Raw genomic sequence first — 144179 nt, 5'->3', positions numbered from 1 at the left:
AGGTTGTGTTCTTTATCAACGCAGGTGTGGAGGAAGGGACGAGGGAGAGGGAAGCCACTTCAAGCCGTTGAGAGACAGTAGCTGCTGTCCTCTCGGGGGTCGTTACCAGCTTAGACGGTCGTGTTAGCAGGAATTTTGGCATCAGCGCAATAGAATTGACCTATTTCAGGCCTCGCCCTCTTTTCTTGATCCTCCAACCACAACTGTCGCTTCCCCCGAGGGCGGGGAGTTAAGAAAGGAGGGCGGGGTTTGAAAGAGGTCAATAGAATTTCTAATGAGGTTTATAGAAAGAGGATATTTTTTAAAATAGCAGATTGAGCACTCTACTGATAAAAATAACTATATACAGTATATTAATGATAGGAATGTTGATTGTCGTGTGACTATTTTCAGTATTGAGTTGTGAGGAGGAAGAGGTGTATAATGAGTTTTTTTATTTTTATTTTTTTGTTTACTTCAGACTGCCTTTGTGAGAATGTTTCGCTCTTTGCTCCGGACAGAGCAACGACAATCAGAATGTCTTCAAGGGACAGAGAGAGAGAGAGAGAGAGAGAGAGAGAGAGAGAGAGAGAGAGAGAGAGAGAGAGAGAGAGAGAGAGAGAGAGAGAGAGAGAGAGAGAGAGAGAGAGAGAGAGAGAGAGAGAGAGAGGGGAGAGAGAGAGAGATGATTTAAAGGAGAGAGGTTCCCTTGAATGCTCTGTTAAAAGTGCCATATCCTATTCTTGTGTGTGTACCTAAGCGAATTCATGCAGTCTTTAAAAAGCAATATCTCCCTTGATAAGGACTCCAAGGACTTCCTTTTTAAAAATGTCTTAAGTTGCAAGTACTTAAGGGGTTGGAGGTCATTTTGTTGTACAGATATAGTAGATCGTAGGTTGTTTTATCATAGGGGCAGCGGACAAAACATAGCATAGCTCCATGTGAATGTACATAGTCAGAACCATTTCTCTGCTATCAACAGTAGCGTGTAAAATTAGTATTATTACATCACATAATACCAGTGGGATTATGCATACAGGTTAATAATCAAAGCCTTCATTTTACTAAGATGTTTATAGCAAAATGATTTAACTGACCAATATGTTGTATCAGCTATTGCTCTTTAAAATGGACTATGATTGTATATGAATCTTTTCTAGATTACATAATTTGTCTCTCGGTTTAGTGTAAGGGTTTTTTCTTCTATTGGTCAGACAATCAGTGGTAAAGTGAATTAGAGTTACAGTTTTTTCAGTGTTATATTCTGCTCTCTTTTAGTGTAGTGAGGCTTCCAATACCAAGCCAAGAAAGTGCAATTTATTTGACTGTTTACATATTGTATGTATATTTCTCCCTTTTCCCCTTTTTTTTTTTTTTTTTTTTTTTTTTTTTTTTTACTAAAAGCACTACATTATTGCCAGTGGATGATTAACTTTATAGCAAAGGTACCTATAAAGAGTTATTTATCGAGTCTGCATGATATGTAACCTTTGCCTATTGCTTCTGATCATGTGCATTTGAAAAAAAAATAAGAAAAAAACTAACAAAAAAAACGTTGTCATCAATAAGAAAGTTATAGCTCTCAATGGCATAGAATGTTGTTTCAAACGTTGGCCTCTATAATCCATGACAATAAAAGCATTTCGTCTACTAAACGCTCTCCAAATCCCTCAGTGCTTTTAGTCACAGAGCTTCCGCATTGTCGGAGAAGGGGAAACCCCACTGCAGTGGCGTTCATTAGCTTGTGATAACAGTGCCATCTAGTGGCACGAGGTTGAATATCTCATGCTGTACTGTCCTCCATAATGACCCTCAATGGAGGTCACCATCAAATGAACGCCGTTCCTCCTACAAGATGGGGGAGGGAGCATAGATAGGGAGGGAGGCGTGTATATCAAACCAAGCCGCATTTCTCGGAGACGCTCTCTGATTGGCCACTGACGCGTTTGCCCAATCCGTGACGAGCTGTGTCTTTGCCCATTTCCACGCCAAACAGCCTGCAAACTACCTGACGTTCTATCGCCATGCTCTAAGACAAACTCTAACCTTAACCAACTTCGAAAGAGTGCCTAAGCTTAACCGTCGAAAGAACTTGCCGTCACGCTCTAAGACAAACTAACCTTAACCTACTTCTCGAAGAGTGCCTAAGCTTAACCAGTGTAGAAACAGGCGTCGGCCAATCAGAGAGCGTCTCCGAGAAATGCGGCTTGGTTTGGTATTCACGCGGGAGGGAGGGCTGCAGCTCATTCTGGAGACTGGTTCTGTTCTCTCTATCCTCCTCAGCCACGAGGAAGTCTGACTAGGAAATTAGAGGAATTTACATGAAAGGCGACTGAAGAGAGTGTTTCTCAAAGTGAAGGGTTCTTAAATTAAGGTCTCCAGCTAAATGGGGAATCGTTTAAATTCTTAAACCACTATATAAGCACAATGAGAATATGTGAAAGAATAACTTCTGATTAAAAGATGCTCCTCCGTTATTTCCCCACCTACATTACATGGCCTACATGGCTTATTATCTATCAATGTGGGAGTCCTGCAAACGTTTGAGCCACTGTGACTGACTTGTACCGACACTACTGATTATTGTACTGACTTGACAGAAGTAGCTGATTGATTGATTGAACACTTTATTAACAGATTGCAGAATGGGTACAGTACAGCTCAATACAATTGTTAAGGGGATGCAGACCAGAGAAAGACTTTCGTCTTGTTTTCATCAGGGTCCCCCATTTTCAATTCATCATAACAGCTAACATCATGTAATTCTCAGTTGAAACAAATACAATACAGATGCTTAATAAATGTCTGATGAACCTTTCCACAGAGATGGATAACAATTGGTTTATAACATTGGTTTATTCACCATAACGACTCATTACAGCAAACACACATTAAAAAAGGACAGGTAACGGACTAAAATGCTAAAAGGAACAGATTTCGGTTTTTATTTATCTTAACCAATGCATTTTGGGTAACCACAATATGACTCAAGACATTAGATGATATTTGGTTTGTACTGTTTTATTGGGTATATTTACAAACAAGCACATGCAGGAGTTTAGACAGTGACTGACACTATAGGGGCACACTGTACTATATGCAACAGTAAGATACAGGGCAGGCTACAAGACACGAGAGAGAGAGCTACACAACCCACTGACACACACACGAGTGAAAGCGCAGATGTGCAGACACATTCATACTCGCATGTGCATGCACTGCCACACACACACACTCACTCACGCACACACTTAGAATACCAGATAGATAGAGACAGACAGACGAGAGGTGTCAGATAGAGATATACTTTTCAGAAACCCCAGGACCAATAAATAGCACATCCAATAAATTAACAGCTTTTGTACAAATGCATTAATTAAGACTAATCTTATCTCACACGTGGAAAAAATACACTTAGATCAACAAAAATGCATTGTCAACACAAATAATATATGTATCCTGATATTTGACTCCTGCAGATAGATTACCTCTTGCGTAAATCTGGGCATTATCCACTGAGTAGCAATGAGAGTGCAAGTTTCAGTGCCCATTCGTTGGGAGTTATGTGTGCACCGCCCCGCTAGTATCATTTTCCCTGGGCTGTTGTCATGGTGACGATAATCTCATGCTACATGGCATTGGCACAATGACATTTAAGAACCTTGAGAAACTGAGTCTACTGACCAATCAATACAGAGATACTTCAGCATAAAACGTTCCCGACCAATTAAATGGAGGTACAGTGTTTCAACCTTTTCCGACCATTCAAAGGCAAGGTCCTTTAGTTCAGTTGGACTTTTAAAACCTCATATTCTGTTAATAGGCGTCAAGTGTGACCTCGCAAAATATAAAATAAACATGAAAGTTCCTTAAAAAACAAAAGGCTTTGAGCTGCACATATTGTTGTATGCATAGTCGATACCAAAACTACAACCAAAATATGACACTAACCAATTATTTTTATATGATTATCATTAGAATCAACATATTATCACTTCCACATACTACCACTTCTACGACCACTATCGATAATACTAATGGTTATGGCAAGAAGAATGGTAAGATAAATATGATAAATATGACAGCTGAGGTACAAACCGGTGAATAACAGCCTGCACCAAACTGGCTTTACAGTAGCATTATACATTAAATACATACAGGATTTTCTTACTGCATTAACTGTAAGGTCAGGTGTTTTCATTTGTGAGGCGTATACTTTTAAGATGAGCCATATGTCTGTCTGTGAGGTTTGGTGTGGAAAATAATGATTTAGCTACAGGCTTGCTACAGCAGAGTTGTTTGATAGTGGACTGGCCTCTATATGGGTGTGGGGTAGGTAGATATTTGCCGGCATTCACTCAAAGCATTCATAGCACAGTACAATGCATACAGTGTCTAAAGGTATGAGGCTGGATCTAACATCCTTGTGGATATGATGTCAAGATGATGTCAGTACATAAAAGCACACAGGAAAGAAGCCATTGGGATTCCAGGCAAACAAATACACGTTGCTGTCTGTGTGTATGACAACTACTGGAATTGTTTTTGGTGGTGAGTTGGAAAAGCAGCAAAAGAAAGTATTGATCATTTATTTTATTTTTATTTTTATAATGATCCACTTACTTAATATGACCGGTTTTGAACTGTTTGTGTATGTTTCCCTGTCTGTTTTCTCTTGTTCATCTATCTTTATATCTATCTTGGTAAAATCAACCTCTATTCATATATCTATATATACTGTATTTATGTATGTATATTTATACAATCAAATATAGTAGCAGAAACATGTCAAACACACAGGAACCAGGCGATAAGAGGTGAGAGGTCAACAGGGGTGAGAGGTCAATAGGAACACAGAACACAGCTACAGTTCACTACATTACTACTGTATGCGACAGGAGTTACGGCCCAATACTCTTGACATGGCTTTCTCCACACGATAGCCTGCTAGCCAAGGACCTTCTATGGCAGATTGCTAGTGGATTTAATCTGACTAACAGGCTATCATTTTGTCACCTCCTCAAGAGTGACCAGCCACTGATCTGAAAGCACTTAGAACCACTTAAGCAGTACAGAGGTTGTTCTACAGCATTTCCATCCAGTAATTGTCAGATCAGCAGCCAACAGGGAAAGTAGACACTGAAAGAAGGACGCTTATGGGGATACATCGCTCTGAGAGCAAAGATAAGGCCCCCCCCCCCCGCCTTCAAAAAGCTTGTTGAAATTTGACTTGTTATCAGTTCACACCATCTGCTGGGTGCCTCCTGTTACAATCCATCAGTTTACGTCTACCGAATTGGATGGATCACAATGGAAAAGAATCATTGCCATATGTTCCTAATGAATAAGCAGGTTGCACACCGCTCCTGATGCAAATAACGGAGAACAGATGGCGCAGACCGTGCACTCAACTCAAACTACAATCAGCTCAGTGTGAACTGTCCCACTCAAGAGTAGTGGTACCTCGCCATAACCTCTCGTTTATATGCCTAAAATATACATTTTTAGATTTTTTTCTTTATTGTTGTTTTTCATTTATTCACAGCAGCGATCAAGCTTGCTGAAGTCACATGATGAGGGAGGTGTAGCCAATAGGCACCAGCCCCTCCTGGTCTCCCTGACGACAGCGAATCCAGTCGTGGTCGACCCCTCCTAAAAGCACCAGCTCCTCCCCCTTCTGGAAGCTCAGCTCCGAGCCGGTGCCAGAGTGGTCGCACAGCGTTCGTACCGACCTGGGGAGGGACAGGGAAGACCGGGTTAGCCGTCACCATCAATACATGGTCCTACACTAATTGGTCAAGCTGCAATATATTATCTTAAAAAAAAAAAAAAAAGCTCTATTTGAGGTTAGTATTTTGAGGTCTCCGGTAAGGTTGAGGTTAGGGTTAAGGTAACTATTATTAGGTTTATAAGCGGAATATGTTAGATTAAAATGATGACGAGTTCCACTTTTGCAGCTTGGCTAACGAGTGATGACCTCAAAACCTGTGTATAGCTTCACAAAACCGCCATCTCTCTGATTTTCAGGACTCATGACTCGACTTGGACTTGAGCACTGATGACTCGGACTTGAGCAATGACTGCATTCGGAAACAAGATGGCGCCGCCCACGGCTGCCTTGGCGCTACAGTGTGCTGCGTTTTGTTTGTTCAGTGTTGTATCTGTGTCCTGTCTAACGTCTTACACCAAAGAAGAACTTCTGCACATCGGGTGTTCAAACCCATCGGACACTTTCCCAACACTACTCACCCGTTCAACGGATTTATTGGATATACTGGTCAGGGGGACCGCGTTCTTCGCCAGTGCTGTGCGCTGGATCAGACAGCAACGGGGAAGGAGAGGCGGCTGTCTGGTTCGCCTCCGGCGGCGGGGCTCGCGGCCACCACTTCCCGGTATATTCCTCGGAAACGTGAACTCTATACCAAATAAAATGGACGAACTCCGGTGGCTGGTTGCGGGAAACAAGGACTTCCACTCCACAGCTGTCTTTGCGTTGGTGGAGACCCATCTGAAGCCATCAGTCCCAGACGGGGCTGTACAGCTTGAGGGCTTTTCTGCGTTTCCTGCCGACAGGGACTTCGAGGCGGCGGGTAAGTCGCGTGGAGGGGGTCTTATGTTTTTTATTAACAATCGCTGGTGTTCCGATGTGACAGTGATTCACCAACACTGTTCCTCTGCTATCGAATCCCTCTTCATCCGCTGTCGTCCATTCTATTCCCCCCGTGAGTTCAACTCTTACATCCTCGTCTGTGTTTACATTCCTCCTGACGCTGACGTCACCGCAGCGGTAGACACACTAGCCGAACAGCTGACGAATGTTGAACGTAACCACCCGGACAGTTTTGTTGTTGTATTGTGGGATTTTAACCAGGCTCATCTGAGCCGGTCTCTCCCCAAATACAGGCAGCAAGTCACTTGCCCAACTCGGGGAGTGATCACTGCTACTGTACTATTCGGCAGGCCTACCATTCTGTCCCCCATGCTGCACTGGGCAACAGTGATCATCATCTCATCCACCTGATCCCTCGCTACAGGCAGAGGTTAAAACAATCAAAACCTGTAGTGCGGAGCTTCAGAGTGTGGTCCAGTGAGGCATGCGAGTGTCTCCGCGCCTGGCTGGAGAGGGCAGGCTGTGACCAGGACTTTGTTGAGTGGGCGGGGCCTGAGGCTGGAAACAACCTGGATGACTACACAGACACTGTGACATCCTTCATCAGCCTCGGCGAGGAGGTGTGTGTCCCCCTCCGCACTAGGAAGATCTACAACAACAACAAACCCTGGTTTTCAGCCCAACTCAGGCGGCTGAGGTCGGAGAAGGAGGTGGCCAGGCTCAGTGGTGATGCTCATCGGTTCAGGCAGGCCAAGTACAAATTCGCCAAAGAGGTGAGGGAGGCGAAACTTCGCTTCTCAGAGAAACTGCAGCAGCAGCTCTCTGAGGGGAATTCCTCCTCCGTTTGGAAAGGCCTCAAGACCATTACAAACTATAAGCCGAAGTCACCACAGGCGCCTGATAACCTCCCCCTGGCGAACGACTTTACTTACTTACTTAGGCCCATCGCTCCCAATGGAGCATAGGCCATCTACGACTTTTCTCCATCCAACACGGCTTTGGGCTGTCCTTTCTGCCTCCCCCCAGGTAGTTCCTTGTCTCTTGAGCTCCGCCTCAGTGTCCCGCCTCCAGGTGTTCTTAGGCCGCCCTCTCTTCCGCTTCCCTTGGGGATTCCAAGTCAGGGCCTGGCGTGTAGTACTGGTAGCCGGTTTCCTCAAAGTGTGGCCTATCCATCCCCACTTTCGTCTCAGGATCTGCTTCTCCACTGGTTCCTGTCTTCCTCTCAGCCATAGTTCCTCATTCTTGATTTTGTTTGGCCACCGGATCCCAAAGATGCGTTTCAGACAGCTGTCTATAAAGGTCTGTATCTTCTGCAATGTTCTTTTCGTCATTCTCCAAGTCTCTGAACCGTAGAGAAGGACAGATTTGACATTTGAATTGGAGAGCCGCACTTTGGTTGTCATGGCGATGTCCTTGGAGGACCAGATGTTCTTCAGAATGATGAATGCTGCTCTGGCTTTGCCTACTCTTGCTGTGACGTCGCCATCTGTGCCGCCCTTCTTATCCAAGATACTGCCTAGGTAAGTGAAGGAGTTGACTTCCTGTATGGATTCATCACCTACTGCGACTGTGTTGTTGGTAGAGGTGTTGATCATCATTAGGTTGGTTTTCTTCCTGTTTATTCTCAACCCAGTCTCAAGGTTACTGTAGGTTTGAGAAAGAGGTTCCCCCCCGCCCTCTTCCTTCACCCACTCGGTCACAACCTCCATCCCCCCACCCCAGTGCCCCCCCCCCCCACCCCCCCCCCCCTCCCCTCTCTCTGTCAGTGTGAGAGAGGTGAAACGGCTGTTTTCTAGTCAGAATCCCCGGAAGGCGGCCGGCCCGGACTCTGTCTCCCCCTCTGCCCTGAAGCACTGTGCTGACCAGCTCGCACCGGTGTTTACCACCATTTTTTATGCATCGCTGGAGCTGTGTCACGTCCCAGCATGCTTCAAGGCCTCAACCATCATCCCCGTCCCCAAGAAGGCCAAGGTCACGGGCCTTAATGACTACAGACCTGTCGCCCTGACCTCTGTGGTCATGAAGGTCCTGGAGCACTTTGTCCTGGCCCACCTGAAGCTCACAGATCCTGTGCTGGACCCGCTGCAGTTCGCGTACAGAGCCAACAGATCCACAGAGGATGCTGTGAACATGGCTCTGCACTACACGCTGGAACATCTGGACTACGCGGGCAACTATGTCAGGATCCTGTATGTGGACTTCAGCTCGGCCTTCAACACCATCCTTCCACCCATCCTGGAGCACCAGCTATCCCTGCTGCAGGTGCCGGCCTCCACTCGCAGGTGGATTACCGACTTCCTGTCCAACAGGTCTCAGCGGGTGAGGCTGGGGAACAACCTGGAGCTCAATGCTCAAAAGACAGTGGAGATGGTAGTGGACTTCAGGAAGAAAGCAGCCCTGCCCCCTCCCATCATACTGGGAGGCACTCAGGTGACCTCCGTGGAGTCATGCCTCGGCATGACCATCTCCCGGGATTTGAAGTGGGAGCTCAACATCACGGGCCTGCTCAAGAAGGCCCAGGGGAGGATGTTCTTCCTCCGGCAGTTGAAGAAATATAAACTGCCGAGGACCATGATGGCCCAATTCTACACGGCCATCATTGAGTCCATCCTCACCCACTCCATCATCTCCTGGTTCCCAGCTGCAGCGGCAAAAGATCTTGCCAAGCTGCAGCGGGTGATTCGCTCCCCGGAGAGGGTGATCGGCTGTCCCCTGCCCTCCCTCAGGTCCCTGCACGACTCCAGGGCGCTGAAGAGGGCGAGGAAGATCATGGCCGACCCATCCCACCCATCCCACCCCGGTCACAGCCTCTTCACCCTGCTCCCCTCTGGGAGAAGGCTGAGGATCCCAAAGGCTGTGAAAGCTCGACACAGACTGAACTTCTTCCCCTCAGCCGCCAGGCTGATAAATGCCTCAGGTCCCCCCCCCCCCCCATCGGTACCCCCCCCCCCCCCCCCCCCTCTGCCCCCAAGTGACACTGGCACAATGACACTGACTGCACTGCACTAGTCCGTACTGGAACTCTGCACTCTTCACTTTATATATATATATGTATTTTATTGATTAATCCCCCACTGCACTGTTTCGTTTCTTGTCTGTGTTGGTGTTGTTTACTGTGAAAAAAGAAAGAAAATGCATACACTGTATTGCTGCAACAATTACCAATGTGTTTTACACAAATGGCTCAATAAAGGAATCTGAATCTGAATCTGAATTCGGACTCGGAAAGGTGCAGACTCCGACTCAGACTTGTTAATTGATAAATACAGTTGTTTATTTAAATGTTATTTTGTAATAGGCCCTAATCATTTGGCATAATATATTGATGGCTATATTAATACCATAACATTATTTAATTTTGTGCAAGGGCAGAGACGTGTGTTCCACCTACATGCTGATTCACGTCGATACCCTCATGTTCAGTACTTAAAACACTTTGAGTGCCAGCCACGAGAAATCTCGTTAGTTCATGCCATGCGTTGAGTGCCAAAAACGAGAAATCTCGTTATTTAATCGTTATTTTTTTTATTATCGATTTCCATTCATTCTTCATCAATCTAGCCTCACGTTACCAGTGGGAATCTATCTGAGCTCGAACAGGGAAAATACCGCCCCCTATCGTCTCTCCGGATGGTATTGCACCCATTGGATTGGACTGAATGAAATGGATGGGAAAAAAAGACACACATTTTACTTGTCAGGCATGTAACCGGAGACGATCCCATTCATTGCCGATTAATACGATTAATAAATAGGCCGAAAAATGACAACGTGTTTTGTGTATTCCACTAAAGCGCGATTCCTGCAGAATCACCTTTTTTTTCTGGAATTTTTACAAAAACAAGCATTTTTCAAAATGGTATAAAACGGAAATATACAAGATACAAGATACAAGAGTTTTATTTGTCACGGCATACAAGTATACAATGAAATGCGGGGGGTCTTGCCCGCAACGATGTGCATAATTACAATAGTAATATATAATAAGAATCCAATAGAACGACATTGTGCAATAACAAGTAACAAAGTATGGCATATCGGTATCTGTACATGAGTTATTTACAGAGCATGGTAGGACATGCTAGGTCCTGTGGTAGTGCAATACACGGTTAGCTACGGATGAGGCACTGGGTCTTTATGTACACTGCTATACAATGCTATATTTTACAATCTCAAGCTATACTATACTATTCTTAAAGTGACCTTTCCTTCTGTAAAGTGACCATAAGTGTGAGCGTGTGCAGCATGAGTGTGTGTGTGCTCATGTTAAAGTGGCTGCTAGTGTGTGAGCGTGTACAGTGTGTGTGTTGTGTGTGTGCTCATGTGTGAAATGTACCGATTAAAAAACAATCCGTTTCGACAATGTTGACTGCAAACAAGTCATTGATAAGCGACGGGCGTATTAGACACATAGCCATAATTTAAGATATAGTTTATGAGTTCGCAAATGTGCTCGCCCTCCCATTGACTACAGCGCCGGCACTCAAACGCTAAATCGTGCGCCCCCTGCTGGCACTCAAAGTGTTAAGGTGCCTAAAGAGACACCCCGAATCGTGCGCTTTGCTTACACAGATTTGCATTTGTTTGTCTATTGTGTCACAAAGTAAATAAACTCCCTTTGAAATGGTGACCACTGTGTCTTTTATGTTTAATGTAGACCTTTTTTTATTTGTACGTCAGCTCTTTGACTGCCAGAGTGGAGTGGACTCAACCTTGATGACTTGGACTCGGACTAGGATAATGGGGACTCGACTCAGACTCTGGCTCTTCTTTGGTGACTCGGACTTGGACTCGAACACTGGGGACTCGAGACTCGACCTCGAGATTTAGTGAATCGACTACAACACTGGTTGCAGATAGTTGAAATGTAGCTTATTTTACTGTTTCACATCCTGTGCGTCCCCCTAGATGAGTGTCTGCTGCTAAATGCCTAAAATGCAAAAGGTCAATAAAAAGAAAACATTCTTCATCATCATCGTTATCATCATCATCATTCTCCTCCTCCCTCCTCATCATCATCATTCTCCTCCTCATCATCATTCTCATTCTCAACATAATCATCATCATCATTCTCCTCCTCATCATCACCATTCTCCTCCTCCTCCTCATCATCATCATCATTCTCCTCCTCATCATCATCATTCTCCTCCTCAACATCATCATCATCATCATTCTCCTCATCATCATCATTCTCCTCCTCAACATCATCATCATCATCATCATCATTCTCCTCAACATCATCATCATCATTCTCCTCCTCATCATCATCATTCTCCTCCTCAACATCATCATCATCATTCTCCTCCTCATCATCATCATTCTCCTCCTCAACATCATCATCATCATTCTCCTCATCATCATCATTCTCCTCCTCAACATCATCATCATCATCATCATTCTCCTCATCATCATAATCATTCTCCTCAACATCATCATCATCATTCTCATCACCATTCTCCTCCTTAACATCATCATCATCATCATTCTCCTCCTCCTCATCATCATCATTCTCCTCCTCATCATCATCATCATTCTCCTCATCATCATCATCATCATCATCATCATCATCATCATCATCATCATCATCATCATCATCATTCTCCTCCTCAACATCGCCACCATCATCTCCACATGCATACTGCACCTGAGGGGCCTGGGTCTATCGCTCATCTCCACCTCCTGCACCTCTCTCTCCAGCTCTGGTTCACTCTCTCCCTGGGCCTCCTGCACCCTCCTGAGCATCGGGGTGGAACTGCTGCTCACCATACGGGTCAATGCGGTGACCCCCGGCGCCAACCACTGAGAGGGACGCCTGGAGAGAGGGAGGGGGAGAGAGAGAGAGAGAGAGAGAGAGAGAGAGAGAGAGAGAGAGAGAGAGAGAGAGAGACATAAAGAGGTGCATCGCAGAGCTGTATCCCGTTAAAAACATTCCCAGTTTAAAATGCTAATATGTTTCTAAGACCCTAAACATGGCAAATTTGTTGCTCAATCAAATAACCCTCCTCTACTATTACTAGTATAAGCAATTTTACGTCTCACTCCACAAATTTTCGTAGAGTCCATTAATTTCGTGTCTGCTTATCTTCCCAGAGCTGGTGACGGAAGTCGCTAGGGAGTTCCATAACGAAACTGCCTCTCTCTCTCCCTCCTGCTACCTCTTTCTCTTTCCCCTACATCCCTACTTTTACTTGCTCCTGATCTTACTCCTGTGAGGGAAAAAAATCATCTTTGCCGTCGTCTTCTCTGGTACTTGTTTATTTTAGGCTGCATGCTTGTTGACGAGGGAGTTCCATGTCACGGTTCCTTCCCATCTCTGACTGTATCACACTCATATCACACTTGTAGCACCTAACACATCAACACCACACACTCATAGGGTGTATCGACATGCACTTCACGTCGGCTAGCTAACAATCAATCAATCAATCAATCAATCAAAACCTGGTTGGTGGCGCCGACGGGCTGCTAGGGTTTCTGGAGGCTCCAAAGAGTCGGCCCAGGCTCCAGGGGACGACGGTGCCGCCGTCTACCCGAGGGAAGTCGCTCCCCGCCCGGGCTTGGAGCTCTGGAAGATCCCTGTGGATCCCCTCCTGCCTCTGGTTCTGCCCTCCGGACAGGCTCAGCTCGGCCAGGTTGTGACTCAGCCGGCCTCCCCAGCGGACCACGGCCCCCCAGCCCTGCTGGATCGCCTGTGTGTGTGGAGGTACAAGTTTCTCAAGTTTCAAGTTTCTTTAATAGTTGTCATACAGAAGTACAGAATACTTTTATACAAAATGCTTCTTACTGTTACGCTCCAGAGACTGTGCAAGACAAGATAAGTATGAAATAAAATAACATAGTATAGCATGTAAATTAGAAGTAAAAAAAAATGAGGTCACAGTGTTCAGTATAGACATTTATACAACGGCATGCAAATTTCTCGATTCTGATTGGCTGAAACAGTCCATTTACACGTCTTTATTGGCAACAATCCACGGTCCTGGGCTCAGGACCCGCCCACAACCGAATCACATAATCACTCCGCCGGCTCACTCCGGGAGAATGTTGATAGCGCCAGAATGTTGATAGCGCCATAATGACTAAATATGAAGCGATTCTGTCAAGGCGAATGTGTTAGTCCTTTAAACAATGTTGGATGATGTAATTGATGGGTCTTGAGTCAATCTAGAACAAAAGAAAAATCGCGGATTGATTGATTGATTAATTGATTGATTTAAATTTCTACTTCCTTCCCACTGACTGCAGCGTTCACTCTCACACTGTCCGACGCTGGCGTACCCACAAACACACACACTCCTGTCTGCAACAGCGGGGGAGTCAGACTGAGAGAGAAGCAGCGCTGTTTTAAGTGAGCATGGTCTATTGAATCGATTGATTGGTTGATTGCTAATTTTATTACTGTACCCCTGGTTTCCAACTGGTTAAGTTTAGGCTAAAAGAAATAAATAAAAAAATAGGGCGAAGAAAACGTTTTTTTTCCTATAGGGCAAAGAAAACTTTTTAATTTGTTTTACCTACTTTATATAGAAGCATCTAAGAATGAAGTTCTATGGAAAGTAGGTCTGCATTCCCTTAACAATTGTGTGTATTGAGCCGTACTGTATTGTACCCATTCTGCATCTGGTAATACAATTTTCAATCAATCATTCCAATAATACACAGTTGGATGTGTTAGTTGGTTGGATGCACTTCAAGCTGCTTCCACATGAGGCAACTTCTCTCAATCATTCCAATAATACACAGTTGGATGTGTTAGTTTGGTTGGATGCACTTCAAGCTGCTTCCACATGGAGGCAACTTGTCTTTTTTGTAGTTGTGGGAACAACTTTTTCTGGCGGATGGTTTTTTCAATAAATCTTCGATTAATGTGTGTTTATTGTATAGAAATAAGGTTGGATGAATCTGGCAGTTGTATAAAAGCTTTACACCACTTGCAGTCGTGATTTGTGAACAATAAACCATGCCTAGGGGGGTCTAACGACCACCCCTAGGCATGGTTTATTGTTCACAAACCACTCCTGCGCGTGATGTAATGCTTAAATGTACAATGTTCGATGCAGAATAGACGTAACTGAGTTACCATATAATATACAATACTGTGCAGTGTACTAATACAATACTATATAGTGCAAGGCAGAAATGGGATGAGGTGCAATTTAGGTACAATTTACAGTGGGTGTACGAGTTGTAGTGCAAATCCTTTATCAATAAATACAAAGTGTGTTTGTGTGGTTTAAGTGAGTGTGTGCGTGTGGGTGTGTGTGCTGTGTGCATTTGATGGTTGTTGCATAGTGTTTATTGTTCGTTTAGCAGCCTGATGGCCTGGGGATAGAAGCTTCTTCTGAGTCTTTCTGTGCTCGCCTTAAGACTCCGGTATCGCTTGCCTGACCGCAGCAGTTCAAAGAGGCAGTTGTTCGGGTGGCTCGAGTCCTTAATAATTCTCTTAGCCTTCCCCCTGCACCGCTTGTTGTAAATGTTCTGGAGGGTGGGAAGCCCCCCTCCAATTGTGCGTTCGGCTGAACGTGTCACTCTTTGTAGTCTGCTACGGTCTTGTGCAGTGCTATTCCCAAACCAGGAGGTGATGTTGCCAGTCAGGATGCTCTCTATTGTACATGAGTAGAAGTTCCTAAGGATCTTCTGACTGACTTGGAACTTCCTTAGGCGCCTGAGGAAGTAGAGGCGTTGTCGTGCCTTCTTCACAACACTGTCAATGTGTGTGGTCCATGTCAAGTCCTCGGATATGTGGGCTCCGAGGTACTTGAAACTGTTCACTCTCTCAACCGGTGCCCCGTCGATGCTGAGGGGGCTGTAGTCCTTGACCCCCGACCTCCTGAAGTCCACAATCATCTCTTTTGTTTTGCTGACGTTCAGGGAGAGGCAGTTCTCCTGACACCACTGTGACAGATTCTCTACCTCTTCCAGGTAGGCCCTCTCGTCGTTGGCAGAGATCAGGCCCACCACTACTGTGTCATCAGCAAATTTGATGATTGTGTTGTTGTTCCGCTGTGCCACGCAGTCATGTATGTACAGGGAGTAGAGGAGGGGGCTCAGAACACAGCCCTGGGGGGCCCCTATGTTGAGCGTGATGGATGAGGAGGTGCAGTTGCCTGCTCTTACCACCTGGGGTCTGCCTGTCAGGAAGTCCAGGACCCACTGGCAGAGGTCATAGTTCAAGCCCAGGTCCCTGAGCTTGGCTATGAGTTTGGAGGGGACTATGGTATTGAATGCTGAGCTGTAGTCGATGAACAGCATTCTCACATAGTTCCCCTGCCTCTTGTCCAGGTGTGATGCTGTGACATCTGGTCAGAGTGTTGCAGTTGCTCTAGAGCAGCGTTTCCCAAACTCTGGGTCGCGACCAAAAATGGGTTGCGGACCCGTTTTTATTGGGTCGCCAATTAAAAAAAAATATATATATATATATATATTATAAAAATTATTATTATTATTTTTTTTTTAAGCTGTAGATGTGTTGATTCAGTTTGGCACCACATACTTATGTGAATCTGGGTTTTCTACTCTAGCATACCTGAAAACAAATACAGAAACAGACTAAATGCTCAGCATGACCTCAGAATAGCACTTTCAAAAACCAAGCCCAGAATAGATCTGCTGGTTGAAAACTTCAACCAGCCACATACCTCTCATTAGATTTCATTGTGCCATAGATGAAATATTATACCTCGGCTTCTAGCATGATGTCAGGTCAGTAGAATTTTTAAATAAGTCCGTACAAATTAATCAGAATGTTGCTCAATGTTGGGGTTTAAGGTTGAGGGACGGAGGGAGGGGGTAAGAAATGGAGAGTTGAAAAAGGGGTGAGAAATAGAAAGGAGAGTAGAACATGTTTGTTCATTTAAAAGTGTTACAAAATTGTATGTATGAGGTGGTGAGAAACTTAATATTACACTCTGATTATTGCTGTGATGTACTTTTATAATTAAATAAATACATTTCATATACATTTGAAATTCATGGTTTGTTGTGTTCTTTATCAGTCGTTTATAAATGTATGTTATGGCAATTCATGATGTATTTTTGTAAATTTGGGTCCCGGGGAAACACCAAATTTCTCTTTTGGGTCTCGAGCTGAAAAAGTTTGGGAACCCCTGCTCTAGAGTAACACACCCACCGTGTGACTACAAAGCCACTAAGGAGCTTTGGATAGTTTTTTCCGGATCAGAGTTATTACCAAGGTAATATGTATTCTTCCTCCAGTCCGTACAAAAACAATACACAATATTACCATATGGAGTATGAAATGATGGGTCTGCTTTGAACAAAACTTCTAGGCCTGTCCTTGACCAAGAAGCACCATAGAAGGAGATGTCAAGTTACAGTGGCTACCGTTAGCTTAACCTGTGCTAGCAGGTGATACATCCGTTGTCACAGTTGCTGTGGATGTCACAGAATCACTCAAATTAACAGAATTGAAGGAAACTAGTTTCAATACTTGTTTGTCGACTAGCTAGCTGATATCCATTACGGATGTCGAGATTTTAGCATTTTGATTCTCTGCGTCAGGCTCATTGACTCCCGTTCATTCCACCGCTACTGTTCCTAATTTATGCAAATGGTGTGTTGTCAGCTTGTGACTGCAACTTGTTCCTGTTTGCGGACGACTCAGCCCTGCTGGTCTCTGACAGGAACAAGTTACAGGTTGAAAAAACCCTCAGCTCGGAACTAGGCAAAATCTGCATATGGCTCGCTGATAACAAACTATCATTACACATGGGCAAAACAGAGTCCATTCTCTTCGGTTCAAATAACAAACTCAGCAAGACCGACGGCTTCTCAGTTACAGTGGGTGAGAATATTGTCACAAGGAAAGAAGAAATGACCTACCTGGGTTCCATCCTAGAGGCAAATCGTTCCTGTGACAAAATGGCATCCAATGTAATAAAAAAAAGTCAACCAACAAACTCGATTCTTGTACCGGATCTCCTCTCTGGTAAACAAGAATACCCTGAAGACTCTGGCAGGAGCACTCATTCAGGGGTACTACGACTATGCTTGCACCTCATGGTACCAAAGCACCTCAAAGGTGCTAAAAACAAAATTACAAACATCTCAAAACAAACTGGTCAGACTACTGCTTGACCTTACTCCTAGAACCCACCTCACCCCTGCCCACTTTGACAACCTAGGATGGCTTAGAGTAGACGACAGAGTACAGCAACTTGCAATGGGCCTGGTCTACAAGATGCACTACACGACCAAGGTACCCATGTACATGTCAAAATACTTCCCAAAGGTCAGTGAATACCACGATCACAACACCAGAGGGAGCTCCACAAATCATGTTAAACCCAGATTCGGCTCAAACAAGGGACTAAACACGTTTCGCAATTATGCCACATCAATGTGGAACGCCCTACCCAAAGCTGTAAAGGAATGTGAATCACTACCCACTTTCAAAACCACTCTCAAAGAACACCTACGGGAGACTGCAATTCGAAACTGGCCCCTGTAAATGTCCCAACCCAACCCCCTCCAATGTACAGTAAATGACGAAGTATGGTTTTGTCAATATTCCAATGTACAGTTTTGCTTGTACAGTTGTACAGTGCATCCCCTTAACAATTGTATGTATTGAGCTGTACTGTACTGTACCCATTCTGCAATCTGTTAATAAAGTTTTCAATCAATCAATCAATCAATCAATCCAGCTGTGATTCTGGTCCCATGTAGAGGAATACTTCCATATAAGTGCAAAGAACTGTGGGATACATTAGCAACCATTGTCATCTCCTTCTATGGTGCTTTGTTGTCTAACCCTTGAAACAGACTAGAAGAGGAACGGACGTGGAATGTCCACACTGGACACATTCGCCGGACAAGGACTCCATAGAAATACACAGGGGATTCAACCGCAGTGACTCCAGAATACATTCAGAATGCATCCGGCCGCTCTGTTCCCTCTTGCCGTCTCTTTCCGGGGTAGCAGTCATAGGTAGGGATGCACGGATATGAACATTTTGGCTGATGCAAGTAACCAGTATTATACAACGGCATGCAAATTTCTCGATTCTGATTGGCTGAAACAGTCAATTTACACGTATGTATTTTTCATAATTCCACGCTCTTGGTCCCAGGACCCGCCCACAACCGAATTACTATCACTCTGCCGTGCGGCTTTTTAGGAAAAAACAAGATGGCGGACAATACTCTTTAACAAATGGATATGTTGATAGCGTCATAACGACTAAATATAAACCGATTCTGTCACGGCGAATGTCTTAGTTCTTTAAACAATGTTGGATGATGTAATTGATGGGTCATGAGTCATTGTGGAACAAAATAAAAATCGTGCGGATTGATTGATTGATTAATTTACTTTTTTTTTTCTTTTTTTTTAACCTAACCTACAGTAAGGGGACACTGTACAACTTTCAAGCAGCTGGGAGGTGCGCTGTTTTAAGTGAGCATGGCCTATTGAATTGATTGATTGATTGATTGATTGATTGATTGCTAATTTTATTACTGTCCGCCTGGTTTCCAACTGGTTAAGTTTAGGCCCTCTTTCGAAGTTGGTTAGTTTGTCTTTAGAGCAGGGCGATAGACCACCAGCCCTGGTTCCAAACTCTAACCTTAACCAACTTCGAAAGAGGGCCTAAACTTAACCAGTTGGAAACAAGGCGGACAGTAATAAAATTAGCAATCAATCAATTCAATAACCCACGCTCACTTAAAACAGCGCACCTCCCAGCTGCTTCTATAGAAAGTAGGTTTAAAATTTTTTTTATTAAAAATTCCTATAGGGCAAAGAAAACTTTTTTTTTATTTGTTTTACCTACTTTCTATAGAAGCATCTAAGAATGAAGTTCTATAGAAAGTAGGTTAAAAACTAAAGAAAAGTTGGATGTGTTAGTTGGTTGGATGTCTAGGTGAAAGACAGTTGGATGTGTTAGTTGGTTGGATGTCTTAGTTGAAAGACAGTTGGATGTGTTAGTTTGTTGGATGTCTTAGTTGAGAGACAGTTGGATGTGTTAGTTTGTTGGATGTCTTAGTTGAGAGACAGTTGGATGTGTTAGTTTGCTGGATGTGCAGTTGGATGCACTTCCGAGCTGCTTCCACATGGAGGCAACTTCTCTTTTTTGTTGTTGTGGGAACTACTTTTTCTGGCGGATGGTTTTTTCAATAAATCTTCGATTAATGTGTGTTTATTGTATAGCAATAAGGTTGGATGAATGTGCCAGTTGTATAAAAGCATTACACCACTTGTAGTCGTGGTTTGTGAAAAATAAACCATGCCTAGGGTGGTCTAACGACCACCCCTAGGCATGGTTTATTTTTCACAAACCACTCCTGCGCGTGATGTAATGCTTAAATACATTTTCTGTTACGGCCAATTACTGATATCTACCGATATCGATATGGTCTGTATAAAAGAATTTTGTACATACTAAAAGTTATAAGTGATGAAAACACTGTAAAATGGAAAAGTATCCGTTTTAATTTCACTGAAACAAGACCTGCGTGATAAAAAAAAAAAAAAAAAACCCACAAAAACCTGCACAGCTAGCTAGATAAATAACGATTGGTTGTTCACATCTGCGCAGTACTGCTCATTTGACTAATATGATAAAAAAAAAATCTTTTTTTTTCTCGCAATCATCAGCCAATAAATATGGTTACCTATATATATATGCTCAGATTTGCTCATCCAACCGATGCCAATAAATAAAGAAATCACACATATCAGCCAATACCGATATAGTTTCCCTAGTCTTAGGAATTTGTCAACTAATCAATTTGTTGATGCAATTTTTGTTTTCAATGTGCAATAGGGAGGGACCTCTTTAAATGCAGAGGGACTTCTTTAAATTTTGCATAACTTAGTGCTCATAATATTTCAGGAAATAGCTGATTACACAGAAAATGCTTACAAATCAACTAACAACATCCTGGTCGACAAAAATCAAACCGACCAATCAGTCGACAAAGAGGGGGCAGTCATAAAACCGCATTGTCCCAAATATAAGACAGTGTTTTTAATACTGTATTGTCTTGAATATAACAGTGTTTTTAATACTGTATTGTCTTGAATATAACAGTGTTTTTAATACTGTATTGTCTTGAATATAACAGTGTTTTTAATACTGTATTATCCTGAATATAACAGTGTTTTTAATACTGTATTGACCTGAATATAACAGTGTTTTAATACTGTATTGTCCTGAATATAACACAGTGCTTTTAATACTGTATTGTCTTGAATATAACAGTGTTTTTAATACTGTATTGTCTTGAATATAACAGAGTTTTTAATACTGTATTTTCCTGAATATAACACAGTGTATTTAATACCATATTGTCCTGAATATAAGACAGTGTATTTAATACCGTATTGTCCTGAATATAAGACAGTGTATTTAATACCGTATTATCCCGAATATAAGATGGTATTCTTTGCCGCAAATTACACCCTGAAAAAGGGGGTCATCTTAAGGGGGGACCTTTTTGATTAACAATAAGGATTAAGCATTGGGTATAACATTATTATAAATAAAGCTCAATAAACACAGATAATATTTGACCAGAATTGACATTGACATTGAAATCCCCCCGGACACATGGACCAGCACCAATTCTTTCTAGCAGAAACCCTGGTCAGGACTTTAATTTCAATTTAAAGATCATGGTGATCAATGAGTCGAATTTAATTTGAATGTTAAATGTTAGTAATAGACCTACCACTATTTTTTTTGTATTTAAATAACACAAATTAATACTTGTTTTTTTGCATTGTTATCTTGTGTAAAGAGGACAATTTCATTTAAAATAATGTAAACATACCTATATGTTGTTTTATTCAGTGTTTTAGTATTACTGGTATTACATTCTGGTCAGATATGGTTTCTTTATAAAAACAAGATATGATCTTCAAAAGGGTCATCTCGTATACATGTCAATACGGTCTTTAACATCATTCTCCCACATGTGTATTACCTGTCCTGCCTGCTGGGTGAGGCTGGCCTCCTCAGCAGAAGGAGGAGGCAGCTCTGTGATCTCCTTCTCCTGTACCCACTGTAGCTGAGGACTGGTCTGTCCCAGGCCCACCGGGCGCCTCGCAGGCGCTGGCTCCCCTAAACCCACACCCATCCAACTGACCGGGGACGAGGAGGAGCTCGTTTTGCCATTGGCTGCCTGCCGTTCAGGACTTCCACCAAAGTCCAACTCTGATAGGCCCTCGAGGTAGCTGCCGCCCCGGGCCTTGGAGATCGACCCTCTGGGCGAGAGCCTGTGTCCTAAATCCTGATTGGGTGGACTGGGGATCATCTCCGGGCTGTGATTGGCTGGCTCAAGGTGGTGGTGCTGGAAGAGCAGGTCGAGGTTAAAGGTCAGCAGGCTGAGGGGCTGCAGCAGGAGGAGCAGCTCCTCAAACAGAGGCTGGCAGGAGGTCGACGACAGACACATGAAGGAGGAGGGCCGGTAGTACGCCTCCAGCACATCTGAGAAACAACAAGAGATCACTGTAGCACGCCTCCAGCACATCTGAGAAACAACAAGAGATCACTGTAGCACGCCTCCAGCACATCTGAGAAACAACAAGAGATCACTGTAGCACGCCTCCAGCACATCTGAGAAACAACAAGAGATCACTGTAGCACGCCTCCAGCACATCTGAGAAACAACAAGAGATCACTGTAGCACGCCTCCAGCACATCTGAGAAACAACAAGAGATCACTGTAGCACGCCTCCAACACATCTGAGAAACAACAAGAGATCACTGTAGCACGCCTCCAGCACATCTGAGAAACAACCAGAGATCACTGTAGCACGCCTCCAACACATCTGAGAAACAACCAGAGATCACTGTAGCACGCCTCCAGCACATCTGAGAAACAACAAGAGATCACTGTAGCACGCCTCCAGCACATCTGAGAAACGACAAGAGATCACTGTAGTACGCCTCCAGCACATCTGAGAAACAACAAGAGATCACTGTAGCACGCCTCCAGCACATCTGAGAAACAACAAGAGATCACTGTAGCACGCCTCCAGCACATCTGAGAAACAACAAGAGATCACTGTAGTACGCCTCCAGCACAGAGTGTGAGAGTGATATGTATAGTCTACTGTATATGGAGAGTTATATGTATAGTCTACTGTAAATGGAGAGTTTTATTTGAATTGTATTTCACCTTTATTTAAAGGGGAACTCCAACATTTTGGGAAATTAGCTTATTTAACATCTTCCCTGGAGTTAGACAAGAAGATACATACCTTGTACTGGAAGTGGGGGAGATCCGGAGCCTTACAGTGCCTTACAGTGTATTGCAAGGTCTGACATTGACCAAATTTGATATGCATGACCTTGGTGGGCTCTAGGTCAACTCCTGAAAAGGGGGTCAATGTCAGACCTTGCAATCAAAAGTTAGGGGGCGCACTGAAATTATGGCAAGGGTTATTAGCCCCCTAACTTTTGATTGCAAAGTCTGACATTGACCCCCTTTTCAGGAGTTGACCTAGAGCCCACCAAGGTCATGCATATCAAGTTTGGTCAATGTCAGACCTTGCAATACACTGTAAGGCACTGTAAGGCTCCGGATCTCCCCCACTTCCAGTGATGAAGCTAAGCTATGCTAACGGAGCGTCTATTCCCAAAGCTAAAATGCACGCACAGAGACAAAAAAGGTATGTATCTTCTTGTCTAACTCCAGGGAAGATGTTAAATAAGCTAATTTCCCAAAATGTTGGAGTTCCCCTTTAAACAGGTAAAATCACATTGAGACTGAGGTCTCATTTACAAAGTGTGACCTGTTCAGACAGCCGCTCATACAACAGTTACACATGTAAACAGCAACAGTACACTCATCAATCAATACATAATAAATTACAACAACAACATAAAACATAAAGTGCTAAAGAGGGGGTGGAGAAAAAAATTCAGCCTTAAAAACAAGAGCATAGCATAGAAGCTCTCTCCAAGATACTTATATATATATAGTCTACTGTCCATGTCTAAAAAATGAATAGCCCCACCAAAAAGAGAAAGAAATTCAAATTGTTATTTGATTGACTGAACTCTTGATAGATAAATACTAGAGCTAAATATGTTGCTGTAACAGGTTTGTTCATGTAATGTCTGTAAAGATCTATATTCCTATAGTAAAGTAGTATAGTAAAGATCTATAACGGGTTTAGAATCTTCCAAATGTCGTATCTAACTAATCTATAGATCAGACTCTACCAGAATGTATGTTTATACACCGGACATTGATATTGGCAAAGAAAAAGCACAGATTGTGTATTTAAAGAATTACAGGGGGAGTGACATAGACCTACCGGTGCAGGTTTGAAGGTGGGACAGCCACAGATCAAGAAGCTTGGTGCTGAAAACCAGAGAAGGACCATAACTCAGGAATATTTAGGATGATTTTAAACATGTTGTATCATGCCTGCAGACAGGAGAGGAGAGGAGAGTAGAATGTATTTCACTTGGAAGTCCCACTGAGATCTCTTTTCAAGAGACATGAGGCCAAGACAGCAGCATCCGTAAATAACAACAAACAATCAGGTTGAGTGCTTCTCTCTCCACCGGTAAGGTTAGGTTTTACTACATCATTATTGGAATGGAATTTTGGAACCTATGGAACCCGTTCTAGTGACTGGCTGGTCCTAAGGTCCTCAGAGTTTGCTCGGAACAGGGTGAATCAGCATTTTGCTATGATGCCCCTAGCTCATAGAATGAACTCCAACAGTCCTTACATTGATCTCAAACCATTGTCAAACAAGTTGTACATGTTTTCATTTATTGTTATCCTTGCTTGTCTTATTGTTATGATTTTATATTCCTTTTTCTTTAGCTTATTTCTGTATGTACACTCAACGTAACTGTAAATGAGGGAAACCTCAGTTGCCTTTTGAAATTTAGATAAAGGTTTGAAATTAAATTAAAGAGGCCAACGACTTACTTGAGCAGGCCAAGGAGGAAGGCATTGAACCTGTGCGTGCTCTGTTTGAGCTGAGGAAGCTCTCCGACTCGGGCCTGCAGCTTGTACAAGGCCTGGGTACTAGGACCTACAAGCAGGAGAGAGAGAGAGAGAGAGAGAGAGAGAGAGAGAGAGAGAGAGAGAGAGAGAGAGAGAGAGAGAGAGAGAGAGAGAGAGAGAGAGAGAGAGAGAGAGAGAGAGAGAGAGAGAGAGAGAGAGACAGACAGACAGACAGACAGACAGACAGACAGACAGACAGACAGACAGACAGACAGACAGACAGACAGACAGACAGACAGACAGAGAGAGAGAGAGACACAGACAGACAGACAGAGAGAGACAGACAGACAGACAGACAGACAGACAGACAGACAGACAGACAGACAGAGACAGACAGACAGACAGACAGACAGACAGACAGACAGACAGACAGACAGAGAGACAGACAGACATACAGACAGACAGACAGACAGACAGACAGACAGACAGACAGACAGACAGACAGACAGACAGACAGACAGACAGACAGAGAGAGAGAGAGAGAGAGGTTAGGGGTTTTTAGGAAAGCTTTGGCACTTGAAAGCCAATCGATATCTAATCAACACGTTTTTTCCACTTTATCAAGGATGTAGCAACACTGAAATCAATTGAATATTAAAGCATTACATCATGCGCAGGAGTGGGTTATGAGAATTAGACCATGCCTAGGGGTGGTCGTTAGACCCCCCTAGGCATGGTCTAATTCTCATAACCCACAACTGCGTGTGGTGTAATGGCTTTTATACAACTGGTGCATTCATCCAACCTTATTGCTATACAATAAACACACATTAATTGAAGATTTATTGACAAAACGGGGCGGCTGGGTGGCGTAGCGGGGATTGCGCTCGTCACCAATGCAAGAGACTCCGGTCTCGACTCCCCGAGTCAGCGTTGCCTGCGGCTTGGGCCAGTCGTCATACTATCTCAATTGGCAGAGGCAGAGGTAGCGGGTGGAAAGTCGATGGGTAGGGATTGGACGTTGTGGACAGCGACTCCTACAGGTCGGTCGGGTGACGCCTGTACAGCAGAGACAGGAAGTATCGGGGGCAGCGTGAGCCTCCCACACGTTACACCTCGCCACTGAGAGTCCGCGCTGTCTGGTGAAAAGATGCGACAGGCTGCCTCCTCGTGTACCGGAGGGGACACGTGATGCAAGGCTTCTATCCTCACTACAGCCAACCAGTGGGAGGCATAGTCTAGCAACGTTCAAGACAGGGGAGGGAGAATTGAAGGGGAGAATTGGCGATACGAAATTGGGATGGGAGAAAAATAGAAAATAAGGAGAAAAAGTGGATTAAAAAAATAAATAATTTATTGACAAAACCATCCGCAGAAAAAGTAGTTCCAAACAAAAGAAGAGACGTTGCCTCCGTGTGTAGAAGCAGCGCTGTTTCAAGGCATTCCATCTAAGAATGAAGTGAGCGTGGGTTATGGGATTGATTGATTGAACATTTTATTACAGATAGACAGTGCTTACATCTTTATACAATTTCCCTCCTATAGGAGGCAATATATTTTTTTAACCTAGTAGGTAAAAAAAAAAAAAAGAGAAGTTACATTTTTAACCTACTTTCTATAGAAGCAGCTCAGAGGTGCGCTGTTTTAAGTGAGCGTGTGTTATTGGATTGATTGATTGATTGAACATTTAATTAATGTCCGCCTTGTTTCAAACTGGTTATGCTTAGGCCCTCTTTCGAATTTGTCCTCTTTCGAAGTCGGTTATGCTTAGAGTTTGGAATCAGGGCTGGTGGTCTATCGCCCTGCTCTAAAGATAAACTCTAAGCATAACCGACTTCGAAAGAGGGCCTAAGCATAACCAGTTAGAAACAAGGCGGACATTAATAAAATGTTCAATCAATCAATCAATCCAATAACACACGCTCACTTAAAAAATAACACACGCTCACTTAAAACAGCGCACCTCCGCGTGAGCGTGTGTTATTGGTTTGATTGATTGATTGCTTGAAAATTGTATTAACAGTGAAATGAATGTCCTTTTGACGAATGGCATCTAACAACAGACTTCCCGCGATTTATATTTTGTTCCACAATTACTCATGACCCACCAATTACATAATCCAACATTGTGTAAGAAACTAACACATTCGCCATAACAGAATCGTTTTTGAATTAGTCGTTATGACGCTTTCAACACATCCATTCGTAAAGATTATTGTCCGCCATCTTGGTTTTTCCTATGAAAAAGTCGAACTGGCGGAGTGATTGTAATTCGGTTGTGGGCAGGTTCTGGGATCACGAGCGTGGGTTATGAGAAATAACCACGTCTAAATTGACTGTTTCAGCCAATCAGAATCGAGAAATGTGCATGCCATTATATAATGAGTATTGAATAATGTTGTGAGAAAGAGACAGAAGTCTTGGGTTCATAATTGTCGATAATAACACAACACAATCTCTCGCCCACACACCTGTGTGGAAACACATACACAGACACACTATTTTTAACATGGTCATACATGATACAGTGCAGCAGATTGGATGCTCATCCTCCCATGCTCCAGGTTTGTGCTACCTGGCTTAGTGGAGGCCTGGACCAGCCCCCAGGCCGAGTTTGGCCTCCTGCCTGCAATCAGGTCACTCTGATGGGGCTTGAGGCCATCGGACAGCAGGCTGCACAGGGCGGGGCAGAGACACTGCAACACCAGACGGCCCAAGGAGGGATTCACACTACTGTCCCCTGATAAGGCCTGTATAGGAGAGGAGAGGAGAGGAGAGGAGAGGAGAGGAGAGGAGAGGAGAGGAGAGGAGAGGAGAGGAGAGGAGAGGAGAGGAGAGGAGAGGAGAGGAGAGGAGACAGAAGGAAAGGAAAGGAGAGGGAAATGAGGGTAGGTAGGGGGTGATATGAGAGGAGAGGAGGGGAAAGGCAAGGGAGGGGAGGAGAGAGGTGAGTGAAAGGAAAGGAGGGGGAGAGGAGATGAAGGAGAGGAGCAGAGAGAGTGCAAAACAGAATAGAAAGAGATAGAGAGTGGAAGGAGGGGGATGAAGTGGGTGAGAGAGGGTGACATAAAAGATAAAGGGAAAGAGGGAAGACACAAGAGTGCATGGAGTGAGAGAATCAAGGTGTGGCAAGGGTTGATATGATATGATGTAATTTGGAAGGATTGATATGATGTGATGTCATTTGGAAGGGTTTATATGATGTGATGATGTCATTTGGAAGGATTTATATGATGTGATGATGTCATTTGGAAGGATTTATATGATGTGATGATGTCATTTGGAAGGGTTGATATGATGTGATGATGTCATTTGGAAGGGTTGATATGATGATGTCATTTGGAAGGGGGTAGCAGGGAGAAATGTGGAGTTAGTACACAAATAGGTTGTGGCTAGTGACAGAAAGGGATGTCTACAGACACTGTACTAGTTACCTTGTTAACTAGGAGGGTCTAGGGAGCAAGGAAGATGACATTCAGAAGGAGAGGGAATGGGGAAGGGATTTCCATGGTTAAATAACTACAATATATTTAATCAAATCAGTTGGTTAAACTTACAAAGTAATCGATTGTCCGATCTTTGTATTTGTGCGGCCTCATATAATTTAATCAAAGGATAACACAATTATCAATTTGATTACAGCTAATTCTTGACCCAGTGGTCCAGTCGGAGAAAAAGGTACAACAGTCAAATGCAGTCTAGTTGAAAGACTGACCTTCTGAACAACGGTCCGGGAGGAACTGAATTGAGCCAAGATGGCTTCCACTGCCAGGCTGACTGCACTGACCAGACCTGCAAGTGGGAACAACAATGAAGTTAGGAAAGCATTGCACTTACACTGCAGACACAGACACAGACACAGACACAGACACAGACACAGACACAGACACAGACACACACACACACACACACACACACACACACACACACACACACACACACACACACACACACACACACACACACACACACACACACACACACACACACACACACACACACACACACACACACACACACACACACACACACACACACACACACACACACACACACACACACACACACACACACACACACACACACACACACACACACCTCTCTTTTCCTGCAGCCACAGAGAGGACAGGCCAAGACCTCTCATAGGAATCTTCTCATTTTCACCCATCCAGGATGTCCCGCCTTTCTGTTCAGAGCCCACGAATGAGACACTGCGAATGGCTGAGATTGACAATAAGAGAGACATTTACATACCAGTACAAAAAAAATTTAATTATTGATCACAGATAGGAATTGTGTTATTAGTAGAAGAAATAGCAATTAAGCGATGAGAAGCATTCGAGTAGGCAGGTAGCAGCAGGGATAAGCCATTGGCAGTAAATATGTTGAGTACATCACCCTAAAAATGACACTATGGTGACCTTTTCACCTCTAGATCTATAAAGACAACGTTTAGACGTCAGGGATCAACAACAGGATCCAGTCAACCACTCTTCAGTGGGAGACTTGCCACTGGCCATGCATTAACCTTGGCACACAGGCATGTACGCACACACATGCACACACACAAATACTCACACTGACACGCATGTATGCATACACGCACATGCACACACAACCAGACACACTCACACACACACACACACACCACGCACGCAGGGATATAACTAGAAGGCAAACGATTGCATGACCAAGGCAATCGATCAGGTCAGACACAATTTAAACACGCGTGCAACAGGGGCAGGTGTCGTGTTCAGGAGTGAAGAAGGACTCTCCTTTTGACCTCCATTTATATGAACTAGTTATATACTGTAAATGAAGACATTCGTTATAAACTCAGCAGTGTGTTAGCTTGCTTGGGACATACAAATAAACACTTCCATACACATGTGCACGCACAGTCGCACAAACACACACACGTACGCATGGGCACGCACGCACACACAGATAAAACACAGGGGATTCAATAATCATCATCAGCATCATCATCATCATCATCATGACCAATCAACCTGTTGTGCTCTGCATGAATATGCACGTCACATGTCAATTACAGCATTCCATGCAACGACAACCAAAAGGATCAACAACACAAGAGCAGCAACATGAAGAACATATTACAGACAGACAGCCAGAAAGTCAGACAGACATATTACAGACAGACAAATTACAGACACACATATTACAGACAGACAGCCAGACAGAAAGTCAGACAAATTACAGACAGACAGACATATTACAGACCGACAGCCAGCCAGATAGTCAGATGGACACAGAGATGGAGGAAGGAAGACAGACTGATACACAATGGCCCTCTAACAAGAACAGCTGTTTTTTTGCTCATTTATTTATTTAATTATTTCTCCCCCATTTTTCTGCCACTTTCTCCCCAATTTAGTCATTATGCCAATTGTTGCGCTGCCCTACTATTGGTCTGGGGAGGGTGTAGACTACCACATGCTGCCCTACTATTGGTCTGGGGAGGGTGTAGACTACAACATGCTGCCCTACTATTGGTCTGGGGAGGGTGTAGACTACCCATGCTGCCCTACTATTGGTCTGGGGAGGGTGTAGACTACCACATGCTGCCCTACTATTGGTCGGGAGGGTGTAGACTACCACATGCTGCCCTACTATTGGTCTGGGGAGGGTGTAGACTACCACATGCTGCCCTACTATTGGTCTGGGGAGGGTGTAGACTACCACATGCTGCCCTACTATTGGTCTGGGGAGGGTGTAGACTACCACATGCTGCCCTACTATTGGTCTGGGGAGGGTGTAGACTACCACATGCCTCCTCCGATACATGTGGAGTTGCCAGCCGCTCCATTTCACCGACAGCGTGGAGGTTCACGCCATCTCCCCCTGATCCCCTCCCTGCTGAAGAGGAGCCCCAACAAACCAGTAGGAGTCGCTATTGCAACAACCAGGACTTGTACCCCACCGGCTTCCCACCCGTGAACACGGTCAATTGTGTCTACAGGAATGTGTAACTAAGCCGGACGTTCGGCTACCCGGGAATTGAACCCGGGTCTCTGCGGTGGCAGGCGAGTGCTTTTACCTCTACGTTACCCAGACAGAGCCCCACAAGTTTGCGGATTTGAAAGGACTGTGTAGATAAGCAGTGTTGGAACACCTGCAGGGACTGATGTGTAATGTGACAGAGAAAACTAAATCCAGTTCTTTCAAATCTGCAAATACCCAGGGACAGCAAACACAGCAGAGGGAGGGGCTAGAGGAGTTCTACTCAGAGCCGACTACAGAGTGAGACAGAGGCAGCCAATCAGACGGACGGACAGACAGACAGACAGACAGACAGACAGACAGACAGACATGCAAGCGAGCAGGGTGGTTAGACAGACAAGCAGAGAGGAAATGGGTGACAAAGGGAAACGAGAGAGAGAGAGAGAGAGAGAGAGAGAGAGAGAGAGAGAGAGAGAGAGAGAGAGAGAGAGAGAGAGAGAGTAATCTTACTCAGCGCGCGTGGCTGCGGAGGAGCCTGGTGGAGTTTTGGGGGTAGGGGGGGCGCCCTGGGCGGTATAGGGGGGTACAGGTAGGGGTAGTAGAGGGGAGCAGCCAGGGCAGGCAGGGTGTGTGAGCGGGGGAAGAGCGGGGAGTTGAGACCGGAGATCTCCACCCCGGGGGGAGGGGCCCCGGAGCGCAGGGGGGGGGAGAGGGCTCCGATGGGGGAGAGGCGGGGAGGGGCACCCTTGTGCAGGGGGCAGTTCTTAGGGTGGTACAGGTAGTAGGTGGGGAGAGGAGGAAGCTCTTTGGACGCTCTGGTTGTGTCGTTGTCACGGCCCGCACGCGTCGCACGCGTGGGTTTGTCTGAGCCGCCTACGACCGGCAACATGGCATCGATGTTCTTATAGGGGGTGGTAGAGCCCGACGCCGGAGCGTGGCCGGTGGCAGACGCACGCGCGTCGGCCTGTTCGTCCGAGGCATTACAGTAGAGAGAGTCAAAGTTGCCGATGGAGTCCGAACAAAAGTCATAGTCCAGGTCTAGTTTGTTTTTGGAATCATTAATGTAGCGGTACAGCGAGTCTATGTTGCTCTTGAAGTTGTTCCCGTGACCAGAACTACAGTCCGGACTAGCGTCATCGCCCCGGGTACCGTCGTGCCCGTCGGTGTGGGCCTGCCGTGTGGCGCCGTGGCACTTAGCGGCAGACTCCCTGCCGGCGAGGCCGCGGGGTCGGGGGTCAGCGTGAGGCGGGGGGGAGTGGTGGGGAGGGAGGGCAGAGTGGAGGAAGTACGGGGAGGCCAGAGAGTGGGACTGGGGACAGGCAAGGGACAGCGGCGGGGGTGAGAACACTGTTTATCCAATAGGGTGAGAGGGTCACAGCAGGGTAGACGGCAGGGCCGGGACGGACAGGACGGGGGGCGGGGCAGGGAGGACAGGCAAGAGAGGAGGACATGAGGGAGAGAAGCAAAGCCGGTGTGACAAACGGTATAAACAACATGGCGGGATGTAGGGGTGAGAGAAAGGAGGAGTGGAAAGAAAATAATGGTGCAAATAAATGGGGAGGAGAGAGAGAGAGATGGAGAGAATGTTAGTGTCTCTTGACATAGAAGAAGAATGCACATCCATGAACATGTGTTCTTTCCAGCAGTACCTGTCATCGTGTAGCAACATGCAGCACGTAATGCAATATTCAAACAACACATCCAACACTCTGGGTCAACACATACACACAGATGCCCCAGAGTGAATGAGAGTCTATGGAGACGAGATATGAACAGTAAAAAATAAACAGTTTATAGTTTAAGGATAACGTTGATAATGTCCCTGTACCGTCCGTGACAGATTCATGATCATCCAAACTCACACAGTCACTCACGCACTAATTCACTCAAGCCTTCTATGCTAGGCCTATAGATTTCTCCATGTCAGTGGATTTTGCTTTCCTGTTTCATTCTCAGAGTATAATGTAACATTTTATACAATAAAAACTGAATCTTTATGCTGAATGTTTCACAGTGTTTCAATGCAGCAGGTGCCGTCATCACCTCTGAATCACCTTCTTTGTCTCTCTGTCTCTCTCTCTGTCTCTCTCTCTCTCTCTCTCTCTCTCTCTGAGATCAGTCTCCCCATTGTGTCTCTACCACTCTCATCCCCCCCCCCCCCTCCAGCTGTACAGTACAGAGTGTAATGCTGAGTCAGTCAACAGAGAGCCGAGTTCTGCTCTTTCCTGCTTAGTCACGACTGTCTCTGTGGAGATTTCAGAGATTAGCACCACAAATGACATTACACTCAGTAAGCAGGGACACACTGCTAAGCTTACAGGCAGCAAGCAAGCTAGTAGAGAGCTACGGTACCTGGGATAGACTTGAGCGGTCTTTCAAATGTAACCAAAACCAGATACTTCCTGTTTTTCTGGCCCTGGCTCTCTGTAATTGGTTCATAAAACCAAGACCCTCCCTTTGGGTTCTTAAAGGTGTACACACCTACAGTATTCCTGGCTTACTGCCAAGAGCTTGCGATAGAGGCCCTCTGCAGTTTTTTTCTGGGGGTTTTCTCCTACGCAGAACTCAACATATTCCTAAACTGTGACTATCTAAAAAAGGTAACAATTCTAAAGTCAAACTAATGCAGGCATCAGTGCAACAGTCAACTGTCACTGGACCAACTGGTAAACAGATGAAATTATGATTTACTTCATCTAACGATTAGCTCATAAGTACTATGAGATAAGTAACTTGATCTGAGCTATTCCTGCCACTCTTGGGAATGAGAGACGCAGTCTGGAGAGAGAGAGAGAGAGAGAGAGAGAGAGAGAGAGAGAGAGAGAGAGAGAGAGAGAGAGAGAGAGAGAGAGAGAGACAGACAGAGAGAGCGAGAGACACAGACAGACAGAGAGAGAGAGAGAAAGAAACAGACGGGATGAGACGTCCAGAACAGAGGAAAACATGACAGGAGGGAAGAGCCCAATGTACCCAAAAGACTCAAATGAAGACATGTAACAGTGAGAGGACTGGGGAGAAAAAAGACAGGAAGAGGAGGGAGAGGGGAGGAAAAAATAACACACAGAGACAGGAAGGAAATATGAAGCGAGAGAGAGAGGGGGCTAAAAGTGATAGAAAAGGAGAGAGAGAGAGAGAGAGAGAGAGAGAGAGAGAGAGAGAGAGAGAGAGAGAGAGAGAGAGAGAGAGAGAGTGAGAGAGAACAGGGAGGATAGATAGAGAGCTCTCCATTAACCCCCCCCCCCCTCCCTGGTCTGCAGAGAGTGGATGAATAATTGAATAAGGCAGCGATGACATCACACTTCGATAAACCAGAACAGGAAGACAGTGACTGGAGAGGCGTTCTCCTCACACATCTCTCTCTCCCTCTCCTCTCTCTCTCTCTCTCTCCTCTCTCTCTCTCTCTCTCTCTCTCTCTCTCTCTCTCTCTCTCTCTCTCTCTGTCTCTCTCTCTCTCTCTCTCTCTCTCTCTCTCTCTCTCTCTGTGTGTGATTACACGATCTCTCTTTTGTCCTCTACTCTCTGCTGTTGTTGGTTTCTTTTTCTCTCCTCCCCTCTCCCCATCATCCTCTCTTCCTCCTCTGTGTCCATCTAACCCCGCTGTCTCTGGTTAATTCTGCGTCTCCGTCTCTCTTCCCAGAGACGTCACTCCTCGTCTCTATCTCGTATCCCATCTCTTTTGTACCCCCTTTCTCCTACATCTCGTTTGCAGTTTCACGTCTACCCACTGTCGCATATTCCCTCACGTTGTTCTGTCCTGCGATGTTATAATTTGATATTAATCAGGAAGGAGAAAGGAGAGAAGCCGGCTGTTAGTCCTTCTCCCTCCATCTGTTTGTCTCTATCACCTGCCCAGGCTTGGTGTGGTGCCCAGACTGCACTGATATGCATCGATGTATCCCTTGATCATTTCTTCCCTGTGCACACGCACACATATTATACACACATACTCAAACACACACACACACACACATACACATAAACACTCTTGAATTAGATGAAGAGAAATGTCTATCTGTTTTTCCTCATTCATCCCACGTTTGCAAATTCCCATTATCTTCTTAAGTGGCTTTCATGGCGATTTAAATAATCTTAAAAAACATATTCAAAAGCCTCCATCCTCCATGTTAACCGCTGCCCGTCTCCATCTGTTACAGTCACCCATCTTCTGTTACAGTCACCCATCTTCTGTTACAGTCACCCATCTTCTGTTACAGTCACCCATCCTCTGTTACAGTCACCCATCTTCTGTTACAGTCACCCATCATCTGTTACAGTCACCCATCATCTCTTAGTCACCCCTCCTCTGTTACAGTCACCACTCCTCTGTTACAGTCACCCATCCTCTGTTACCGTCATCCATCCTCTGTTACAGTCACCCATCCTCTGTTACAGTCACCCATCCTCTGTTACAGTCACCCATCATCTGTTACAGTCACCCATCATCTGTTACAGTCACCCATCCTCTGTTACAGTCACCCATCATCTGTTACAGTCACCCATCATCTGTTACAGTCACCACTCCTCTGTTACAGTCACCCATCCTCTGTTACAGTCACCCATCATCTGTTACAGTCACCCATCATCTGTTACAGTCACCCCTCCTCTGTTACAGTCACCCATCTTCTGTTACAGTCACCCATCCTCTGTTACAGTCACCCATCATCTGTTACAGTCACCCATCCTCTGTTACAGTCACCCATCCTCTGTTACAGTCACCCCTCCTCTGTTACAGTCACCCCTCCTCTGTTACAGTCACCCCTCCTCTGTTACAGTCACCCATCCTCTGTTACAGTCACCCCTCCTCTGTTACAGTCACCCCTCCTCTGTTACAGTCACCCATCTTCTGTTACAGTCACCCCTCCTCTGTTACAGTCACCCATCCTCTGTTACAGTCACCCCTCCTCTGTTACAGTCACCCCTCCTCTGTTACAGTCACCCATCTTCTGTTAGTCACCCATCTTCTTAACCACAGTCTCCATCTGTTACATCACTCATCCATCACCCATCAAACGCTCAACTCACCTGTAGCTCTGGACTCTGCAGTTCTTCCGCCATCCGCTCTTCCTCTCACCTCCACCTCTACTTCCTCCTCCTCCTCCTCCTCCTCCACCACCGTCTCAACCACCGCCTCCGCCTCCTTGTCTTTCCTCTTCACTTCTTCTTCTTCATCTTCTTCTTCTTCTTCCCTCTCTCCACCCTTTGTCCACAGGTTGCTCTCGCTGGCCGGACCTCCAATCCTCTGCGTGGGGCGAGACTCACGCTGTCCGCCCTCCTCCTCCTCCTCCTTGGCCCTCTGGAGCATCTCCCTCAGAGCGGCCATGGATGTGAGCGTCGGCGGCTGCATGAACACCGCCTGGGCCTGGGAGGTGTACTCCCACTGGAGCCCGTCGTCATCCTTCTTCTCTCGCCTCCACTTCAGGTTGTAGAGGATGTCCGGGTCGGGGGTTATGACGTTGGGGTCGGGATCCGGGTCGTTAATCACCTTGGTCGGAGGGGAGCCGTTCTTATTGCGGAGGCGCAGCTCTTTGAAGGTTGTGACCTTTGAGCCTGACCCTGAAGATGACCGTAATAATGAGGAGGAGGAAGAGGAGGAGGAGGAAGAGGACGTGGTCCGCTTCTTTGGGGTTTCCACGTCGGATTTCCTCGTTTCCAGGGGTGGGGGCTGCACTAGTGCTTCGCCCTCAGGCGTGAATGCCATGAGCCAATCAAATCGCTCAGGCCGCGCAGAGTTGGCAGGCAGGGTGCAGGCCTTGGGGTGCGTCAGCGAGGGCGGGGCGGGGGGTAAGGGCCGTGGAGGAGGAGGAGGTGGAGGAGAGTCGGAGAACACAGGGGAGTAACCGAACGTATCAAAGCGCATATTGTTTGCTTTAGTTTCATCTGTATTGCTCAGGCCAGCGCTGTAGTAAGGGTCAGAGGTCGGGCCAGTGTTCCTCTTCCTTCTCCTCGCCATCTCAGGGAATGAGGTGGTTCTCAACGTGTCCCTGCTCTCATCTCCGTTCCTCTCCTCCTCCTCTTCTTCTACATCCATGCTTCTCTCCGTCCCTGACTTGCCTCTGACCCTCCAGCCGTCTCCGGTCGTCCCGTCTGAGTTGGATTCTTTCTCTCCCTCCGGCTTGGCTTTTTGTACGACTTCCTGTGGCTCTCTGGGCCTGGAGGGGAGAGTGTTCTCCTCGTCCTCCAGCCCCCCGACGCAAACGCTCAGCTCGGGGCTGAGTTTAAGGAGCTCCGCCTGGGTCAACCCGGCGAGCATCAGGAGCTTCCGGATCTCGACATCCAACGCGTGGAAGGAGGGGGGAGGAGGAAGAGCAGGCGGGGGAGGTATGGCGGGGGGCGAGGACGAGGATACAGAGATGACTGGAGGAGGAGGGAGAGGAGGGGGACGCGAGGTGGGAGGAGGGAGGGACAGGGGAGTCTTTTCACGACGGGCTTGGAGAGCGGCAAGCCTCTGCACCTCCTTCCTGGCGAGGTGTCGCCTCCGAGGGGGAGGGATGGGGGGGGGAGGAGGGGCGGGGACGGTGGGAGGAAGAGGCGCGGTGTAGAGGGTGAAGTAAGGGACGGGCTGCGAGACAGGGAGAGGAGGAATGGAGGGTGGAGACGGAGGGAGAGGTTTCTCGCACCTAAAGGTGGAGAACGTGGGAGAGGAGGAATTGGGCGAGAAGGTGGAGAAGGTGGGCGTGGGAGAGGTGGACACAGCTATGGAGGTGGTCTCCCTGCTGATGTTGATGTAGGTGTGGAGGTCAGAGCTCACACTGGCGTGGCGCGCCGGAGGCTTAGGGGGTCTCGGGGGCGGCTCGGCGGGCGAAGGGGTGAGCGAATCTGGAGCGAGAGGCTCGTCGCAGTCTGACGGGCCGGTGAGGTCGACGCCGGCGTCGGAAAACTCCTGAGAGTCTCCCAGGGTCCCGCCACGGCCTTTATACAGCTTCCAGGGAATGTCGACATTCCCCATTTCATCCAAAACATCGGAGAGGTCCTGCTCTTCCAGATCCTCTAGATCCAGTCCGTTCTCGTGGAGCTTGGCGATGTAGGCCAGCTTCACCTGCTTGTTGACCTTCTCTAGGCGATCCAGGTGATCAAACCGATCCCTCAACACATCCCACTGTTGTTCCCCGTCGAGATCCCAACGAGCGACCTGGATCAACTGGCTAAAGCGCTCCATCTTCCCAAACTCCCCTACTGATTCAAGGAAGTCCAACAGGCCTAGTTTGGCAACCTCTGAACCTAAATGTCCGATGTGACCTTTGACTCCTAGGTAGTCAGAGGAGGGGGAGGCAGGAGCAGAAGGGTAGCCCTCGTCAGGAGAGCAAGCGGGAGGAGGGGAACGCGATGTGGAGGAGGGGGGGTTTGGGTGGAGGGGTAGCGAGGGAGGTGAACGGGAGGGCGGGTGGCATTCAGGGGCTTGGACGGGAGAAGATTCCTGGGAGGCAAGAGGGATGGAGAAATCATCTTGGGAGAGATCATCTTGCTCGTGAGGAGAGCAGAGAGAGGTGGAGAGCTCAGCACAGTCAAACTCCAGATCAGAGCAGGAGCTGATGGAGGTGGAGGATGAGGAGGTGGAAGAGGAGAGGGAGAAATCCAGGAGGGACGGAGGACAGTCGCAGCACGAGGGGACCAGTGTGTCGTCGTCTTCATCATCGTCGTCGCCGTCGTCATCATCGTCGTCGTCATCATCATTGTCCCCATCATCTTCATCATCATCAACATCCACTTCGATATCAATATCCACGCTGCTCTCTTCCTCGTCGTCCTCCTCCTCGACCTTCACGTTGTTCTTGTTGGCCACGGCAGGGCTTTCCTCTGCCTTCTTGCCCTCGTCCTCCAGAGTTTTGGCAGGGCAGGCACTGGGCTGAGGCTGGGCCTGGGGTGGTGAAGCACTGGTCTGGGGCTTGGCCTTGGCTCCGGTTCCCGCTTGTCTCTGGGCCAGTGTGGGTGGAGGGGGCGGGAGCTGCAGCTGTTGTCTGATAGAGATGGTGTTGTTGTTATTGTGATTATGGTTGAACATGCTGTTGTTGTCCTGTGGTGAGCGTCCGTCACAGCACAAGCAGGGCAGGCTCGGCTCGTTGCAGTTCGGGTCCAGAGGAAGGGGAAGAGGAGGGGGGGGTGGAGGGGCAACTTTGGGTGCCGCTAGCGCACGTACACCCTTGGGCTTGGGCTTAGCTCGGTTGATTGAGGCGGAGGCCTGTTTTTGTAAACCCAATCTGGACTGGCCTAACGGGGCTCGAGGCAGGAGACCTACCCTGGCCCTGGGGGCTTCTAAAGGGCCTTTAGTAACCCGACGTGGAGAGGAAGTGGTGACGGTGTTCATGTTTTTATCCTCCCTCCGGAATCCAGGGCCATGGGGCTTTGGTTCCGCTGCGCTGGTGGTCCGCCTGCTCATATCGAAGCGCCGAGGCCTCAGGGGCTGAGTGGGGCGACCAGAGGATTGCATTGTGAGACTTGCGACTTTTGTGACGCTCAATTATTACTGTTGCTATAGTAATCGGGGGTTCTAAGAGCTGGAGAGATCCAAACTGTGACTGGCCGTTGTGGTCACATCTTGGCCTGTCTCCCAAGCACCTGAAACACCAAAGGAGACACACAGTCAATAGAGGCAGAAACTCTGCTCCAGGGTTCATCAGGGACCTGCCTCTTGTTCTACACACTTTCATATTAAGCTCAATCCCTGAAGTTTAAGAAAACGTCCTCTGGACTGTTCATTATAGCTCAATCGCTTTATAATTATCTCCTTAGTCTTGGGAGTAGTGAGACGAACATGGAAATCACATCTTCTTTAAATCTCTCTCTCTCTCTCTCTCTCTCTCTCTCTCTCTCTCTCTCTGTGTCTCTTTCCCTCTGTCATTTCTCTCCCTCCTTGTAAAGACACACACAAAACACATAGGACTGCACACATTGACCAAAGAAATCCTATTGTGTTTCTTGATATTACAGTTCATGCATACATATCAATACATGTGGACACACATTCTTCTCTATCAGCACTCTATATATTGACCCACAGATATATTGTTTTTGGGAGGGAAAGCTGAGATGCTGATGCTTAGGGATTTCTCTGTTGTAAATGTAATGAAAGGTGTTCTGCAAATATGCAATTTAAGGGAATACACCAACATTATGGGAAATATGCTTACCGTCTTTTCCATAGTCAGACAGGAAGATAGATATGTCCTCTCTGTGTGTTCAGTAGAAAGCTATCCGACTGCAAGCTATAGAGACGGTAAGCGCACTTCCCATAATGTTGGTGTGTTCCTTTAATTTATAGACAGGAATTCTGCCCCTCTTGGTCGATTACTCTATTAATCATTCAGTTTGGTCTTATTGTAGTCCATAAAGACTTTATTAGTCGATTAGTCTTTATTTATGTTTTTTTCCCATGCTGAATAAGTTATTAACTGAAAGATCAAGCACATCTCTGGTAAGCAGCAGATTCTGCTTAACTGCATGAGACACAATTTTATAGATTTGTCGAATAAATCAGCTTTATTTTGTCATGGACAGCCCTAAACAGAATTCTTGTATAAAGGGCCTCCTGAAAGACCTCTCTTATTATTATTAATAATACTAATACTAATAATACTAATACTAATACTAATAATAATAATAATACTAATAATAATACTAATAATAATAATAATACTAATAATAATAATAATAATAATAATAATAATACCAATACCAATACCAATACTAATACTAATAATAATTATTAGTAATAACTAAACACAATTTTATAGATGTCGAATAAATCAGCCCTAAACAGAATTCTTGTATAAAGGGCCTCCTGAAAGACCTCTCTTATTATTATTAATAATACTAATAATACTAATACTAATACTACTAATAATAATAATAATAATAATACTACTACTAATAATAATAATAATAATAATAATAATAATAATAATAATAATAATAATAAATAAAAACATAATAAGATTACAGTGGATGTAACACAATTATCTCTCTCAAACCTATACACACCAGTAAATGCAATGTTAGTTGGAAAGATCTCCAAGAGAACAGTTGATAGTAATTACAGTATAGCAATTACTGTCACTCAACATCTACCCATAGTCTATATGATTCCACTTCACTGAGCAATGATGTTCAAGGATTTACAGTAACAAGAGTCTACCCCCCCCCCCCTCTCCATCTGCCTCAGTCCACTTTTACAAATGGATAAGAAAGGTATGCCATAAGAATCTCGGATTTAGACAAATGTAAATCCAAGTTGCCTATATAATAGCACTGAGCATAACGCAAACTGAGCATAATGCAAACTCAACTGGAGCATAAAATAATCTAGCAGCAGCACATAGTTACGTCGAGCCTGTCTTCCCCCCCCCCAGCACATCTATACCGAAGGCTAATAGCCCACATTTCTCCACTGTGCCCTTCACATTCACAAGTGCTTCCTTGCGTTTTACACTTTGTTGGAATGGCTATGAAAGCCAGGCCATATAACACAATCCCGCACCATAGCATCTCATGAAATTCGACCATTCTCTCTATTTACCACTGGATGTATTGATCCTACAGAGCTGATGGAGGAGAGGGAGAGAGAAGGAGAGGGGGGGAAGGGGGGGGGGGGTAGTACCTCGAGCCGCATCGCCCTGCTATTTCTAGGCCTACCACCCCCGGTGAATATAATAGTAATACAAATATAGTGAAATAAAATAAAGCCGTTCTACTGCACTACAAACTGAATAATAACAAATGAACAAAGCAAAATATGAATCGTTGTTCAATGAAATATGATATGGTTGGTAAACTGAATTCGGATCTCTATAGACAGGTTAAGGGATGGATATTATGGATTGCTCATCCGAATAGCATGTGTAATAATAACGACTTGATACCAACTAAGTAAATGTAAGTAAAATTGAAACAACACGACTCACGGTCAGGTTCAAGGGAGGATAAACGAAGGAATCCATCTCGAAAACGGATGAGAGCCGTGGCAACCGCGTCCGTGCGCGAATCTCTCCGTGCGGGCTACAGCGAGAGCATCTCTCTTCTCGCGACCACAGACCAATCTCTCGTGATTTGAGCGCCCCCCCCCACCCCCCTCCCTCAAACCACACCCCTTGCGTTATCGTCACACATCTATCTCCCCAATCCACCTCAGATTCAGTAATCTCATAATCAGTTAGCATTGCAAGCCTATTCAACTGTAAACCATGTCTGTAAAGATGAAAGCAGCTTTATAGATCATCCCGTGTTGGTGTGTCTTCTCATCTGCAAATAATTCATGCATTGATTATTCTTTGGGAGAGGGAAACATATTCAACTCACAACTGTAAAGAAACAAAAGCAGAGAGGACCAAACAGAAGGGGATCATCTTGGTCACGTTTCTTTATTAAAATGTCATTCTCAATAGTAGCCTACAGAGTGAATATATATAGGAAAATTAAACAAAACTATTTTGAACCCCCGTCCAGAGCCATATAGGCCTACATCAGGTGCACATGCATCTCAAATTGCCCTTTTCAATGGACTGAATGTGATCAATAAAAACGAGGGATGCTCGATATTGGCTTTTTTACCGATACCGATATTCCGATATTGTCCAACTCTTAATTTCCGATACCGATATCAATATATGCAGGGTTTCCCCGTCCAAAAAACTGAATAATTTCAGGTAACTAATAATTTCACTGGATATATATATATACCGATACCGATATTTTCCGATATCACATTTTACTGCCGATATCGGCCGATAATATCGGTCGGCCGATAATATCGGACATCCCTAATAAAAACCTTTCCCAATTTATGAATACATCTCCATCACTTTGATCGACTATAGTGCTTCCCTAAAATGTTCTCACTTACCTTGATTAAAACAACAATACCAGTGTTTTTGACATTCCAAGTAATTCTTGCCTTGATACAAAATTGGTGTTTCATATTATTTTTCACAATCCTTTACGATTACTGGAATATTTGGTAACTACTTCTGCAGATTTACCACTGCTTCCTGCTAGTGTGAAGTGATAATGCACCACTTAAAAATACATGATTTATCACGTTACTTTCCTGAAAGATTGCTCTATTGTGCCTTGGTCAGAGGAATCAGATAAATTATTCCCAAAAATGTAATTGTATCACAATGGAAAAACCTTTTAGAAAAAAAAGTGACAAATAAGATTTCATGGGTTCAGATTTGAGATAGACTTGAAGCCTATGGCAGTGTAGAACCTGCCAAATAGGTATAAGACTTGAAGCCTATGGCAGTGTAGAACCTGCCAAATAGGTATAAAAGATTCCAGTAAATGTAAAATATTAATAGTGAACCATGTATTCATGAATAACAGTGTTTTCCCCTGGGATGGTTGATATCAATCAAGGTTAAGATTTATGCTGCTGTCATCCTTGTCAAATCCATGGGATTCTAGAGCGGACAGATAACAGATACTGTAGAGATGGTCCATAATACATGGTGCTCAATAAATAGATAACGCAGAGAAAAAGGAGACAGAAGACATCTGGATGACATTCACAAAAGCAGTCATAAAAAAACAAAGAAATAAGAACTGCATACATGGATGGGTCCTGTACATCGCAGTTAAGCCAAGTCATTCTTTGCCAGAATCTAAACCCCACTAAAGTCAAGAGTCTGGTTCCATATTGGTCCCTAATCCATTTTCCCAGCATTGGTAAACCGTTTCCATTAAGCAGTGTGCAAATAAGAGAAAAGAGACAATGGAATCTGTCCACCTAACCAACCCGTTCCCCTGCTACTTAAACGAAGACATTCTGAAGACCTCAACCCTCGCCATCACTTGTTCCTCTTGTAGATCTTCTTAGCAAAGTTGAGGAAGACTGCGTGGGGAAGGTTTAGAGCGTGACACGCAATGAGCTTCTGTAACCGCTGGTAACTCTCTTCTTCATGTTTCTGGTACAGAGCCTGCATCTGCAGGGTCTTATAAAGTGTTTTGACCTTTTCCACGCTGGCATCATCATGGCGCCCATAACATGACTAGGAGGAAGAAATAAGAACGTTTATGTAAATGATGCCCTAATGCAGACAACATCTAACACAACAGCTTGAGGAACTTGTAATGGATCCACTAGATCAATTGGTGTGTCATCATTCTTAATCTAATCAAATGATTAAGTGTAGCAATGTAGCATACACTACAGTAGAGCACAGATCCTCTCTCTAATCATCGGATACTGGGCACTATTACATAATATAACACTATTACACACTTTTTTTTTTATCCACTTTTTCTCCCATTTCTTTTCTATATTTTCTCCCATCCCAATTTCGTATCATCCAATTCAACCCTCCCCTGTCACGGACGCTGTTTCTTGCCTCCCACAAGCCGGCTGCAATGTGGACTAAGTCATACATAGCACAAGTCCCCTCCGGTACTTGAGGTAACAGCAGTCGCATCTTTTCACCTGCGCAGCTCGATCTCTCAGTGGCGAGGAGTAACGCGTGGGAGGCTCACGCTGCCCCCGACACTTCCTGATTCTACTGCGCAGGCGCACCAACCGACCTGTAGGAGTCGCTGTCCACAACGCTCGATCCCCACCCTTCAGTTTCCCTCCCCGTAATACAGCCAATGTGTATTACTGTGGACGACCAGCTAAACTGAAAGCAAATGTGGAGCACTGGGCTCGAACTGACGAGCCCAGCGTCTCCAGCATTTCGTGGCGAGTGCCTTGCCCACTACGCCACGTAGCCGCCCAGAACACTATTACACACTTAAGCATGGGGTGTGGTTGACCTAGACCAATTAATTCAAACGTTTTACACTTGATAAAACAATTGAGGTTGACACATTTTTAATAGTGTACACAGTGTACCAGAAAGGTTCAAAATCATGGTCCTTAACTGACCATAGGTCAGCAGAGAATCGATTTTAAGCTTATGCTGAAGATCATTCCAGGAGGTTGGTGCACTGAAGAAAAAGCTGACTTTCCAAGTTCAGACTGTGTATGAAGTACTTTAGGCAAAAGCCAGTCATTTGAGTGGGCTAGACGGTCCAGAATTCCAATCTAGCATCGTTGTAATATAAGGTGATAACTTTCCGATTAATGGCCTTTATAGATAAACAAATACCAGTGATTATTTAAGCCTCTCTGCCAAGAGAGGACCAACCCAGACAAAGTGGTGAGTATCATAGCCATCACCAGTAATAAACCGTGTCCAGAGGTTTAAGAGTACAAGGAGTTACTCTTAAACCTTATGTAGGCAACATAAGGATTGTTTTGTGTCCATTTACCTCCAGCTCTGCTCTCTGATCTGTGCTCATGACTCCCAGGGCTGTCACCACCAGCCAGCTGCACTTATTATCCTGGATGTCTGTACCAATCTTCCCCGTCACCACAGGGTCACCATAACAGTCCAGGTAGTCATCCTGCAAATGGAGAATACATTATAACTAGTCCCTTACAATACCTTAACCAGAAAACACAGAATACATTATAACTAGTCCCTTACAATACCTTAACCAGAAAACAGAATACATTATAACTAGTTCCTTACAATACCTTAACCAGAAAACACAGAATACATTATAACTAGTTCCTTACAATACCTTAACCAGAAAACACATTATAACTACTAGTCCCTTAAAATACCCTAGCCAGATAAGACAGAATACATTATAACTACTAGTCCTTTACAATACCTTAAAGAAAACACAGAATACATTATAACTGTGCTTGTGTGCGTGTGTCCCTCTGCTAAGTCAGGTGACAGTTTGAGTGAAATATCTACAAACCAATCAATCGCTATGCTAAAATTGACCCATAGAATCTAAGGGTCTTTCCAGTTTACTTGATAATCACCCTACAGCTTAGCATATAGCACTTACACCATAATCATAATGTAACCCAAATAAATGGTGGTACAGGCAGGCCAGAAACTATATAACTAATACAGCTGGAAAATGTTAAACGTATTATCAATAACAGTCATTGATGAGTGTATACACACACACACACACACACACACACACACACACACACACACACACACACACACACACACACACACACTGAATCACCTGTATCTGAAAGAATTCTCCCATCTCCAGGAGGATGTGCTTGGCATTGTTGTGTTCCTCTTCACTCTCTATTCCTGCCTACAGAGAGAGAGACAACATATAACACACGAGTCACGCAGGAAACCCCTGACATGCAGTACTAGAGTATGAATGGATAGAAAAACATTGTGTGCGTTACATGTGAAATGCACTGGTATGAGTAGTTGCTACGGTGTTATTTCGGTGTCATCACGCATGCCGCCAACTTGCCAGTGATTGGTCAATCAAGGAGCCAATATAATGTACAAATGGTTCAGGTCTACATTTACATTTAATAATTTAGCTGACACCATCAGCTAGTGTAAGTAGTAGTAAGTAATAATGTTCGTCAAACAGTGTTGAACTTTGGGTGCTATTTACTCAAGTTCTCTCACTGTTCCAAGTTGCACTCACTGTTTCTCAGCCAGATGATTGTAACCCCCCAGCTGTTTTTGTATTACAGAATGGTCTATAGAATGTCTATAGATGCACACTCACCATGTACATTGCAGCAGCCACTGGCAAGTAGAATGAGTAGAAGGCAGTCTTGTACTTTACAATAGCCTTATATCTGAAAGACAAAAAGACAGGATTCTTCTACACCTACAGTACGTGTTCTTGGAATCACAAATCCTCCCAGATATTTTGCCTCCCGTCTGCACCTGGCCTATCCACACTTTCTTCAAGAAAGAGAAAACTCTGGTGAGTTCCTTTGCTGTAGCCTACAAAAGGGCTCTGGTGAGTTCCTTTGCTGTAGCCTGCAAAAAGGGCTCTGGTGAGTTCTTCAATGCAGCTGACTGTAGTTGTTCTGACTGGACCACCCCTTTCTGATTAAAGCAAGTGTATATAAGGAGCCTCTCCACTGCGTGTTCCACGCTCTGCTCGGCGAGGTGACAGTCTGAGTGAAATATCTGCAAATCAATCACTACACTCTAATTTACACCCCCCACTGCATCAAATGGTAGATCAGTGGTCAGTCATCCCTGCTAACACAATTGGCAGTGTTAGCGAGTTGGAAGCCGGTGGGGTATGTGTCCTGGTTAGGGATGTCCGATATTATCGGCCTACCGATATTATCGGTCGATATCGGCATTCAAATGTGATTTTCTTTTCTTTTTTTACATTTCTATAACCTTTATTTATCCAGGCAAGCAAGTAAGAACAAATTCTGATTTTATTTATTGTCAAAAGTATGCATAATGTTGTGTTAATTCCACAACAAGAGATATGTAATGTTAATTACCTGAAATTATTCCATTTTGGGGGGGGGGGGGGAAACCCTGCATATATCGGTATCGGTTGATATCGGTATCGGAAATTAAGAGTTGGACAATATCGGTAGATCGGTATCGGTAAAAAAGCCAATATCGGGGAGCTCCAGTAGCTCACCATGTACCTCGACGCGAAAGCGTCGGGGAATACCGTGCTGCGTCACGGATCTGGTTGACTCCGAGTTCGATTCCCGGACCCGCCGTCATTTGCCGAATGTCTTCCCCTGTTCTCCCTCCCGTTTCACCCTGCATCTGTCGGTCATGCTTGACCAGAAAAGCGATAAACGCTAAAAATGAAGTTAAAAAAAAAAAGAAAAAAGCCAATATCGAGCATCCCTAGTCCTGGTCATTGCAAACTGCGACTCCTACTGGTCGGTCACGGCGCCTGTTCAGCAGGGAGGGGATCTGAGGGAAATAGCGTGAACCTCTGCACGCGTTACGTTCCCCCAACTCCTCGCCGGCAGGTGAAAAGAAGCAGCTGGTGACTCCACATGTATCGGAGGAGGCATGCAATAGTCTACACAGTACACCCTCTACAGTACACCCTCCCCAGACCGACAATGGGGCAATGCGCGCAACAACCAGGAAGGGAATTGGCATAATGACTAAATTGGGATGAGAGAAAAATACAGAATTAGCGCATCTCCTGAGAGTCCTGACCCTATAGTCGTACAGTTACAAGTGATATCCAGGGCGGCCGGGTAGCGCAACAGACTAAGTGTCTGTCTACCACCACAGAGCCAGTGGGATCGAATCCGGCTGTGATGCCTCCGGCTTGGCCGACCGTCCATACCAACACAATTGGCAGTGTTAGAGGGTGGGAAGCCGGCGTCGGTGGGTCCTGGTCATTGTAAACAGCGACTCCTACAGTTCGGTAGGAGTCGCTGTTTACAGCAAGGGAAGGATCTAGGAGAGGTAGCGTGACCTTCCACACGTTACACTCTCCCAGTGAGAGTCTGCGCTGCCAGGTGAAAAGAAGCGGTGGGCTGGCTACACATGTGTCGGAGGAAGCATGCGATAGTCTCCACCCTCCCAGACAGACGGTAGGGGGTAGAGTGCGCAACGACCAGGAAGGGGATTGGGAATTGGCATAACGACTAACATTGGGAAGGGAGAAAAACGGAAAAAGAAGGGGGAAAAAGATAATAATAAAAAAAAAGTGATATCCAGATATGCAGCTTCTCATGGACAACAACTTTCTCAATAAGGACACTTTTTTGCTTACTCCTCTTTTTACTTTAAAATGTAGAGATAGTTGATTAGTCAGATTGTATGGCCACCAGATCCAATACAATTTCAGATAAACAGAAAACGATGCGTTACCTTGTGTTCAACCCAAACTTGACAAATATGTTTGTCCAACTATATTGAGGAGGCCTGTGAAGTTGAGTCATTTGGCCTCATGGTGGTGCCATTCTCACAAAACTACAAACAAACGCAACAGCTTGTCAGATCATTATAACGTTTGAAAAGTGTTGTTCCTTTTTGATATCCTACTGTCAATATGAATTATTTAGATAGTTGATAAGCAACTGCAATAGGAAACTCTTGTTGCCGTCATCTACCCAGTAAAATGTTGAGTGTGAAAATAAAGTGTAGAGATTGTTTTTTTTTTATTCTTTTTTTTTAGCATTTTTACAGCTTTATTGGTCACGCAGGACCGACACAGGAGAGGGCGAACGGGAGGAGAGGTGGGTAGGACATGCGACAAATAACGACGGGAGCTGGGATCGAACCCGGTCGGCCGCGTAGGTGCGCGAGGCACTATGGTATGCGCCACGAGGGCGCCCCAAAGTGTAGAGATTGTTAAGCCTTGGTGGAGGTCTGCACTCTACTGGGTGCATTATTCTAGTTTGTACTGTAAACGCCAAATATTGTCCAATATCGTTATACCTTCAAAAGGATTTTGGCCTCGGCACCCAGTCTTCTCACTAGGGAGTAGGGTTGGGCACCGACTGCGTTTTTTTTTTTATATAGATTAATTTGTTAATTAATATCCTAGTTACAGTACAGCAACCAAATTAAACTGTATCAAGTCAACTGACAATGTGAATAGTGTGGGGAAACATTTTTCAAATAAAATGTCTCTACTGCGTAATAAGCTGTGACCCGTTTTGACCTGCACTTCAAACAATCGGAATCGTTTAGAACAGGAATCGAAATGGAGAATCGGAATCGTTCAAATCCAAACAATGCTCAACCCTACTAGGGAGGTTTGCATATTATGCTGCCTGACATTCCTAGTCTTTCCTCTTGCATGATTGCTTCCCTTCACATTCCTCCACCCCTCTCTCACCTCTCCATTGTGAATCTGTTGAGGTCTATCTGTCCAGGGGGAGCAGTCATGAGGTCCAGAGTCTGGCCCAGCTCAGTCTGGAACGATGTCTGAAACATACACATACACACATAGTTGAAATATACTCTGTGTGTGTGTGCGTGCTTGCGTGTGTGCCTGGCATGTGGTACTGTGTAGCTCAGTGAGTATGGTGCTTGCCGCTGTGAGCATGGCATGAACAGTGCCAGGGTTAGGAGTTTGATTATGTGATGATGATTGTTTGCTCTCCTCACAATTTCCACTGGGAAGAAATCTGTCCAGTCCTTCCACTGTTAAGCACTTTGTGTTCTAGTACTACAGTATGAAAACAGTATAGAAATACAGTCATCCATCCATGTGTGTTTTTGTGTGTAAGGCTACAGTTCAAGTGCATCAGAAAGGTAGAGTCTGACCTCAGTGAAGAGCTCCAGCAGGTTGACATAGTAGGGCTGTCCTCTGCAGTGTCTGCGCAGTAGTCTGTAGATCGCCCCCTCCAAGAGAAAGCCATCATTGATGGCATCCAGACCAATTCCATCCTGAAAAAGAACCCTCATTTAGAAAAGGTTCTTACACATTTTGAGCTTACAACCAAATCCAATTAACAAGCACAAATATGCAATAACTGCGACTGTATGCCTGATTTCAGTTGGGGGGCAAAAACGGTGAGGCTGTGATCACATTGGATGCCTTTTTGAATGTGCATGTGCCTTTTTTCTATCGTTTTCAATGGTTTTGTTGCGATTGGTGCGCATCTCCTCCAAACTATACACCTCACATTTTTTTAAGCAGCGCTTTTTCAGGTGCTCCGTTGAAAAATGTCAACGTAAGCCGCAGAGCGCACCAACGTCAATGTCACCTTCTTGTCGACGGACCAATCAAATCAACTGAGGGGAGGGATTCAAAATCTGAGGTATCTGAAGAGAAATTGACAGCGAAACAAAGCAATGGATAAAGGAGAAGCTAATTTTGGCCGCTTCTGACAAACCTTGTCCAACAGGTCTTAGCACGACTGTATGGAAGCAAATGAGTGACAGAAGTATTTGAATTTGATCAGACACCGAATTTATAGCATTGAAAATAATTACTTTGAAAACATGCATCTGAATTTTTTCAGACACCGAATTTATAGCATTGAAAATAATTACTTTGAAAATGTAATGTTCTGAATTTTTTTGTGAAATACAAATTCAGTGTTTAAAATTCAATGTAAAAAATTCGAATGCATAATAAAATTCAATGTAAAGAATTCGATGCATAATTGCGGTGTATAAAATTCAATGTAAAAAACCATCATCCGGGCTGCGTGTAGCTTTATGCCAAGCAAGCAGTGCAAAAATTTACCGTAGTGGCATGCAGTAATGCGCCTTTCATTTTCCGCCGCCCAGCGCCCAGGTCGCGCGGAAATAGGCTGTCTATTGCCATTCTTTGACAAACTCTAACCTTAACCAGCTCCTTAACAACGCCTAAACTTAACCGTTCTAACCTTAACCAACTCCGAAACCATGCCTAACCTTAACCATAGAAATTATATTGCCATTCTCTTTGACAAACTCTAACCTTAACCAGCTCCTTAACAGCGCCTAAACTTAACCGTTCTAACCTTAACCAACTCCGAAACAATGCCTAACCTTAACCTTAACCTTAACCATGCCTAACCTTAACCGGCGAAATAACCTTAACCGGCGAAATAATACACGTTAAAAAAAAATCACGTTAAAAAATATTTTCGATGGGATTCGAACTCGCCAGCAAACAAGCCATAGGATCCACAGCCATGTGTCCTTGCCAATTGAGCTATTGCAAGATACAGAATATAGGGGCGGTGACTTATATATATTGAGCTCCGCTCAAGGCGGGATCTCATGCGCATGCGCGGGCACCTCGCGCGAGCACGCCGGCGCACGCACGCACCTGAGCGAGCACGCCGCCGCCGGTGCACGCACGGTAGCATTTGTCTGAAAAGAAGGGCGCTTTACCGCACTAGCGTGCGGTGACGAATGCGGAAGCATTTTTGCACTGCTTGCTTGGCATTAACGTACAGGCATCCGGGCTACCCAGACAGGATAAGCAATCGAGCCTGGATGCAATCGAACTGACTTCTGGCCTATCACGGCACGGCTTTGTCAGTCATGTGATCACACCAACCCGGGAGAAAGATGGCGGTATATATACATACGGTGGGGAGAGAATATATACATACGGTGGGGAGGAGACTGTACATTAGGAGGGGGTGGGAGAGAAATATACATATGGCGGGGAGAGAATATATACATATGGTGGGGAGGAGACTGTACATTAGGAGGGGGTGGGTGGGAGAGAAATATACATATGGTGGGGAGAGAATATATACATACAGTGGGGAGGAGACTGTACATTAGGAGGGGGTGGGAGAGAAATATACATATGGTGGGGAGAGAATATATACATACGGTGGGGAGGAGACTGTCTATTATATGTAGATTTCTCTCCCACCCACCCACCCCCTCCTATGTACAGTCTCCTCCCCACCGTATATATATATATATATTCTGGGGCGGCTACGTGGCGTAGTGGGCAAGGCACTCGCCACGAAATGCTGGAGACGCTGGGCTCGTCAGTTCGAGCCCAGCGCTCCACATTTGCTTTCAGTTTAGCTGGTCGTCCGTACTAATACACATTGGCCGTATTAGGGGGTGGGAAACTGATGGGTGGGGATCGGGCGTTGTGGACAGCGACTCCTACAGGTCGGTTGGTGCGCCTGCGCAGTAGAATCAGGAAGTGTCGGGGGCAGCGTGAGCCTCCCATGCGTTACTCCTCGCCACTGAGAGATCGAGCTGCGCAGGTGAAAAGATGCGACTGCTGTTACCTCAAGTACCGGAGGGGACTTGTGCTATGTATGACTTAGTCCACATTGCAGCCGGCTTGTGGGAGGCAAGAAACAGCGTCCGTGACAGGGGAGGGTTGAATTGGATGATACGAAATTGGGATGGGAGAAAAATATAGAAAAATGGGAGAAAAAGTGGATCAAAAAAATATATATATATATATTCTCTCCCCACCGTATGTATATATTCTCTCCCCACCGTATGTATATATACCGCCATCTTTCTCCAGGGTTGGTGTGATCACATGACTGACAAAGCCGTGCAGTGATCGGCCAGACGTCAGTTCGATTGCATCCAGGCTCGATTGCTTATCCTGTCTGGGTAGCCCGGATGCCTGTATCAGTTCCGCAACCGTTTCCATTTCCGGGGTAGGCCTGATTGGCCGCGACAGGCACGTGACCCGCCGCGGCCACGCCCCGCGGCAGCCCCAGGACGCGGCAAGACGAGGCTGCTGTGTTTCACCAACGGACCGCAGGATCCACAGCAATGCAGCGCTGCCAGTTGAGCTAGTTGTCGATGGTAAAAAAAAGGGGGGATTACTGCTACATAATGCTGCCGCGACGGAGCTCCGCCGCGACAATATTATTAAACAGCGGCTCTGTCATTGAAGTGGGAAAAGTGAGCCGTATTGTATATTAGTACATTGCATAGTATATTGTATAGCGTATGGTAACTCAGTGGGGAAAGTGATGACAATTTGCTGCTGCGGTGTTGAAGGCGGAAAGCGGCGGTGAAACACAGCAGCCTCGTCTTGCCGCGTCCTGGGGCTGCCGCGGGGCGTGGCCGCGGCGGGTCACGTGCCTGTTGCGGCCAATCAGGCCTACCCCGGAAATGGAAACGGTTGCGGAACTGATACAGGCAGCCCGGATGATGTTTTTTTACATCGAATTTTATACACCGCAATTATGCATCGAATTTTTTACATTGAATTTTATACACCGCAATTATGCATCGAATTTTTTACATCGAATTTTTTACAGAATTTTAAACAGAATTTTTATTTCACATAGGTAAATTCGGAGCAAAACTATTCAGATACATGATTTTCAAAGTAATTATTTTCAATGCTATAAATTCGGTGTCTGAAAAAATTCAGATACATGTTTTCAAAGTAATCATTTTCAATGCTATAAATTCGGTGTCTGATCAAATTCAAGTTCAAGTTCAAGTTCAAGTTCTTTAATAGTTGTCATACAGAAGTACAGAATACTTTCATACAAAATGCTTCTTACTGTTACGCTCCAGAGACTGTGCTAGACAAGATAGTATCAAATAACATAATAACATAATATAGCATGAATTTAGAAGAAGAAAATGAGGTCACAGTGTTCGGTATAGACATATGTACAATGTTCTGAGTTACCATATAATATACAATACACAATACTATGCAGTGTACTAATGTACAGTACTATCTAGTGCAAAGCAGAAATGGGATGAGGTACAATTTTAGGTACAATTTACAGTAAGGTGTACGAGTTGTAGTGCAATCCTTCATCCATAAATATAAAGTGTGGGGAGTGGGTGCTACAGTGTGTTTGTTTAAAGTGGGTGTGTGCTATAAGTGTGTGGAGTGGGTGCTACAGTGTGTTTGTTTAAAGTGAGTGTGTGCGTGTGGATGTGTGTGCTATGTGCGTTTGGTGGTTGTTGTTGTGTAGTGTTCATTCATTGTTCGTTTAGCAGCCTGATGGCCTGGGGATAGAAGCTTCTTCTGAGTCTTTCTGTGCTCGCCTTGAGACTCCTGTATCGCTTGCCTGACCGCAGCAGTTCAAAGAGGCAGTTGTTCGGGTGACTGGAGTCTTTAATGATTCTCTTAGCCTTGCCCTTGCAACGCTTGTAGTAAATGTTCTGGAGGGTGGGGAGCCCCCCTCCAATTGTGCGTTCGGCTGAACGTGTCACTCTTTGTAGTCTGCTTTGGTCTTGTGCAGTGCTATTCCCAAACCAGGAGGTGATGTTGCCGGTCAAGATGCTCTCTATTGTACATGAGTAGAAGTTCTTAAGGATCTTCTGGCTGACTTGGAACTTCCTTAGGCGCCTGAAGAAGTAGAGGCGTTGTCGTGCCTTCTTCACAACACTGTTAATGTGTGTGGTCCATGTCAAGTCCTCGGATATGTAGGCTCCGAGCTACTTAAAGCTGTTGACTCTCTCAACCGGTGCCCCGTCGATGCTGAGGGGGCTGTAGTCCTTGACCCCCGACCTCCTGAAGTCCACAATCATCTCCTTTGTTTTGCTGACGTTCAGGGAGAGGCTGTTTTCAAGTTTCAAGTTTCAAGTTTCTTTAATAGTTGTCATACAGAAGTACAGAATACTTTTGTACAAAATGCTTCTTACTGTTGCGCTCCAGAGACTGTGCATGACAAGATAAGTATGAAATAAAAACATAGTAAAAATAGTAAAAATTAGAAGTAAAAAAAGAGGTCACAGTGTTCAGTTTAGACATATGTACAATGTTCGTAGACGTAGTTACCATACAATATACAATACTGTGCAGTGTACTAATATACAATACTATATAGTGCAAGGCATAAATGGACGAGGTGCAGTTTAGGTACAATTCACAGTAGGTGTACGAGTTGTAGTGCAAATCCTTTATCAATAAATATAAAGTGTAAGTGTGTTTGTGTGATCTAAAGTGTGGAGAGTGGGTGCTGCAGTGTGTTGTTTGTTTGAGTGAGTGTGTGCGTGTGGGTGTGTGTGCTGTGTGCATTTGATGGTTGTTGCATAGTGATTATTGTTCGTTTAGCGATTATTGTTCGTTTAGCAGCCTGATGGCCTGGGGATAGAAGCTCCTTCTGAGTCTTTCTGTGCTCGCCATAAGACTCCGGTATCGCTTGCCTGACGGCAGCAGTTCAAAGAGGCAGTTGTTCGGGTGGCTCGAGTCCTTAATAATTCTCTTAGCCTTCCCCTTGCACCGCTTGTTGTAAATGTTCTGGAGGGTGGGAAGCCCCCCTCTAATTGTGCGTTCGGCTGAACGTGTCACTCTTTGTAGTCTGCTACGGTCTTTTGCAGTGCTATTCCCAAACCAGGAGGTGATGTTGCCGGTCAGGATGCTCTCTATTGTACATGAGTAGAAGTTCCTAAGGATCTTCTGACTGACTTGGAACTTCCTTAGGCGCCTGAGGAAGTAGAGGCGTTGTCGTGCCTTCTTCACAACACTGTCAATGTGTGTGGTCCATGTCAAGTCCTCGGATATGTGGGCTCCGAGGTACTTGAAACTGTTCACTCTCTCAACTGGTGCCCCGTCGATGCTGAGGGGGCTGTAGTCCTTGACCCCCGACCTCCTGAAGTCCACAATCATCTCTTTTGTTTTGCTGACGTTCAGGGAGAGGCAGTTCTCCTGACACCACTGTGACAGGTTCTCTACCTCTTCCAGGTAGGCCCTTTCGTCGTTGGCAGAGATCAGGCCCACCACTACTGTGTCATCAGCAAATTTGATGATGGTGTTGTTGTTCCGCTGTGCTACGCAGTCAAACCTCGCATAGAAGGAGTTGAGATCATTTGCTAAGGAGATGTCACTGTTCAGTTTGAGGGGGGTTCCTTTGTAGTCTGTCATTGTTCTGAGGCCCTGCCACATGCCTCTAGAGTCAGCCTGTTCAAACTGAAGTTCAACTTTATCCCTGTAACGCCGTTTTGCCTCTATTACTGCTCTCCTGACGTTGTATCTTGCCATCTTGTGTTCTTCCATGTTGCCTGTCACCAGCCCGGTGTTGTATGCTGATGTGCGCACTTTCAGAGCCTCACGGACGGATTTGTCTACCCAGGGCTTTTGATTTGGGTAGATATTAATTTTGGTGGTGGGGATTATTACTTCTACCTGAGTACAGACATAGTCAATCACCGTTTCGGTGTATTCGTTAATATTGGCTGTGTTATCACGGAATACACTCCATTCTGTGCTTCCCAGCACTGCTTGGAGTGACTCCACTGACGTCACGGCCCAACGCTTAACCTCTCGCGAGACCACCGGCGTTCGCTTGAGACTCTGTTTGTACTTAGGCAAAAGGAAAATGGCGGCGTGATCGCTTTTACCGAATGGACTAAGAGCCTGTGACTTGTACCCATTCTTAAATTGCGAGTATACATGGTCTAATATGTTCTCGCCTCTGGTGGGACAGGTCACATGCTGATAGAAATTCGGCAGCACCTTTTTAAGACGCGCGCTGTTGAAATCCCCCAAGACCAAAATGGTCCTGGCACCATCCCGCCAGGACCTTGACCTCTTCCAGGTAGGCCCTCTCGTCGTTGGCAGAGATCAGGCCCACCACCACTGTGTCGTCAGCAAATTTGACGATTGTATTGCTACTCCGCTGAGCCACACAGTCGTGTGTGTACAGGGAGTAGAGGAGGGGGCTCAGAACACAGCCCTGGGGGGCCCCTATGTTGAGCGTGATGGATGAGGAGGTGCAGTTGCCGGCTCTTACCACCTGGGGTCTGCCCGTCAGGAAGTCCAGGACCCACTGGCACAGGTCATAGTTCAAGCCCAGGTCCCTGAGCTTGGCTATGAGTTTGGAGGGGACTATGGTATTGAATGCTGAGCTGTAGTCGATGAACAGCATTCTCACATAGTTCCCCTGCCTCTTGTCCAGATGTGATGCTGCTGTGTGCAGCACATGGGCTATGGCGTCCTCCGTGGACCTGTTGGGGCGGTATGCAAATTGCAGGGGGTCCATGTTGATGGGGAGGGAGGAGCAGATGTAGCCCTTCACTAGCTTCTCAAAGCACTTCATGGCTATGGAGGTGAGAGCTACAGGGCGGTAGTCGTTGAGGCAAGCAGGCTTGGATTTTTTGGGTACAGGGATAATAGTGGACTTCTTCAGGCAGGTGGGGATGACAGCCTGTTCTAAGGACAGGTTAAATATGTCAGTGAATACTGGGGCCAGTTGGTCGGCACAGACTTTTAGGACGCGGCCGGGGATGCCGTCTGGACCTGCTGCCTTCCTGATATTCACTTTTTTAAAGGTCCGCCTCACCTCATGCTCTGTTACCCTGAACACTGCGCCTCCATCAGCAGCCGACCCCCCCCCCCCCCCCATTGCCGAGGCTTGTGAGCTGGTGTTGTTATTACCAGCATCAAACCTTGCATAGAAGGTATTGAGGTCATTTGCTAAGGAGATGTCACTGTTCAGTTTGAGGGAGGCGCCTTTGTAGTCTGTCATCGTTTTGAGCCCCTGCCACATAGCTCTAGAGTCAGCTTGTTCAAACTGGAGTTCAATTTTATCCCTGTAGCGTCGTTTGGCCTCTGACACTGTCCTCCTTACGTTGTATCGCGCCACCTTGTGGTCATTCATGTTGCCTGCCTCTAGGCCGTCGTTGTATGCTTTGGTGCGCTCTCTCAGAGCTTCACGGACGGATTTGTCTACCCAGGGTTTTTGATTTGGGTAAACTTTCATTTTGGTAGTGGGGATTGTTTCTTTCACCCTAGTACAAACATAGTCCAGCACTGTCTCCGTGTAGACATTAATGTTATCTGTGTCGCGGAACACATTCCAGTCTGTGTGGTGAAACACTGACCGGATCGTCTCCTCTGACGTCACATCCCATTTCTGCACCTCTCGCGAGACTACGGGAGTACTTTTAATTCTCTGTCTGTACTTTGGTGAAAGAAAGATGGATGCGTGATCTGACTTACCAAAGCCACTATCAGAATGAGCCTTGTAGCCACCTTTAAATTGCGTGTAACAGTGATCTAGGATGTTACCGCCTCTGGTGTTGCAAGTCACATGCTGATAGAAGTCAGGCAATACCTTTCTCAGATTGGCGCTATTGAAATCTCCCAGAACTAAAATGGCGGTGTTAACATTCGCCACTTGGTTAATTCAAATACTTCCGTCACTCATTTGCTTCCATACGACCGAGATATGAACATCAATGCCTGAAGGGCTGTGAGCTAGTAATTTATGTAACTAGCTGTACGTTAGCTGAGGTAGCAGCAGTAATCAGTGGCATCGCTCGTTACGCCCCCGTGTACACCGCCATGCCTCGCGTTTGAGTGCAAGAAAAAGGCGTCCAATCTGATCACAGCATAAAGCCGCTAAGGGGGGTATAGCTCTAGAGCGAGCTATAGAGCTGCTGGTTGCATCTAATAAGTTATCTTGATGTCAAAATCAGAGGTTTACATGTTTTCAGTTTCATGTTTTCAAATCATATTCTTTGAAATTTTCATGATGGCATCTAGGATAAAGTGAAATATTTATTTTTGTAAATGTGTCCCCAGGAGAGCCATTTATATTAACTGTATACTTAGTACAACACCAACACTGAGCAGTTCCTTCCAAGCCACTTGCGATACTCAATTATATATTTATTTGATCCTGGGGGACATGGGCCCCGAGACAGGAACTGATGACGGTTCTATGGACTGCATTGTTCTCAAGACTGACAGCTAGGTTATATGCTAAGAGGTTATAGCAGTGGATGCATGCGCTTTCGCATCATGCGTTTTTGCAGGTGTTGTATGTGGATGGTATGTCTTTACTTTTTACCTCGTCAGTATGCAAATAATCCCTCACAACTGAAAGATCATCTGGCAATAAGGTAAAGTACCAAATCTCTGAATCTCTCTTGGACGCAGGTGTGACATCGTCTTACCTTTTTGTACCAGCAGGGTTGTCCTCTCCGGGTCACAGAGGCATCCATGATGTCATCAGCCACCAGAAAGAATGCCTGAAGCTGAAATAAATGGAGACATAGACATAAGAGACATGGTAGTAACACAGACTGGTGAGATAGTAACACTTGTTGTAAAACTGAGACTATACTTCTGGTCTTGTGGGTAGCTGGGGGCACGTCGCCCCCTCGTTCCATCTGCAAAAAAGCCAAAGGCATCCTGCTACAAACTGATCTTAGGCGTGTTCGAGATTGATTTCGGCTCGCCTCGAAAATAGACGAGAGTAGCCGAGTGCAGCCGGGGGAGGAGTCAGAACGTCGGACACTTCCGATTTCACGAGAGCCTCTCGCCTAGTCTCGCATGGCAGATACGCTTTCACGTCACCACACACACATTACACACCTGTCCAGCTCATTATAATGTGATGGCCGTGTGCAAAATTAGATCAGATTCAAATGTACAGCACACCATATACTGCTATAGTGGAATATACTATTCATATACCATAATGTATACAATCGTGTTGCGCGCTCCTGGCCGCACGCACACACAACACACTGCTGAATAATTCTGTTTTGCATAAATATATATATGTATACTGTGTATATTGAGGCAAAACAGAATTATATATACAGTATTGAGGCAAAACAAACAACGCATGTGTGTATGTGTGTGTCTGACAGCTTGAAGTTTATCATGATGATATGATGATAACACATAACGTTATTTGAGGAAGCTCTTGGTACCCAAATTCCTGTATCCAATAATAAATATATGTGATAGACGGGTACGCGGGACCCGTACTGTAATAACGTTTTCAATCAAACGTCTCATAACTCCCTGGCTGTCACGTGGCTGGTGACTGACAACTTTTCTGAGCCAATAGGTGCTTTGCACAACCATAGCAAGTCGCTTCCCAGCCGGGAGCAGCCGGGTAAGAGGTACTGTGGCGCCTCGCTCTGAAGGCTGTGCGCGGCTCGCTCCCGCGAGAGTTCCGCGCCTCGTCTCGTCAGATTTTCAGAGCAAGTCGGACAACATTCTAAGGGTGTGTTCACACCTGAAAGTCCGTGGATAGTCCGGACTTTCTGGTGGACCAAATGTGAAAATGATACATTGTTTGATTTTGGTCTGCGTTCACACTACCCTGTTTGGTGCGGATCTAATTTGTAAAAAAAGGACATGCTGTCGCCAAGTCGTTCATCTATTGGACTAGCACTCACAAACGTAAACAGTTGCCGACAGCGTCTCTTGTGATAAAGCAGAGAGATACTGTCATTACGAGCGTGGCGCAAGTCGACTAGAAAGTGTAGAGAGACTGTCCGCGCACCTGTCATTCATTTGAGTTGGGTCGCGCGACCGCCGCCACTAGGCACCGGTCACTCATTTGCTCTAGATTAGATACTATATAAAGTTCGATCGCGTTCACACCAACAGCAAACGAACCATGGTCCACTTTGAAACGAACAGAGTCCCAACTTTTCAAGAGGACCATGGTTCGGTTGTTTGGTCCTCATTATAGTTCGGTTTGCGTTCATACCTGTACAAACCAAACGGACTATCGATCTAAAGGGACCATGGTCCACTTAAAGTGGACCAAACAGGGTAGGTGTGAACGCACCATAAGTCTAACAGTCATGCAACGTGCTTGGCGAGGCCGTAGTAAAACCTGCGCAGATCTGCGTCCGCCTAGCCAATCTCGAACACGCCTCTTGTCTGGCAAACAACATGCACTCACCAGCTCAATGCACCAGCCAACCAGTAGAGCCCGTTGCACAGAATCCTGTGTAAGCTGCGTGGGAGGGACAAGCTCCCGTAATGAGCCAATCACAGATAGGCCCCGATTCCTCTTACCACCAGGTGCATTATACACCAAAACCTAAGAAGAGCAGAAAGGGAAAGATGGAGTGAAATGAGTATTCAACAATAAACATGTCTAAACAGGAGCCTCGACATGATAGGTAGACTTGATTCATTGAAAATGGAGGACCCTTGTGTAAACAAGACGAAAGTCTTTTTCTGGTCGTCATTCCTCTTAGCAGTTGTTTTGATTGATTGAAAACTTTATTAACAGATTGCAGAATGGGTACAGTACATCTCAATACATATAATCGTTAAGGGGATGCAGACCAGAGAAAGACTTTAGTCTTGTTTACATCAGGGTCCCCCATTTTCAATTCATCATTAACATAATATGACATACACGACATACAGATAGACAAACAGTTTGTATTGAGCAGCTGTACTGTACCCATTCTGCAATCTGTTAATACAGTTTTCAATCAATCAATAGGTCTTACAACAAGAGACAACCTACCTCCCTCAGCCGATTAAGAGCATCGGCGAGGACCGGGTCAGTGAGGTCTTGCTCTGTGAGCTCTGTCACCAGTTCCTCAAACTGGACATCAAACAGCTGGGGGTCTGACAGTAATGGCTTTTTACTGAGCGCCCCGTTGCAGGCACGGTCTCCAGGCTGCAAAGGAGAAGAGAGGAGGGGCGAGATGCTATAATAATAAGCTAACCTGAATGAAGAAACAGCCAGCCACGACACACACCTAATTGTCTTAGGGGCTCGGACAAGTAGACTCAACAGATGCATCTTATTAGCTAAACTACTGTACTACTACTGTAAGCCAAACTATCCTAATGGTCCGAATAATCAAATGTCTATCAAGCCAGATAGGTCCATGGCCGCGACCAGACAGACCAATAATAACAAGGGTTATTAATAGAAAAGGGGATCCACTATTATTAGGTCGCAAGTTACTTTGCCTGACCAGAACACAATTGATGATGATGCACCAATCTGCTGATAAACATTACGTGCGCGCTGGATAACTTAAATATGAGTGGTTATTAGAAATATTACGTTACAACCAAAACACACACAAAACGAACGTTACATGAACAATTTGTTACCAGTCTTACCATGATACTACTAATGTCCTCTCAGTCCGTATTTGTGGAATAGTCAAGGTAAACACTTGTACCGTTGTGCAGTCAGTGTGAAAAGTGCGATTGTCTGCTAAAACCAGGAAACGCGAATTGTAGTTCAAGCCTCCGTAGCATTCGTTTTATCGTTTCGCCAATGAACTAGAACTCCCTACAGCCATCGCGTGTGGTACGTGTGGGCGTGGCTTTCGAAGGCTTCATATGACATAGAGCGTCTTCATTCGTCAGTGCCATCGAACGAGGATGGGCTTTTATGCTGGCTGACCAATAGGACCTAGGAAGAGGCGGGGCGAGAATGGGGGGACTTGTCAGGAGCTCTGTGGGAACTTTGGATTTGTTGAACCAGAATGGAAAAACAATAATGCTTCATCACAGAGGTGTTAAGTAACCAATTACATTTACCCCAGTTACTGTAATTGAATACATGTCGAACGTAACACAACGTCTCGAGTACTTTTAAAAGCCTGTAGGTTACTTTTACTTATTTTTTAGTCAAAAGTATTTATTTCTGCTTTTACTTGAATATGTTTTGTTTTTGGTCACACAAGTAGGCTAGAAAGTACAAGGATATCTGCTATTTACAGTACAGTCATTCTTGACTTCTCATAACTCAGAACAAGCTTTGTTCGTATGATTAAAAAAGGACTATCCCCAAACCATGGCCTTATAATGATGACCCATCAAAATATTTACAAATACTAAAATGACTACTCATTTAATTTTGGGGGGCCAATACTGAAACATGCACACAATCTTTGTGATTTTCATTTGAAAGTAACAAAATACTTTAGTACTTTTATGATGTGCTACCCTTACTTTGTCATTTTCAACTAGTATTTTATCCCTACTTATAGAATGTAAAATATAACTGTACTAACAGTACTTCTACTTGAGTAATATACTGTATTTCACTACTCTTTACACCTCTGATTACTATATCCTTCTCAACATGAACACATACATGTACACGTACTGTTTTAATAGTTTGTTGTGTATAATTTATTTCATAATGTTGAAATACATAACTTGCATTAAAAGTTCTGGCATTGGAACTGCATTTACAATTTGGAATAAGTGTCATATTGTAGATACGTTTATTATTGAGGTTTCAGGGCTTTACTTTGTTAGATATACATTTCTTCAAATAACATAACATTTTCATATGCAAGACAGGAGGTAGAAACACCACTCAGTGTCTTAATAGGGGAGTATGTGTGCCTGTATCTGTGTGTAAGTGTATGTGTGTACAATTTTAAAATCAGTTACGTATATGAGTGTATTCAAAATATTCCTTCAGTGATATGGGCCCAACATGATAACTTCTTAAGTGAAATCTTTCGCAGTCAGATCTGAAATACATCCTGGAAAAAGAAAACTATTAATATACTCTGAGTATCCAGAGCTGCCAGACACATCAGATGTTCATTGTCGTTGGGAGCGCCCAAAACCTAGGACCCCCCCCCCCCCCCTCCCCATTTAAACCCCACACTCCCTGCCCATCCAAAGGAAACTCTGCCTTGGAAATGTCCGATACCCAACATCTATAGTATAGAAGCACATCTGTACATTTATTGCAAGAGCCTCGTCAGTGCCTTTCGGAGTCATATTGCAATTCATATTGTATCTTACAGGGGCCAGGGCTACTTCAACCAGGGTTATAGATATGCATGTACACCGCTTAGCCAAATCTGCCATGACATTAGAATTTCAAAGCGATCACGTTCCAAGACAAACCCAATAGACCTGCAGTGGTGCATTTGAAAACCACATGGGAGGAATGTTTTGAGAACTTTGCATATCTACGATTCTGGCCCTCCCTTTTCGACTATATACACACACACACACACAAACACGTTTCGCTATTATCAAAGGTTTTCGGTGCAAGAGAGAAAAAGTAAGAAGCATTGTCAAAACATGCAGAGAAAGACATTCTGAGGGGAAGTGAGGGTCTAATGCCCGGTGCATTTGGAAGAGAGGGGTTGGGGGGTTGGAGCAAAACATGCAGACATTCAAATCAAACCACAGTGTCCCAGAAGCCTCTCACAGGGTATACATTTGAAAAGGCTGAGCGTGTGTGTGCGGGGTGGTAAACATGTATCTGTGTCGGGACGGAGTGTGGCTTGGTCTTCACTGGAGATGGACTGGGATGAGTGGAAAAGTGGTCCTTTAAATCGCACAGTGATTATAAAACATCTTATCTGATTATAAAACGTTATCTTTTGCTTAAAGAAGATGGGCAACTCAATAAAGCCATTATCTCTCTCTCTCTCTCTCTCTCTCTCTCTCTCTCTCTCTCTCTCTCTCTCTCTCTTGTTTTCTGTATGTGTGAGAGCCTTTCCCCACATCAGTGTGAGCATCATACTCGTATGTGCAATCTCATCTCAGTACATCTTACATTGTACTTAGCTAAGTACGTGAGAATAGTGAAGAGAACGATGCCGTTATCATTAGTGGAAGACAAAATAAGGGACGGCTCATGATCACTTAGCCTGACAGATGCTCTGGATGAGTAGCAAACAATGTAAAAAACAAAACGACAACAAAAAATAGCACACTACAACCCATGACTATGTAGTAGACCATGTGTATGAGGTTGTTGTGGCGCAGATCATGTTGGAAGAGTCCTCTCTCTCGTCTCGAGGCGTCGCTGGTCCTGTTGTTTACCAGAGGTGTAGAAAGGTGAAAACGACGGACAGTACAATACAGTACAGTACAGCAGAGATGGCATTCCATCTAGTAGATGTTATTTGTGGGCAAATCGTAGAGCACCTCTACTCCTGTTAGGGGTGGAGCCAATGGCCAAAAGAATGTCTGCATCTGGTGGCAACAAGCTCCCTCTGCTAGTGAGAGAGAGAGCTCTGGGGTGAAGGTTGGAGACGTTCAGAGAGGGGGAAGCAGCACCACACGGAATAAAGCCAGGTGCAGAGGTGGTCCCGGGGAAGGAAGGAGAGCAAAGCAAAGGAGGACGCTTTTCAAAGGAACTAGGCCAAAGTACATCACTACCAGACCTTATAGCATTTGCACATAAGAAGGATTATTAGGAGTGCCAAATGGGTGGAGTTTGCCACATAGGACAATACAACAGATGCTTGAACATTTAGAAAGTCAATTTAGTATACTTTTACCTGACACTAGCTGAACTGTTCTGATGCAGTAAACACCACCCATCTGGTACTCCAAGGAGGTTAATACAAATGCTAAGTATTATTTGCAAATGCTATTTGACCCGGGGCTGATGGCTGGTCTTCACCTAACCTCTCAATAATCCCTCCCCCACTCACCCAAAATTCAGTCTCACCCTTTCCATAGTCCTCCATTTCTCTATAATCAACCTCCCTCTTCTTCTCCTCACCCCAGATCCCACTTTGTCTTTTTTTCTCCTCCAGCCGTCCTCCTTCCCCCTACTCCCCCCTCACAGCGCAGACTCTGAGTAGAGAGCCCCAGATGATCCGTGTGGAGTTGTCATTAATCGCCGTAGTGACGCCGAGGAGGAGGAGCTTAAATCTCCACAGCTGCGCAGGTGGATCCCCTCCGACACGGGCGCCCGGTTGCTGTGACGGCGGTTGTGCCGGCTGTCACTGTGGGAGTGGTGGTGGCCGCGGTGATGAGGGTGGTGGGGATGAGGGTGGGCGTGTCCTCGGTTCGAGCCCCAGGAGTTACGTAATACCTGGGAACATGAAGAAAGACAAACAAATGAAGTAGCTGGGATGGTTGGCAGCAATCCATCCTCACGTAGTTGGTTAGACATCACCATGAAAACGTAAGACGACAAACTGTAATGACATTGACCTGGGCCAATTTATATCATTTGAATATCTCAAAGCAGAACTATCTTTGCCCATCATCACATTATACCGACCACCAAAATACTGCAATCACTATTTCTGTAGGAATTCTTAGAGACAATCTCACTTGGTATCACTAGATGTGAAAGATGAATCCTACATTGGAGACCAGAACAATCAAATGAATAAGAAGAATGACTCCAAGGCTATTATAAACCTATTTAACAGCTATGTTACACAGCTCTCTGAGAAGTGGGGTGACATGGGCTGACTTTGGTAGACTGGAGATCAGACGGACCGCTGCGTTTCTGTATGAGTTGAAGGGGGCGACAGTGGCTCAGGAGGTAGAGCAATCGGAAGGTAATCGGAAGGTTCCCGGTTCAGAGGAGAGGGTGGAGGGGGACAGGGAGCATACAGTAGGTTGTGTCTGAATGAGACAGTTTGAGTTAGAGTGGGTGGTTTGGGGTTTAGCATAAGAGTTTGTGAAACAAAGAAGTGGTCTGATATATGGAGGTGAGTTATGCTGGAGTCACAGTACAACATGAGGTCCAGGCAGCTGCTGGCATTTGTGGGTAGGAACTGGAAGCATGACCAGAGTCAGGTCGAAGGATTATAGGAGAGAGACCACTGTGGCAGACTGGGAAGAGCCACGTAGGTTGAAGTCAACCATTAGCACCAGGAGTGTGCCGTCTTCTGGGAAAGAGCTTAAGAGCATGTCCAGCTCATCTGGAAAGGCTACGAGTTGACAAACCACACTTACCGGACAGAAAACCGGACAGGTCTCCCCTACATTTTGACACCAGCATCAGGTTTCTATGACCTCAGGCCACGGAGAAAACAAAGCGGGAGTTTCTCTACACATTGTCGTATCAACATCACATCATGTCGTATAAACGTTTCCCAGCAAAACCATCCTGAGTCCACAGGTCGTGATAGGCAATCCAGGAAGTCGGGGAAGGTCTGTTTTTCTAAGTTACGTTACAACCCGTTCAACACATTGGCAATAGAAAGCGATTAATACATGTAAATTGCTGCACATAGCACCTTTGAGTAACCGTTTTATGATAGCTGTGTTCTATAGCAGAGTGTCTAGGAATTCAGAATCAGTCACCTGCTCTAAGGGCAGATGATTGGTGGCATTTCCCTCAGCCCCGCCCTTCCTCTTGGGTCCCTGGCCCAGGCCCCCAGCAAGCTCGGAGGAGGGCGATAGGTTACGCTTAGAGCGTTGCAGGAAGCGAGCCATCAGAACCCGGGTCACCTGAAAGGAGAAGAGGAGTTTACATAGATCTATGGATTCTATCTATATGGCTGATTTGAATGAATGCACACATTAATGGCAATGCATTATCCAACTGCAGTGCAGATGGACACAGATTAATAATATTGAAGAATATGACATAATTTCCCCTCTGGGACTTGACATTCTCCCATACAGTATCTATTTTCACCACAAGATCAACACTCCCAATGAGGATCTGTGTGAGTTGGTTGGTAATTCAGTATTATCGTTTATCATACTGTATCGGGATGGAATTATGATATTGTGATATGATCGTTGTGACCAATTCTGTCATCTAAATGAATGACAACAATGAACTCCAAGAACGGAAGATCGAGATCTTCAATATCTGAGGAGATATGAATTTAGGTTTGATATCATACGTTACATTATCATGCAGTTCAATGCGATGAACAGCAAATGGATTATTTATCTTGTGATTTTGAACAGATAGAATGACATATATTGATATCGGAAAAAAAAAGTCCAGATGATTATTGTGATATGAATTTATTTCCTATCACCCAGCCCTACTTCTGTGTAACAAAACATTGATCTTGGGATGAGAATCAACACATTATGGGTGAATTTACCCAAGGGGATAAAGGAATATCTTTTCAATAAAGGAATATCTTTTCTTATCTTTTTTCCATTACTGACTTGAATAAATGAATGAACAAACGAATGAATGAATGACTTCTTTACTTGTTGGATAGTCACTGGTGGACAGACCTTAAGGTCTCCAAGGGAACGGTGGCATTCTTTGGGCAGGCGCAGGGGCGAGGTGGGGGGAGGTTTGGAGGGCACCAGCCCCCCTGTGGCTGCTGTCTTCATGCTGCCTTTCCTAGGCAGGGCTGCAGGGGGCGCCATAGACAAGCGGGGCAATAGGCTGGCCTCAGAGTTCGGTGCTGGACAGGATGCGGGAGAAACAGAACTCTTTGACATGAGAGTGCTGTACTTAATCTTTCTTAAATCTTTTATCAGATGTTAAAAGTGCTACAGATAAAATGTTATGCAGAGTAAACATTTAAAATGTAATCAAAATAATACATCCACACAGATATTTTAGAACGGTACGAAATAAATGTATTGCCCCCCCCCCAAAAAAAAATAACGTTGTTGTTTACAAGTTGCATGCATGTATCCCCTCCCTACTTCCCATTCCACCACATGGAATGCACCTGATTGGAATGATGGGGTGCTCTAGTCTAGTGTGACATCCAGTGGCTGAATGTTATCAATAGCATCTTTGAATATGTGTAGACATTGTACCGTACCTGTGTCAGTGGATGTCTGGGATCCCGCCCTGCTGCCCACTGAGACAATAAAGTCACCTGGAGTAGACAGACAGACAGAAAGAAAGAGGCTTGAACCACTAAAGCCAGGTTTCTTAAACGTGGACCCCAATGAGAAATGTATTCTCTCACCCTGGGTTTGGGACACAATATCACATATTATTACTAGTCTTATCATATGGGGGCCCAACGGAAGTAGGCGTGGGTCCCAAAAGCTTAAAAAGAAAACACTGCCCTGAAGGATATATTAAATGCACAGTATGTAATTTTCTACCGCTAGGGGTCTCTAAATCAAACCGATAACAAAAGACGGAGTTTGATGACGTTGTGAAGTAGCATGGGATCATGGAAGTTCTTGTCTTCTTTGTTAAAATGCACTTTTCTTTGCTTTTAGCTATAGATTGAGAATTCAGATTAGCCTGACATGGTTTGAAAGCTACTGGCAGACTTGGGTACATCACCCAAATCTGTAGTAATCACGGAGTTGATAAGTAACTCAAGCTTGTTGCAAAGCTAATGCTAAATGTTTCATATAAGCAAATGGAAAGTGCTAAAATCATTAGCACCATACTCCGGGAGGTAGAGTTAAATAGAAACACAGATTTGGGTGGTCTAACCTAGTTTGCAAGTTAGGGGATTAGTCCAGCATTCTAACCAATAGGTTCCATTTGATAGATATGGTAGTTTATAGCTAAATGTTTTAGTGATCGAATGCAAAATAAAATGGTAGCTACTTCAGTTAAAAGGAGCTGTCAATCAAGCGTGATCTGATCACGCCCCTAGAGCCAATGAGCCAATCACAGCGCAATATCGGAAGCACGGCAGTTCATCACACTATGGGGTGGGTTGGGAATTGTTAGGATGCGGGGGTAAAGAGGGGATATGATGCCATTGACAGGCAACCAAATGAAACATCCCGTTACCTGATTGAAATTAGGGATTCCTCTGGGTCTTCTATAATAATTCTATGGTTTGAACATTGTTGGAAACACGTGGGATAATGTATAAGTACACAACCCAACAAAATATATAACATAATTGTGAGGTTTTGTCCGCTGCTCACTTACTCTCTCTGTTTCTTTGAGCCTACTGTTTAGGAATTCCCTTCTCACTCACTCTCTCTAGCCCCCACCCTCTTGTTCTTTACTCTCGTTTTCTCTTCAAGCAGCCACACCTGGACTACCTGTCATTATGTGTTTGATTGGTCTGGTGCCGAACTCACACTTTTAGTTCGATTATCAATTACCCCTCGCACCTGTGGTGCAGTTGCTAATTAGTTCCCCTGTGGGCTTTAAGTAGCTGGCTCTTCCACTCTGTTCCTCGTGGGGTCGTGTTGTGACATGCCGTAACATTCGGTATCATATGCTTTTTCATCAAGACTCCCTCGGGAGGTCCTCTGTTCGGTCTATGCTGTTTTTATCTCCGGCGTAAAGATGTTGCTCCAGCCTTCGCCTGCTGTCGCCGTTGCCTGAGGGGGAGACTGGTCTGCGCTCCCTAGACTTCCACGGGAGGCATCCCAGTGATCCACTTCAGACCCCCGCGCAGCTGTCGTCCTGACGCACATCCAGACCTCCGCGCTGCAGACGCCCAGACACCATCCAGACCTCCGAGCTTGGCACGCTCCTCCGTACCAGCGCGCAGACGCACATCATCCAGACCTCCGAGCTTGGCACGCTCCTCCTTACCAGCGCGCAGACGCACATCATCCAGACCTCCGAGCTTGGCACGCTCCTCCGTACCAGCGCGCAGACGCACATCATCCAGACCTCCGAGCTTGGCACGCTCCTCCGTACCAGCGCGCAGACGCGCATCATCCAGACCTCCGAGCTTGGCACGCTCCTCCGTACCAGCGCGCAGACGCGCATCATCCAGACCTCCGAGCTTGGCACGCTCCTCCGTACCAGCGCGCAGACGCACATCATCCAGACCTCCGAGCTTGGCACGCTCCTCCGTACCAGCGTGCAGACGCACATCATCCAGACCTCCGAGCTTGGCACGCTCCTCCGTACCAGCGCGCAGACGCGCATCATCCAGACCTCCGAGCTTGGCACGCTCCTCCACGCAGACGCACCCCAGATGCGTCTCTCGGTTCCGGCGCGCACTCCAAGCAGTGGCGCACCACTCTGACCTCGGCTCGGACAGCCGGCTCCCCGGTGGCGACGCTCTCGCCCCGCTGCTGTTCCAGCACCATTGCGCATTACGTCTGGGTGAGTTTTTATTGACTGTCTTGATCATTTCCGTTTTCGTGTGTTTCTTAACACTGAAGATTATCACCTTTTTAATCAGACAGTCACTCACCCAGCGTGTGCCTCTGTTTGTTTTCACTGTGCCTGTATTTTGGATTGTTCATTTTGGATAATATTTGCTTGAACATCGCTCACTGTGTGTATTCACACCGAAGATATTATCACTTGGATTATTATTGGGACTTCGCTCACTGTGTGTATCCACACCGAAGATATTATCACTTGGATTATTATTGGGACTTCGCTCACTGTGTGTATTAGCACCGAAGATTCTATCACGTGGATTGTTGTTGGAACTTTGCTCTTTGTGTATTTTACACGAAGATAGTTTTTTCTTGGATAACTTTTGCACCTGCTCTGTTTTCCCCTTTGTACTTTAACCCTCTCCTCTCTCCCTCTCGGCCGCCGTTTACCCACCTCGGAGGTCTGCCGAGAGTTCTGCAGAGCGGCCCTGATGTTCCCACCAGTCCTCCCAGTCCTCCCTGTCCCCAGCCCGCCTCCGCGGGCCTCTGTCCCTGTTCTCCCCTTTCTAGTCCTCCTCGTCCCCAGCCCGCCTCCGCGGGCCTCTGTCCCTAGTTCTCCCCTCTCTAGTTCCTCCTAGTCCTCCCGTCCGGTCCTCCTAGTTCCTCCCTGTTTTCCAGCCTTCCCTTAGCCTTCCCTTAGCCTTCCCTTAGCCTTCCCTTAGCCTTCCCTTAGCCTTCCCTTGCCTTCCCCTTAGCCAGCTCGCCTCTTAAAGGCACTGTACCTTCCCCTCTTGTTATTTCCAGTATTTTGTGTTTCTCCCTTAAAGGGACAGTGCCGGTTTTCCTTTTGTTCAATAAATGCCAGTTTCTTGGCTTACCCTCATACCTGTCTTGTGTTGTGCGATTGGGGTCGGTTACAAACCATAACAATAATGTCTAGTCGTTTTTAGAAATTTTAATGGGGAAATGTAATGTTACATATTATTATATACATTTATATATTTATATTTACAGCACATATTTACTGTATATATCCATATCTGTCTGAAAATACCTGCCTAATCCTCCTATATACCTACTTATACACCTGCAGATAACACATATAACTCTGTATGATAGCATGTACAATAATGCTGTTTATACCGTACTGTATATATATATATCCACATCCGTCTGTACATACCTGCACATAATCCTTTTACATATCTGTAGATACTATATCTATATCTGTACATATCCCTTACCTACTCTTACTAGTTACGCTGCTGGCCAGTCTGACTACTACCATACTGTCTTTATACCTGTATCACTGTACATATTAATATTACAAATCTGTACATACATCTGATTAGCACTACACTCAGTAGTACTAATGTATATATCTTATACCCAGTTTAATCACCTGTACATTGTATATCACTATTGCACTTTACTGTTACATTTGCACTTTGGTTGGATGCCAAACTTATTTTCGTTGCACTGCACTTGTGCTGTATAATGACAATATTCTATCTTTAATGTAGGTGTGATGGTGTGAGTTTGGACAGTACCTGTGTCATTAGAGGAGCTGAGGCCTGGCTCGCTGTGTGACCTCAGAAGTGGCAGGAGCCCGTCGCTGTCCCTCCTCAGGTTCCCTATGTCCTTCTCACCCTTCCCCCCCCTTCGGCGAAGGTACAGAGGTTGAGAGGCGAGGGGCACCCCGTTGCCCTGGCTACCCTGCTCGTTGGCAACCAAGGAGGAGGAAACGGGAGGGGCCAACGAGACGGAGAGAAAACCTTGGCGCGAGGGCGTGCAGGGGCGAACCCGGATCTCTGGGATAGAGGAGCACTGTTGGGGCCCTGTGGCGCCCCCTACCATCTCCAGCTGGGAACAGCTGCTAGCCAGCATGGCCTGCCGACGCAATACTGGAGACCTGGGGGTCAAGACAAGACACAGTATAATATAACTGATCTGCACTTTTGATTACACTGCTTACTTGCTCCTATTCTTATATTTAGAGTTAATTATATTGTTTACACTGCTTATTTTTATCTTTACTATAGTTTTATTGCCTATATTTATGTCTTGTACTATTACAGTACCATGCCCGTACCTGTACCTGTACCTCCTCTCCCCCATGCTGCTATGACGCCCGAATATCCCCAAGGGGATCAATAAAGGAATATCTTATATTATCTTATCTTATCTTAGAGGTGGGGATGGAGGGGAGTCAGACAAGAGAGAGTGTGTGTGTGTGTGTGTGTGTGTGTGTGCGTGCGTGTCTGTGTGTGTGTGTGTGTGTGTGTGCGTGTGTGTGTGTGCTGCATGGTGAGTGCATGCCTGTACCTGTACGTGGTGGTGGCCGTGCTGGGTGAGGAGCAGGAGTTGGACCTCTCCCCTCTGAAGTAGCGCCTGGCTCTGGGGCCCCCTGCCAGGGGACTCTCTGGCGTCTGAGACGGGGGACCGCGGAAGCTGACGTATTCCCCTGCGTCTCCACCCCCGTCTCCCCCCTCACCACCGTCTCTCTCTCCAGGATTCCTCACCCCGACCTCCATCAGACAGGAGTCTTCTGAGGGGGACGAGTCATCCGGGATGTCCACGATCTCAGACATCAGCAGGGAGCCGCTGTCCATGGACACTGTCATAGAGAGAACAACACCGGTCCATTTCTACTGACACTGAGCGATAACATGGACACTGTCATAGAGAGAACAACACCGGTCCATTTCTACTGACACCGAGCGATAACATGGACACTGTCATAGAGAGAACAACACCGGTCCATTTCTACTGACACCGAGCGATAACATGGACACTGTCATAGAGAGAACAACACACCGGTCCATTTCTACTGACACTGAGCGATAACATGGACACTGTCATAGAGAGAACAACACCGGTCCATTTCTACTGACACTGAGCGATAACATGGACACTGTCATAGAGAGAACAACACCGGTCCATTTCTACTGACACCGAGCGATAACATGGACACTGTCATAGAGAGAACAACAACACCGGTCCATTTCTACTGACACTGAGCGATAACATGGACACTGTCATAGAGAGAACAACACCGGTCCATTTCTACTGACACTGAGCGATAACATGGACACTGTCATAGAGAGAACAACACCGGTCCATTTCTACTGACACTGAGCGATAACATGGACACTGTCATAGAGAGAACAACACCGGTCCATTTCTACTGACACTGAGCGATAACATGGACACTGTCATAAAGAGAACAACACCGGTCCATTTCTACTGACACTGAGCGATAACATGGACACTGTCATAGAGAGAACAACACCGGTCCATTTCTACTGACACTGAGCGATAACATGGACACTGTCATAGAGAGAACAACACCGGTCCATTTCTACTGACACTGAGCGATAACATGGACACTGTCATAGAGAGAACAACACCGGTCCATTTCTACTGACACTGAGCGATAACATGACACGGGCTCCGTGCAACACCGCTTTGCAAACGCCATGAATTCATTTGACGAGCAGAATCGTTCCTGATGAAGGTCTCGCACCAAATCCTCAACAAATAAATTCCTGGTGTTTGCAAAGTGGTGTTTTGCGTGAAGCAGTTATGTTACGGTGTGGATTTTTTCTCCTTTTGCACCTGTGGTATATTTTTACCCGTGATATATTTTCTCACCCGTGGTATATTTTTACCCGTGGTATATTTTCTCATGCACCCGTGGTATATTTTTACCCGTGGTATATTTTCTCATGCACCCATGGTATATTTTTGGTACATTTTTACCCGTAGTATATTTTTACCCGTGGTATATTTTCTCACCCGTGGTATATTTTTACCCGTGGTATATTTTCTCATGCACCCATGGTATATTTTTGGTACATTTTTACCCGTAGTATATTTTTACCCGTGGTATATTTTTGCTGTGCAGCTTCCATTTTTGCCACCGATACAAAGCTAAAAGAGAGGCGAACTGGATACCGAAACTAAAACTAGAATTCCATTGATTGAAGATACTACTTGTTGCATGTTGCTCTGGCGTCTACTGAATGCTAATACAGTTGAACATTGTTTATCTAAACCAACACTTCCGAACTAGAATTCCCTTGTTAATACATGCGATTATTGTGTATGAAAATCTGGTGTGCAGGTAGTGCTTTCTGAATTTGTGTGAATGCACTTTTTTATATTTTGAATAACCCATGACCTAATATTCCCATGTGTTTCAGAATAAGAAAAGATTCCCAGAATGACTCCTGATTTCAGGGAAATAATTTATGCCACCAACACAAGGGTATTGTTACAGCCACAGCCAGGGCCTTACTCTCCCCTGTCTATCAGCAGGTCCCGCTACCATATACGGGCTCCTCCATGTTCCCGCTTCACCCTCAGCCTGCCTACCTACCTGGGCCGGTCTACACACCTGAGACTCATCTCATCATCACAGAGCCAGGATAAGATGATCGAGTGTTGTTTCACCTGTCTTGGTGTTAGGATTCTTATCTGGATCTCTCTATATATACCGTAATTCCTCTAATAGTAACCAAGTCTCAAATACAAGCCGGGTCTCTATTAATGACCGGGTGCGCTCTTGAGCTAAGCAATTATAAGCCGGCCTCCTAATACAAGCCGGGTTACTAATATACTGAGCTGCATACTGAGCTAGTTACTTGATTTCACTTTGAAAACGTTGAAATGACCAGTGACCACCTGTAATTGCACTGTTTACTATTTCATACAGTACTTGGTTTCAATAAATGAACCCAGTACATTTTACTGGGTTCAAACTGACACAAAATGTTGATTTATTCATTATGATCCGTTTGAAAATTTGAAATATAGGCCTCCCTCTTTATACAGGCCTCCTCCTAATACAAGCCTGGTACCCGCTACAGTTGAAACAAATACAAGCCGGGGTTACTATTAGAGGAATTACGGTATTTATAGTGTGTTTTGTGAGCTTTGTAAGCCTGCGTCACTCTAACCCATGTTCTCCTGTGTGTAGGATCACACACCTCCGGGCTGCACCTCCACCCTTGGACATCACCAGCCTGGACCATCCCGGGACCTCGGGGACACACACATCCCTCACCTGTATTCCCTCACTGCCTGCCTTGTTGTCTTCAGGGTTTTACCATTAAATACCCTAAACCGCCTCAATCTCCCGTGCCTTGTGTTCTGCCCTTGAGTTCTCTAGACCAGGGGTTCCCAAACTTTTCAGGCCAGGGCCCAGAAAATAAGGCGTCAGAGAGCCGCGGCCCAATGCACATCGTCGGGCTTTTTTTTTTTTTTTTTTTTGCCAGGCGACCGATATTTTAAGCCAAATATCACTTCAATCCTATTAAGTTAGTTCAAGTTAGTTATTCATTTATATGTGCTATTTATGAGAGGGCTAACTTGTTGCAAAATAATAATGATAATAATCATAGCCTCATTAAAATACTATTGTTGCTTCGGTTGTTTTCAGCGTTTTATGTGCATAATCTGTTATTTAGTTTGAAATGTTCGTTGAAATAAGTCGATTTTTCGTTTTTGTTTATTTATTAAGTTAATATAAAACCATATAGTCACATTTTAGAATACAATAGAATAGAATTTTAGAATACAACTAGAAACACTGTCCTGGCCTGCTTCTAGGTTCAGTGGCCTGACAAAAAAAAAAAAAAAAAAAAAAAAAAATTGTATTTTTTTTTAAATCATCTCGCGGCCCACCCGTGGCTGCTCTCGGCCCACCTTTGGGTCGCGACCCCGACTTTGGGAACCACTGCTCTATATATATTTATAGTGTGTTTTGTGAGCTCTGTAGCCTGTTCTCCTGTGTGTAGGATCACACACCTCCGGGCTGCACCTCCACCCTTGGACATCACCAGCCTGGACCATCCCGGGACCTCGGGGACACACACATCCCTCACCTGTATTCCCTCACTGCCTGCCTTGTTGTCTTCAGGGTTTTACCATTAAATACCCTAAACCGCCTCAATCTCCCGTGCCTTGTGTTCTGCCCTTGAGTTCTCTAGACACACCACCCCAACAGCAGGTATCTTGCTGAACAGTTTGACGGCGTCTCACCTTCGCCACTGAACGCAGTGGAGGCTGCTCTCTCTCCAGACAGCTCAGTGCCGTGGCTGTCGAACACTGTCGCCTGGGGAACCACAGTGGACAAGGCTTTAAACGAGGCTAGAACACCATAAAACACACACACACACACACACACACACACACACACACACACACACACACACACACACACACACACACACACACACACACACACACACACACACACACACACACACACACACACACACACACACACACACACACACACACACAGAGAGAGACTCCCCCCCCCCCCAATACACACACAGTGATCAATCATTTAAAGGGAAACTACACTCAATTTAAGAATGCATACATTTGGCCTTGGCTCTATCCAACCTCACTGGCAAGACAATCCGCAAAAAAAACGATTATTCTATTGCTTAATGACGACTCAAATATAGATCTGACAGGTAAAGAGCGGAAATTGTGGTTAGCTGGACTGATGGCAGCAAAGAAAGTACAAGATACAAAAGTTTTATTTGTCACGGCATACAGGTATACAGTGAAATGCGGGGGGTCTCGGTAGTAGTACAAGGTTGGGTCCCGCCCCATATACTCTGCACAAAAAAATTGCTGGAATACTTCCTAGAGGTCATAATGCTAGAGCTTTCCACGGCGAGGTTGAATAGAGCCAGGGGGCGGAGACGGTGGATGTCAACTCTACAATAAAAGAAAAAATTTGACAAAAAAAAAAAGAATGCATACATTTTATTTCTATGGTATAAGAAACATATTAGTGACCGTGAAGAACTCCATGCTGAATCCAACAACCAGAGCTCAACCAGCTAAAGCTCAAATATGTGATGTCATCAGGTGTGAAGCCTGAAGCTGCTCCATAGACAATGAATAGGGAAATAATATTTGCGAATTATGTTATAGATGACACTGAGAGAACCCAGGGGGAATGTTCTGATTATACAGGTGCATGTTCTGTTTCAGAGCTGAGAACACTACTGTAGAATAATAAGCTCATTTGGGGATCTCGTTTGTATCTATGGGTCAGACAAAATCAGTCTCCTATTCATTTTAAATGAGGCAGCTACAGACTTCATAACCTGATGACATCACAAGTTTGAGTCTTATTTTTCTGGTGTCTGGCTTTGGGAGGGAGGAGCTCCTGTTCAAAAATATCGATTGAACTTTCCAAGGCCACGGAAATAACATATTGGGATTCAAGTTCAAGTTCAAGTTCAAGTTCTTTAATAGTTGTCATACAGAAGTACAGAATACTTTCATACAAAATGCTTCTTACTGTTACGCTCCAGAGACTGTGCTAGACAAGATAGTATCAAATAACATAATAACATAATATAGCATGAATTTAGAAGAAGAAAATGAGGTCACAGTGTTCGGTATAGACATATGTACAATGTTCTGAGTTACCATATAATATACAATACACAATACTATGCAGTGTACTAATGTACAGTACTATCTAGTGCAAAGCAGAAATGGGATGAGGTACAATTTTAGGTACAATTTACAGTAAGGTGTACGAGTTGTAGTGCAATCCTTCATCCATAAATATAAAGTGTGGGGAGTGGGTGCTACAGTGTGTTTGTTTAAAGTGGGTGTGTGCTATAAGTGTGTGGAGTGGGTGCTACAGTGTGTTTGTTTAAAGTGAGTGTGTGCGTGTGGATGTGTGTGCTATGTGCGTTTGGTGGTTGTTGTTGTGTAGTGTTCATTCATTGTTCGTTTAGCAGCCTGATGGCCTGGGGATAGAAGCTTCTTCTGAGTCTTTCTGTGCTCGCCTTGAGACTCCTGTATCGCTTGCCTGACCGCAGCAGTTCAAAGAGGCAGTTGTTCGGGTGACTGGAGTCTTTAATGATTCTCTTAGCCTTGCCCTTGCAACGCTTGTAGTAAATGTTCTGGAGGGTGGGGAGCCCCCCTCCAATTGTGCGTTCGGCTGAACGTGTCACTCTTTGTAGTCTGCTTTGGTCTTGTGCAGTGCTATTCCCAAACCAGGAGGTGATGTTGCCGGTCAAGATGCTCTCTATTGTACATGAGTAGAAGTTCTTAAGGATCTTCTGGCTGACTTGGAACTTCCTTAGGCGCCTGAGGAAGTAGAGGCGTTGTCGTGCCTTCTTCACAACACTGTTAATGTGTGTGGTCCATGTCAAGTCCTCGGATATGTAGGCTCCGAGGTACTTAAAGCTGTTGACTCTCTCAACCGGTGCCCCGTCGATGCTGAGGGGGCTGTAGTCCTTGACCCCCGACCTCCTGAAGTCCAGAATCATCTCCTTTGTTTTGCTGACGTTCAGGGAGAGGCTGTTTTCCTGGCACCATCCCGCCAGGACCTTGACCTCTTCCAGGTAGGCCCTCTCGTCGTTGGCAGAGATCAGGCCCACCACCACTGTGTCGTCAGCAAATTTGACGATTGTATTGCTACTCCGCTGAGCCACACAGTCGTGTGTGTACAGGGAGTAGAGGAGGGGACTCAGAACACAGCCCTGGGGGGCCCCTATGTTGAGGGTGATGGATGAGGAGGTGCAGTTGCCTGCTCTCACCACCTGGGGTCTGCCAGTCAGGAAGTCCAAGACCCACTGGCAGAGGTCATAGCCCAAGCCCAGGTCCCTGAGCTTGGCTATGAGTATGGAGGGGACTATGGTATTGAATGCCGAGCTGTAGTCGATGAATAGCATTCTCACATAGTTCCCCTGCCTCTTGTCCAGGTGTGATGCTGCTGTGTGCAGCACATGGGATATGGCGTCCTCCGTGGACCTGTTGGGGCGGTATGCAAATTGCAGGGGGTCCATGTTGATGGGGAGGGAGGAGCAGATGTAGCCCTTTACTAGCTTCTCGAAGCACTTCATGGCTATGGAGGTGAGAGCTACAGGGCGGTAGTCGTTGAGGCAAGCAGGCTTGGATTTTTTGGGTACAGGGATAATAGTGGACTTCTTCAGGTAGGTGGGGATGACAGCCTGTTCTAAGGACAGGTTAAATATGTCAGTGAATACTGGGGCCAGTTGGTCGGCACAGACTTTTAGGACGCGGCCGGGGATGCCGTCTGGACCTGCTGCCTTCCTGATATTCACTTTTTTAAAGGTCCGCCTCACCTCATGCTCTGTTACCCTGAACACTGCGCCTCCATCAGCAGCCGACCCCCCCCCCCCCCATTGCCGAGGCTTGTGAGCTGGTGTTGTTATTACCAGCATCAAACCTCGCATAGAAGGTATTGAGGTCATTTGCTAAGGATTCATTATTTGGGTGTCGTTTCCCTTTAACCTGGACGATAAAAACACCAGACATATACACACATTTATCCACACGCCCACACACATACCCCACCTGCACATAGACCTAAAACACACACACACACACACACACACACACACACACACACACACACACACACACACACACACACACACACACACACACACACACACACACACACACACACACACACACACACACACACACACACACACACACACACACACACACACACACACACACACACACACACACACACACACACACACACACACACACACACACAGACCTGGCTAGCAGCTCTCTGGCCCATCACGGCTTCATAAGGAGGGGGACAGTCAGTGGGATACACAGGAACAGGACTCTCCATGGACCCATTATAGGTTATGCTAGAGACGACATGGATCAATAAACACATCAGTCAATTACAACCTCACATAATCCAATATTTGTACATGTGTACATGTGTATGTAAATGTGTGTGTTTTAACCAGGCCATGTGGCACAGACAGATGCGCTGTGTGTCCTTAAATGTTGAACTATGTTGAATATCTATGTGTAATTTAATTGGTGTATCCAAATAAAGCGTTGTGTGTGTGTGTGTGTGTGTGTGTGTGTGTGTGTGTGTGTGTGTGTGTGTGTGTGTGTGTGTGTGTGTGTGTGTGTGTTTGTATACCTCTGAGCATCTGTCTCAGAGCTGCAGGTGTATTCAGGGGGGTAGTAGGGGGGAGGGGGGATAGGTGGAACAAACTCCTCAAAGTCCATGATGTTGGTCAGGAAGGCGTCCTGGGGAGTGGTGCATTCTGGGTTGACGGAGCGAGAACGATGAGGGGCGAGCTAGAGAGAAAGAGCGAAAGAGACATGATCAACATAATTAGCATAATGCATTGGACCACAGCCTTAGTGAAATATAATTTCCCGTATTGAATTGAAAAGCATACAACTTGAAGACGTTCATGTATTCCATCTGCACTAGCGCCACTCATGTGAAGGCCCAATTAATGAAAGACCCAAATCCAGAATTAATTTAATTTGAATTTGACCATCTAAACGCTGGGTATACGTAGGGCTACATGTGATCTTGAAGAGTTTAACATATAGATGGAAAATACGCTTTCTGGAATTTTCATAAAGGGCCACTTTGCCGATTTTCAACCTTAATCCTATGCTTCTGTTGTGAGGAGGACATATTTAATTTCAACCTTTATTTAAAATCGTAAGCTTCTGAGGTTTCCCTCATTTACAGAAACGACGATTGTACAAATGTAAACAGTACATAATAAAAGCAATATTCACAGAAAATAAAATACAATACAATTTTAAACACGTTTAAACATACCAAGGGAAGGGAGAACCTCCGACTTCAGAGAGTTGGAGGACATTTCAAGAGTTAGAGGCATCAAAGGGAAAAGCTGACTTCCCTCGATCAGAACACACTTGAGGGACCCTCAGAACCATCCAGTCATCTGATCGAGTTGAATAGGTTCCAATATTCTAATCTAACAGTGATACAGGAGATAAAACAGGTTGTTTACCAATAAGGACTTTAAAAATAAATTAATAAAAATAAATAAATACCAGTGTATAAATACCAATGATCAACAAGTTCTGTTTCTCAACAGCGCTGCCCCATTGGGCCCCTGAGCAACTCTGCCAGATGATGTCACCCGGTGGAGAGTAGATCTCTAGTGAACTGCAGAGGCTATTTCCTCAACTACTTTCAACAGTAGTATAGGTCCAAAACTGAACAGTTGTATGTCAGATGATCACGTCCTCCTCACAACAGAATGATAGGATTCAGGTTGAAGATCATCAAAATGATCCATTTAATAGGTCTGTTTTACTCACCATGCTTCATCTGTTGTATATACTGCCTGCCAGTCCTTCTATCAGGAACCCAAGTCGTTCAATTTGAGAATAAATAATGTGTGTGTGTGTGTGTGTGTGTGTGTGCGTGCGTGCGTGTGTGTGTGTGTGTGTGTGTGTGTGTGTGTGTGTGTGTGTGTGTGTGTGTGTGTGTGTGTGTGTGTGTGTGTGTGTGTGTGTGTGTGTGTGTGTGTGTGTGTGTGTGTGTGTGTGTGTGTGTGTGTGTGTGTGTGTGTGTGTGTGTGTGTGTGTGTGTGTGTACTCACTACTCACCAGGTGAACGAGGTCCAGGGAGAATATATGTATGCTGCAGGTGACGGTGGACAGGGTGCAGATGACGGTGGAGAGGATACTCAGACCACACGCACTGAACAGCAGGTCCTGCAGGGAGACATGGATTCAGACAAACCCTGATCCTACACATCACACCAGGGAGACCTGCCCTAAAGTCAGTTCCACCCACCTGTGATTTAAATTCATACATAATGTAACGGATGGTACCGTGAGGGCGCAGTCATGATGGACTTCAGATGTTGTGAAGTGGCTGTGGCAAGTTAGCGGTGCTGTGGGTTAAACTCACTCTCACCCTTAACACATCCCACGCCGGAAAACGGCTTACGACGTGTTTTTCAAGTTCACGCGAATTCTGCCATTCCACGGCGTACGACGTTATTGAGATCATATTTCATTTTTTCTTCGCCATGTTATTCATAATTCCCCTCACGGAGCCTGGTCTGATGCAGTGGGAGCCTGCACAACTCTGCAACGCTTCAATACTGCCGCCTGGTGGATGATCGGCGAGTTGCAACCGGAAGTGGATCTCTGGAGATCTCCGGTGCATCTGGCAAATGCGTCCGGCACTCGCATATTGTTGCGGGACTGTAGACACACGTCCGTGTGTAGCGATCGCTGCCATAACGCAATAATCGATACTATTTGGGCGTTTATTATGATTATACAAACCGGAAATGGATTTAGGAGATCGCCGTCAAATAAGTTGGATCTTTTTCCTCCAGTCTCATCGTCGAACGGTAAGAGGACGCTGACGTTACTTTCAGCCTGTTTGTTTATTATTATCAATGCAAACTGCTCTGATCAATATATCACCCATACTACATAAAGCATTTACTGACGATCACGGAATTATAAACGACCCCCCCCCCCCCGTTCATCCGCGCATGACAAGTCATAACGTTTAGGATCATGTACAGTTTAAATGTTTAATATAGCGTGTATCGCCAACAAACAGCAGTTGATAATCTATATATGCGTTTAGGCCTATAGCTCACGTTCTAGGAATTACTGCAGAAAATGATAAAAACTATATTTATATTCTAGACGGTATTTTCGTATGAATATATGAATGAAAAAGTATAACGTTCCTACATCCTGAACGATAGATAATCGATGTTGAATGGGCCATAGTAATGTCAATTTAGCAATACAATTAAAAAAGTTATAGACCTGCAAAGAAGGTAAACATCTCCATAGGCTTAGAGTGGTGGCAGTGATCATACATTGATGGATATAAGCGTGGCAGGGAATGTGTTAAAAGACACATAGACACGTTGCAAAGCAGTGAATTCACCTATTGATATAGTGGTCTGTAGGGCTGACCTTCGAAAAAAAAAATGGAATTCGAAGCTTCGGGGCCGAGATTCGATTTTAATTCGAAGCTTCGAGATTACAATTTAAAAAAAATTTAATTTAAAATTAAAATTAAATAATTTTTTTTTAAAGAATTATGTTGTGGGACTTGTACAGCACTTTGTTCAACTTTGTCAGTGCTGTAAAGTTTAAACCTTTTTAAATCTTAGACAAACTAAACACTTTGCTTTCATGAAATATTGTAAGCCGTCATTTGAGGCTTTATAAAAGCAGCACAATGAACACAAATCTGTCAGTGCCGAGTCCGACCTCATCTTAAATAACAAACAGCATTGCTTGTTGTAGTTAACAAAGAGAGGCAGAGTTGATTTTGCAAAAAAAATAAAAATAATATATATATATATTAATATATTCGAATTTTCATATTCGAAGCCCATGCCCATCAAACGAAGCTTCGAAGTATTTAAGACAGCCTTAGTGGTCTGTGCTGTCGACCCGTGGTGCGGCAGACCACGGGTTCGAAACTCCCTCGGGGCATCGAATTTTAAGGTGACGATATCACAACCGTTACATTGGTGCCGAATGACCCGGATGCCTTGGGTGGAGTGGAGTGAGTTTAAGGGGGGTGAGTGTAACAGATGGTACCGCGAGGCGCAGTCACGATGGACTTCAGATGTGGCTGTGGCGAGTAGCGGTGCTATGGGTTAAACTCACTCTCACCCTTAAAAAAGACACATAGACACGTTGCAAAGCAGTGAGTTCACTTCTTGGTATAGCGGTCTGTGCTGTCGACCCGTGGTGCGGCAGACCACGGGTTCGAAACTCCCTCATCGAAGTTTAAGGTGACGATATGACAACCGTTACACATATATGCAGTGTTTTTGAGGGAAGCAATCCTGAATCGTAATGTTAAATTGGTGGTTGCTTCTATATTACTGATCACAGAATGGAATCAACAGTGTCCCCATCTTTTATTTTACCCCCACATCTCTAGCATAAAGATTTCTTTTACCACCGCAGATTTTGTTAATTGGCGTGTCACGATTAAACTGGACAAAACCTCACATAGCGTACAGTACAGTTTCTTGGAGGAACAGTCTTTTGGAATGTTTTTCTCAAAATTCTCTCTCCGAATTCTCAAGCTTTCAATGACTGTTAACGCGAGTTCAAACCTCAAAATTCTATTTCACACACGTGGGAACTGGCTGAAATGATTCATCGGCATTATTGAGGGGGAAGAGAGTGAAGAGACGGTCATCCCACCCACCTTCAGCTGATGTCTGACTGAGTGGCAGTCAGCGTTCAGGTACAGGACCAGGGTCTCCTCCTCTGTTATGGAGCAGGAGTGTGTGGGAGCACAGCACACACACAGCCCGTTCTCCACCTACACACAGACACACACACACACACACACACACACACACACACACACACACACACACACACACACACACACACACACACACACACACACACACACACACACACACACACACACACACACACACACACACACACACACACACACACACACACACACACACACACACACACACACACAACACACACACACACACTGAGACCTAGAACAAATCATGGACTCACACCGAAAATGATGTCCTCCCTCGCCTGCACCCATTGCAGGCACATCCCAAATATACACCTGGTCATAAGGGCATTTCAGCTAAAGGTAGACATAGATCATACATACTGTACATGTCAGATACACCCATACATACTGTACATGTTAGATACACTCATACATACTGTACATGTTAGATACAGTCATACGTACTGTACTACATGTCAGATACACCCATACATACTGTACATGTTAGATACACTCATACATACTGTACATGTTAGATACACTCATACATATTGTACATGTTAGATACACTCATACATACTGTACATGTTAGATACACTCATACATATTGTACATGTTAGATACACTCATACATACTGTACTACATGTCAGATACACCCATACATACTGTACATGTTAGATACACTCATACATACTGTACATGTCAGATACACCCATACATACTGTACTACATGTCAGATACACTCGTACATACTGTACATGTCAGATACACTCATACATACTGTACATGTTAGATACACTCATACATACTGTACATGTTAGATACACTCATACATACTTGGGCGTCTTGAAGTACCTCTGGAAGCTAATGAAAGTGGCATGGGAAAAAGGAATTATACCAAAGGCATGGCGAAGGGCAGGAGGGATCCTGATTCCCAAAGAGAAGAACTCCTCAACCATCGACCAGTTCCGCCAGATCAGTCTTCTGAATGTGGAAGGAAAGATATTCTTCAGTGTTGTGGCCCAGAGGCTCTCAGTATTCTTGCAGAAGAACAACTTTGTCGACACCTCAGTGCAGAAGGCAGGGATAAGTGGTTTCTCAGGATGCCTGGGACACATAAATGTCATCTGGCACCAGGTGCAGACGGCCAAGAAGGAGAAGAAAGACCTGCATGTGGTTTTCTTAGATCTTGCCAATGCCTTCGGATCAGTGCCTCATGAGATTTTGTGGACAGCGTTCAACTTCTTCCAAGTCCCAGAGGGCATCACAAGGCTGGTCAAAGCCTACTTCCAAGACCTCCAGTTCTGTGTTACAGCACAGGCCAGTACAACTGCCTGGCAGCACCTCGAGATAGGCATAATGGCGGGCTGCACCATCTCTCCACTGGCGTTTACCATGGCAATGGAGCTCATTATTCGAGCATCCCGATGGGTGGTTGGAGGGGAACAGTTGACGAGCGGGCTGCATCTTCCTCCAATCAGGGCGTACATGGACGACATGATGACAATAACAACAACAAAGGCATGCACCAAACACCTGCTAGATAAACTCCAGGAAAACATCAAATGGGCACGAATGGAGATTAAACCCAGCAAATCCTGCAGTATCTCCATTGTCAAAGGCAAGCTCGCCAATGAGAGGTTCCACATTAACAATGAGCCAATACCAACAGTTCTGGAAAAGCCTATCAAAAGTCTTGGCCGCTGGTATAGCGCAGAACTCAAAGACTCGAAGCAAGTGGAACAACTCAGGCAGGATACAATCAGTGGCATCAAGCAGATCAACAACACTGCTCTCCCTGGGAAGGTGAAGCTGTGGTGCTTTCAGTTTAGACTGCCGCCCCGTCTCATGTGGCCAATTGCCATCTATGAGGTCACTCTATCTCATGCCAATCGGCTGGAGAGACTGGTGAATGCACAAATTGCACATGTGAGGAAGTGGCTTGGACTGCCGAGAGGCCTTAGCAGCATAGGCCTGTATGGCAACGGAGCCCTCTCCCTACCGATCTCAAGCCTGGTGGAGGAGTACAAATGTGCCAAATCAAGGCTGGAAATGACTCTCACAGAATCCCGGGATCCATTTGTCAGAGGTGCTGCTCCAACCCTAGCAACGGGGAGGAAATGGAAGCCATCTGCAGCAGTTGCAGTGGCAAAGACCGCCCTCAGACACCGGGATATAGTGGGGCATGTCCAGCATGGCAGAGGGGGCCTTGGTTTGGAAGCAACTACACCCACATGGCAAAAGGCTACTCCAACCGAACGGCGGCACATGGTGGTGGAGGAAGTGCGCCACCAGGAGGAAGCAGCCAGGTGTGCCAAGGCAGTCTCTCAAGCCCAGCAAGGCCGCTGGATGAAGTGGGAGGGCGTGGAGAGGAGGAAAATCACGTGGAACGAACTGTGGAGCATGGAGTCTAATAGGCTAAGCTTCATCATCAGAGCCACATATGATGTCCTGCCCTCGCCAACCAACCTACATCTCTGGTATGGAGAGGACCCAGCCTGTCTCCAGTGTGCAGCCCCAGCAACCCTCAAACACATCTTAGTGGGTTGCAAGACCAGTCTAACTCAAGGAAGATACACCTGGCGCCTTAACCAGGTACTGAAGTGCTTGGCTGCCGAACTTGAGAACAAGAGAGTAACCACCAACGCCATGCCTCTAAATGCCCAAACTACCTTCCCACGGAAAACAACCTTCATCCGGGAAGGGGAGAAACGGCGGACCAAGCCATCACCTCCAAACTCAGGCCCACTGAACGCAGCCCGGGATTGGGAAATGCGGGTAGACATCAGCCAGAGGCTTACCTTCCCACCCGAAATTGCAGCGACCAACCTGCGCCCAGACCTGGTCCTCTGGTCCAAATCTTGCCGGCGTGTCTTCATCGTTGAGCTGATGGTCCCATGGGAGGAAGCCATCGATGAGGCGTTCGAATGGAAGAGGCTGCGATATGCCAACTTAGCAGCTGAAGCAGAGAGGCGGGGCTGGAACGTGAAGGTGTGGCCAGTGGAGGTGGGCTGCAGAGGCTTTGTAGCCAGTTCCACCACAAGGCACCTGAAGGAAGTAGGGCTCAGAGGACAGGCCCAACGGAAGGCAATCAAAGAACTTGCCACTGCAGCAGAACGGAGCAGTCACTGGCTGTGGCTGAAACGTAGAGACGCATCATGGGCTGCTAAATGAACACGTGGTGCCACCGTGCGACACACACCCAGCCCTGATCAGCCTGTGGTGGGCCAACCTCGGCAGAGGGTGTATTGTGATAAATGGCCGAAACACCCAATGAGGTTGGAACACAACTGAAGATGTGTCGTACTGGTGGCACCACGTGATCATTGCCAAATTCCACCCCACCCAAGAGGATATCTCCAACCTCATTCAATTGCTGTGCTGAATATTTAGGGTTCTTTAACAACTAGTCCTATTAAGAATCCTGTACATGTCAGATACACTCATACATACTGTACAATGTTAGATACTCATACATACTGTACAATGTTAGATACACTCATACATACTGCTATAGACCACCCTCCGCTGCAAGCAGTGCTCTCTCCTCTCTCTCCGACATCCTACACAAATTAAATGTTTATTCTTTTGGGGGATTTAAATTGGGATTGGCTGGCTTCGGCCTCTGAACCTTTTAAAGACATAATATGTGATTCCTTAAATCTTACACAATTGATTTCTGCCCCAACTCGACCCAACCACAAAGCGCCGCAAAAATCCACACTATTGGACATTATTATAACAAACTGTCCACACAAATACAACGCCACAGGGATTTTTTGTAATGAGGTGAGCGATCATTGTGCAATTGTGTGCGTACGCAATACCAAGCTTCCTAAAACCAAACCACGCTTTATATTCAAAAGACTTTTTAAAAACTTTGAAGAACAAGCTTTCTTGCATGATTTATATCATAGCGACATTGAGAACGTTTCCCTCATGTCTGATGTTGATGCTGCTTGGGATTATTTTCTGATGACATTTATGTCTATTTGCGATAAGCATGCCCCCATCAAAAAGTATAGGATCAGCGGAAAAGATAATCCTTGGTTTTCAGATAATATATCAACTTCTCTGAGACAAAGAGATGCCGCATGTGGGCAAAAGCTAGGACATCGAATGCCCCTGCAGACTGGACCTCTTTTAGATCTCTCAGAAATAAGTGTACACGTTTGATTAGAACATCAAAATCAGAATTCTATTTGAAAGCAGTCACTGAAAATCTGAATAATCCAACAAAATTTTGGAAATGGGTTAAATCTGTAGCTGGTACACGTGACTGCGCCAGCCTTCCAGACCACCTTAAGACGGATGGCAGTGAGATCAAAGATAAAAGTAACATTGTAAGGATTTTTAATGAACATTTTATCTCTGCTGGATCCATTTTGAATAATTCTGATACTGTGCCCTACACCTCGGCGGGACGCCCAATGGTGCCCCCGGCTGTAAGCTCTGTTGTGAATCCGTTCCACTTTAAGCCTATCACTGTCACTGAAGTCTGTAAAGCCCTGAAAGACATAGACTGTAAAAAGTCAGCAGGTCCGGACAACCTACACCCAGTCCTCCTAAAGACAGCTGCTGATTTTATTGCCTCAATTTTTAATCTTAGTTTTGTGACTAGTACCATCCCCAAAATGTGGAAGTCTGCTTTTGTCCTTTCATTATTAAAAAGTGGGGACCCCTCAGATGTTAATAATTATCGCCCCATTTCTAAGCTCCCTGTCCTGGCCAAAGTTTTTGAATCCTTTGTGAACATTCAACTAAAGCAATTCCTATTAGAAAATAACCTCCTAAGTGAGGTTCAGTCAGGCTTCAGGTCTGGACATGGTACCATAACTGCAGCTATGCTAGTGGCTAATGACATAATCAACACACTTGACAATAAACAACATTGTGCAGCATTGTTTGTTGATTTATCAAAAGCATTTGACTCCGTAGACCACAAACTATTACTGGATAGACTGGACAACATTGGCATTGGACAGGAAGCGGTAAATTGGTTCAGAAATTACCTCTCAGACAGAACACAATGTATATTTGCAGAGAACTACAAATCAAGTTTTTTAGAAATCAACAAAGGTGTTCCCCAAGGGTCTATTTTGGCTCCGGTTTTATTCTCTATTTTTATAAATGACCTGGGGAATAAAATCCAGACAGCCAAGATGCATCTTTATGCGGACGATACAATCCTGTATACAAGTGCTCCCTCCCTTACTCAGGTGATTGAGAACCTCCAGGCTGCGTTTAATTGTTTTCAAACCTCCCTTTTTGATCTTAAACTAGTTTTAAATGCAAAGAAAACTAAATCCATGATGTTCACAAGGGCTCGTTCACAGCCAGTGAATCATGTTCATATCGTTACGCTAAAGGGAGCAACCATAGAAAATGTTTCATCCTACAAGTATCTTGGGCTATGGCTGGATGAAAAGCTATCTTTTAAAGTGCATATTGGAAACCTCACAAAGAAACTTAAACTAAAACTTGGTTTTTTCTTTCGCAACAAACGATGCTTTTCTTTTGAGGCCAGAAAGAAACTTGTTCAAGCCACATTCCTGTCTGTAATTATGGACTATGGTGACATAATATATATGCATGCTGCCTCTTCAATGCTAAAAAAGCTAGACAGTGTGTATCATGCTTCTCTGCGCTTCATCACTAGTGCCAAAGGGCTTACTCACCATTGTGTGCTTTACCAAATGGTAGGATGGACCTCTCTGTATGTACGGTGGAAATCCCACATGTTTGTTTTTATATATAAGGCCATCATAGGGAAGCTTCCCCTATATCTTTCCAACCTAATTAGCTTTGCCTCTAGCAGCTACCATACCAGGTCCACGAGATGGCTACTTTAAAAAAAAAAAACGAGAATAAACACTGAACTAGGAAGAACGGCTTTTTCAAGCTTCGCACCTTGGGCATGGAATGGGCTACAGGACCATATCCACTTAGATACCCTGGTCTCCCTCTGCGAGTTTAGGTCTGTATTACATAACTCCCTACAGGAAGAGTGTCGCTGCTTTCTCTAGTCGGGTCCCAGCTGCAAAACTGCAGAGTTACTGTATTGCCCTGTATTTTACTGTCGTACACTTTTACTGTTATGTAGACTGTTCTGTTTTGTGTTTTTATGTTTACGTGTGATGTATTGTGTATTGTGTGCATGCACTTTTATTATGTTCTTGTGTGATGTACCGCACATTTTATTGCTGTCTGATGTTTGCGGGTGTTATTGCTGTCATCTTGGCCAGGTCTCCCTTGCAAAAGAGATCTTGTATCTCAATGGGACTTCCTGGTTAAATAAAGGTTAAATAAAATAAAAAATACTGTACAATGTTAGATACACTCATACATACTGTACATGTTAGAGGCACTCATACATACTGTACTACATGTCAGATACACTCGTACATACTGTACTACATGTCAGATACACTCGTACATACTGTACATGTTAGAGGCACTCATACATACTGTACATGTTAGATACACTCATACATACTGTACAATGTTAGATACACTCATACATACTGTACATGTTAGATACACTCATACATACTGTACAATGTTAGATACACTCATACATACTGTACATGTTAGAGGCACTCATACTGTACAATGTTAGATACACTCATACATACTGTACATGTTAGATACACTCATACATACTGTACAATGTTAGATACACTCATATATACTGTACATGTTAGATATTCATACATACTGTACAATGTTAGATACACTCATACATACTGTACAATGTTAGATATTCATACATACTGTACAATGTTAGAGGCACTCATACATACTGTACATGTTAGAGGCACTCATACATACTGTACATGTTAGAGGCACTCATACATACTGTACAATGTTATATATTCATACATACTGTACATGTTAGATGCACTCATACATACTGTACATGTTAGATGCACTCATACATACTGTACAATGTTAGATACACTCATATATACTGTACTGTACATGTTATATACACTCATACATCCTGTACAATGTCAGATACACTCATACATACTGTACAATGTTAGATACACTCATACATACTGTACAATGTTAGATACACTCATATATACTGTACTGTACATGTTAGATACACTCATACATCCTGTACAATGTCAGATACACTCATACATACTGTACAATGTTAGATACACTCATATATACTGTACTGTACATGTTAGATACACTCATACATCCTGTACAATGTCAGATACACTCATACATAGATACATTCATACTGTACAATGTCAGATACACTCTCACATACTGTACAATATCAGATACACTCATACATACTGTACAATGTCAGATACAGTCATACATACTGTACAATGTGTAGAACCTTTACCTATAAGCCTACTGCGAGGGGCAAGTGGGCTGGTTTGAGTTAGACGCGTGCTTGACGAATTCAATGTCCAGAGTGCTCGTATCATTTTCAATATGCCAATCCTTTTATTGACCTTTTTTCCTCCAAATAATATAACACAAATACTCTTTAACTAATAACACTGAACGCCGACCTATACGGCACATCAACACGAACACGGTCAAAAACTGTTTAGCTATCCCCCTTGCACACCTGCGGCTCGTCACCCACTGGTCAGTATAAATGGGTAACCAACCCCTGTGGTGGTTGCCATGGTGACTGAAAATGCCACACCTCTGCACCGTGAGTACAAATAAAATGAAATAAACAGAAAGGCTTTTTTGGCTCCAACACAATGTTATATACTCATACATACTGTACAATGTTATATACACTGATACATACTGTACAATGTTAGATACACTCATACATACTGTACTGTACATGTTAGATACACTCATACATACTGTACAATGTTATATACACTGATACATACTGTACAATGTTAGATACACTCATATATACTGTACTGTACATGTTAGATACACTCATACATACTGTACAATGTTAGATACACTCATACATACTGTGTACTGTACATGTTAGATACACTCATACATCCTGTACAATGTCAGATACACTCGTACATATAGATACATTCATACTGTACAATGTCAAATACTCTCACATACTGTACAATATCAGATACACTCATACATACTGTACAATGTCAGATACAGTCATACTGTACAGTGTTATATACACTCATACTTACTGTACAATGTTACATACACTCATACATCATGCTGCATGTACCTGGCAGGTGAGCATGGATTTGACCATCTGTGCATTCTGACAGGAGAGCATTGAACCAGCCAGACTGAGGATCACACACACTGCAGACAGCAGCATGAACAATGACACCTGGTGGTGGAAGGAACACACACACACACACACACACACACACACACACACACACACACACACACACACACACACACACACACACACACACACACACACACACACACACACACACACACACACACACACACACACACACACACACACACACGCACACACAGGTTGGTTCAGTGAGCTTGTTACACTCATGTTATTATCACCAACTATTGACAGCATATAGGTTAAACTTGAGTGAGATCAGCATACAGGACAATACTCACCACCAGAGTGAGGGGTCTCCTCCAGGAGATGATCCCTACTATCCCCGACGCCACCACCTGGAAACACACGACGCAAACCAAACAAACACTGTCACGGACGGTATAGGTCGCACTGCCATCTCGTATATATTTCCAAGTCACTGAGTATGTGATGAATCTGTGTCCCGTTCACTTACGAAGAAGCCGGCCCAGAAGGGACAGGACTGCCTCACACGGGCTGAGGAGGTGAAGGCCATGCTGGTGAAGGAGAACGCCAGGACCATGGCTCCCAGGCCCACGTGACACAGCCCCAGGTAGAGCAGCAGCCTGGCACCACCCTGCCCACGGCCTGACATCCCCCTGCGACTGTCTGACCAGCCCCGGGACCCTGATGCCACACTGCTGGAGTCCGAAGGTGAAGGCATGATGGTGGAATGGTGTGTATGTCTGTTTGTTTGTGTGTGTGCGTCTGTGAGGGTGGGAAGGGGTACCACTACTATACCCAGGTGAGGTTTGAGTAACTTAAGCAGGGCCCATAAAACAAAGTTCAGGTTGGCATGTGAAAACTGCAGGAGAGTGGAAGAAGGGGAGAGCCGTTAAGTGGCACTATATAGTGTGAGGGTTTGACTGTTGGCTTGAGAAATCCACTCTGTCACAATTATGCGCCAAGCTTACCGCTGGCAAGTGCCATAGGCGCTGCGCAATCCCCCATGGTGCGCGTTATTGTCCAGCCAGTGTCCAAGAACTTCGGTCAGCAGAAAGTTGAGGATTTGGGCAGCTGCTATACACGTTCATAAACTCCGAGAGCTCAACATTCGACATTTCAGAGAGGATACATGCAACGTCTAGGTCCATGTTGTTATATATACTGCATATTACATGTCTTCCGTTCCGTGCAGTTGAGGCCACCACAACAAACTAGAGTCTGCAGCTGCTTCACACAACCATTCCCCTCTCTCTGATTAAAAATACACGAGCAGAATCAGAATGTGGACCTAATTCTCTGCTATTACCTGCGTGTCTTTATTCTGCACGGCTCCCTTTCTCCTCTTCCATCCATCCCTCCACCTCCTGCCTCCCACCTCCAGCCCGTAGCATTGCGGTAACTGGAGCCCCGAGCAGGCCGCAAACAAACCCCTGAGTATCACCACGGAAAACAGCTGATCCGTTGTTGTCTCTCTAGCATTAACCGCCTGCTTTCACGCTCACCAGAAACGGCACGAGTTCCATGTGTTCATTCGGGCATGATGGCGCATTGAAGCAAATGTCCCGAGGAGGAGGATGCGTGGTGCGCCCAACGTCCTTATGTTATTATTATTATTATGTCCACATTCTGTCCCGAGAGGAAGACGGTGAAGAAGAAGAAGAAGAAGAGATCACAGCAGCATCATCATCACACCAAATCGTTTCGTCCGGGAGACGATCATAATCATCATCATCTATTCTCGACATGAACAAAAGCCTAGTAATGGAATAGCTTCAATCGTATTTCGAGGTGTCCTTGCAAATGAACATTAGGTTGTAACCAGCGTTTCCTTGAGACATTTCATTCTTGGTATTTCTATACCACTGGAGTTTTGCGGTTGTCCACACGCGCACCTAGACCCCCCCCCCTCCTCTCTGCAGTCACGCGCGTCTGTATCCCAGACATCTACCTCACTCCTTCCAGTCCCACGTCATCATATGGACGTAAGAAAGAGGCACACTGTGCAACGATCAAAAAGATACCGATTGTTTTAGATGACCACAATTGGTTATTCCTCTCTTCCTTAAATTGTGTTCTTCTGTTCAATTCAACTCTGTACCACTTAAGTGGCAAAAAGGAATGATGTGTGTGGGTATCGTGTTTGCAAACCGACACCTGCCCGATGTGATGACAAGGCACGCAGAAGAACGTGCGGCCGGCCGCCGACCACCGAGGAGATGCGGCAGAGCGCGGCGCGCTGGTCGTGGTGCTGATGCGAGAGGGAGGGAGGGGCGGTTGCTACATCCTCCCATAATGTCTTCCGCTGCAGCCGCCCAATGAAAACGGATGGCACTATATGCTTTCAAACTGGACTTGGTAGTTGGGCAAGACGGCTGTGAGGTTGTTGTAGTTCAATGGCGTTGCTCTATTAGTCTATTATTTGATTGGGCCCAAGAGACACATTTAATTATGCACACACAGATGACACCTGCTTTTTGACAGTTTTCTTTTATTCAGTAAGCAGCATGTATGACATACATATTAATGTGATAGGCCTATACTGAACATACAAGGAATGTTTGTGAAAGAAAGGAATATCTTTTTGTGGGGGGAAAAAACAATGATTGGCTCCTCTGATCACAATAATTGCTGCTGATCTGAACAATTTTGGAGTAGTCCCCTGTCACATCTGATAGTGGTAAGGTTGTGTTAAGCTGATACTTCAGATAAAAGGCAAGCCCAACTATTACATCACTTAAAAAATAAATAAAAGGAACACAGCAGCATCTCTCATTTTCTCTATTCCTCTGCTCCATCCGTCAATTCTCTCATCTCGTCTTCTCATATTGCACTTATCTCCGTTTCTCTCTTCCACATCCTCAATCCCTCCATCCATACAAACAAGGCTTGTTTACCACCAGTGTCAGTTTACACTACGTACCATGATGCAGCCTGCATCAGAATGGGCCAGCTGTATACAACTATACCCATGTTCAGATATATGATTCAAAGTGATCATAAGCTGTAGACAAGAGCTTTCCCCTTTTACAAACGCAGGAGATCGCTTTGTTTTTCCACTTCATGTGGATTCCGCTATAGATGCATAATTGTCTTGACTGAAATCAAATTAGGAAGAAAAAAAATCACCAATTTTGTAATCATTGATGTTCACCAAATCTGAAGCTTTATAAATTAATCTATAAGATAGTGCCCTTCAAAAGCTACGAGGAAACCCAATAGAAGGAGAAAGACACAAAGTATAGAGTATAGTGTGGTGGAGGGTATTTGTTTTTGTGGAGTTTACTCATCTCTTCTTCAGGGTTTTTATAACCACCTGCCAGTCTATTTGCTATTGAAATCAGGGGTGTAGTACCCGGTCCAGACTCCGGTCCACTTTGCTGCTGTCTTGGACACGTCTCAGTCTACTAGTAGCCTACCTATTTTGACTTGGACTTGTCTTGGTATATGGGTCACTTGGTGCAGTGGAGGTTTCTCTATGACAACACGTGAAATACAAATTCACTCATAATTCACAATTATTATTAATTTACATATACCTATATATATATTTTTTTTTTTTTTAATTATTATTATTATTTTTTTTATTATAAATGTTTTCCTCTGTAAAAAAATGCCAGTGAATTTTTTTCTTCTTCAAAAATGGCCAAAATTGACAGCTCTGAGCAGGTCTGCACTGCAGTATTGCCTGCAGTAATTATTCGTGCAGAATATCTTCACAGGTTGACCCATTGTTAAATAAATAATAAATAACAGCCAATCAAAATAGGCTATTAACTTCATCTAAGCACGGACTGTGCAGTTAAACTCTTGCCATTGAATGGAGGATTTAATGATTGACAGCCCTTGACATCCAATACACAGAGGTTGAATGATTGGCAGCCTTGCAAATCCAATCAGAGTCTGCCTGGTAAAATACATGCAGAACTGCAGCTGGGCTGGCGTCAGTGTTCTAGTCAAAGTTGTGTTCCATCATCTCATGTGTGCATTTTGCCTGAAGAAGAACATTAATTTGCCTAATATAATCATTCATATTTTAAGATCTTTATTCACTTGTTCACTTATTGTTGTGCACTGGATGATATATCTTTTTTTTTTATTTTTTATCTCAGTTGAAGACTAGTGTAGTTGTAGTTGACGTGCCATCTTGGACAGTGAAGGCAAGCTAACTTGTAGCTAGTAGTTTACAGTACAGCTGTAACAACACACAGTAGGCTAAATGAAACTTTGCGCCAACATTAGGACCGAAGTATAAACCAGCAACTGAGCAACATGAAGAAGTGGACTTATGCACCTGGATCAGAAAAAAGTAAGTTGTAGTGTTTGTAAAACGAAAGCCTGATTAGCCTGGATGCTAACGTTAGCTAACTGTTTAGAGAACAATACATACTTGTAGTAGACTTGATTAAGGGATTGCAACGTTGTTAACTTGGCTATGTCGCATTATAAACACAATGTAATGTATCACGTTGGCTGCTAATGCAGCCTGCAGATAATATTTATGTGCACTGTGTTAGTGTAAATTAATTAATGTTGCCGCTAGCTTGTGGCTAGGCTAGCGTTCTTTGCTAATGGCTAACGTTAGCTAGTCGAATTGTTTAGAGACTTGAACAAGGGAATGAAACGTTGTTAACATGGCTATGTCACATTATAAACACAATGTAATGTATCACGTTGGCTGCTGGCTGCTAATGCAGCCTGCAGATAATATTTATGTGCACTGTGTTAGTGTAAATGAATGAATGTTGCCGCTAGCTTGTGGCTAGGCTAGCGTTCCTTGCTAATGGCTAACGTTAGCTAGTCGAATTGTTTAGAGACTTGAATAAGGGAATGAAACGTTGTTAACTTGGCTATGTCACATTATAAACACAATGTAATGTATCACGTTGGCTGCTGGCTGCTAATGCAGCCTGCAGATAATATTTATGTGCACTGTGTTAGTGTAAATGAATTAATGTTGCCGCTAGCTTGTGGCTAGGCTAGCGTTCTTTGCTAATGGCTAACGTTAGCTAGTCGAATTGTTTAGAGACTTGAATAAGGGAATGAAACGTTGTTAACTTGGCTATGTCACATATAAACACAATGTAATGCAGGGCCGGACTGGGGAAATAATTCATACCGGGAGATATAGCGCGAAATATAGACCCAGTCAGGCCACTTTTTAAGCGGGGGGTCTGGGGGTCCCCCACCAGGAATTTTTTTGTTACAAAGACTTAATTTCCTGCATTCTGGTGAATTTTAGTGCATGTGAATCACAAACTAATGAGCCAACAATTGCTTAGTACAATGTACTGTTATGGACCTCAAATAAAACTGTTGTGGCACTAGCAATGCTACTCTCTCCACCTTCAAAAAGAAAAAAGCAAGAGCACAACATATTTTTCTATTTACTATTATAATACAGTTAACCACTCTCTCCTGTAAGGGCCTTTCTTTTTCTTTGTTTTATCCCTCTCTCCTCCACCCTTTCTCTTTCTTCCACTGTCCATCTTGACATCAACGTTAATTGACTTTCGCTCTACTGTATCTCTCCCGAGTCCCTCACTACCTGGCTCATTGCCTGGCTGTTATTCTGCATCTGAGTGCCGTCTGCCATTCCATTCGCCGCCTCCGCTGTCAATCAGTTGTATCGCCTGGTCCCGCCTCCACCAATCACAAGCGGCAGCACGGCTCCATTGTGTGTGTGATCCGCGTGAGAGAGAGAGTCAGATAGTTCTCCAACTCTGACGCAGACAGTGAAATCCTGGTTGTTCCCCACCCATCTAGGTTATCTAACTATCGCGCCGCGCCGCCGCCACAACTAGAAACAATGGCCTGGCAAAAAATAAATAAAAAATTATAATTTTTTTTTTTTAATCTGTGCAGGCCAGGCCACCGGGAAAACTCCCGGTGCTCCCGATGGCCAGTCCGGGCCTGATGTAATGTATCACGTTGGCTGCTGGCTGCTAATGCAGCCTGCAGATAATATTTATGTGCACTGTGTTAGTGGTGCTGCCTAAATGAATGAATGTTTGCCGCTAGCTTGTGGCTAGGCTAGCGTACGTTGCACTGATCAGATCTAGTGACTAGTGCCTCTGTGGAGGAGGAAGTAAATATTGCCAGGCATTCTGGTCATTGTAGTTCTCCCTCTTTTCACCGACAGTTAAGGGAGACATGACATGCTGGTTTGATGAAATGTATAGTGTAAATGAAATGAATAGTGTATGTATATTCAATAGTAGTATTGATAGTATATTAGCCACTGTATACTGTACATGGTCTGCTTGGTTTGATCGGGCCGCCGAGCCATGGTCTGCTTGGTTTGATCGGGCCGCCGAGCCATGGTCTGCTTGGTTTGATCGGGCCGCCGAGCCATGGTCTGCTTGGTTTGATCGGGCCGCCGAGCCATGGTCTGCTTGGTTTGATTTAGGGGAGTGGTCTGCCCTGCGGGGGGGCCCCGACATATTGCGCAACACCACTGCATACCATTGACTCAGAAAGGTCTGTTTTATTGAAATCGTCACAGCAGTATAGTTTGTTTATACTTCAGAAGGATGATATTTAAACATGGTCCCCAAAATGAATGGAAGCGAATGAGGAGCCTGACACCTGGGAGAAATGAGGGTGTTGCAGCGTTGGGGATGTTTAAAAAATATAATTTAATATATAATATAATAATTTGTGCTTCACGTAAAAATTTGGTCAGCAGCCTCCACTGACTTGGTGAATGTTGACACTGTTTTTTCCCCTGCCTATCAGAGAATCTTCAATAGGTGGACAGATTGCATTTTTCTCACCTAGTCTGAAATAAAATGATTATTAATTTATTTTTTATTTTAATATTTTTTATTTACCAGGGACAGTGCACAACATCTTCAGTTTCCACATCAATGTAAATGTGCCAGATTTGAGCTAATGAGCTAGTTTCCATCTGTAGTCCCTGCCTAACATGCACGTCTTTATGGTGTGGGAGGAAACCAGAGTACCCAGAGGAAACCCACAAGAACACAGGGAGAACATGCAAACTCCACACAGAAAGGCCCCCTGCTGGGGTTCGAACCCAGGACCTTCTTGCTGTGAGGCAGCAGTGCTAACCACTCTGCCACTGATTGGCTGCAAGCATTCCAGTGCACTCATGTAGTTTTGTCCCCGCCACATGACGTACGCTTTACATAGCCCATTTCTGTCTCCGTCATTAATACAATTCGATTTGCTCTGAGCTGGTCTTGGACTTTCCTTGGACTCAGCTACAGCCCCCATTGAAATAATTAAATGTACCTATCTCAAACTCCGCCCCCTCTCCTTGATCCGCCAATCGCAACTGTTGCTTTCCTCTGACTAAACTTTGTCGGAGGAAAGCAACAGTTGTGGTTGGAGGATCAAGAAAAGAGGGCAGAGTTTGAGATAGGTCGACAGAAACCCACTTCCCCTAAACAGTATCTCCTCCGAAAACCACTGCACCAATGTGTGGAATGTCTATCTGCTTTTGGCATAAAGGTAACATTATGCGGCATAATCTAATTTCAGCCAATCAACTGTCAGCAGTGAAAGTGCATATCATTCTTCTGACTTCCTGACTAAAAGTATTCACGTCTGATGTTAAAAACTCTATATGTAACTAAGGGGCTCGGAGTGTATAAAATGCAAACAGTAAGAAAAAAACACTTTAATACAAAAACGTCTTTAAAAATGTCCAAATGCATACGCTAGTAACACGTGTGCATGTTCTAGAGACCTTACTAATGGTGATGTGATTAAAGTCTCACACTTTCGTCCAAATTGAAAGCATGTAGCAGGATCTATGACAGATGCCTGTGGAATGTGAGCATAATTTGCAGTAAAATCTCTTCTATTCAGAGTATTCCATCACGGACATCTTAGTCGGCAAACGTGTCATGTGGATACTATGAGGGTACTATGAATAGCATACAAACATGGTAACATGTTTGCATGTGTTCTCCTCCCTGTGTTTGCATGTGTTTCCTCCCACACCATAAAGATAACATGCACGCTATAGGTGACTCCCTAGCGTTGCCCAAGGCACTGGCATTAGAACTGGAGTTGGTCCCCAGGTGCAGGACCGTGGCTTGTTAGGATGGGTTAACCCTTTCACCGCCGCACTACCAAAAACGGTTAACCCTTTCACTGCGACAACACACAGGTTAACCATTTCACTGCCTTTCACAACAGCGGCGACCGTCGGTTGTGTGATAGTAATGGGTTAACCTTCTGTCGTGTGGCAGTGAAAGGGTTAAGCGGAGAGGGTACATTCCTGGTTGTACTTGTCATATAAAGAGTTTCCTTCCTTGGAGGGGGGGGGCTGCTGAATCCCTGGGTGCTTGGTTGGACTTTGCTACGGTATTTCCAACCCAAGGCCAACCAGTGTCCACTGCTACTGCAGCTCACTGGCCAGATTGCTAACAACAATGCAAAGCGGCGTTGCCTGGGAAATAAAACCAGACCTACGAGATGCGTAATTAGTTAAGGGAATCATTAAGGACTCTCCCAGCAACAACCTTATCCTCAGCGGAAATACTTTCAAGCTGAAAATCAAATGGGATTGCAATTCAGGCTGAGTGCTGTTCAGTCTAATGATAACAAAGATAAAAACGCAAATCTGCTAATTCCATCAAGCACTATATCTGCACACGACTGAATATGGCCTGTTCTGTAGTGGAGTGATAAGCCAGGGAATTACAGGAGGAAATATGTAGCCCTAAAACTGTTACAAAAGACCTCGTTCCACTGTAGCGACTGAATAGCGGAGTGTTGTGTCAACGGTCCTTGGAATGTTACGTGAGACTGTCAGTCACCATTATCATACAAATAATACTGCAAAAAAAGGGGAGGTAGGGACCGCACTCGGAATATCGTTGTTTTTATTTTCAAAGGACACAAAACGTTTTCAGCCATCCGGCCTTCATCAACGTTTTGTGTCCTTTGAAAATAAAAACAACGATATTCCGAGTGCGGTCCCTACCTCCCCTTTTTTTGCATAATTAATATTGGACTACGCACCTGTCTGAGCGCAGTGGTTACCCTTTTTCTACCATACAAATAATACTATCACGAGATGTTTGGGTACAAAATGTGTTCTATCTAGATGAAAAAGGGCAGTGCTCAAACTATTCATCAAACACCAATGGATGTCCTGTTACACAATGCCCCGACACCACCTCAGTGATGTGTCATAGTCATTGACCTATCTCAAGCTCCGCCCTCTTTTCTTGATCCGAGGAAAGCGACGGTTGTGATTGGAGGATCGAGAAAAGAAGGCGGGTTTGAGAGTAAATTGAATGAGCAATCTTTAAGTTCTATTCCTGTTTCCATATTTCTTGTGGGGAACTAAAGTAGAAAACGCCGCCATGTGATATCAAGTTGCACTTTTTTGGTACCTGTATGTTTTCAGCTGATATTTGAGAGCCCACCAGATGGAGACAGAGAACTTACAGATTGCTCCTTTAGTTGTTTAGCTATTTTTTTTTATCCTTTTCTCAATAATACTGTCTAAAAGTTGATAGCTCCTCCACGTGTAGCCAGTTGTTGATCTAGAGGAGAAGACATTTGGAGGATTTCTTTTCTGTACTGCTGGTAATTTTCACCTCGCGCCCAGTGGAACCCTGTGGAATAAGGTAGAACAGATATAAATACACAAGCGTAATAGTTTAGAGTTTGGCATTAAAAAAGATCCTACAGGCAAACAGTACATATTATTATGCCAACTAGTGTTGCCATGATACCAATGTTTTGACTACTGGTTAAAAAATTATACCACAGCAAAAACCTAAAACATCATGGAATATATTACAAAAGTAATGGAATATAATATTGGATACAGAGCATGGAACATTCTGTCAAATTATTTTGTATTAATAATATACAAATGACTGTGACGCACACACATGAGAGGGAGAATGGCTTATAGCAGACGTAATGATTTTAGAATATTTCAACTAATGAAGTGAAATATTTATAATTTATTAACTATCCAGTTCGTTTTTATAGTGTAACATTTGGCTACTTTAAAATCAATACAGAGAGATACAAACAAAGAGAGAGACTGGCTGCTCACAGGAAGAAGAGGCGTTTTGACAACAGTATTAATCCAGTAACGTTGGCATTATCTCACAACGTACAATCATTTCACATTTGTAAGTCATTGCAACAGTCTTCAAACTCTTGCCAAGTTTCTCTTTATTTTTCTAAGATTCTTAAGGGCGTTTTCACACCTGTAGTTCGTTTGCTTTGTTCCGATTCAGGGAGACACAGGGACTATAATGATACAATGTAGCACTTGTCCCTTAGTTCGTGTGTTCACACGGCTGTGTTAACAGCGGACCAAAACAAACGCACACGCGAGCAAACTGCCACTCATTGGTCAGATTTTGGGGTGTGCCCCCCCCCCCCCCCCCTAACCCTGAATCTCCGCGTCACATTGAAATCTGTTCCGCAACAGAATGCGATTGCTGTGTTCACATATGCCCAAATTAACCGAAATAGGGGGTAATAATAATAATGCAGGACCTGTTGCAGAGGTCTTTATTCGGCATGCAACGACACTCAATGTTTTAGCGGTACACACAGCGGTTAGTTTTTAGCACACACACCGGAACACACACGCATGCATTGTCTCTTTAGAATCGCCGATGCGATTCGTCTCTGCGATTAACCCATCCCGTCGTCCTTCCCCCCCCAAGGGCAGCCGGGAGCAGACAGGCGTCAACGTGAGCCGCGCCAGGGGACCAATCCAAGTGCTCCTGTCCGTCTTCGTCAAGGACGCCACAGCGTTAGCGATCTGTTGTTGTGCATGTTTTTCCATTGGGTTTATCTTATCGGGGGGGAAACCCTTGCGAGCACGGGGAGAACATGCAAACTCCACACAGAAAGGCCTGGGAGATACCCCATCTGGGTAACTGGCATCATGGAAACCTGGTCCCCAAGCGGGAATCGAACCCTGGACCTTCTTGCGGTAAACGCTCCAGGTTCCGGAACAACAGCTCCAAACGAGCTAGGTGTGAAAACGCCCTAAGAGTGTCTCTCCCCCACTCTATTGTGATTTGTCAAAGCAGCCACCTGGGTCCCGTTGGAAGCTGGTTAAGCAACCAAAATAATACCACATAATGGTAAGAGGTGACAACATCTGTTTTTGATAAAGATTCTGCTGAGAGAGACTATCCCAATACCAACCACAGATCCATTGCATAAAGTATGGACTGATTCCTGCTGACTCACCGGTTTCTTGCTGGACTTCTGTAGTATGTCTCGTGCCAAAGACATAAACGACTAGAGGAAGAGAGAGAGGAAGAGAGCGAGAGAGAGAGAGAGAGAGCGAGAGAGAGAGAGAGAGAAACAGAGGGAGGGGCATGACTGGTGCAAGTGTGGCATAATCATGCGTTCAGCTGGTCCTTGTCAACTCGTAAAGTTGGAACAAACTTCCCACCATAGTCAGGACTGCTGAAACCTGACCGATTTCCCACAGTTGACTAAAAACTAGGGCTGTCAAAGTTAATGCTTTAACTTGAGATTAATTAAAATGATTTAAAGCATTAAAATAAATTAATCTAGATTAATCTATGGAGTGAAAAATCTTCAATCTTAGCGCCACGGATATAAGAAAGAGGTCTAGCTGAGTCAATGTTGATGGTTTTGTTGAACATTTGTATTTCACAGAGAGAAACTGTATTCAAAGAAAGCTATTAAAATAGTCTTTGAATCTAAATATACTTTATTTGTGTTGATTTTACATTAATTCCATGGTTTTACTCAAGTAAATATCTGTTACAAGCTTCGGTCTTAAGTAGAGAAATGCTATTTTTAATCTAGATTAATCTAAATGAGCACATTTTTAAGTAAATGTTTACCAGTGGTAAACGCGGGCAGGTTCCTTAATACCCAAGTTTACGAGATAGTATAACATACACATTCTATAACCATAGTTATATGAGTATAGCGAGCGCTCTGCTCGTAGTAGTGGAACTGTCCCTTTATCCAGTCTAATAATTAATAATTTTCTCCGCATGCACACACCCATCCGCCTGGCCACACCCACATCCGCGGGGTCGTGGCCACACCATCAGCTCCTTCCCAAGTCTTTCACCACCGAAGGCGAAGACCACGGGGTCCTCAGTGAGTCCAAGCAGAGCGCTCGCTATACTCATATAACTATGGTTATAGAATAACCGTATGTTATATATCGTAATAGCTTACGTTCTGCTCGTAGTGGAACACAGGAGCTGAGCAGAGCGGAAGCTCGACAGATGTACCCGCTGAGGCCCCCCACAACCATCAGAACCGGGGAGGACCCGAGCCCCCTGGACCCCCCTAGAGGAGGACGGGAGGGAATCGGATCCGACTGTGCGAAGAGGGTTTAGCACCTCAACGCACAGGGTGAGCAGATCGTGGGACTTACCTTCACACAGAAGGACCCGCGACCACTCAGGCGCGCATCCCACATGCCACCAGGGAACAGCCGGGAAGCAAAACACCCCCGTCACAGCCCCCAACATCACAGGGTCGAAGGTCAAGAACCCAACCCCGTGGCAAGGCCGTAGCAGCGGAGCGCGGAGGAGGACCCAGCCCCAGGAACAACCTGAGGGCCAGGACCCCCTGAAACGATGCCGTAGCATCGGGACCCCACCAGACGGTCACTGGTGACACCACCCCCCACATCGCCATAGCGTATCGGACAGGGCCCAAACCAAGAGCAGGCCCTTCCCCCCTGGCACGCCGCTCTGAAGCACTCCACAAGAGGCTACACCCCCACAACACTGTGGGGCCAGTCGGGACGCCGGGGAGACAACCCTCAAAGAGGTTGATCCCTCAATCCAGGCAACAGGCCCCAAGAGCATAACTCGACCTGTGCCCGGAGCACTGCGGACTAGACAGGCGCCTAAGGGATCTACTGCGAGAACAGTATCCCGGTGGAAGGGGCGTTCGGTATGCTGTGCACCATGTCGCAACCCCCACAAACCCGACCCCTCCAGCGGGGTCGAGGTTCAAGAGAAGGCTGACACGATTGGCAGACGTCATGAAAGGTGCGGGGGCACACTCGCGGGCAGACGGGGTCAAGCCCGGCCTCAACCCGAGAGTCGACTCTGCTACCAACACACCGGGGAACCAACCACCCCCCTATGTTTAGTTTAACAGGAGGCGGTTGTCCCTTTAACCCATCAAGAAAAAAAAACTGTGCGTATACACCGGCTATACAGGGCAGTACAAGTGTTTCAGTTTTTAAAGGGTTAACCCAGGCCAACAGGTCGACGAGAACGAGTTCGGACCTGGGCCCGGCGGACCGGGACCTACACAGGGATGCCAGAGGGGTTCAACAGAAAAAGCTCCTCGACAGCCCCCTCCCATCCCCGCCCAGCAGGGGGAGGGAGGGGTGAAAACAAATGGAGAAGGACCAGGCCCCCTAACACAGCGCAAGGTACAACACAGTATGGACCAAGCACATCACTGTGAAGGGCAACTTACATATGACACACACATCCATGATATCAATCCCCGCGACGCCCGGGCCAACCCGGCATTTTACCCCCGGAAAAGCACAAAGTCCTTCAGGGTACCAGAACAGCAGATCTGCGCCCCGGCGGACAACGGGTTAACTGACCTGGTCCGGCACGACCAGAACCAGTCCCGTGTCCTAGTCACGCCGCCATCCCCAGTCCTAAGAGGGGGGTAGGTACGTGTGTCGATCCAAAACATCACAGAGGGCGCCACCAAGATGGTCAGCACGTGAATGCACTGCACCTGGCGGCCCACCCCACGGGCGTGAGACCCCTCCGCCAATGTTTTGATCTACTCCGTCATCTCCCCCCGGAGATGAACGTGAGTCGTCGAGTCTAACCTAGTACACTGGTGCTCGGTAGAGATAAAAAAAATCCCGCGACCCACCTATCCTAATATGGCGTGGGATCAGGGAACTCCCCCCCCCCCCCCCTTTCCCCTCCCTGCTGACCCCACAGCTCGACAGGAAGACCGACGAACAGGAGGTCCAACCCCCTGGCCAATCAGTAAAAGGGGGGAGGGGTTTATCAGTTCACCCCCTATGACCCCACACCCCGGATACGATGAAATAACAAGCAGCGCATGACACCAGTTGTCTATTATTCTACATGAAAAAGCGTATATACCTCTAGGATAAAGCTTAACAGTTTGCACGCCAGCCACAGACGATAAACTCGTTTGTGTAAAAAACTGGCTTTTATACAAGGCTTTAGGCTCATGTGCGAAACTCGCCACCCGCATTTTTATACCTTTACCAAGTAAAGAAAAAAACAACAGACGTTAAAGAGAGGGTCCAAAGACCTCGGTACAATAGCTACATATGTGATTACTTCTGTAGGCTCAACCTAGTTGTGGACTCGATGCAACGTTTCCCAATGTAACAGAATACACACAACCAATGTTCCCCCTAAGGTGCGCCCGTGCGCGCGCGCACATGGCAAAACGCTCCCGCGCACATCTGAAATCTGTCGCACACAGAAACGTTTGTGTAAAATATGCATGTAGTTAAATTGACTGGCGCGTTGCACCGAATACTACGGTAACCTGTTGCATGTGACGTTACCAAGAGAAGCCTCGCTTTCAGTGCTTTGTGGGCGGCGCTACTGCACGCTCACACAGACACACACAACAGAGCAGGAAGCGGACAGATCCGACCAGCATCGCTGGCTCCTCACAATGCAAACGCGAAAATGTACATTACAGATTAACTGCAGAGAAAATTCCCAATTTAGCGTCCCGGTCGAGACTAAATGGAAGCGGAGTGCAACGCATACAAAGCTTATATGTTTCTGTGTCTAATAAAAGTGGTGGCGATCTCAAAGCTCACATGGACACAGAAAAACATTACAAACAAAGCAGTGCGAGGCAAGAGTTTGATGGCAAAGTTGACCGAATTGATTGAAGCATGCAGCTATACAGAGAGAAAGAAAATAATTGAAAACTATTTTGATGCCTCAAAATGATGTTTTGGTTTGATAAGATGCTTGTTATGATACAATCATTCTAAGGATTATGTGTGTAATAAATTAGTTTAGTACACTAATTGCAACAAATCTGAAACTGCATAGTGCACTTTTAAATTAGTATCTTTGTGAGGTTACTGTTTTATAATTTACATTACATTGAAAAAATACAAAGATATATTTTTTAAGCTGGATTTTCTAATACAGAAGAGGTATTATTTAGAACATTACTTCATATTTATCTTGTTATTTATTTTGTCCAGTAAGACTTGAAAATATATATTATTTTGTCATAGGTTGATTGTTATTTTCTTGAGATTTGTCAGATAGATTACTTTAGCATAATACAGCATGTTGAGTAACTTGGTTATAGAGAGATATTATTTTGTTATATAAAATAATATAAACAATAATTTTATATCCATACAGAGGAGGCATACTTTAAATATATTATAATGATAAGGCATCTTTGAGTAAACTTTGAGTATCATTAAGTATCTTGAGGCTTGAAGTCGCATTATAATTCACTTAATAAAATAATGACGAGTCAGCCTCCTAAAAAGACAAAAGTTAGTGACGCGACTCACACCGCCGCCGCCAAAGTAAGGACTTTGCTCTGTATCTTCAATCAATGGTCAAATAAATATTTGATTAAGGAATATAATATGCCTTTTTGTATTATTTCTCTGTGTATCAGCAAAATTTGTATATTTTTATGTTAGACATTGAGGGAAATTAAGATTCTCAGATTTTTTACAAACCGCCGCTTATCAACTAACCGGTTAATCGGCAGGTGATGTATGTTGCTCAGTAGTTGCTGATGTCTGCTCAAGAGGTTTGAGTGTTTGCTCAGACCGAAAAAAAAAATTTAGGGAACATTGCACACAACCCCCTCAGATAAAAAAGGTAAAGTTCACTCTTACTACTGCAAGAAGAACGCCGTGTTTTATGACGAGAAGACAAGTCTTTCGACCGAGTGCTAGCCACAGGCCTTGCTAAGCACACATATATATAGCGACCAGAAAACAATTTTCAAAGAAAACTGCCCCACTCCCTAAGCAAGCACACAACCCCACAGCTAGGTGAGGGTTATACATCGTATCCCCAATATATAGTGAATAAACACACGTTTTGTAACAAAAAAGAGTCCCTCACCAGGAGGGACTTTTTATTCAATAACAAAATATACGTTGGGGGGGGGACAGGGGTAAACAGGGGAGTCACTAGCGCCGCCTGCCTCCACTCCTGGCCTTCTTAGCGGAAGGCCCAGCAGCGGCGGCGGTGATGGTGGCAACGGCCGCAGGCCTCTGCCGGCGTTGCTTCCTCCGGACATCACCGGTGGCATCGGGTCGGGGGAAATGGGGCTGGAGCAGGGAGCGCTCCTCCTCCATCTCCCCGCAGGCTGCCGTCATCTGCTGCATGGCCGACCCGAAGAGTCCAGCATCGGAGAGGGGGGCCGTGAACAGCGGTATCCTCCTCTGGTCCGGCACCCGTGCCTGCTCCAGCCAAAGGTGGCGCTGGATGAGAGTGGCCAGGGTGCGCTCCTTCCCGGCGGCTATCGCCTGCAGCTGGGTTAGGTGCAGGATGGCTCCAGCCGCCTGGGCGTGAAGGTACCGTTGATGGTCATCTAGTACCGACCCGCTCGCCATCAGCCCCGACATGTAGCGCGCCAGCTGCGCGATGTTGGAGGTCGCAGCCAGGCTCGAGGCAATGTACACCTGGTCACTCCACGACGCCAACTGCCTAGCCGACTTCCCCTGGGGAACCGGCTTCCTTAACGGCTCCCACACCATTTCGGGGCAAAGTATGGCTGCCATCGGGCTATCAAGCCGAGGCACCCCGTCCTTAAGCCCCTGGACCAAACCCACCACCCGTGTGACTGGCACGTAGGCGGGGGTAAGGCCAACGATGCGGGATATTACCTGTCCCTGTGCCACGTAACTAACGTAAGCCTCCATTGCTGGGAAGAATGGGCAGACAACGCCCGTCTCTCTCACAGGACGACGTTGCCAGAGATGACCTATCATGTCATCAGGAACAGGTGCCGGCAGTGGCTGCGGCAACGCCACGCCATTAGCGGCTGCGGCGGCCGTCATGAGCTCGGGGAACAAGGCAAGCAACTCCCCTTGCATACCTTCCTCCACGTCACTTGTGTCCCTCGCGTACGGGAGGCTGCACCGGCCGCCAACGTCCGACGCGGCAGATAGCTGGGCATCTCATCTCGGGGTTGGAGGTTCTAGCCCAGTCCCGGAGTACAAGGAACCCCAAGGAGACGTAGCACCCCCTGCCACTCCCCGAGGGGGAGAGTGATACGTCTCCACTGGGCCTTCGAACAAGAGAGCTCCCGCCCCCTCCATGTAGTCCTCAGTTTCCATCGGAAATGGAGAAGAGGCAAGAGAACTCTCGTTCGGCTCCAGCACAACACTAAAACCAGGCCGTTCACCCCTGCTGCTCGCCGCCTTACGACGAGAACGAGCCGAGGCGAAGAGTCTGCGATGCAAATCCTCGGCCACCAGAGGTACTATCGGCCTTTCGGCCAACTGTCCTCCGGCGGGGGAACCAGGGCCGGAACCCGGCCACCTCACAGGAGATGGGGGCTCAACGGCCCCTCGGCGAGGCACACTCTCCACCGGGCGCCGCCCAGGCACACCTGGCTGCCACGACCGTGGAACCAGAGACGCCCCACGATGCACAGAGGACACTGCGATAGTGAAGCGCTGGTGGAGGGTAACGTTGTGAGCGTCTCTAGACCCTCCGACGGCGAAGACATTATCTCTTAGTTTTTTCGTAAATTTGTGAGAAAGAAAAAAAAAAGATACAATGTCAACGTAGCTCCTTTCCAACAACTATTTCGGCACTAAACTTAAAGTGGTGTGTTACAGACACTTTTCGGTGGTGAAAATAGGGAAGGAGCTGATGGTGTGGCCATGACCCCGCTTATGTAGAGGAGCGGGTGTGGGTGTGGCCAGGCGGATGGGTGTGTGCATGTGGAGAAAATTATTCATTATTAGACTGGATAAAGGGACAGTTCCACTACTACGAGCAGAGCGTAAGCTATTACGATATATAACTGACCTTTCACCTTTTGTGGTACAAACATACTTTAATATACATGGAGTATCATGAGAAATAATAAGTAATACAATGTTGACATACTGGGATTCCTAAATATGGTCCAACCCACCTGCATCAAAAAGAAAGGTTGAATAATCTGTCTGAATCTGCTGCCTTGGATCTGATTGGTCCTGACTTTACGCCCTAACCAGCGCACCCGCATGCTATCACCTATACGTACAGTATACAATTCTGTCACATTATACATTCATGACTTCACGAGTTGAAAAGGACCGACCGAATGCACCATCAGGTATCTTTGAAGTCACCAAAAGTACTAAATCATGATGAGACCCACACTCATTAGACAAAGTAAAAGTAATTTTGGGAGAAAAATGTTGAACTCAGAGAAGTGAAAGAATTCTCTGATATATTTTGAATAAACAAATAAGAGGGAAATTGGGTCACTTTAAAACCAGAAAGCTAGTTGTAAATTCACTATTTCATTATTGCAGCAGGGCCAGCAATTCTGTTTATAAACATATTATTTACTATTCAAAGAAGTATCTACTATAGGCTTACATTCGGTTCACATTTGATTGATGATTTAGTTTTGATGTATGATGATGGCATAAGATAAAATAATTCTAAGAATGACATGTGTAGTAAATATGTATTGTAAACTAATTCCAGGCTCGGAAAATGTAAACAGACGTTTTTATCCAAAGTTCACCTTTAAAGGAACACTCCACCAGATAAATAAAGCAGATTTATTATGCCCATAATCTCACACATATTCCAAAACTACAAACTGTCTTGTGCAAATGAATTCAGAGTTACTGAGTTAAAGAGTTGCAACGTGTGATGTAATTTCACTGATATTCTAGTGAAGGATTTGGGGTGCTTTTTCAATGTATGTGATGTATAGATTGGGGGGAGATGACCACAGCTAAAACGGTGCCGGGTCAGAGAGGTCGAAGTGCATGCGGACGGTGGAAGCAGGAGACGGTGGTTCAGTAGAGCAGGGTGATTGTTGTGAGGCACACTGCCAGCGAGAGAATGTTTTGAATTCCTTGTAAGAACAAAGATAACGGAGCGGTACAGAGCGAGGGAGAGGGGTGACCTCTTTAATGCAACAGTGAATGAAACGTTTTGAAATGTGTGTAAAGGTTAAACGCGGTTGTCATGACAGCGCGTCGCCTGACAACCAGAAGAGGGGCGGGGCTATCGTTTCTATGACGAAGATCCTATAAAGCTGACAGTGGTTCCGGGTAGGGCAGACAAAAAAATCTGGGAGACCAAAGAAACGAATCCCACAGGAGGGAAGAGACCAAGATACTCTCTCCTCTCATCACAGAGAGGAGGGGGGGGGGGGAAGAATGCCACATCATCATTAGCTTCGGCTACCACGAGGATGGTCTTGCTGACGACCAGGCCTGACCACTTTTGGACTGAATAGCAGAGGGACAATAGAACACACCGAAAGATCATTAGAATAGACTCTTCAAGGACAATACAATCTGTTAACATCTGAGCTGAGGCTCCGGTTTATGGCAATAAACAACGCTTTTCCTTGTAAGGTATTTCACGTTGTCGAAGTGTCGAATTCTTACGGAGGTGGAGAATTATTATGGTTTATGGATTGCACTAACGGGGGAGATAAGGATCTTATCAGCCAGTGTCGGAGACGTCAGGACCATTAAAATGACACAACGCAGAGGAATTGGATGGAGAGCCAAACAGACGAAGACGTGGTACTGGCCAGTTTGATCAGGATCTAACACTAGGAAGTATAAATGGTAAATGGTTCATTTATATAGCGCTTTTATCCAAAACTCTTTATAATTTGTTCCTCACATTTTACCCATTCACTCCCACATTCACACACCGACCGCAGAGGCAACCATGCAAGGTGTCAACCTGCTCATCGGGAGCAGTTAGAGGTTAAGTGTCTTGCTCAAGGACACTTCGATATGCTGCCCGGGACTCGAAACGGGAACCTCCGGATTATCAGACGACTGCTCTACCTCCTGAGCCACTGTATGAAATACAGCTCAGTGAAACAATGAAAATGACAAAAGATATATATCAAGGCCTTTGCATTATGCCTTTCTAGTAAATGTTAAAGGAACATGCCAATATTATTGGAAATGCACTAGCTAGCTTAAAGCTAGTGTTTTTGGCCAACAGCCATTTGTGCTAAACTAGGCAAGCTTGCAGCCGGACAGCTTTCTATTGAACACACAGAGAGTAAATTAGTATCCATCTTCTTGTCTGACTCTGGAGAAGACAGTAAGCACATTTACCATAATGTCGGCATGTTCCTTGAATCACTCACTTAAAGTCTTGATATCTTTTCATTTTCATCATTTCACTGAGTCATATTTAATACTTCCTGGCATATGTGATATCACACATTCCAACTCTTTAACTCAACAACAAATTAATTTGTACAAGACAGTTCCTAGTTTTGGGATATGTATGAGATTATGGCCACAATAAACCTTTTATCTTTTTGAGGAATATTCCTTTAAGTCAGCCGAGTTATCTTCTCACTATGACAATACAACACATCTCACCTCATCGACGTTGATGCTGGACTTTGCACTCGTCTCAAAGAACCTGATCCCATGATCCTTTGCCAGCTGTCAACAATGAGAGAAAACAAACCTGACTGTAGTCCACCAGGATACTCACTACCGTCAGAATAGATTGAAAGATAATGTCACTAAGGCAGAATTAGTCCATTTGCCGGTATACGTTATTTGACTATTCTTTAGTTATGTCCGGTCAGAACAAGTACATCCAGTAATGTTATTCAATGGCCTTTTGTGCCCTGCCAGGTGGCTTTTGTGGCCTAATAAAACGATGACTCAGAAGACCAGACAGCCTTGCCTCTAAAATGGAGAATGCTCAAGGGCCTGACGTACTCAATAGTGTCACGGTGAAATCATACACGACGTCCAAAATCACAACGCTGGACAGTTAGTTCCGTGTAACTGTAATTTCTGACAGGATCATCTCACCTTCTCTCCTGTCTCCTTGGACACTTTCCTCTTGGCCTCAATGTCACACTTATTACCTAGTAACATCCGGCTGACACCGGCTGATGCATTCTGGTGAGAGAGAGAGAAGAGAGAAGAGAGAAGAGAGAGAGAGAGAGAGAGAGAGAGAGAGAGAGAGAGAGAGAGAGAGAGAGAGAGATGCAATGAATTGATTAGGTCCAGGTCAAGGCATGTGTATCTGCTGATGCAATCAAGAAAAGAAAAGGAGAGAACAGAGCTTAAGCCTGAAAAGAAGAACAACAATCGATTGCACTTCAAAGATTGCAAGATTAGCCAAACATCGGAAACACAAATGGAATGGAAGCCATTCAAAAAAAAAAAAAAATCCTGCACGTCACTTTTCATCCCAGTTTAGCCTCATCGCGGGGTATTATGAAACGGTAACATGAATTGCGGGAAATCAAAATAGTTTCTTGCGCAATCAGTCCTCCGCCAACACATGTAAGTAAACAGATACAGTACCTTACAGTACACTACAGAGCAATATTGACCGACCTGACCGACCTTTCCATCACAGTCGAGAATGCAGCTGTGACCGCGTCCCCGACCCCCAAGAACCTTGGTGTTGTCCTCGACGACCAGTTGAACTTCTCTGCTCACATCGCAGCGACAACCAGAACCTGCAGATTCCTCCTGAGCAACGTCAGAAGGATCCTTCCTGACAAAAGAAGCCACCCAACTCCTCGTCCAATCAAAAGTCATCTCCCGCCTCGACTACTACAGTGCAACGCACTGCTCGCTGGCCTCCCGGCCACTGCCACCAAGCCTCTTCAACTCATTCAGAACGCAGCGGCCCGCCTGACCTCAAACCTACCGAAGTCGGCCCATGTCACCCCACTTCTTAGGGACCTGCACTGGCTCCCCATTGCTGCACGAATCCGCTTCAAGGCCCTCAACCTGGCATACCGTGCGGCAAAGGGAACCGCTCCCGCCTACCTCCGGTCAATGGTCTCTAACTACACACCCTCAAGACCCCTACGCTCTGCATCTTCTGGCCGCCTCAGACCTACTCCTATCCAAGCTCCGGGAGGGTCATCAAGGAGAAGTCGCCTATTCTCAGTCCTTGCCCCACAATGGTGGAATGAACTACCCACCCCAGTTAGAACAGCTGAAACCCGTCCAATCTTTCGCCGTAGACTAAAGTCGCACTTCTTCAACCATTATCTGAAAAAAAGTTTAAAAAAAGATATCTAACCCTAACTACCGTAACCTTACTGTCATGCACTTGTCCTAATAAACTAACCTACACTGTAGCACTCAACACTTTGATGAACATTGTTACTCAGCTGATAGAGTTGTGCCCTTCCTGATGACTTGTCGTACAAAACTTGTAAGTCGCTTTGGATAAAAGCGTCAGCTAAATGACTAAATGTAAATTACAGATACAGTAATCACAGTCAGCAGAGTGAGCAATCATTCCAAAACCTCCTTAACACAATCCCGCCCAACAACGTATATATCCGTGTTTCGAATCCATGCTTAAAGGACCAGGGACGGATATATCCGTGGCAAGTTGTTTTGGCTTTTTTTATTTTTTTTTTATCCACTTTTTCTCCCATTTTCTATTTTTCTCCCATCCCAATTTTCATATCGTCCAATTCAACCCTCCCCTGTCTTCGAACGTTGTTTCTTGCCTCCCACAAGCCGGCTGCAATGTGGACTAAGTCATACATAGCACGAGTCCCCTCCGATACTCGAGGTAACAGCCGTCGCATCTTTTCACCTGCACGGCTCGATCTCTCAGTGTCGGGGGTCTGGGCTTTGGAGGGGCGCCGCCCCCGTCGCTTCTTGATTCTACTGCGCAGGCGCACCAACCGACCTGTAGGAGTCGCTGTCCACAACGCCCAATCCCCACCCTATAACGCCTCTACTTCCTCAGGCGCCTAAGGAAGTTCCAAGTCAGTCAGAAGATCCTTAGGAACTTCTACTCATGTACAATAGAGAGCATCCTGACCGGCAACATCACCTCCTGGTTTGGGAATAGCACTGCACAAGACCGTAGCAGACTACAAAGAGTGACACGTTCAGCCGAACGCACAATTAGAGGGGGGCTTCCCACCCTCCAGAACATTTACAACAAGCGGTGCAAGGGGAAGGCTAAGAGAATTATTAAGGACTCGAGCCACCCGAACAACTGCCTCTTTGAACTGCTGCCGTCAGGCAAGCGATACCGGAGTCTTATGGCGAGCACAGAAAGACTCAGAAGGAGCTTCTATCCCCAGGCCATCAGGCTGCTAAACGAACAATAATCGCTAAACGAACAATAATCACTATGCAACAACCATCAAATGCACACAGCACACACACCCACACGCACACACACACTCACTCAAACAAACAACACACTGCAGCACCCACTCTCCACACTTTAGATCACACAAACACACTTACACTTTATATTTATTGATAAAGGATTTGCACTACAACTCGTACACCTACTGTGAATTGTACCTAAACTGCACCTTGTCCATTTATGCCTTGCACTATATAGTATTGTATATTAGTACACTGCACAGTATTGTATATTGTATGGTAACTACGTCTACGAACATTGTACATATGTCTAAACTGAACACTGTGACCTCTTTTTTTTTTCTTCTAATTTTTACTATGTTTTTATTTCATACTTATCTTGTCATGCACAGTCTCTGGAGCGCAACAGTAAGAAGCATTTTGTACAAAAGTATTCTGTACTTCTGTATGACAACTATTAAAGAAACTTGAAACTTGAAACTTCAGTTTCCCTCCCCGTAATACGGCCAATGTGTATTACTGTGGACGACCAGCTAAACTGAAAGCAATGTGGAGAGCGGGGCTCGAACAGGAGGCATCCTGTTCGAGCCTAGTCTCCAGCATTCGTTGCGAGCGCCTTGCCCACTGCGCCACGTAGCCGCCCAGGTTGTTTTGGCTTTTATTCCATTTTAATAACCTATTCAAGGTCGCCGAGCGGCACTGCAGATGTACCCTACTCTTTGAATTCGAGAAAGTGCATTACCGGCCAGATCCTCTTAGGGGCGCTGTATCGATAATGCAGTGTTCCCTGTGGCAGAAGCTGTCTTTTTTTTCTGGATCTCTAATGTAGTTTTCTACTCACCTGAAGCGATCGCTATTGCCTGTTGCACAGAATACATTTTGGATCGCGGATTTCACTATGCAGTAAGGGGATATATCATCAGCCAATGGACATATCGATCTACCAGATGGCGATCGATAACTGGGAAATGCTCGGGGGGGATCCAACCGGCTCATGGTAAGATCTTTTTCACGTAAATTACATGCTGAACAGAGCTTGTTATGATACTCAACCAGGCGATCAGCGTATGTGGCTACTGAGATGAACACGGTTATTGGTAATCAATAATCAGAAACGACGTCCCCCCCCCCCATCCCCCCCCCTTTCATGCATACATGCTTGAGGATTGTACCGATCATATGCAGTTTGAGTTTTAACTGTAGCTTCTGTATAACGGAAATGCCATTGGATATAACGTTAGTAGCTATTAGCCCTTTATCCAGCCTTCCAGGAAATATCCTAGCCGGAATCCCTTATAACGCTTATATTCACAGCGCTATAAAATGAGAACGTATTGATGACATTTTTTTTCTTTAAGCCATTTTGAAGGGACAGTTTATGGTCTCAATTGACAATGAGAATGGACAGATAGCAATACTATAAAGTATAGATTTTGCTCTACAAACAGCCCCACGGACTGTGCAAGTCTGTTTACATATGCTGGTCGTCTAGAGTGATATTAGACGCATCCCAGTGGCCGCCAATGTGTTAAAGGAACACGCCAACGAGAGACAAGAAGATAGATACCAGTTTCCTCTCTGTGCATTCATAGAAAGCTATCTGGCTGCATGTTAGCCTAGCTTAACACTGGTTAGCCTTCGGGAGAGGTGTTAGTTGGACAATGCCTGCCTAGGCTAACCGGTCATGTCCGCTTCCATTCATTGTGCTAAGCTAGGCTAACATGCAGCCAGATAGCTTTCTACTGAACGCACAGAGGAAACTGGTATCTATCTTATTGTCTCTCTCTGGAAAAAACGGTAAGCAAATTTCCCAAAATGTTGGCGTGTTCCTTTAAGCTAAAGAGAGAGTGGCTGCGGTTGAGGGGGAGCTTTATAGAATAAGGGTTGCGAAGTGTTTGGGGCCGGCCAGGGATTCACAGAGATAGAGGGGGAGAGCAGTATAGTGAGAATATTAAGTTATTATCAACCAAATTATTTTGACCAATTTCCTTATTGATCCCCCTTTTGCATCCTTCGTCCACGGACCTCATGCTGCTCGAGCGCAAAGCGAATCTTACCTCTTTGATGCTCTTCATCCAGTTCTGGATGTTCTCATAGGACTTCTCGTCAGTGATGTCATAGACCAGGATGATGCCCTGACAAGAGAAGAGAAGAGGATGGGATTCAGGGACAGTCGGTCAGTCAAAGATCAAACAGGACACACAAGAAGCATGTGATGCAAGAGTGATTAACGATTATGTTTGCTGCACGTGCGGCGGGCGTCTAACTCTCACCATAGTGCCTCTGTAGTGTCTAACTCTCACCATAGCACCTCTGTAGTGTCTAACTCTCACCATAGCACCTCTGTAGTGTCTAACTCTCACCATAGTGCCTCTGTAGTGTCTAACTCTCACCATAGTGCCTCTGTAGTGTCTAACTCTCACCATAGTGCCTCTGTAGTGTCTAACTCTCACCATAGTGCCTCTGTAGTGTCTAACTCTCACCATAGTGCCTCTGTAGTGTCTAACTCTCACCATAGTGCCTCTGTAGTGTCTAACTCTCACCATAGTGCCTCTGTAGTGTCTAACTCTCACCATAGTGCCTCTGTAGTGTCTAACTCTCACCATAGCACCTCTGTAGTGTCTAACTCTCACCATAGTGCCTCTGTAGTGTCTAACTCTCACCATAGCACCTCTGTAGTGTCTAACTCTCACCATAGTGTCTCTGTAGTGTCTAACTCTCACCATAGTACCTCTGTAGTGTCTAACTCTCACCATAGTACCTCTGTAGTGTCTAACTCTCACCATAGTGTCTCTGTAGTGTCTAACTCTCACCATAGTGCCTCTGTAGTGTCTAACTCTCACCATAGCACCTCTGTAGTGTCTAACTCTCACCATAGTGCCTCTGTAGTGTCTAACTCTCACCATAGCGCCTCTGTAGTGTCTAACTCTCACCATAGTGCCTCTGTAGTGTCTAACTCTCACCATAGTGCCTCTGTAGTGTCTAACTCTCACCATAGCACCTCTGTAGTGTCTAACTCTCACCATAGTGCCTCTGTAGTGTCTAACTCTCACCATAGCGCCTCTGTAGTGTCTAACTCTCACCATAGTGCCTATGTAGTGTCTAACTCTCACCATAGTGCCTCTGTAGTGTCTAACTCTCACCATAGCGCCTCTGTAGTGTCTAACTCTCACCATAGTGCCTCTGTAGTGTCTAACTCTCACCATAGTGCCTCTGTAGTGTCTAACTCTCACCATAGCGCCTCTGTAGTGTCTAACTCTCACCATAGTGCCTCTGTAGTATCTAACTCTCACCATAGTGCCTCTGTAGTGTCTAACTCTCACCATAGTGTCTCTGTAGTGTCTAACTCTCACCATAGTGCCTCTGTAGTGTCTAACTCTCACCATAGTGCCTCTGTAGTGTCTAACTCTCACCATAGTGCCTCTGTAGTGTCTAACTCTCACCATAGCACCTCTGTAGTGTCTAACTCTCACCATAGCGCCTCTGTAGTGTCTAACTCTCACCATAGCACCTCTGTAGTGTCTAACTCTCACCATAGTGCCTCTGTAGTGTCTAACTCTCACCATAGTGCCTCTGTAGTGTCTAACTCTCACCATAGTGCCTCTGTAGTGTCTAACTCTCACCATAGCGCCTCTGTAGTGTCTAACTCTCACCATAGTGCCTCTGTAGTGTCTAACTCTCACCATAGCGCCTCTGTAGTGTCTAACTCTCACCATAGTGCCTCTGTAGTGTCTAACTCTCACCATAGCACCTCTGTAGTGTCTAACTCTCACCATAGCACCTCTGTAGTGTCTAACTCTCACCATAGTGCCTCTGTAGTGTCTAACTCTCACCATAGTGCCTCTGTAGTGTCTAACTCTCACCATAGTGCCTCTGTAGTGTCTAACTCTCACCATAGTGCCTCTGTAGTGTCTAACTCTCACCATAGTGCCTCTGTAGTGTCTAACTCTCACCATAGTGCCTCTGTAGTGTCTAACTCTCACCATAGCGCCTCTGTAGTGTCTAACTCTCACCATAGTGCCTCTGTAGTGTCTAACTCTCACCATAGTGCCTCTGTAGTGTCTAACTCTCACCATAGTGCCTCTGTAGTGTCTAACTCTCACCATAGTGCCTCTGTAGTGTCTAACTCTCACCATAGTGCCTCTGTAGTGTCTAACTCTCACCATAGTGCCTCTGTAGTGTCTAACTCTCACCATAGCGCCTCTGTAGTGTCTAACTCTCACCATAGTGCCTCTGTAGTGTCTAACTCTCACCATAGCGCCTCTGTAGTGTCTAACTCTCACCATAGTGCCTCTGTAGTGTCTAACTCTCACCATAGTGTCTCTGTAGTGTCTAACTCTCACCATAGTGCCTCTGTAGTGTCTAACTCTCACCATAGCACCTCTGTAGTGTCTAACTCTCACCATAGTGTCTCTGTAGTGTCTAACTCTCACCATAGCACCTCTGTAGTGTCTAACTCTCACCATAGTGTCTCTGTAGTGTCTAACTCTCACCATAGTGCCTCTGTAGTGTCTAACTCTCACCATAGTGCCTCTGTAGTGTCTAACTCTCACCATAGTGTCTCTGTAGTGTCTAACTCTCACCATAGCGCCTCTGTAGTGTCTAACTCTCACCATAGCGCCTCTGTAGTGTCTAATGCTCACCATAGCTCCTCTGTAGTAGGCTGTAGTGATGGTCTTAAACCTCTCCTGCCCCGCAGTGTCCCTGCACAACACACACACACACAGTGAGGAAAAAGACGCATTGCATGGAGTTGCAAGTGACTCAGTGAAGTTGCGTGACTCTCCCTCTAGACCTGAAAGAGATGAGTGTAGTATACATAAATAAATAAATATTTATTTATGCAGCATCAACATGGAGTTCTACAAAAAAAGGAAGCAACGCAAATAGTATAAACATTTTGAAACTAGCAGCATGAGCTATGATAGAAAAATGTCACTTATTTACAACACAATAATTACAATGTAATAATCACAGTGTGGGTGTGGTGGGTGCAACGTGGCAGTAGAGTCAGTGATAAAGTAGCTCTAGGCTTCTACATAACAAACACTCTTAAATAGTGTTCCCCAGTCAAGTGTTAATTTTGTCAACGAAAAAGATTACTAAATATGGTCGTCAACAAAGCTTTTTCCCCTGACTAAATCTAGACTAAAACAAAAAAGACAAAATCGAGACTAAAACTGACTAAGACTAAAATGCTCAGACCTGTAGTTGACTAAAACTGACTAAGACTAAAATGAAAAATAAATGAAGGTGACTACATATGATGAAAACGAAAAAGGAGTATTTGACACATGACTAAGACTAAAACTATAGGTTTGATTATGTCTTATGGTGTATATATGTGGAACACTTCTATGCTCTATAATGTATATATATATTATTTTTGTACAACCAGGGGTCATGTCTGCTTCCCATGGGCTGTGGAAACGTTCGGTTCACTTTACTGTTTTTGTTATTTTAAGACTGGTGAGGGTCTTTAAAGGCCAACCTTCATGTTGTATTTTTGTTCAATAAACAATGTGGACTAGGCCAACGGTGACTTTCATGAAGAAGGGAAAAAAAAGTATTGGAATTGACCCAGTTTTAGCGTTTTTATCAAACATTTTGTCTGCCCAACACAATCACCACGCACATGCATATTTTAATCAATGGTTCATAACGTGCGCGTGTAATCGAAATGATGTCGTCACAGGAGGTGCAGGGCACCAGGGGGCTCACCAGGGGGCGCTGAGAGTCACACACAGCTAGTGGCAGGCACTGCAGGCAGAGAGCCTTGCTACTACTAGTACTAGCCGAATGAAAATGTATCTGTTTCACCTAACAACATTATTGCTCCGTGATCATAGCCATCCATCTCTAAAGCTAACCACTATTTGTAAAAGCCACAACCACGTTACCATATTTGTAATAATGTAAATCATTGTCGTTGTACATATTGTGTTTGTGTATACACCATTAGAAGCTAACATAGCTTAGCTTGGTAGCTATTGTGCTAACAACATATCCCGACATCCGGCTCGCTGGCCGGCATGAACGGCCGAACCAAAATGGTTCTCTCCTCTCTGTACACCCCCGTCCCCACGGGTACCCCGCCGGGGAGCCCACGGACGCGACAACGGCGGCAGCCGCAGGGTGCTCGAGCCCGCAAAGGCTAGTGGTACACGATAGCTATGAGCTAACTAACGCTACAGGCTCAAACACCCTACGGCCGCCGCCGCCGTCGCGTCCACAAGCTCCCCGGCAGGACACCCGCGAGGACGGGGGCACACAAAGAGGAGAGAACCACCACACAGGTCTGAGAAGAGGACCTGCACATGATTTTACTCGTTCCCCAAACTCCTCTACATGCCCCGATCTCAAATGGTTCACGACAGTAGACATAATGCTAACGTTAGCCAGCGCCATATATCGAGTAGTACTATGACCCGGATGGGCAAGGCATACGTTTCCTGAAGTGACGTCGCGGCCGTGCTAGCGTCTGATAAGCTTTTAGATTCGGCTCATTAATATGCACCTGTAGTGACGTCGGCGTTTGATAACCTTTTTTGATTCGCGCCTGCATGTTATTCGTGCGTGGACCTTTTTAACTCTTTCGGAGTGGCATTTCCGGTGCCAAATGGAAAAAAATAAATAATGAAATTATATACCAATGATGTAAACTACCCATAATTGATCAGTAGGGTTTAACCTGGAGGTTGGGCTTTAACTGTTTACATCTTTAACTCATTACGTTATGGGGGGAGTGGGGAGAGGGGCGTCTACATGAATCTATGATCCCAATAAAAATTAATGTGAATTTGACTGACTGTAGCGGTACATAGAATTGCATTACAAGAGAATAAAATGCCTTTTTTTTCATTGACGAAACCTAGACAAAAATGTCATCCGTTTTCTGCGACTAAATCTAGAATAAAACAAAAGACAAAATCGAGACTAAAACTGACTAAGACTAAAATGTAGTTGACTAAAACTGACTAAACGAAAAATAAATGAAGGTGACTAAATATGATGAAAACGAAAAAGGGGCATTTGACACATGACTAAGACTAAAACTAAAATTAAAATAGCTGAATGAATGAATGAATGAATGAATGAATGAAAACTTTATTTAACAGATTGCAGAATGGGTACAATACAGTACGGCTCAATACACACAATTGTTAAGGGGATGCAGACCTGAGAAAGACGTTTGTCTTGTTTCCATCAGGGTCCCCCATTTTCAATTCATATAGACCAAAATTAACACAGCTGTTCCTGAGTCTGCTGGTCCGGGCCTTGAGGCTGCCGTACCGTTTGCCGTACAGCGACAGCTGAAACAGTTTGTGAATGGGGTGGCCGGTAGGGCTGCTTGATTTTGGCAAAAATCACGATCATGATTATTTGATTGATATTGAAATCACGATTACTCATTGATTTGAGAACATCATATGACGACGACTGAATTTGTTTTGACTTTTCTTCTCAACCAAAGGCTGCCTTTCTGTCATCTTCCGCAAGTGACCAAAGACGTTTAAAAATAACTGGAAAAACACACAGTGGCTCCCTCCTCTCTCAGTCTCTCTCAACACATGAGCTGAAACTACTGTGGAGCGCATCCACGGAGAAGGAATTTACAACGGCTGAATTTACAACGCAAGACAAAATAAGAGCAACGATTATCTTGTTTTCATGATTGTGGGAAGACAAAATCGTAATTGAAATTGAAACTGGATAGGGCGGCTACGTGGCGTAGTGGGCAAGGCGCTCGCCACGAATGCGGAGACGCTGGGCTCGCCTGTTCGAGCCCAGCGCTCCACATTAGGCTTGTTCGAGATGGATAGCGGTTTGCCTCGACTAGTAGACGAGAGTAGCCGAGTGAAGCCGGGGGAGGAGTTAAAAGGGCGGACACTGCCGATTTCACGAGAGCCTCTCGCCTAGTCTCGCATGGCAGATACGCTTTCACGTCACCACACACACATTACACACCTGTCCAGCTCATTATAATGCGATGGCCGTTTGCAAAATTAGATCAGATTCAAATGTACAGCACACACCAGTGGAATATACTATTCATATACCATAATGTATACCATCTTGTTGCGCGCTCCTGGCCGCACGCACACACAACACACTGCTGAATAATTCTGTTTTGCATCAATATATATATATGTATACTGTGTATATTGAGGCAAAACAGAATTATATATACAGTATTGAGGCAAAACAGACGACGCATGTGTGTATGTGTGTGTGTGTGTCTGACAGCTTGAAGTTTATCATGATGATATGATGATAACGCATAACATAATAAAGTTTTCAATCAATCAATCAATCAAACGTCTCATAACTCCCTGGCTGTCACGTGGCTGGTGACTGACAACTTTTCTGAGCCAATAGGCGCTTTGCCCGACCATAGCAAGTCGCTTCCCAGCCGGGAGCAGCCGAGTGAGAGGTACTGTGGCGCCTCGCTCTGAAGGCTGCTTGTGGCTCGCTCCCGCGGGAGTTCCACGCCTCGCCTCGTCAGATTTTCAGAGCAAGTCGGACAATATTCTAACCGTCATGCAACGCGCTTGGCGAGGCAGTAGTGAAACCTGCGCAGATCTGCGTCCGCCTATCCCATCTCGAACAAGCCTAACGCTTTCAGTTTAGCTGGTCGTTCATACTAATACACATTGGCCGTATTAGGGGGTGGGAAACTGATGGGTGGGGGTCGGTTGGTGCGCCTGCGCAGTAGAATCAGGAAGTGTCGGGGGCAGCGTGAGCCTCCCACGCGTTACTCCTCGCCACAGAGATCGAGCTGCGCAGGTGAAAAGATGCGACTGCTGTTACCTCAAGTACCGGAGGGGACTTGTGCTATGTATGACTTAGTCCACATTGCAGCCGGCTTGTGGGAGGCAAGAAACAGCGTTCGTGACAGGGGAGGGTTGAATTGGATGATACGAAATTGGGATGGGAGAAAATATAGAAAATGGGAGAAAAAGTTGATAAAAAAAAAAAATTAAACTGGATTAATCGCCCAGCCCCAGTGGCCAGCGTCCTTAACACATTCAGTGCCAGGGATTAGACGGGTCCCGTTGTAGCAATGCCACGCTTTAAAGATAGGAGTCAAACAAGTCACCTTGTTTGTAGAGCTATATATATATTCTATATTATAGCTATGGATACAATACTATGGCCCAGGGTTAGAAAAAAAAATCCCAGGGCTTTTTTTGCCCTCCTTAATTGATTTCCGGGGGCTTTTTTTTGTATTTCGGGGGCACCGCATTTTTTTTATTTAAATTAACAAAGATTATAAAACATTGTCGACACTTTTTTTATTTAAATAAATAAAATCTAAATAAAAATTTAGGAGCACACAAAGAAATTTAGGAGCACAGTGAAAATTGTTCAAGTAACAGAGTTTATTAACAAACTATTTATTACATGCATATTATACTGTGCGTCTGCATACTAAGGGCTAAACATCTGTGCAAATACCACCAAAATCACAAATTGGCCCATGCCTACTAGACGCAAAGGATATCGGTTGTCAAGCTGCTTTTGTATGTTGTAGTCTTGTCACAATACCAACATTTTTACTTTGATACAGATAGGAAAGGCAATGGAATGGGGCGGCTACGTGGCGCAGTGGGCAAGGCGCTCGCAACGAATGCTGGAGACTAGGCCTCCTGTTCGAGCCCCGCTCTCCACATTGCTTTCAGTTTAGCTGGTCGTCCACAGTAATACACATTGGCTGTATTACGGGGAGGGAAACTGAAGGGTGGGGATCGGGCGTTGTGGACAGCGACTCCTACAGGTCGGTTGGTGCGCCTGCGCAGTAGAATCAAGAAGCGACGGGGGCGGGGCCCCTCCAAAGCCCAGACCCCCGACGCTGAAAGATCGAGCCGCGCAGGTGAAAAGATGCGACTGCTGTTACCTCGAGTATCGGAGGGGACTCGTGCTATGTATGACTTAGTCCACATTGCAGCCGGCTTGTGGGAAGCAAGAAACAACGTTCAAAGACAGGTCGAGGGTTGAATTGGACGATATGAAAATTGGGATGGGAGAAAAATAGAAAAATTAGAGAAAAAGTGGATCAAAAAAAAAAGGAAAGGCAATGGAATAATATTATTAGATGACAGAACATGGAAAATTCTTTATACAATTATTTAATTCATTATAATTGAAACGCTATTGAATAATAGTTCATTAATAGTTAATACAATTATTCTGTTACAGCTACAACCAGGGGCGGACTGGGACACAAATTCAGCCCGGGACATTCAGACGCACCAGCCCACGCACCGGCCCCCGAAACCGGCCCACACAACGGCCGTTATGAAACACTCGTCCAGTATTAAACAACCCAAGGCTGTGGCTAAGGAGTCAACATCAGGGAGACCAAATCTACACCCCGCCCCTAGATGTGCACTCGTGCACAGTGCACGTACACACACGCTCACACACACACATGCACACACTATCTACTGCTTTCACTGTCTACAACTGCCCTATACTGTAATCAGAGTAATCATAATAATCTTAAATACCTACCTCATACTAGTCCATATAACTCCATATGATAGAATGTACAATAGTGCTGTATATAGGCCTACCGTATATATAATTTATATATTTATATTTAACGCATACTGGTGTATATATATATACACACATATCTGTCTGAATATACCTGCATAGGTCTACTTATACACCTGCATATAACACAAATAACTCTGTATGATAGCATGTACAGTACAATAATGCTGTATACGTATGTATGTATATATATATATTTATTCTTACCGTATATATATTATTTACCCACATCTGCCTGTACATACCGGCATATAATCCTTTTTACATATCTGTAGATACTATATCTATATCTGTACATATCCCTTACCTACTCTTACTAGTTACACTGCCAGCCAGTATGACTATTACCATAGTGTCTTTATACCTGTATCACTGTACATATTAATACTACAACTCTGTACATACATGATTAGTAGTATACTCAATAGTACTAATTTATATATTTCATTCATACCCAGTTTAATCATCTGTACATTGTATATTACTATTGCACTTTACTGTTACATGTGCACTCTGGATGGATACCAAACCTATTTTCGTTGTACTGTACTTGTGCAGTATAATGACAATAAATTTGAATCTAATCTAATGTAATCTAATGTAATATAATTTAATCTAATATAATGTAATCTAATATAAAGTTGTAAATTGGAGTGTGGCTTACATTCATAGTTAAAGACAGTATAGATTGAGTCCTTTCAGGTGATTATATCATTCAAAACCTTCTTAGTTGCAACTTGGGTTCACTTGGATTATTAAACATTGTGAGCAGATATGATATTTATGAATATCAGGAAATGTCCATCATTATGATTGTGATATTTACTGATTTCCTTATCTACCAGCCCCAGCTGTGAGTGACATACATTTTACAACGTTGTAATGGACTGGCTTCACATACAGCAAAGTAAACAGGCTGCTTGAGGAAAAGAAATCACTCTGTCAAAACATCGTCCAATGGGTTTTTGTGGTGGATGTGTGCGGTGGACAGTGGACACTTGGGACAATCAAGCCTGTCATAAAATCTAGTTTTAGAGAACAACACGGAGGTTCCTCTTCCCTCTCAGGAAAAGCAGTCCAGTAACAAGGCTGCATATCTGGGAACGTAGCCGGGAGGAAACGGACCCGAGATATTGTTGAGTGTTTACTCTAAAATGATCAAGGAAGACATGCCTTGTCTCTTAGGCCTAACCCCGACCGACCCTGCCGATTTAGGTGCGACCCAATATATTTTATGAGTTTTAAAAAAAATATAAAAAAAAAAAAAAAAAAAAAAAAGCTTTTTTTTTTTTAAGAATAAAGTTTCATAGAAATCTTAGTCAAACATTTAGTATTATGGATATTAAACATGCTGGCAGAGTACATGCATCCATGTTGTTGTGAACATTTTAATTAAATAAAGAAATTCCCTATCCATAGTCGCCGTGGGAAAGAATAAAATAAAAAAATAAAATAAAATAAATTCCCTACCTACCCATGGCCAAACTGACAACCAACCTGAAACCAACTATTAATTTTGTTAGGCCTTACCAGACTTGTAGCTTGACTTTCTTCCCATCAACGTCAATGGTTTTTACTTTAAAGTCGATGCCTGAAAAGAGGACAGGAAGATGGGACAAATTAGAGGGAGGGGTTCAGCCGGAAGGGAGGACAGACAATGAGTTAAATTCCCTCAGCACGGGCATATGCACGCAATATAGGTTACACCAATTAAAGTCTATGAGTGGAAGGGGGCAAGAACACCTCAATTCATCATATTGTCACTATGCGTTCCACCCTACAATGCATTGTGTATTTCTGAGTGCCTATCTGTATTTTTTGACACAAACACATAAAGACTAAAATGTACACAAGCCTACACATGCCGTCTGCTGGTTTGTTTTTGGCTGGGCTTCCTGTTGGGATAGACAGGCTGAGAAAGGGGCAGAGGACATTGGGGAGGGGGACTTCTTCTGCAAGTTGGACATGCCGGGGGAGGCCAATCATTCTTCTGGGAATGGAGAGAGATGGTAAGAGAGATAGGAATGAGGGGTGGGTGTGGGAACTTCTGAGGCCAAGTGAGAGCAATGAGATCTGAGAGAAAGATGGGAGAGAGGAGAAAGTAAAAGGAAGATAAGAGGGGGGGAAGTAAACGTGGGCGACCGTAAGGAGAATAGAGAAAGAAACGTGAGGGTACAGACTAGTTCAGACATGAAAGCTGCGTGAGAAAACTATGGGTGTTAGTAGAGAATAACAGCCGTAGCCTGGCTGGATGAGCAAAAATGGAGTGTCAGCATTCAAGAGGGGGATTGATTGATTGATTGATTGAAAACTTTATTAACAGATTGCAGAATGGGTACAGTACAGTAGGTACAGCTCAATACATACAATTGTTAAGGGGATGCAGACCAGAGAAATACTTTAGTCTTGTTTACATCAGGGTCCCCCAGGGGAAAGTCACATTCTCTCAAAGCTTTATGTGGGCAACAAGCTAGTAGTTAGGCTACCGATGGCCAAAATGTTGATAGGTTGTTTGTGTAACTACATACCGATGGTGGATATGTATGTCGAGTTGAAGTTGTCCTCGGAAAATCGAATGATGAGACATGTTTTCCCGACTCCACTGTCTCCGATGAGTAATAATTTGAAAAGGAAATCGTACTTTTTCGCCATGCTTTCCGTTTTTCAAAGTTAGAACTGTCAGCAAAAAAAGCAGCAAATGTCTATCACACAAATATCCGGTCCCCCAACGTTAGGCTTTATTCTTGAATGTAGCCTATTACTCCTCAACATGTGGTCAAACAATGATAAACCTTGCAAAGGACAGGTTTGCTGCTGCTGCTGCTGCTTCTTGGGTTGGATCTTCTTTTCCTCTTTGAAAACTGTCACCGGTAAATTCCGATCCCCCTCTTTTCTGATCTGATCTGAGTAGGCTAAACAAAGTCTAAGAAATCCACTCAATCAAAAGTTAGAATAGTTCGTCGCGCAACAGCCTTTAGGCCTAACCATGTAATCAATTCACATATTGCTTTCTTCCAAGAGCCAGTAACTGAATTACTTTACATCCATTTCCACACTAACACATACCGGGATGACAGAGTTTTTTTTCCGCATAAAAAAAATATTTCTCTCGCCCCAGTTCCACTGAAAGGTGCTGGAGGGAGGAGGGCTTGGCGGAGCGACTGGGACCCGAGGTTCAAAACAGCCAATACCGAATATAAACAGTAGATGGCGCACTTTCCTTGGACAAGCACTGATCAGGCTTGCTCAAATGATAAATTATACTCCCATATAAGTGTGGAGTATCTTCAGGCATGCGTTGTTCATGGGACGGGGTAGCACGGTGTGCTACCTCACTGAGTATTAAAGATTTGAGCAGAAGCGCGTGCACGCGCTCGCGAGAACGCGCTGCTCGACTCGGCTCGTTGTGTTTACCTGCCTCCCGGGCCCCGGCGCTACCTCGCATTATCATAACAATAGCCGCTATAGGCTGGTGTCTTCAACCACGCAGGACTCTTTGTGATGTAAATATGGAACATCCCAAGTTGCCGCTGCCCACAGAGTGCACCGCCGTCCAAAGGTGAACGACGGCGAACGAAGGGCCAAATCAAAACAGCCGTCAATTCCGAATTGACAACTGTTTTGATTCAACCCCCCACCCACCACCACTCACCCCCGGACAACAACACACTCTGCAAACAGCAGCAACCCGGGACATTCCATATCTACATCACAAACTTTGGGACTGAGTAGATAATTAATTAATCTTCTCTTTATTTTTATTATTTATATTAAAACTGAATCAAACCATAAACAAGGTTGCCTGTTGGGATGTTAGATCCTAATGTGAAAAACTGATTTTATATGTCTGCACTTTATGTGCTCATTTTATGCCTGTCTTAATTCTGTTGTGAAGCACTTTGAGCTGCAGTTTCTGTATGAAAGGCTATACAAACAAAGTGTATTATTGTGCGCGAGGGAACATATGCGCATGCGCGCGGGGCCGCGCGTGTGCGCGCGTGTGCGCGCGCGTGCGCGCGGCGTCATTATCCTGCGTGCCGGCTCAGTCCATAATAACAACGCAACACTGAGTATCTTCTTCACATTATAATTGGAAGAGTTTGAACTGAAGATGGAAAACAAGTTAACTTGGGGAATGTTTCATTGTAACTAGGAACAACATGTCATTACCAACGTAAAATGCTATTTGTATCTTTTGCCGTTATCAAGAGCTCAGTCGATCTAGACTAGAGATTGATTGATTGATTGAAAACTTTATTAACAGATTGCAGAATGGGTACAGTACAGTACTGCTCAATACACACAATTGTTAAGGGGATGCAGACCAGAGAAAGACTTTCGTCTTGTTTACATCAGGGTCCCCCATTTTCAATTCATCATAACATATATGACATACATGACATACAGATAGACAGTACTGCTACATCTATACATTTATGACATACCAGATTTGCAAATACAGTACTGTTTGTGATACGAAAAGAGTCCAGAAAAGAGAGTATATACATTTGACGTAGAAACTGTACATTGGAGGAGGTTGGGTAGGAGGGGTGGATTGGAATGGAACATTGGAATATTGACAAGACCATACTTGGTCATTTACTGTACATTGGAGGGGGTTGTGTTAGGACATTTACAGGGGCCAGTTTCGAATTGCAGTCTCCCGTAGGTGTTTTTTTAGAGTGTTTTTGAAAGTGGGTAGTGATTCACATTCCTTTACAGCTTTGGGTAGGGCGTTCCACATTGATGTGGCATAACAATAACGTGTTTAGTCCCTTCATCTTGACAATCTTTTCCACCTACAGAGAAACACAGAGTCCAGTTGGGGGCAACAGTGGCTCAAGAGGTAGAGCGGTCGTCTGAATGAATGAAAACATGAATGAGAATGAAAACATGTCTCCATTTATTTTTATTTTGGTGGAGCTACCCATTTAACGTTTAGATCACTGATTGGGCCTTTAGTTCAAGCGCCTTTAGTTTGTACTGTACTGTACCCATTATGCAATCTGTTAATAAAGTTTTCAATCAATCAATCAACCTCAGTACAGTTGTACAGTGTCCCCCCCCCCACTCCTACCCAACCCCCCCCCCCCCCCCACTCCTACCCAACCCCCCCCCCCCCCCCCCCCCCCACCCACCCAACCACCTCCAATGTACAGTCTCCCCCCACCCCCACCTACCCAATCCAATGTACAGTTTCTACGTCAAATGTATATACTTTTTCTTTCTGGACTCTTTTCGTATCACAAACAGTACTGTAATTGCAAATCTGGTATGTCATAAATGTATAGATGTAGCAGTACTGTCTATCTGTATGTCATGTATGTCATATATGTTACGATGAATTGAAAATGGGGGACCCTGATGTAAACAAGACAAAAGTCTTTCTCTGGTCTGCATCCCCTTAACAATTGTATGTATTGAGCTGTACTGTACTGTACCCATTCTGCAATCTGTTAATAAAGTTTTCAATCAATCAATCAATCAATCAAACTCAACAGACCGTAATTAACAGAACTTGGGTTGAAGTATCTGGTTTCTTTCTACCTAATGCATTTAAAGATACACGGAATAATACTATAATAATGTACTACCTGACTCAGCAGTAGTTTTAACATTTTAATAGTTATAAAGTCAGACCCGGTTGAAAGATCGTTTTGACCTCACCATCATGACATCTTTACCTCACTATTTTACCTCACCATCATGACATCCTTACCTCCCCAGAAACGTCACTTCCGGCCTCTGATCAGAACTCTTTCCGCTGTGTCACGTGGCTTCCATCCTTTCCGGCTTGGGCGAGGAACTCGTAACCATGCCAGTAAGTATGCGTTGCGCGTTACAACTGTAACTACCATGCTTAATACAACACGGTTTCGATTAGATGTCGCCTCACCCCGTGGAATTATTCTTTATGTATACGGTGAAAGTCAATGGTGGTGTTCGAAATTAGGAGTAACGTAACTATTTTAAAGTGACCACCACGCGCTAGCTACTGTAGCTTGGACGTCGTCGCTGAAGCAATATGGCGAAGCACGTGCAACAAAAGGGTATACTATGCTGCCACGCGGCTGGTTAATGGGAGTTTTATTTTATCTGCCGTTAGTCATACGTCCCAGAACTTCCAGATCTGTATGCTATGTTGAGATCATATTTTCCACGCTAACGTTGCCTGCTTAATGTTCAAATCGGCGCCCGTTGATAACTTGGTAGGGACGCATGTCGTCATCACTCAGCTCATCTGTTGTGCTTTGTCATTTCTCATCATTAGCTCGCAAGGGACCTGTTGCACCCGAGCCCCGAGGAGGAGAAGAGGTGCCACAAGAAGAAACGTCTAGTGCAGTGCCCCAATTCATATTTTATGGATGTGAAATGCCCAGGTACGTTTGTTCGGTCCACGAGGCGAACGTTCATCTTTTTTGCGTCACATTCCTACGCGAGCTGTCGCTGATTGATTGATTGAAAACTTTATTAACAGATTGCAGAATGGGTACAATACAGTAGTACAGCTCAATACACACAATTGTTAAGCGGGATGCAGACCAGAGAAAGACTTTCGTCTTGTTTACATGATCAGGGTCCCCCATTTTCAATTAATCATAACATATGGACATACAGATACAGTACTGCTACATCTATACATTTATGACATACCAGATTTGATCAGAAAAGTAAACCGATGGTTTAAAAGTGACAATGATAACATTCTAATAAGACCATTCTAACATGTTTATTTCCTGTTGCAATGTTCCCAAATCAAATGCATTAGTTGACAGGAAATACATTTGGCTTCAAACTGTTCCCTAGCAACAGAATTCCAGTGAAATCGTTGTTCTATATCTTTTCTGCATAAGGAAATCATTGCTCCGTTCATCGTAGTTTCCATGGGCACAGTGAATAATTTTTTACATAATTCTTAATTATAAGAGATGCAACAATATGGGGGGAACAATAATGTTTTATGTATTCAATATATTAAAGAAAGTAACATGAGTAAAGTTAGCACCACATGGTTTACTTCCTGTTTGGGATATTCCTTTATTGATCCCCTTGGGGAAATTCTGAAATGTTGCCTTTATGTGTTGCCTCTTCACTGTGTCAGTAGTGAATGGGGTGTCAACTAAGGCATACAGTGACTCCTGTGCTGGTTTTTAAAATGAGTCTCAACTAAGTGAGTTCTTGTGTAAGATTGGCTGCAAGTACACAATTTGACTGTTGGCTTTACAAGCATAACCGGCATTTCATCACTGTCCTGTCGCACTTAACATTGTATGTCATGTTGTATTTGCATGTTGTCTTGTTTGTTTGCAGGATGCTACAAGATCACCACAGTATTTAGCCATGCTCAGACAGTCGTCCTGTGTGTCGGCTGTTCCACAGTCCTCTGCCAGCCTACAGGAGGGAAAGCGCGTCTCACAGAAGGTACATAACCACTGATATGAACCTGTTAAGCCCTGGCCATATTTTGAGAAAATTCACCTAAAAGTACATACCCAAGTAAATGGAAGATTTAGTATCACCTGGTACAGGGCAGCAAAGACCCTGAATGAAATCTACTGTATGATGTGACATAATAAGGTCATTTATAGGCCTTATATTCATATTTCAAATTACATGTGTCCGGATGGCAAAATTCAGTACTGTTCTACTGTATCTACAAAACCCCCTGTAAATCATCTGCACTTTATTCATTTGCTTAAGATTTTTTTTTTTTACACTTTATCTCAAGAAGGTGCTGAATGAGCTCAGTGGCACGTCTGGTCAATGTTAGCATGGTGTTATTCACCTTCAAAGATGAAAAAAAGGATACATTGAAATTCTCCTTTGGTTCATTACAATTTACTCAAGCCTAGTAACAGACACAATATTTCTGACATTCATACATTCCCTGGGATCCATAGATGTCCCTAGATACCAAGAACATGCTAATTAACCTTGTAGAAGTGGAGCAATCTTCCATTTACTTGGGTATGTATTTTTAGGCGGATTTTCAGAAAATAGGGCTAGGGCTTAAGTTAACCTCTTCCACACGTGCGGTCCATCGGCGGTCCGCAAATGACATCACGTCATAAATCAATCTCCAGACTGTTTGACAAAAGTCGTTTTATTTTTCAAACTTATTCAAGTATAAACAACCATGATGTCACAACAGCAGTTATAATGTATATTATCACCAATACGTTAGTTTACCAATAGGTTTAAGTGTTATTCGATAGATTTTCATTTTCGTTTTGCTGTTTAGTTCACGAAAGTCGACCATTTTGGACAAATGTAACGTCTGGAATTGTAGTTATCCCCCCCCCCCCCCCCCCCCCATCTGGCTTAAGAGGTTAACGTTGCCTTTATGTGTTGCCTTTTCACTGTGTCAGTAGTGAATGGGGTGTCAACTAAGGCATACAGTGACTCTTGTGGTTGTCTTGGAAATAATTCATCACTGATGCTTTTCTACAAGATCAACTACAAGGACACATTTGACATTATTTTTGCTCGCATGTTTTTCTTTGACCCGCAGTATGGCATTTCCGACTAAATGGGTTCTATTGGGTTGGTCAGTGATGGTTTTGAGAGTTGCTTTGTTAGTTACCAAATTTGCCAGCTGATGCAAATGTTACGCTGAATTTGTGTTCATTCTCACGATCGCATGCATTGAGTGAAGCTGCATCATTTCAGGTTTATGCCATAACGGTGTTAAAAAAAAAAAAAAAAAAAAAGGATGCACCGTAGGTTTCTTTCACTGGCTCTGCTCCAGTTCCACCCATTGTCCCGTGTGCCATGGTAACACAAGGATCCTCGGGGCTTTTGGGAAGGAGTTGCTCAGCTCTTGGCACTAAACCCTTCTAGTAGTTTGTCGTGTTTAGTTTAGACAGTTGATTATATAGATGGGTATCAACGGGGGCATGGCCAGGTTACATGATCTAGTCCTGCTATATTTCCTGTCTAGCTCTTTCGCTGCATCTTCACCAGAGCATGCGTAAACAATGCAATATATCTTATCAAATAATAAAATATATGTAATTTGAGGGTTGGGTGGACTGGTCCCAGTTGTATGCATACCATGTTGCACATCAACTGATCCTTACTATTCACTTATTAGTAGTTGACAAAATGTTGACTAGATACAGGAGGCCTAATGTTAAAGGAAAACTCCAACATTTTGGGAAATTAGCTTATTTAACATCTTCCCTGGAGTTAGACAAGAAGATACATACCTTTTTTGTCTCTGTGCTAGGGCTGGGCGATAAAACGATAACGATAACTATCGCGATAAATTATTTCCTCGAAATAAACATGAAACGTGGTCGCAAAGTTTCGATATCGATTTTCCAAGCTTGGCTCCGTTCAGCCTCGGCTCAGCACACTCACTCACAACAACCAGCGTTACGTGATGACGTGCTTACGCACAACAGCTAACAACCAATCAGTGAAGGAGATGGCCGAGACCCGGAAGGAGGTAGGACTCACTCAACAACAAGGCTTGCTAGGCTAATTAGCTTGCACGCCGTTGTTTTATATATTTACGTGCCGAGTATGTGTGTGTTTTGAATTCTGAGGCCACGTTTATGGTAGTGTGGGATATACAGTGGACGTCGTTTCAATATATTGTGGCGGAAGAGAGTATTTTAGTGTCATATTTATTGTCATGAGATACTCCGCTTGTCGGCTAACGTGCGCAGACTGATGACGACATCAACTCGACTTGAGACATTCGCAGCAGCATAAGAAGTTAATTAAACTTGACGGACATTATATCGACGATAATTATCGATATCGAATTATATGAAAATAATTTTATAATTTTATCGCGATAACGTTTTTGGTCATATCGCCCAGCCCTACTCTGTGCGTGCATTTAGCTTTGGGAACAGTCGCTCCGTTAGCGTAGCTTAGCTTCATCACTGGAAGGACTCAAAATGGTTAATGGAACCCATATATGTACATCTTGCCCATTGGATTATCAAATTAGGTTAGTAATTTGCATATTGCCTTTAGGAGCCAATTAAAGTGTTCTGCTTTCCTGTGGGATGTCTGTTTTGACAACTTTTATCTGTACCACACAGATGAGCCTTTGGGCCTTAAAGTGATGTTTAAAACCCAAAGTAAAACTAGATCTTCACAGTATGGCTCTTCGTAATACAATGCTACTGTTACTCATGCAGAGAAAATGTTTGTAAATGTGTAGATGCATTTATTTAGCTATATTTGACCATATTGGCTGTATGCATGATTATTGAAAAGTTTGACCTATACATGGAAACTTTCATAATTAAAAATAATATATATTTTGCCAATGTTTACAAATATAAACAAATATTTTACAGAAACCGACATTGCTAGAAAAAAAGGGTTTTGTTTAATATGCGTTTGATGTTAAGCGTGAATATTAAATTGGACTATGGACCGGGGAGTTGCGCTTTAGAGGGAAAATTACCCATGGCTACACCTTGAGCAATTAACCTCAGCATCTGGCATTTTAACCTGTAAACACATGTCCCGTCTTCTTTCCCTCTTCTAGGCTGCTCTTTCAGGAGGAAACAGCACTAGTTTGACCAGAGACAGAGGAGCACTTGGGACAACATCAGGGAACAATGGACAGAACCGAATGACCAGTTTAAGTGACTGCCAAAGGAATTGCCCCCAGAGTGACTTATCGAGGGTTAAATGAGCCAGACATGGAGGAAGAGGAAACAGAAGGAAATGTAATACTGTTATAAGATTCACTCTGAACTTCAATGTGTGTTCTGGCACAGAGCAAATGAAACGGCACTAATAAACACCATAAACCTGCCAGTAATGTTCTCTTTAATAAACGTGGTTTCTTTTTTACAACCTGGCATGTCTTGTCATCCACTTCTCTAATCTTTTGCTCAAGATTTACAGTGATCTGTGTGCTGTATAGTGTATAATAAATCTTTCAGTGTATGGTGCCTTGTAAAGGTTGTGAGGGCAAAGGTTAATTCAAATGTCTGCATATATACATTTAACTGTTGTGATATCCAGACAAATGCACTGCCGGTCCTGAGGGTGAGATACTCTGGTCACTGGTTGAGTTGAACTCTACTCTATGCAGACTTTGCTGTATTTGTCATCAACCAATAATTGGGTAAAAGAACAAACTAAAGTGATGAGATGGTACTGCCTCGTGTCTTCCAAAGGTCCCTGGACAAGGTTGGCCATACCTTGTGCACTGAAGGGCAAGCGTTCATACAAAATGTATAGTCTTTATAAATATTTATAGTTAGTTGATCAACTATCAAAGAGCACCTGCAAATTAACTCCTGAGTCCTGACACAAATGTCCAGTTACTGTTTTTAAGTTTTGAAATGAATAGTTGTGCATTATTACAAACCAGACATGCCCTACAAACGTGCTCAAACTATTTACAATAAAACGTTAAGAACAATAGAATCTGTCACTATAGACTGTCCCGATGAAAAATTATTAACAGCTATAAGGGGTTATTCCTCCCATTTATCTTGGCAATTGCATGGGCAGTAACCATTGAATTGTATACCTCATACTTTATCATTGCCAGCCATTTTTGAATGGAAAATAGTCACATTTATTTGATGTTGAGGAAGTAATGCTAAGCCTACAGTAACCATTTACACCCCCTGCTGTCCCGACTTGGTATTGCACGCGTCACAGGAGCCTCTGGTCATGAGATGCATCCAGCTGCAGAACCACCACAGCAGCAGCGGGCTGAGGCCCCTCGCTTCCATTGGCCGATTTGGGTCACGTGACAGTCCCACCCAATGGCTGAATTGGAGTATTGCACTGAATGAATGAATGAAAACTTTATTTAACAGATTGCAGAATGGGTACAATACAGTACGGCTCAATACATACAATTGTTAAGGGGATGCAGACCTGAGAAAGACGTTTGTCTTGTTTCCATCAGGGTCCCCCATTTTCAATTCATATAGACATTTATGACATACACAACATACATGACATTTATGGAATAGGGACATATAGGTATTTAGTACTGATACATTTGTGACATAAGCGGTATTCAAATATACAGTACTGTTACCCCTAGATCCTGACGTATACATATGATGGGGAGGGGGGACTGTACATTAGGAGGGGGTGGGTGGGAGGGAAATATACATACAGCGGGGAGGGAATATATACATGCGGTGGGGAGGAGACTGTATTAGGAGGTGGTGGGGGTTTTGGGCATTTACGGTGGCCAGTTTCGAATTGCAGCCTCCCGTAGGTGCTCTTTAAGAGCGGTTTTGAATGTGGGCAGGGATTCACATTCCTTTACAGCTTTGGGTAGGGCGTTCCACATTGTTGTGGCATAATTGCGAAACGTGTTTAGTCCCTTGTTTGAGCCGAATCTGGGTTTAACATGATTTGTTGAGCTTCCTCTGGTGTAGTGGTTGTGGTATTCACTGACCTTTGGGAAGTATTTTGACATGTACATGGGCACCCCGGTCGTATAGTGTATCTTGTAGACCAGGCCCATTGCAAGTTGCTGTACTCTGTCGTCTACTCTAAGCCATCCTAGGTTGTCAAAGTGGGCAGGGGTGAGGTGGGTTCTGGGGTTCAGGTCAAGTAGTAGTCTGACCAGTTTGTTTTGTGATGTTTGTAATTTTGTTTTAAGCGCCTTTGAGGTGCTTTGGTACCATGAGGTGCACACATAGTCATAGTACCCTTGAATGAGTGCTCCTGCCAGAGTCTTCAGGGTATTCTTGTTTACCAGAGAGGAGATCCGGTACAAGAATCTAGTTCGTTGGTTGACTTTTTTTATTACATTAGATGCCATTTTGTCACAGGAAAGATTTGCCTCTAGGATGGAACCCAGGTAGGTAATTTCGTCTTTCCTTGTTGTGACAATATTGTCACCCACTGTAACTGAGAAGCCGTCGGTCTTGCTGAGTTTGTTATTTGAACCGAAGAGAATGGACTCTGTTTTGCCCATGTGTAATGATAGTTTGTTATCAGCGAGCCATATGCAGATTTTGCCTAGTTCCGTGCTGAGGGTTTTTTCAACCTGCAACTTGTTCTTGTCAGAGACCAGCAGGGCTGAGTCGTCCGCAAACAGGAACAAGTTGCAGTCACAGGCTGACGACATGTCATTTGCATAAATTAGGAAGAGTAGCGGTCCTAGTATGCTTCCTTGTGGAACACCACAGCTCACTGTGAGGGGGGGGGGATAGAGTACCGTTTACCTCTACCATCTGTTCTCTCCCCTCCAGGTAGGATTGCATCCAGCTCACTGATAAGCTATCAAAACCAACTGCGGGATTGATTGATTGATTGATTGATAACTTTATTAACAGATTGTAGAATGGGTACAGTGACCGATTGATTGATTGAAAACTTTATTAACAGATTGCAGAATGGGTACAGTGACGTCACAGGCCCGGATTGATTGATTCATCTGATTGATTGATTGAAAACTTTATTAACAGATTGTAGAATGGGTACAGTGACCGATTGATTGATTGATTGATTGATTGAAAACTTTATTAACAGATTGCAGAATGGGTACAGTGATGTCACAGGCCCGGATTGATTGATTGATTAAAAACTTTATTAACAGATTGCAGAATGGGTACAGTGACGTCACAGGCCCGGATTGATTGATTGATTGATTGAAAACTTTATTAACACTATGCCGTCCGAGAACGAGTATATACGTGTTTAGAAAAAGAGCGTTGTGGACCAGAGCCACGAGTATATACGTGACGAGTTGTTATTGTTTTATTCCATATTTATAACGGTTATTAGGTACCCGATCCACTACCAGCATCTTTTCAAATATTTGATTTTCGAAACATGCAGTACCGGCCAAACCCGCTTAGGGGCGCCATCGCTCCACTGCAGTATCATGTGAATAAAAAAAAAAATTAAAAAGTACAGTTCTGTGGGCGGATCATAGTTCCTTGATCCCAGCCGAACATCCTCCATCTTGGATCAGCTTGGCGAGCGTTTTTTTCAGCGTGGAATAATGGGATTTATGATTAGCCAATGTGCATATCGATCTACCAGAATCCGATGACTGGTGAGGAAATGCTGCCGGCGATCACATGGCCTGACGGTAGGATAATATTACCCCAAATTACAGCTGGATTGGACATTGTTTTATAACGTAACGTGATCGGTCAATGAAAATGCTATATTGAACGCACACTGTATTGCGGATCAATAATAGTAATCGGCATTCCCCGCCGCCCCCATTTCATCCATAGATGCTCTGTAATAGTCCGGATGCTACGCAGTTTGTTTTATTTCATTCGTATATATACAGCAGAAATGGCGTTTGATATAACGGCGCCAACGTTTAGCCTATTATCTAGCTTCCTGCCGAAAAGCCTAGACGAAAAGTGCGTTATACCTTATATTCACGACGCTATAAAATGACAACCAACCGATGGATTTTTATTTTCTTTAAGCTATTATGAAGGCACGGTTTATGCACTCAAGTGACAATGAGAATGGACAGATAGCAATACTATAAATGATATATAAAGCTCTTAGAAAGTACATCGGTTTGTTTACTTTCTGCTGTCCTCTGAGGCCTAAATCGCCGGGCCGCGCCGGTCGTCATAGTGTTAACAGATTGCAGAATGGGTATAGAGGTGTGATAGGTGTGAGAGGTGTGATAGGTGTGATAGGTGTGAGAGGTGTGAGAGGTGTGATAGGTGTGAGAGGTGTGATAGGTGTGATAGGTGTGAGAGGTGTGATAGGTGTGAGAAGTGTGAGAGGTGTGATAAGTGTGATAGGTGTGATAGGTGTGAGAGGTGTGATAGGTGTGAGAGGTGTGAGAGGTGTGATAGGTGTGATAGGTGTGATAAGTGTGATAGGTGTGAGAGGTGTGATAGGTGTGATAGGTGGGATCGGTGTGAGAGGTGTGATAGGTGTGAGAGGTGGGATAGGTGGGATCAGTGTGAGAGGTGTGAGAGGTGTGAGAGGTGTGATAGGTGTGATAGGTGGGATAGGTGGGATCAGTGTGAGAGGTGTGATAGGTGTGATAGGTGGGATAGGTGGGATCAGTGTGAGAGGTGTGATAGGTGTGAGAGGTGTGATAGGTGTGATAGGTGTGAGAGGTGTGATAGGTGTGAGAGGTGTGATAAGTGTGATAGGTGTGATAGGTGTGATAGGTGGGATCGGTGTGAGAGGTGTGATAGGTGTGAGAGGTGTGATAGGTGTGATAGGTGTGAGAGGTGTGAGAGGTGTGATAGGTGTGATAGGTGTGAGAGGTGGGATCGGTGTGATAGGTGTGATAGGTGTGAGAGTTGCGATAGGTGTGATAGGTGTGAGAGGTGTCACACCGATCCCACCTATCGCACCTATCACACCTCTCACACCTATCACACATATCACACAGATCCCACGCGTCCAGCAGGGGGCGGTGGCAGGCAGAGAGCGTACACATAATATATTTTGACAGTGATATGGAGTGCTCCCGACTGCGGGGAGAAAACCCATCCCTGCGGCGCACACACATTTACACACACTCCTGCGCCGCGGTCCCTCTCTCTCTCTCCCTCTCCCTCTCTCTATCTCTCTCTCTCTCTCCCTCTCTATCTCTCTCTCTCCCTCTCTCGCTTGCTCGTTCTCTGCTGTCTGTCGGCACCCTCTGTTTGAGGAAGTAATTCCACTGCTCTGTTGTTGAGCGAATTGTGGGCGGTGACTCCAACCAGTGCCTTATTCACCTCAGTAAAACAGTCAAATCAGAATGGCTTAGTTGAGTGAGGGAAGATCTTGTGAACTCGAGACTAGATTGATGAGTAAATTTTAGAGACACAGACCACATTGATATAATCCCCCATTGCAAACAATGCTAAACACTGGAAAAGGCCATTTATAAGACACGGGACCTTTAACATATATGACATATATACATGACATACAGATAGACAGTACTGCTACATCTAATACAGTACTGTTTGTGATACAAAAAGAGTCTAAAAAAGAGAGTATATACATTTGACGAAGAAACTGTACATTGGAGGAGGTTGGGTAGGTGGGGTGGGGGGGGGGGGGGTAACTGTACATTGGAGGGGGTTGGGTTAGGACATTTACAGGGGCCAGTTTCGAGGCAACAGTGTTTATCGCTGTAACTTTTTTTGACAGTTTGACAGTTCAGTTCAAGACAATAAATACACTAAACAACAAGGTTTAATGGACCCTTATGAGGCCATAGCTCGCATGTGAAAAGATAAATTAAACAGTGATTTTACCAGCAGTAAGTTGTCAGCCACTTCAATATACGAGGATTCGTTACAGACGTAGTGCAGCAAACGTGGATCAACAATCCACAGCAGTGCACGTGGAGCAGCAACTCACAGCAGTGCACGTGGAGCAGCAACCCACAGCAGTGCACGTAGAGCAGCAACCCACAGCAGTGCACGTGGAGCAGCAACCCACAGCAGTGCACGTGGAGCAGCAACCCACAGCAGTGCACGTGGAGCAGCAACCCACAGCAGTGCACGTGGAGCAGCAACCCACAGCAGTGCACGTGGAGCAGCAACCCACAGCAGTGCACGTGGAGCAGCAACTCACAGCAGTGCACGTGGAGCAGCAACCCACAGCAGTGCACGTGGAGCAGCAACCCACAGCAGTTCACGTGGAGCAGCAAAGCGGTGCATGGGTTTCGGGATGTCCGATATTATCGGCCGATATTGGCATTCAAATGTGATATCGGAAAATATCGGTATCGGTTTACAAATTCTTTTTTAAATACATTTTTATTTTTATTTTATTTTTTACATTTCTAGAACCTTTATTTACCCAGGCAAGCAAGTAAGAACAAATTCAGATTTTATTTATTGTCAAAAGTATGCATAATGTTGTGTTAATTCCACGAAGAGATATGTAATGTTAATTACTTGAAATTATTCAGTTTTTGGGGGGGGGGGGGGGGGGGGGGGGGGGGGAAACCCTGCATATATCGGTATCGGTTGATATCGGTATCGGAAATGAAGAGTTGGACAATATCGGTATATCGGTATCGGTAAAAAAGCCAATATCGAACATCCCTTAATTGTGAAAGGGGCATCTTTGGATGACTGAGTAATAGATGTTTTTCTTTCAGTGCAAGAGATGCAGGTGCACACGTATTGTGTGTTACTACTAGTGCCTCACATTTGAATCCTTGACAACATTTCATTCTAATGAGACATTACATTTGTGTTTTAAAAAGGCCCTCATCTTAAAACACAGACACATTACATTACATTATTATTGCAGAGAAAAACAAACAACGACTAGCAGCTGTACAAATAGTAGTAGCCTCTGTGTACATTGGCGTCACATTGGCTTTGTGCTGCTATTTGGAAAGACATTTGGTAAGTGATACTTCCAAAGCGATGTGAAATTAATACAAATCTGCCAAAGGAAAGCAGGGTCTTTATAACAATAGACGCTATCATAATTCACTTGACTATGACATAGGCCAACTCACAGATAATAATAGTCTCTTCAGGGATGATGCGCCCAGATATTTACATATCAAATCCCAATATAATTTCCTCCCGAAATCGAATTGCCTTGTGTTATACAATTCAATCCTGTTAACCTGTTGTAATCATCCAATCACTATTGTCTCCCCTCGTTATAAAAGACAGTCTACCATAAGTCTGTGTGTGAAAGAGAGGCTGATTGCTAATCAACAGGTTCACAAGTGTGTACGTGTGTTTCCCCTCGCTTAGCACCCCTCTTACTCTTTATGGAAAATCCCTTCCAACACAAACAGACACAGAGACCGGGTTGCTATGGAAACCGATGTCACTTTTTCGGGCCAACTGCAAGTAAGGAAACAGAGGGATGGAGGGGAGGGAGGTGTTGATACATAATTAGAATGAAAATAAAAATATGTGCTCCTAACGGGGG

General features: G+C 44.8%; 6 protein-coding genes across 6 annotated transcripts in view; 2 read left to right on the top strand and 4 right to left on the bottom strand.

Annotated features, from left to right (window-relative positions):
* The window catches only part of LOC311246582 (uncharacterized protein), a gene marked incomplete at its 5' end in the record, with an annotated part of 28719 nt that extends 28076 nt beyond the window's left edge, over positions 1 to 643 (top strand). The window contains one exon of the mRNA XM_084336732.1: positions 1 to 643. This exon is cut by the window's left edge and continues 849 nt beyond it.
* A 2387-nt stretch (positions 644 to 3030) lies between these two features.
* On the bottom strand, positions 3031 to 32879 carry rusc1 (RUN and SH3 domain containing 1). Its single transcript, XM_084336123.1, has 11 exons — positions 32843 to 32879; positions 28625 to 28747; positions 28242 to 28318; positions 27961 to 27978; positions 27102 to 27276; positions 24509 to 24614; positions 23880 to 23926; positions 21539 to 22041; positions 13031 to 13278; positions 12234 to 12401; positions 3031 to 5711 (listed from the first exon to the last, which is right to left on the bottom strand). Exons 2-11 carry the CDS (start codon positions 28692 to 28694, stop codon positions 5546 to 5548), a joined length of 1578 nt encoding a protein of 525 aa, XP_084192249.1. The 5' UTR covers positions 28695 to 28747; positions 32843 to 32879; the 3' UTR covers positions 3031 to 5545.
* Positions 32880 to 42155: 9276 nt separating this feature from the next.
* On the bottom strand, positions 42156 to 61650 carry fdps (farnesyl diphosphate synthase (farnesyl pyrophosphate synthetase, dimethylallyltranstransferase, geranyltranstransferase)). Its single transcript, XM_084336057.1, has 10 exons — positions 61511 to 61650; positions 60900 to 61055; positions 60321 to 60461; positions 58567 to 58647; positions 49528 to 49650; positions 49097 to 49185; positions 46028 to 46100; positions 45512 to 45589; positions 44726 to 44860; positions 42156 to 43470 (listed from the first exon to the last, which is right to left on the bottom strand). The coding sequence occupies exons 1-10, from the start codon at positions 61511 to 61513 to the stop codon at positions 43270 to 43272; spliced, it is 1080 nt and encodes a 359-aa protein (XP_084192183.1). The 5' UTR covers positions 61514 to 61650; the 3' UTR covers positions 42156 to 43269.
* Positions 61651 to 64946: 3296 nt separating this feature from the next.
* On the bottom strand, positions 64947 to 93173 carry fam189b (family with sequence similarity 189 member B; the record flags this gene model as incomplete). The annotated part of the gene is made up of 13 exons (XM_084336401.1): positions 64947 to 65201; positions 66431 to 66577; positions 67331 to 67506; positions 71653 to 72014; positions 72428 to 72719; positions 76148 to 76220; positions 79686 to 79785; positions 80073 to 80233; positions 81536 to 81643; positions 84138 to 84254; positions 92402 to 92509; positions 92770 to 92826; positions 92946 to 93173. 13 exons carry the CDS (start codon positions 93171 to 93173, stop codon positions 64947 to 64949), a joined length of 2184 nt encoding a protein of 727 aa, XP_084192527.1.
* Positions 93174 to 94923: 1750 nt separating this feature from the next.
* rab13 (RAB13, member RAS oncogene family) lies at positions 94924 to 129479 on the bottom strand. The gene is made up of 8 exons (XM_084336402.1): positions 128861 to 129479; positions 127863 to 127923; positions 120416 to 120476; positions 117830 to 117907; positions 113481 to 113570; positions 113034 to 113099; positions 103664 to 103714; positions 94924 to 102051 (listed from the first exon to the last, which is right to left on the bottom strand). The coding sequence occupies exons 1-8, from the start codon at positions 128982 to 128984 to the stop codon at positions 101980 to 101982; spliced, it is 603 nt and encodes a 200-aa protein (XP_084192528.1). The 5' UTR covers positions 128985 to 129479; the 3' UTR covers positions 94924 to 101979.
* A 2626-nt stretch (positions 129480 to 132105) lies between these two features.
* Positions 132106 to 137164, top strand: rps27.2 (ribosomal protein S27 isoform 2). Its single transcript, XM_084336403.1, has 4 exons — positions 132106 to 132153; positions 132604 to 132712; positions 133644 to 133754; positions 136846 to 137164. Exons 1-4 carry the CDS (start codon positions 132148 to 132150, stop codon positions 136872 to 136874), a joined length of 255 nt encoding a protein of 84 aa, XP_084192529.1. The 5' UTR covers positions 132106 to 132147; the 3' UTR covers positions 136875 to 137164.
* Positions 137165 to 144179: the final 7015 nt, after the last annotated feature.

This window comes from Notolepis coatsorum (assembly GCF_963971535.1).
Source record: "Notolepis coatsorum genome assembly, chromosome: 19".
Classification (NCBI taxonomy): domain Eukaryota; kingdom Metazoa; phylum Chordata; class Actinopteri; order Aulopiformes; family Paralepididae; genus Notolepis; species Notolepis coatsorum.
Note: the sequence above shows the minus strand (reverse complement) of the source record. Positions and strands in the feature narration are given on the sequence as shown.

What these genes read in the sequence shown, in the direction of transcription:
- rps27.2 (XM_084336403.1), top strand. An exon ending in TATGGATGTGAAATGCCCAG is followed by an intron (nt 132,713 to 133,643) that starts GTACGTTTGTTC and finishes GTTTGTTTGCAG; the next exon opens with GATGCTACAAGATCACCACA. An exon ending in GAAAGCGCGTCTCACAGAAG is followed by an intron (nt 133,755 to 136,845) that starts GTACATAACCAC and finishes TCCCTCTTCTAG; the next exon opens with GCTGCTCTTTCAGGAGGAAA.
- rusc1 (XM_084336123.1), bottom strand. Translation starts at nt 28,694, where the DNA reads ATGGGTGAAAATGAGAAGATTCCTATGAGAGGTCTTGGCCTGTCCTCT. An exon ending in CCAGGCCTCCACTAAGCCAG is followed by an intron (nt 24,615 to 27,101) that starts GTAGCACAAACC and finishes TCCTGCTTGTAG; the next exon opens with GTCCTAGTACCCAGGCCTTG. An exon ending in TCACCCAGCAGGCAGGACAG is followed by an intron (nt 13,279 to 21,538) that starts GTAATACACATG and finishes CCACACACACAG; the next exon opens with GCGATCCAGCAGGGCTGGGG.
- fdps (XM_084336057.1), bottom strand. An exon ending in AACAGATTCACAATGGAGAG is followed by an intron (nt 46,101 to 49,096) that starts GTGAGAGAGGGG and finishes TTTGTCTTTCAG; the next exon opens with ATATAAGGCTATTGTAAAGT. An exon ending in ATCAGAGAGCAGAGCTGGAG is followed by an intron (nt 43,471 to 44,725) that starts GTAAATGGACAC and finishes TCTTCCTCCTAG; the next exon opens with TCATGTTATGGGCGCCATGA.
- rab13 (XM_084336402.1), bottom strand. Translation starts at nt 128,984, where the DNA reads ATGGCGAAAAAGTACGATTTCCTTTTCAAATTATTACTCATCGGAGAC. An exon ending in GGATGAAGAGCATCAAAGAG is followed by an intron (nt 113,571 to 117,829) that starts GTAAGATTCGCT and finishes CTCTCTCACCAG; the next exon opens with AATGCATCAGCCGGTGTCAG. An exon ending in CCAAGGAGACAGGAGAGAAG is followed by an intron (nt 113,100 to 113,480) that starts GTGAGATGATCC and finishes CATTGTTGACAG; the next exon opens with CTGGCAAAGGATCATGGGAT.